The following is a 125304-nucleotide window of genomic DNA, read 5'->3' as shown; positions in this document are numbered from 1 at the left end:
AGTGCAGCTTCAACAACACTCAAGAAGCTCGACACCATCCAGGACAAAGCAGCCCGCTTGATTGGCACCCCATCCACCACCCTAAACATTCACTCCCTTCACCACTGGCACACTGTGGCTGCAGTGTGTACCATCCACAGGATACACTGCAGCAACTCGCCAAGGCTTCTTCGACAGCACCTCCTAAACCCGCGACCTCTACCACCTAGAAGGACAAGAGCAGCAGGCACATGGGAACAACACCACCTGCACGTTCCCCTCCAAGTCACACACCATCCTGACTGGGAAATATATCACCGTTCCTTCATCGTCGCTGGGTCAAAATCCTGGAACTCCCTTCCTAACAGCACTGTGGGAGAACCTTCACCACACGGACTGCAGCGGTTCAGAAAGACGGCTCACCACCACCTTCTCAAGGGCAATTGTAAACAATTTTACAACACCAAGTTATAGTCCAACAATTTTATTTTTAATCCCACAAGCTTTCGGGGGCTTTCCCCTTCCTCAGGCGGTGTGGAAATTCTCAAGGGCAATTAGGGATGGGCAATAAATGCCGGCCTCGCCAGCGACGCCCACGTCCCATGAATGAAAAAAAAACTACTGCGTTCGGTACGCCTCAAGCTACCATTTTAAAGTGATGAAATTTACTTACTTTTGCAAAAGAAGATCTAAAAGAGGCATTGATTGATTCATTAAAAAAAACTATTGTGATGAAGATGAATCTTCCCCTCCTCCACCTTCCCCCCCACCCAAATTCTTCATATTCGACAAATTCCATCAGCACGTGATGTCCATCAAATCAACAACTTGCATTTTTTTTATTCGTTCATGGGATGTGGGCGTCGCTGGCGAGGCCGGCATTTATTGCCCGTCCCTAATTGCCCTTGAGAAGGTGGTGGTGAGCCGCCTTCCTGAACCGCTGCAGTCCGTTTATACAGTGCCTTGAACGTAGAAAAACATTCCAAGGAGCTTCACAGATGTAAGGAAAAAATAAATGCTGAGCCAAAGGAAATATTAGTAACCAAAAGCTTGATCAAAGAAGTGGGTTTTAGGAAGGTTCTTAAAGGAGAGGGAGACAGGGTGGGGGGGGGTAATTTTAAACCCCAAGAACAGGTCGGAGTTGAAAATAGTTGGCTTTTTTGGGTCGCAACTGCAAAATTTTCGGACTTTGCGTTCCCAGTGGGAAGCCTGGACTTTTACACATCGACGTTAAACCCGGAAATAAAGACGGGTTGCGGTCGCGACCCAAAAAAAACAACTCTTTTCAACTCCCGCCCCGCCCCCAACCCACCCGTTCTTAGGGTTTAAAATCACCCCCAGAGAGACAGAGGGAATTCCTGAGGGTGGCGCCTAGCTAGTTGAAGGCACGGCTACATAGAAACATAGAAAATAGGAGCAAGAGTAGGCCATTCGGCCCTTCGGGCCTGCTCCGCCATTCAAAATGATCATGGCTGATCGTCTAACTCAGTACCCTGTTCCCGCTTTTTCCCCATATCCCTTTAGCATTAAGAAATATATCTATCTCTACAAATGGCGAGGTGAAAGAAGGGGGTTTCACAAGAGGTTGGAGTCAGAGGAATGGATAGTTCAAGGAGGGTGTAGCACTGGAGTCAATTGTGCCAGAGGCATCAGGATATTGTCAGCTATGTGGAAATCTTAGGTTCTTTCTGACTTTAGTCCCTAACTAAAAATATTGAAAGTTATATTGAGCCCCTGTGACATTATTCAGCAATCTCAAGCCAAGCTTTTATCTTGTCCTAGAGACTTTGAAACTACAGCCTAAAATGAAGCAGAATTTGTCAGTGTAACAAACAACTACAAGAACCTCTGGCTTCCCCTTTCCACATTTTGATGGCCTACGGCACTGGATTTTAAAAAATCACACCAAAAAATTCAAGAAGTTTATCCTCTTGTGAAATCGCCTGTAAATTCACCACAGTACAATCAGTTAATCGCCTGTAAATTCACCACAGTACAATCAGTTAATCGCCTGTAAATTCACCACAGTACGACCAGTTAATCGCCTGTAAATTCACCACAGTACAATCAGTTAATCGCCTGTAAATTCACCACAGTACAATCAGTTAATCGCCTGTAAATTCACCACAGTACGACCAGTTAATCGCCTGTAAATTCACCACAGTACAGTTAATCGCCTGTAAATTCACCACAGTACGATCAGTTAATCGCCTGTAAATTCACCACAGTACAATCAGTTAATCGCCTGTAAATTCACCACAGTACAATCAGTTAATCGCCTGTAAATTCACCACAGTACAATCAGTTAATCGCCTGTAAATTCACCACAGTACAATCAGTTAATCACCTGTAAATTCACCACAGTACAATCAGTTAATCGCCTGTAAATTCACCACAGTACAATGAGTTAATCGCCTGTAAATTCACCACAGTACAATGAGTTAATCGCCTGTAAATTCACCACAGTACGATCAGTTAATCGCCTGTAAATTCACCACAGTACAATGAGTTAATCGCCTGTAAATTCACCACAGTACAATCAGTTAATCCAGTCTTGCATTTCTACTTTGTCAGACAGACTCGCAACTGTATCCTCCTTCTCATTAGAGGGGATACATTAAAACTGATCTGGTTGGGTTCCAATTGCTTTCTGACACAACATATCCAATAACAAAAACAGAAAAATCTCAGCAGGCCAGGCAACATCTTGGAGAAAACAAGTTAGTTTCAAGTTCAGATCCACCTTTGAAGAAGGGTCCCCAGCCAGAACGTTCATTTGCCTCTCTCTCGCTCCATAGATGCTCCCTGACTTGCCGAGTGTCTCCAGCGTTTTCTGGTCTTGTTTCAGATTTCCAGCATCTGCAACTTTTTGCTTAAACAGTCCAGCAGCCCTGGCCTCAGGGTAGTGTAACCACGCAAAAGGTCAGAAAAAATATTCTCACTCAAATGCTACAAATACACACACACACACAAAAATGCTGGAAATCTGAAATAAAGTACATAAAATGCTGGAATTAGATCAGAATCTGTAAAAGATGGCTTAAAATTTCCCATCCTGATGAAATGAACCTGTCTTTGGGTTTTAGATACTGACTGACTCATTAACCTAGAGTTTCCAATCTGTACACCAACCTTATGTCTGATAATGATAAATCAAGACTACAGTTTATTTCCAGTGTTTTCTATATTTAGTCCCTCCAAAAAAAAAAAATCAAAGTTCCTTTGGAACTTAAAACTCAAAACGCAGGGATTTGGTGTGTATTGCAAAAAAAGGAGAAATAATTAAAATCTTTTAATTCCACCGCTCTACCCACCTTTGGAACAAGTTGCTACTTTATTCTAGGACAGAGGACTCGCAAAATCGGATTAGCTGAAAAATGTACACACTCTAAAAATCAGCATTTAAAGCTATTTTGTAATTGTCATTACAGAAATAAAAACACTAGAAGTCATACCTGTTTATAAGCTACTCATATCCCAATATTTAAAGCATAAAGTCAGGTCTGAAGGTAGGTTTTAAGTGTGAAATTTAGCCGTACATTTTACATTGGTGGTTTATCAATAACAACCTAGAGTAACAGTAACTGACCGTGAGTTACTGAAACACACAGTTAATACAAATTGTCGTTAATTTATTGACTATTTTCATTACTATTTCACGTGCTGCTTATAGATTAGTTTTAAAGAAAACAGAATGCGATAAATTAATCATGAAAGATTCCAAAACAATAACCACTGAACCATATTCATTTTTATTGATTAAAAAAATCCAAGTTATCTTTTTAATTTGATAAATCTTCTGTATCTCAAAAAAAGTTAACAAGTCAATTATGTTCATCTAACATATCTTTAAAATCACCATTAAGATTACCATTTTGCATTTACTGATTAAGAATTTCAACATTTTGCTTTCAAGCTTTGTCTTTCAGCGTTACTTAGTCCGGGTGTTCAGGGAGACGAGTATCTACCAAAGAAGAGAATGCTATTTGTTTTGTTGTGCCGAATGTAAAATAGGAAGGGATGGTCAGCAGTGAACATCTCCTCCTCCTCCATTAGCATACAAAATGCAATGATCCCCGCTGTAGCAGCTGCTGCTTCAGTTCCTTCCTCATTCACCTCCACAAAAGACTTGTGCACAACTTTGGACACATACAAGTCACGAGCTCCAGACATTCCAGATAGGTCTGCCTTAGAACCATCGAAAAGATCCAGCATGCCTAAACTGGAAAGAGGAGAGTTGAGCTCGTAGTTATCTTCCAGTTTAAATTTGGGCAGACGAACATGAACATCCATGTGACGCATGTGCTCTTGAAGTGTCCATTCCTGCAGCTTTTCTAATGTAAGTACTTGCTCCAGCTGATAGATCAAAACAAAATAAATCAATCAGTTAGAGAACAAAGGAAAGTTATAAAGATGAAACAATATTTGGTGCTGGGGCTCGAAGTAACTACAAGATGTCCCTTTTTTTTTCCCCTTGCCTCAGAAATGTCGAAAGGTTATGTCCCCCAAATGGGAAGCCAGCCCGAATGCTTCATTTTTTCCCCCCTCCTCTCCTGAAGGTGTTGACTCTGTGCTGAGGAATGCATCCACAACTGCTGGTTGCCCACTGGCTACGCAGCCATCATTCACATCTAAGCCTGAGCAGCAAGTGTAGGCAAACTGACTGGAAAGCATCTCAGCCAAGTCCATGCCATCTGTGAGTGATACCCACACTTGTGCTTTGAGGAGGGTTCGCTGGATAGCAACCACAAGCAGAACTCCTGGCTGATTTCCCTCTGCTAGCCCAGGGTTGAGTTATCATCACACAGAAAGGCACTTTAAAACAAACAGTGCATTACACAGTGGGGCAGTTTAAACTGAACTGTGTAAGGGGAGGTGGGGGTTGGGAATATAGCATTCTTACTGGACGTTGGCTGCAATTAGCTCACTCAGCAGAGATTAGTCATATTCTGTACGGTTCAAATACTCAATGGGTGAACTTGCTGAGCCAATGAAGCATTCACTGTGAACTTAAAAAATAGAAAGATTTTTTCCAAATTACATGTGTATATTTTCCAGATAAAAAGAATTAAAGAAAAAAAAAATTCGGTGTAAACCTAATACTGGAGTACACCTTCTAGTTATGAATTTCAGCTCCATAAATAAAAACAAGTGTGAATAACAAATGATCTCGGTCATTAGCACCTCAATCCAGCTCTATATTTTTCTGCCAAAGTGCCCAGTTTTAGAAATCAGAGCACAGCTGAGCTACTGTACATTGGTGAGGAACATTCAATAAATTGTGCGATGAAAGGCAGTTTAAAATATAGGAGGACTATGGATAAAAAGGAATCCCAACTGCTCTGGGTTCCAGCCTCACCTAGTTTGCCATTTTGACATACTGAGGCCGTAAAGTGTTGTTTCTTTACTACCCAGTCAAGCACTGGCACGTGCAGTAGTGGCCAAAGCTTTTTGCAATTCGTGAAGCCACTAGTTATCTTCCTTCTTTATAACACAGCCTAACAAATAAATAGCTCACCAAATGGGCCAGCAAACGAGTGGTCATGTCCCAGTAAATGTCTGTGGACACCTGTGATTTGGTGAGCACTTTTACAGCATCATGCTGTGAGACAGATCTTTGTAACCAATGGTTCCTGCACTGAAATCATGCAGCTGCACTCAATACTCTTTCATTACCAAGAATATCTGCTGCAATTTCCAGGTACATTTTGCAACCAAGGACCAAGAGTAGTCAAGTTTCAAGCAGCACTCAGAGTAAGGAGTTTCTGCATCTCGGTGTGAAATCTCTGACTCCACGTAATGTATGTCAACACTTTAAATCATAAAAAGATACGATACCTGTTTAAGGCCAGTGGAATCATCCACAATGTCATCTGGCAACAAGATGATCATACTTATGTCTTTGTCAACGTATGGGAGCTCAAGAACTTTGGTTTTAATTTCAGGAACGTAATGGATAAGGAACTTCTTCTTTTGGTACATCATTTGCACTGGCTTGCTTTCAGTCTACAAACAGCAAAGTTCAATGCGTATCATTTTTTTGTAAATTAAAAATTTTTTGAAAAAAGCATCAAAGGAGACAGTTATGGAAATTATTCAAAGGAAGCAAAACAAGTCACGAGATAAAAATACAAGTAAAACACACAGGTGATGCTGCAACCTGCAAAACAACACATTGTGGTGTATGTGTATTATTTTTTAGTGCACTAGTTCTGAAGAGACGATCATAATTGCCCATTGTACAAGAGTACTCACTGCTATATCAATACAAGCAGTAGTGTTATGAGTGGCGGTTGAAGAGAGATGTTCTATATGCAATCAATCAATTTTACTCTTCTTTACATATGCTTTTGGGGGGAGGGGTGTACTCTTCTGAAAGATACAACTAAGTATAGTCCCTAGAGCTTTTGGTCACTAAAGCAGTGTTACAAATTTACATCTCTGGACTTAGCAAAAGTAAAGAATCTTACAACACCAGGTTATCGTCCAACAATTTTATTTGAAAATCACAAGCTTTCGGAGATTATCTCCTTCGTCGGGCGGGAGAAGGGGATAATCTCCGAAAGCTTGTGATTTTCAAATAAAATTGTTGGACTATAACCTGGTGTTGTAAGATTCTTTACTTTTGTCAACCCCAGTCCATCACCGGTATCTCCACATCATGGCTTATCAAAATACATCATTAGACTTGGTGCAGGAATAAACAAAGCAGTCTGTGGGAGAATGTCCACTTGTTGGTCAGAAAACTTCTTGGTTCTAAAATGCGGTCACCTTTATTCTGGTGCCTGGGCATCAGGTCACTTAAATCAATAATTAGATACAATCAACAACTTATCTGTTCTTTTAAATTCCCTGAACATAGAATTTTGTTATCTAGATACATTGCCATTGTTGATAAGCGAGTCTCAAGGATTGAAATACATAATGTTATCCGACTGTCTCTTTGTTTAAGAGTTACACCAAACTCATGTCTCACACTGATAAAAATGCCACAATACCCCCAAATCCTTCAAAACAAATTTGCTTTGTTAATTTTGTTTCCATTTTAGCTCCTTTGCTGTTGATCCAAGTTTAGTAAAATTTCGAAATGTCATAATTTTAAGAATGCTATTCAAATAAATAGGACTACAACATGAGTGTTTTCTTATGGGGGATGAATTAAAAAGACAGAATAACTTGGTGAGAGATGCTCTATACACAATCAATTAATTTTACACTTTTCCTTGCGTATGTTTTTTGTGGTGGGGGGGTGGGGAGCGGGTTGTACTTTTCTGAAAGACACAACTAAGTTGTCCTGGTCCTCAGTTCCATTTCACCCTTCGCCTCATCTGGCGCTTTAACAAAAAATGCTTTTTCTTCCTCTGGTGTCAAGGACCGTGAGCTTCAACAACTCTTAGATACCCAACACCCCTCCTGATCCTTCTCCCCCTTCACTTTCCTCTGACCTAATCCCTCCTTCCAATCTCACCCTTTGTCTGACCTTCCCCTCCCTGACCCTGAATGATCAGTCCTCAGCAAAGGCCTCAGCTTCATCCACTTACTTCAATGAATTTCGAGCTCGACACGATGCCGGGCTCTTCTTCCGTTGCCTTCGCCTCCGCGCCCACTTCTTTGGCCAGGAGTCTTCTCCCCGCACAGCGGAACCTTTCTCCTGTCTTCAGAATTCTCGTTCCACCTGGACCCCTCCCTCTGGCCTCTCACCCTCTCTCGATCTTTTCATTGGGAACTGCCCACGTGACATCGGCCATCTCAATTCCTCTACTCCCCTCACTCACTCCAACCTCCCTCCCTCTGAACTCACAGCACTCCGTTCTCTCAGGTCCAACCCTGACATTGTCATTAAACCTGCTGACAAGGGCGGTGCTGTTGTTGTTTGGCGAACAGACCTCTACCTTGCGGAGGCTGAAAGCCAACTCTCCGACACCTCCTCCTACCCCCCCACCCCCCCCCCCCCCAGACCATAATCCCACCGCCGATCATCAAGCCATAGTTTCCCAGACCATCACTGACCTCATCTCCTCTGGAGATCTTCCCTCTACGGCCTCCAACCTTAGTCCCCCAACCCCGCACAGCCCGCTTCTACCTCCTTCCCGAGATCCACAAACAGGACCGCCCAGTAGACCCATCGTTTCAGCCTGTTCTTGCCCCACGGAACTGATTTCTTCCTATCTCGGCTCTATTTTTTCTCCCCTTGTCCAGTTTCTTCCGACCTACATCCGCGTCTCTTCCAATGCCTTCCATCACTTTAACTGTTTCCACTTTCCCGGCCCTAACTGTCTCCTTTTCACCATGGATGTCCAGTCCCTCTACACCTCCATCCCCCACCAGGACGGCCTGCGGGCCCTCCGTTTCTTCCTTGAACAGATGCCCAACCAGTCCCCATCCACCACCACCCTCCTCCACCTGGCTGAACTTGTTCATACGTTGAACAACTTCTCCTTTGATTCCACTCACTTCCTCCAAATAAAAGGTGTCGCTATGGGAACCCGTACGGGTCCCAGCTATGCCAGCCTTTTTGTGGGATACATGGAACATTCCTTGTTCCAGTCCTACTCAGGTCCCTCCCTCACCTCTTTTTCCGGTACATTGATGATCGTATTGATGCAATTTCCTGCTCTAACCACGAACTGGAAAATTTCATCATCAACTTTGCTTCCAATTTCCACCCTTCCCTCGCCTTCACATGGTCCATCTCCAACTCTTCCGTTCCCTTCCTCAACTTCTCCATCTCCACTTCTGGGGATAGGCTGTCCACCAATATCTATTATAAGCCCACCGACTCCCACAGCTACCTTGATTACACTTCCTCCTAACCCACTTCCTGTAAGGACTCTATTCCTTTCTCCCAGTTTCTCCGTCTCTGTTGTATCTGTTCTGCTGATGCCACCTTCCACACCAGTGCTTCCGATATGTCTTCCTTTTCGCTCAACCGAGGATTCCCCATCACTGTAGTTGACAGGGCCCTCGACCATGTCCGTTCCATTTCCCGCACTTCTGCCCTCACCCCTTCCCCTCCCTCCCAGAACCATGACTTGCTGAGCATTTCCTGTTTTTATTTCACGACTGGTATTTTTGTTTGGAATACCTTATTCAGTCTAAATGGCATCTCCTCTGTGAAATGTTCATCAAACTTCTCAGCCCAGCTTCCTTTGAAGTAGATGGCATTCACCAACACAAGCCTGGTTAGGCTGTGAACTGAACCTTGAGCCAATAGGTCTTGGATCTTCCCTGAATGGAAATAGATTCAGTATATTGGTATAGCACACAACAGCAGCAAAGAGAATGGGAAAGGTTTCACCTTCACTCATTCATATTCTAAATTTAAAACTTCAGAAGGAGAGAGAGAAAAAAACAAATTCATAGTTACCTAACATTTTTGGTTACTTTTTTTTAAAAACAAGAACAACAATGTTTGCTCAGAATAGTTACTAAAGCAGCAGGCTTTGCCCACTGAACATCAGTTAAACACACTGGGGTGTATGTTCCAATTTTCCAAATAGGTTCATGCCCATGTTAAATTAGTATAGTTAGGGATTAGTTTGTATCAAAACATTGCTAATCAGAAAATAACACACCTCATTATTCTTAAAATTAGTTTTTTTTTAAATTGTTCCAATGAATCATTTCGCAAAACCTCAGCAATCCCCAAGTTATGTTTTAGTACCAGGTACCAACAATAGGACTGGCCAGATGGACTGCAGGGACCTTTTCCTGTGCTCCATATTCCTATAGTTCTTCAAATACCATTTACTGCCAGTCTTTCAATAGTTACAAACAAAATGAAGCAAAGCATGGTTACGAGCAGGGATTACACTTGATCGTCAAGGCCCTGGCCAACAATGAAATACACCCAAAAACATGGTGGTACATCTGGTTCATTTGTAGGATTATTGATTAATTGCCTTATGAAATTTCCACAGACTTTCTCTCACTCATCGGCCATAACTTCAGCGGAAAAGCCATGGAAACCCCCAAGCAATGGCACAAACGCCATATTTCCAAAGCTTCCGCTCCTCTCCCACCTAAGTTACGGTGGGACAAGTGAGAGAACCTTCGCAGAAATTTCCCTCCATGCTGTCAAATTAAGGGCAAGGTTAGCACTGTGGGCCTATGGCCACTCGGTTGAGACAGCCCAAGCTCATTTTGGGTCAAAAAGGAAAGGCTTTCCCCCCGTTAGTCTGGGCCAGATTCAAACCCCAGATCCTAGTGGTGAAAGGACAATGTATTAACCCAGTGCAGCAGTCAGATTGACAAGCTTGGCAGTACAGTGACTGTCTTGGTTCTCGTGTAATGGCTGGAAGTCAGCCAAATGGCCCACAAGGCATTGTGCCTTCTGTTATGCATTGGAGCTGCAAGAATTGCAAGTCTGACTCTTCGGGGGTAATTTTAACTCCCACGAGCAGGTGGGTTGGGGGCGGTTGGGAGGTTAAATTAATAGCTTTTTAGAGTGGGACCGTATCCCGGCTCCAACTCACCCACTTCTGGGTTTAACCCAGCCAGGTTTGTCTGCATGTGGACAGCAGACACCAGGAAGTCCCGGCCCCACTTAAAGCCGGCGGGCCGATACTGGAGGTACTTAATATTTTGTGTATTACAAAAGTAAAATAAATTTAACCTTACCTATTCGGGTTTCCCACTCATGTCAGGTGACAGCAGGCGGGAAGGTAAGTGCCTTTGGTGCACTGCTTGTGGTCTCGGAGGAGCAGGAGTGCTTCGTCCAGGCCCAACAAGCTCACCTGGTGCGACATGACCCCACAATCGGCCACCCACCTCCCCCCTCCCCCAAGTCCTAATGCTGGCTAGACCCCCCTGCTGGTTGAAACGCCCCCCGATCCCGGCTGGAACTCCCCTAATCCCCGATGTTGGACCCCACAACCAATGTTGTCCACGTCCCCCCCACCTCCGATTTCCTCTGGGGTCTACGATCTCTCTCTCCCTCCCATCCCCCTCTCTGATTTGCCACTCCTTTCCCCCCCCGACAGGCAGCCAGCCTGTCAATCTGGCCGCCTGCCGCGTGGGAAACGCAGAAGCTCAAACACTCACCTTCAATTGAGTTACGATCGCAGATTGCGACGCACTCGTTTGGCTTCCGGGTTCCCCACCCGAATATCTAGAGACAGGCTGGGCTCCCGGCTCCAAGTTAAAATCATGCCCTTCTAGTCTGCAGACATAACAGCCTGGAAACCTTGCTCTTTCCATCGGTGAGATACGCCAAAATTCCGAGTATCTCATTAGCATTCGCCAAAACGTAAAAACCAGCATAAAACAGGTTGAAACCCGCGTAAACGCTCAGGGCCTGAAGAAAGCACAAAACTTATGCTATCTTCCTTCTTTATGTTTGAAGCCATCAAATATTCATTTACGCACATTAGGCACAGCATTTTTAAGAAAATGCAATTGTGGAAGTTCTCAATTTTCAATGCAAATCATTCTGATGCCATAAAGATGCATTCAAAGAAAATGAATTGTAGATCTCAGTGAAGAGAAAGAAAAAAAAGCCAAAAGACACCAGAGAAATGAGTTTGGGTCCTGTTGCACGTAAGATTTTAGGCGTACATTCACAGCCCGATCACAGCTGGCATAAATTCAGGAATATTGCGTGAGTCGCACTTTTGCATGGGGGGCGGGGCTATCTTATTTAGCGGCTGAGGTTTTAAGCAATTGACGTAAAGAAACAATGACATTCGGGCGCAGCGTAAAAACGGGCAGACGTCACGCCCGAATTTCCTCAATCTTTTATGGTGAAAATCAGCACTGCGCCATAATTATACCATTGTTTCCACACAGGTCTTCAGGAAATTCCAGGCCAACGTGCACATTACCAGATTATACTAGCTTTCTGTAACAAAGAACATCATTGTGCACAGGAAGATAGACATTCAGGCAGCACAGGGTGTATCAAGCATGTTTTTGCACATAGCAGAAGTGCTCCAAAACTTCAGATAAAGCCAGTGCACTCGACTGTGTACAGCCAGTATAAACCTATAACCTGGCAGATACAATGCAGGTCGCACTCTACTGTGTACAGCCAGTATAACCTATAACCTGGCTGATACAATGGAGGTCACATCATTCAACTCAATTTTCTGTCGCAGGTTAGATACAACAAAGGTACAATAGTACATTGAAACACAGCTGATGTTGCTCAAGTCTGGGGCAATTAATTTATTGCTGGTACTCACTCTGGTTTCTGAATCTTGTTTCATTCTATAGAATACATTAAAGTAATTTTTACAAATTCACACCTTTACAATTGTACTGATCAAATTGCTGGTACAAAGATTTCTAATTTCTTTGCATTTTAAAAAAAATCGATTTTGCTTCACCATCAGGGTGCAAACGAGTGAATGTGAAGGATAACTTACCCTCAGTCTGTGCCTCCACCCACTTATTGATCTCCTGCCTTGTCTCATCTGCAGCAGTCAGGAAATCAACTGCAGACAGGTCTGCTCCATAGAATTTCATGGAGGAATTACAGAATTCCTTTATAATGGATAAAGGGAAAATTAGTCAGACTGTCCAGTTTGATAGTTTTTGAAGAACTGATTTTAAAATGATCAGTTAGTGGGTCACCAGAATTGGTACATTATTTGTATCAGTAATGTCAAAACAATGGCTTTAGGAAGACCTCTATCCTTTGAAGGGATTATTGTGAGGATCCAAGAACAATATAATTGGCATTAATCTTTTAGTTCGGTTCCAGAGCGCTGGAAGAATCTGGGAGTGGGTGGCCCACTCACAACTTACTTCGAGAAAGTTATAGGTCTTCTCTCCATATAGTCGATTGGCCACTTTCAACAGATACGAAACACCAGCTCGGTTAATGTCCAATTGCATTTTCTGGAATCCAGAGTGGAGATCTCCAACTTGATCAAAATGGAGAGCCTGTTATCAGAATAAAATGGACAAAACAAAGCAATGAAGTGGAGAAAGAGCTACAAGTCCTAACCATCCTCTTTCAATTTATTTCCGCCATTTCTTTGCCCTCTTCCTGAAGGCGTTTATTCTGTGCTGGGATACCATTCCACACATGCTGATCACCCTCCAGTATCTCACCAAAGAAGCCATTCTTCAGGCCTAAGCCTCGAGAGTGAACGTCAACAGCTTATTCGACCACAGGGGCATCACAGGTAAGCTCGATTCTGCTTTCAGCCAACATCCGCACCATGCACAGCAAAGGTCACTGAATAGTGATCAGGAGCAGGATTTTGACAGAGTATTTTTAGGAACATAGGAACAGGAGTAGGCCATTCAGCCCCTCATGCCTGCTCCGCCATGTTTTTGCACATAGCAGAAGTGCTCCAAACTTCAGATAAAGCCAGTGCACTCGACTGTGTACAGCCAGTATGACCTATAACCTGGCTGATACAATGGAGGTCACATCATTCAACTCAATTTTCTGTCGCAGGTTAGATACAACAAAGGTACAATAGTACATTGAAACACAACTGATGTTGCTCAAATCTGGGGCAATTAATTTATTGCTGGTACCCATGGTTTCTGAATCTTGTTTCATTCTATATAATGCATTAAAGTAGCTTTTACAAATCCACACCTTTACAATTATACTGATCAAATTGCTGATCTGTGATCTAACTCCATTTTTCCCTCCCCACCATCACTATTTCAGCTGAGATCGGCTTAACTCAGTGCAGGCCAGGCATTGAACCCAGGAACCTCTCGGTTTGTAGGGTTTAACTACTCACTTGCTGCTTTAACCGGCTGAACCATTGAGTGAATCGTTCCCTTCCAGATTGAACTTCCATGTATCTACCCAAACAAACTTCCCTGTTGTTAAGGTGGCCTTGGTTGAAATTAGTAAATATTTAAGGAGAAATAAAAATTCAGGCAAGAGTCACAGTTGCTAAATTTCACTGTCTTAGTCAACTCTGTTGCGCTCATTCTCATCATAAATGTACAGGCGTAGCACAGCAACGCAGCATTATCAAGTTATAAAGTGAAGCGAATGTATGCTCAAAGGCCTCAGAGATAGAGCACATTCTACCTGGGTCACCATTTTACCCATCGTAAACTCCATTCGCCAGATAACCCATGGAGCTATAAACGCACACGGGTCACTGAAAAACATTACTCTATCCAAACAGGCATAAAACTTCAGTAGTTATTCATTTATGACGGTTACATGATCAAGGCAACCACAGATTTTCTGCCACCTGGTTAATTGCGTAATGTTGTTTCAGTGAACAATTCTCTAAGTTATGTAATGAGATGGTGCAGTGTTGACTGTGCATGATCAGGATATGAAAGAGATTAAGAAAGGGAGGTTGTCAATGACAGCAAGCAAAGGGTCAAGAACTGGAGGTTTGGCGCTCAGGAGCTGGATTGTAAATGGGTCCAAAGGAGCAGATCGTAGAATTCATGGAAGATATGAGTCTGAGGCTGGCTGACCTGGAAATAGGGGAGAAGGTACAGGTTGCAGGAAGCAATGGGCGCGCGGTTAGGAGGGGGACTTAGAGGCAGAGTCAGAGGCAGCCAAGGTGATGGCCTCAATTTTGCAAACAAATAAGTCCATGAGCCTCTCATATCTAGAATCAGAGTTGAAGTGAAGGATCTAGGGAGGGAGGTCACAGGAGGTGGTTAACGGTGGTGAGGGGGAAGATGGACTTGCCCTTAATCTTCAGGATGATCTATTGGGTTTTCTAAACTTAGAGTCAATACTTAAAAGAGCTTGTTAATATTGGCACTTACTAAACGCATTCTAAGAGTTTAAGAGAATAATAGGAAGTCTTGGCTGCAGAGAAGGAGCAGACAGATCTGTTTTGCGATAATTTTGCCAGATCTGATAGCCAAGCATATTCCACGTGCTTGAAATCACACAACTGACCCTTGGATCAGGGGAGCAATGAAACAAGTGGATTGCCGACACAAAAATCCTCATCTCGACATAAACAGACCAGAATAATTATATTTCTGATTCCTCCACTACATCCATACTAGTTGATAAAGAGACTAATATGATTGGCTTCATGTAAGTATAGGCACCAAGGCAACAACAACTTGTATTTACAAAGAGCCATCATTGTAGTAAAACGTCCCAAGGTGCTTCACAGGAGCGATTATCAGACAAAATGTGACACCAAGCCACATAAGGAGATATTAGGACAGGTGACCAAAAGCTTGGTCAAAGAGGTAGGTTTTAAGGAGCATCTAAAGGAGGAGAGGTAGAGAGTCAAAGATGTTTAGGGAGGGAATTCCAGAGCTTAGGGCCTAGGCAGCTGAAGACACGGCCGCCAATAGTGGGGCGATTAAAATCGGGGATGCGCGAGAGACAAGAATTGGAGGAGCGCAGAGATCTCGGAGGGTTGTAGGGCTGGAGGAGGTTACAGAGATAGGGAGGGGCGAGGCCATGGAGGGATTTGAAAACAAAAATGAGAATTTAAAAATCAAGCCGTTGCCAGACGAGGAGCCAATGTAGGTCAGTGAGCACAGGTTAGGATACGGGCTCTCACATATAGTTAGTTAGTTAGTTATAGACACAATCAGACATGGCAATCACCAGCATTTCACGCTGAGTCATTATTTAGGCCACCAAATCAGTGTTTGCTGCCAAACATCAACACAGACTGGTGCCCACTCCCCTTGGTCTCGCTCTTTTCCCCCCTCTCCATTTACAGGGCTGATGGCCGGCGCGGACACGATGGGCCGAAGGGCCTCTATCCGTGCTGTATAACTCTATGACTATAGGATTCGATTATTTAGACATTTTTTTAAAAAATCATTCAGAGACTTGCTTTAAAAGTCACTTAAAGGCAAGCTTAGCTCTATTTCCACACAGACTATGGCCTCCCGAGCAATAAGATATCATTCCCCCCCCACTTACAGGACTGACTTTAACCACCACAAACTGCATCAAGTTTCACAATCCTATTGTCACTCAACTGTAAAAGAGGAGGGAGGGACCGAGCACAAGAACATAGACCCAGTTCAACAAACATGTGGAATTGGTATAAAACCTTAGAAATAATGTCACTCCAAACACTAATAAAATTATTGAAATATCCTCCACACAAAGACAAGGCAGGCCTTTCATTTCTTTAATTTTTCTCTTTCAAAAACAAACAACATTAATTTGTCAATCTGTGAGCAGAATACCACACTGTGAACTTTTAAAAGCAAACGGAAAAAGACACAAGTGTAGTAGGTGTGGTCGAGCCCTCGTCACCTCCCATTTAAAACACACATTTACAGCTGACAGTTCACCAATAATTCTAAATGACATGCTGCTGTATTGCGGACAAATTTAACCATCAATGTGAACACATTACTTCCAGTAGCCTGTGTCGCGTAGTTCCCTGGTAAAGCAAAACTACAAGCTTGGTGTAGCAGTGAGGCCACTGTGGATTATTACCCAGAATGGAGTGAGTGAAGGGACAGTAATAGGGTCCCTCTGAGTTATAAGAGTTATAAATCCCACAAGACCCCTCTGCTTGAAGGCAGTACAGCATTTAATTTAATATAAGAAGTACTGAATTCTCCTTTAATATAACTACAATGATGGACTGTGGATATTCATCATGAACACGAGAGCCACATTTAATCTATTTTATCCAGACAAATAATCGACCTCATCGATAGCTCCTGTGGAATTGCATGTATTTGGAGTTTGGCAAAAGCAAAGCCTTATCAAAAAACACTTAAATAAAACGGTTCAGCTCCATCTTTTGCCAAGAGTAATTTCAGACACACCTTTGCCATTTGAGATGCAGTATTATTCTTTGATCCAAGATAAACCATGGCCAACGCATTGGAGATGCTGAATGGAGAAAAAAAGATGTTGCCAGCTTGATTTGTTTCACTCAGCTTTCTGAATAAGTCCAGGGTGAAATGGCAATTTGCTTTGCTCAGGTTCTCCATGGTTTTAAACTGTAAGAAAAATAAATGTAAAACACAGATGTTCAGAATGATTTTAGTACAATAAGGTTCTCAAGAAAGTTAATGAATTACCAGGGTTTGCCACTGAAGACAAGAAATGGCTTATGAAGAATCGCAAACTGGGTGTTGGTCTGCAATTAAACATTTGCAACCGTCTCTGTAGAACTGGACTCAGGCTTTTGTTCTTTCACATATCTAATATTCAAATACTATCGTTTCTCATTAACCAATGTGCTGAAACAATCTCGGTTGATTAATGAACATCAGTGAAACAAAGACTTCTGTCTTAAGGCACATCTTGCAAAACCAGCTTTTAAATCAACATACATCCAGTGAGTCAAGTTAAATTGCTTAACAATCAACAAAGCATATAATGTGTCACTATGATATTTGGAAACAATTATGAAATCAAGGGAATATGTTATGTGATAAACATTGCATTACATTTTGTCAAAAAATTCTTTTACCCATTAAGCATAAGGTCACTATATCATAAGCCAGATAAGACCTCCCTCGATTCTGCCTAATAATGTGCTTTAATACAGCAAATATCTTCTAATATAAATAATATTCTTATAGATTTCTCTACAACAGCTACCGATGCTGACCTACAATTGGCCAGTAGAACGTGCCATTGTCAGCTTTTTCTACTCTTCGCACTTCCTCCCCCAACACGCACACGCACACACAAACCCACACACGCGCGCACAAACCCACACACGCGCGCACAAACCCACACACGCGCGCACAAACCCACACACGCGCGCACAAACCCACACACGCGCGCACAAACCCACACACGCGCGCACAAACCCACACACGCGCGCACAAACCCACACACGCGCGCACAAACCCACACACGCGCGCACAAACCCACACACGCGCGCACAAACCCACACACGCGCGCACAAACCCACACACGCGCGCACAAACCCACACACGCGCGCACAAACCCACACACGCGCGCACAAACCCACACACGCGCGCACAAACCCACACACGCGCGCACAAACCCACACACGCGCGCACAAACCCACACACGCGCGCACAAACCCACACACGCGCGCACAAACCCACACACGCGCGCACAAACCCACACACGCGCGCACAAACCCACACACGCGCGCACAAACCCACACACGCGCGCACAAACCCACACGCGCGCACAAACCCACACACGCGCGCACAAACCCACACACGCGCGCACAAACCCACACACGCGCGCACAAACCCACACACGCGCGCACAAACCCACACACGCGCGCACAAACCCACACACGCGCGCACAAACCCACACACGCGCGCACAAACCCACACACGCGCGCACAAACCCACACACGCGCGCACAAACCCACACACGCACACACAAACCCACACACGCACACACAAACCCACACACACGCGCCCACACACACCCACACACACGCGCCCACACACACCCACACACGCGCCCACACACACCCACACACGCGCACACACACCCACACACGCGCACACAAACCCACACACGCGCACACAAACCCACACACGCGCACACAAACCCACACACGCGCACACAAACCCACACACGCGCACACAAACCCACACACGCGCACACAAACCCACACACGCGCACACAAACCCACACACGCGCACACAAACCCACACACGCGCACACAAACCCACACACGCGCACACAAACCCACACGCGCGCACACAAACCCACACGCGCGCACACAAACCCACACGCGCGCACACAAACCCACACGCGCGCACACAAACCCACACGCGCGCACACAAACCCACACGCGCGCACACAAACCCACACGCGCGCACACAAACCCACACGCGCGCACACAAACCCACACGCGCGCACACAAACCCACACGCGCGCACACAAACCCACACGCGCGCACACAAACCCACACGCGCGCACACAAACCCACACGCGCGCACACAAACCCACACGCGCGCACACAAACCCACACGCGCGCACACAAACCCACACGCGCGCACACAAACCCACACGCGCGCACACAAACCCACACGCGCGCACACAAACCCACACACGCGCACACAAACCCACACACGCGCACACAAACCCACACACGCGCACACAAACCCACACACGCGCACACAAACCCACACACGCGCACACAAACCCACACACGCCCACACAAACCCACACACGCACACACAAACCCACACACGCACACACAAACCCACACACGCACACACAAACCCACACACGCACCCACAAACCCACACACGCGCCCACACACACCCACACACGCGCACACACACACCCACACACGCGCACACAAACCCACACACGCGCACACAAACCCACACACGCGCACACAAACCCACACACGCGCACACAAACCCACACACGCGCACACAAACCCACACACGCACACACAAACCCACACACGCACACACACACACCCACACACGCACCCACACACACGCACACACGCACCCACACACACGCACACACGCACCCACACACACGCACACACGCACCCACACACGCACCCACACACGCACCCACACACGCACCCACACACGCACCCACACACGCACCCACACACGCACACACAAACCCACACACGCACACACAAACCCACACACGCACACACAAACCCACACACGCACACACAAACCCACACACAAACCCACACACGCACACACACACGCACACACACACGGAACGTCCTAACTGGATCCATATAGTCTAGACAGCAATGGACAAAGCTCACGCAAACTAAGTCAGGAACATTAGTGCAGCCTTTGGAATAGCAGTTGGCCATTCAGCCCCTCAAGCCTGTTCCATCATTCAATTAGATCATGGCTGATCTGTACCTCAACTCCATTTACCCGCCTTTGTTCCATATCCCTCGATATCCTTTCTTAACATAAATCTATCCATCTCAGTCTTAAAAATTTCCCAGCATCCACAGCCTTATGGGGGAGCGGGTTCCAGATTTTCACTGTCCTTTGTGTGAAAAAGTGCTTCTTGATTTCACTCTTAAAAAGGCCGAGCTCTAGTTTTAAGATTATGCCGTCTTGTTCTGGATTCCCCCACCAGAGGAAATAGTTTCTCCGTATCTACCCTATCGAATCCCCTAATCATTTTAATGCCTCAATTAGATCACCCGCCAACCTTTTTAACTCGTGGGAATACAAGCCAAGTGTATGCAACCTGTCCTCATAATTTAACCCTTTAAGCCCTGTTAGCATTCTGGTGAATCTGCGCTGTACCCTTTCCAAGGCCAATATATCCTTCCGGAGGTTCGAGCCCAAAACTTAACTCAGTATACCCGATGGGGTCTGACCAAGACCCTGTCAAAGTGAAGCATAATTTCCACATGTTCGTATTCCAGACCCCTTGAGATAAAGGCCAACATTCCATTGGCCTTTTTGGGTACTTTATGTACCTGGTCACTAGCTTTTAGTGATTTGTGTACACACAGCTCCAAGTTTCTCACCATTAAGAAAACGATCTAATTGTCTTCATCAGATCCAAAGTGAACGACCTCAGACTTCCCCACATTGTACTCCATCTGCCACAGTTTCGCTCACTGTCTAAGGCCTTTTGTAACTTCCTGCTCTCATCCACACAGCTTACTGTGCCTCCTAACTTAGTGTCATCTGTAAACTTGGATATGCAACTCTCTATTTCTTCATTTAAGTCATTAATATATATGGTGAGAAGGTAAGGCCTCAGTACAGATCCCTGGGGAACACCACTTGCCACATCCTTCCAATCAGTGAATGGACCCTTTGGGCTCGATTTTCGAATCCAAGTCCGGGTGCGTTGGGGGCAGGGGGCACCAAAAAAAAAAAATCGGGGAAATCCTGAGCGGATTCGGAACCCGGCTCCAACCCGCAGACTTCTGGGTTCCCCACTGACGCGTCCGGGTGCACGCGAGCACCTCCCGAATGCGGAAGTCCCACCAGCAATTAAAGCCAGCGGGATGATAGTTAAGAGACTTATTTAGATACTTGAAGTACTTAATTTTGTCCACAATGAGGCGGGGGGGTCTGATTGTCAAACATCCTCAGCGTGTTTCCCGTGCTGTGGGAAACACTCCATGTTCTACCAGACGTGGTTCAGCCAGCAGCCAGTTGAACATTCAAATGCTCGTTTGACAGATGGAGATAAAAGGTGAGTTATTGCAGCAGGGCACTCAGTTCTTTCATAAGAACATAAGAAATTGGAGCAGGAGTAGGCCAATCGGCCCCTCGAGCCTGCTCTGCCATTCAATAAGATCATGGCTGATCTGATCCCAACCACAAATCTAAAGAACACAAGAAGTCGGAGCAGGACCCGGCCACACAGCCCCTGGGCCCTCTCCGCCACCCACAGGGCATTGACCGATCCGAACTCAGCTTCATGTCCAATTTCCTGCCGGCTCCCCATAACTTTGGCTGCAAGATAAGACCATAAGACCGTAAGAGATAGGAGCAGGAGTAGGCCATTTGGCCCCTCGAGCCTGCTCCGCCATTCAATAAGATAATGGCTGATCTGATTTTTACCTCAACTCCACTTTCCCGCTCTTTCCCCATATCCTTTGACTCCCTTGCTGATCAAAAATTTGTCTAACTCAGCCTTGAATGTATTCAATGACTCAGCCTCCACAGCTTTTTGGGGTAAAGAATTCCAAAGATTCACGACCCTCTGGGAGAAGAAATTCCTCCTCATTTCCATCTTAAACGGGTGACCCCTTAGTCTGAGACTATGCCCCCTAGTTTTAGATTCCCCCATGAGGGGTAACATCCTCTCAGCATCTACCCTATCGAGTCCCTTCAGAATCTTGTATGTTTCAATAAGATCTCCTCTCATTCTTCTAAACTCCAATGAGTATAGACCCAACCTGTTCAATCTTTCCTCATAAGACAACCCTCCCATACTCAGAATCAACCTAGTGAACCTTCTCTGAGCTGCCTCCAATGCAAATATGTCCTTCCTTATATAAGGGCACCAAAACTGTACGCAGTACTCCAGGTATGGTCTCACCAGCACCCTGTACAGTTGTAGCATGACTTCCCTGCTTTTATACTCCATCCCCCTAGGAATAAAGGCCAATATTCCGTATGCCTTCCGGATTACCTGCTGCACCTTTATGTTGACTTTTTGTGTTTCATGTACGAGGACACCCAGATCCCTCTGTACCGCAGCATTTTGCAGTAAGATCTTTGTGTTTACACTGAAAGTTCTTACTTTCCACTCACAATTCTCCTATTCACAATATTTAACAACTTTTCGGACCCCCTCAAACTGACACCATCAAGATGGGGGGCATCATGGCTGCATTCACCACTACATCCGAGGACGAGCAGCACAGTTGTGTATCACCAACATGTAGCAATGCTCTGAGACCAGAGCTGTGTGGTCTCAGCTGTGCAAGTCTTGACTAGGATTTCAAGAATATCAAGCTGGCCGGCACACTAAGTTGCCTTGTTGCCACGGTGAAGATGGTAGTCTATTGTATAGCTGAGGGTAAATTAGACTCAGAATGACCACTGCTGTTAGATTATGCCTGAAGGTCAGGTATGAGAATAGGTGGGCATCTGTCCAGGGCTTTATGTTGCCGTGTGGGAAGCAGCTCCAACTGATGGATGCACCATGCAGTGGTGGGTGTCCATACTGTGGTCAAGAGGGTGGGAGCAATGTGTTCACACATTTTTATGGTGGCTGTGCTGCTCACCATGATCAAATATTAACTATCCTCCTTGGAGGTGAAGGTAAGCAGCATTCTTTTGGGGTCAAGGTGGCTCCAAGAAGCTACGACGGGTGATAAAAGATTGGAACTGAGTCCATACCTTAGCCAGGCAGGTCCAATTACTCCTGAACAGTATTTAAGATTGATCCGCCAACCTGGCTAATTAATGGGGCCTGAAGCAGTAGACCAGACACTGGGGGCAGGGATTCTTCCCACTTGGGTCCAGGTAACCCTGCAGGCTAGTCCCCTTACATGTAGCCTGGCCCTGGCTAGACAACAAGTATGAAGCTTGCTGATCTTCTGTGCTGATTAACTACACAATTATAGCTGGTGAAATAAGAATTTGCATTTTATAGGATCATACAGCACAGAAGGAAGTCATTCAGCCCATCACACCTGTGATGGCTCTTTTTAAGAGCTGTCTAATTAGTTCCACTCCCCTGCTTTTTCCCCATAGCCCTGCATATATATATATATATACTTGGAAAGGAAAAATTAAGAGGCCGTGGCAGCGTGGATATGAAATTGGCTGAGGGACAGAAAGCAGAGAGTCAGATTGAACTGGAGGGAAGTATACAGCGGTGTCTCCCAAGTCAGTATTAGGACTACTGCACTTTTTGACATACATTAATGACCTGCACTTAGGTATGCAGGGCATAATTTCAAAGTTTGCAGCTGATACGAAACTTGGAAATGTAGTAAACAGTGAGTAGGATAGTAGCAGACTTCAGGTGAAATGGGCAGAAACATGACAGATACAATTTAATGCAGGGAAATGTGAAGTGATGTATTTTGAAAGGAAGAATGAAGAGAGGCGATATAAACTAAATGGTACAATTTTAAAGGGGTAGCAGGAACAGAGAGACGTGGGGTTTACAAACACAAATCTTTGAAGGTGCCAGGACAAGTTGATAAGGCTGTTAAAAAAGCATACGGGATCCTGGGCTTTATAAATAGCGGCATAGAGTACAAAAGCAAGGAAGTTATGCTAAACCTTTATAAATCACTGGTTAGGCCTCAGCTGGAGTATTGTGTCCAATTGTGGGCACCACACTTTAGGAAGGATGTGAAGGCCTTGGAGAAAGTGCTGAGGAGATTTACTAGAATGGTACCAGAGATGAAAGACTTCAGTTATGTGGAGAGACTGGATAAGCTGGGATTGTTCTCCTTAGACAGAGAAGGTTAAGGGGAGATTTAATAGAGGTGTTCAAAATTATATGGGGTTTTGATAGAGTAAATAAGGAGAAACTGTTTCCACTGGCAGGAGGGTCGGTAACCAGAGGACACGTGTCCTCTGCCTGTTGGCTATAAGGGTCCTACATGAATAAAGTTTTCACAATATCAAGCCCATTGCTAATGGACATATATTCACAGCGCAAAACTACCCCAAACTGTCAATACGGATCAGAGATCACAGGATGGCTGGTATGGGAAGTGTCTTACTCATGCTGTAGGAGGTTGGATCTGAGGCACCTTGTTGTACCACAGTAAAGGGATCCTCCTCATGCCACAGCTGGATATATATTCCTGAGCTGGAGAGTTCAATACTGACACTAGGTGCCTAAAATTTTACCGTCCCATTTCTCAGAACTGACATCCCTCACCCCAATGAGCAATTGGGAAAAAAAAAATGGATAAATATGTAATTGAGAATGCGACTAAAGACTATAAGTAGCAGTCACACCTTAAACTTTTCACATTTTCTACTTGCCATGCCTCTCCTCTCCCTCCCCCATCCCCCGTAGAATACAGCTGAGACCTTCTACCTGTAAAGCATTATATGAGTGCAGGTTGTTGGTCTACAATACAGAGTTCAGTAGCCTCGTGGTTTTGGTACTCATGTACTTTATTGAATCTGCTCTTGGACCAATACTGAAGCTGAGATTTTACACAAAGAACTGCTTGGTCATTCTTTTCCCAAAAATCTACGCACTTTAAGACTCTCCTTAAAACCTACCACTTTGACCAAGCTTTTGATCACCTGTCCTTGCATCTCCATCTTTGGCTCAGTGTAAATTTTTACCTGATGACGCTCCTGGGGATGTTTTACTAAGTTAAAGGCACTATATAAATGCAACTTGTTGTTGCTGTTGTCTTTTCAATTGCCAACAACAGTCACCTCCCTGGGCAGTCTGTTCAACACATTTACCATCCTGTGTGCAGTAATTAAATCTAAACTGTCTGTTTACCTTTCCTCTTCTGCACTTGAGTTCTCCCCCTCCCCCCACCTTGTTATAGTTTGTGATTTTGTCAAACAGATTATTAAGGTTCAAATCATTTATACCCCTTAAAGTCTTAGAAACTACAATAATGTTTCCCTAATCTATTTTCCTGCATAAACATTCCCATCGTCATTGCCTCACAGTCCAAGTGCCTAATCCCCAGTATTAGTTTAGCTGCCATCTTCTGTACCCTCTCCAATGCCAGAATATCTCCACTATACAGCTCATGGTTATCCCTGTTTATCCCATGGTAGAAATCCTACAATCTTATTTACCTTCTCTGCTGCTATCACAAACTATACTCTAAGTTTTAGTTCTAATTAACGCAGTTCGACATATTACTTTATTTATCAAAGTCCATGCAAACTCAGTTAGACACTACATTAACAGACAGTTAACAAGAGTCTATCAGACCTGTTCGATTACAAGCCATATTTAAGCAGTTGACTGCATACTCACATTTAGGGCGCTTGGTTGGGTTCGGATGCTGTCTCCCATTCTCCCAAAGTGACAAATAGCAAGTCTACTTTTCTCCCTTTATAGTCATTTCATTGCCCATATAAGGTTTTGTTCTTAACTTTTACAATTCTATCATGTTACTTAGGTCATCCAGATTTAGCTTGTGACCCTTAGGTCATTGAGTTTATCTTCTTCAGGTAGCTTATGACTCTTAGGTCATCGAACAGATTGCTGAACACGTACAACCATACGCACCTCATCTCATGGACTTTGATAAATAAAGTAATATGTCGAACTGACATCTCCTGCATTAATTAGAACCAATACTTAAGAGTATAGTTTGTGATAGCAGCAGAGAGGGTAAATGAGATTCTGTTCCACTGTCTAAAATTAGCTTCTTTTTAGACAGTGGTGAACCCCATTCCATTATTCATGTCTCTGTCCTCCCCTGTTTCAAAATACCTTCCTGCACAGCTGGTAAAGGAAGCTATTTAAAATGTTCAACTTGCGTTTTTGCCTGGTTTGCTGTTATCTTGAGGCTAGGGACTTCTAAAACCTCGGTGCAGAAACACACACTGCTTTCTTAGGTTAACTGTCTTTACCCATGTTGCTATAATTTATCCTACCCATAATGCTTGCATTAGCCATTCTGCCTTGGTTTCACAGAAAAAGAACTGCAAAAGTAAATATATATTCTCCAAAATACCATTTGATCCATATTAGTTCACCCATCGAGAATTACCCTAGAGTCCTCTCACTGCAGTATTGAATTGTTACTTAAATGCAACCAATTTAATTCTTGGCTATTTCAGTACCATTCATGAAGTACCTGTGTTGCTTATTTTACCACAGAATTACATAAAATTTTATAGCTCAGAAACAGGCCATTCGGCCCAACAGGTGTATGCCTGTGTTTATGCTCCATACAAGTCTCCTCCCACCTTACTTCATCTCACCCTATCAACATATCCTTCAATTCCTTTCTGCCTCATGTACTTATCTAGCTTCCCCTTAAATGCTTCTATGCTATTCACCTTAATCACTCCACCACTCTATGTGGTCATGAAATCCACATTCTCACCACTCTCTGGGTAAAGAAATCTTGCCTGAATTCCCTATTAGATTTATTAGTGACCATCTTATATTTATGGCCCCTAGTTTTAGACTCCCACATAAGTGGAAACACCTTCTCTACGTCTACCCTATCGAACCCCATCATAATTTCAAAGACCACTATCAGGTCACCCGTCAGTCTTTTCTCTGGAGAAAAAAGCCTCAGCCTGTTCAATCTTTCCTGGTAGTTGTAACCTCTCAGTTCTGGTATCATACTTGTAAATTTCTTTGCACCTTCTCCAGTGCCTCTATATCCTTTTTGTAATATGGAGACCAGAACTGTGTATTCTAAGTGTGGTCTAACCAAGGTTCTTTATAAGTTTAACTTAACTTCTCTGATTTTCGATTCTATTCCTCTAGAAATAAATCTGTGCTTTGTTTGCATTTTTATGGCCTTGTTAACCTGTGTTTCTCCTTTTAATGATTGATGAATCTGTACCCCTAGATCCCTCTGCTCCTCAACCTCATCTAGATTCTTATTTTCCAACAGTATGCAGCCTCCTTATTCCTCCTACCAAAATGATCACCTCACACTTACCTATATTGAAATTCATTCGCCAATTACACACCCATTCTGCAATTTTATTAATATCTTCTTGCATTTTGCTACAGTCTTCCTCGGTATTAACTATAACCCCCAATTTGGTGTCATCCACAAATTTTGAAATTGTACTTCCGATTCCAGTGTCCGAATCATTTATGTAAATGATGAACAGTGGTCCCAGTACCGATCCCTATGGAAAACCACTTCCCACCTTTTGCCAGCCTGAGTAAATATCTTTAACCCCTACTCTCAATTTTCTGTTTTGTAGCCAACTTGCTATCCATTCGGCTACTTGCGCTGACTCCAAATGCTCTGACCTTTGTCATGAATCTACTATGTGGTACCTTATCGAAGGCCTTTTGAAAATCCAAGTATATTACATCTACTACATTATCCTATCTACTCTTTCAGTTACTTCTTCAAAGAATTCAGGAAGGCTGGTCAAGCACGGCCTTCCCTTTTGAAATCTGTGCTGACTATTATATTTTCAGTTTCTAGGGGGGTTATATCAATAACCTCCGAAACCGTGCTGCCTGGACATTTACCTGCGAGCAGCCAGGCCGAGCTGTGCTGTTGAGTCACTGCTCACCAGCAGGGGGCCCCCATTATCGCACGAGTGGCTAGGGCCATGTAAAGGCAGCCTGCACCTCTTATTTGCAAAATATAAGATACAAGTCCGCACGGAGATCAGACATCGCACACGTAAAACACAGTTGCAGGCCCCGTCCCTATGTTTACAAACTGTTGAGTTATGTTAAAACATTGAATAAAGGTTGCGCACTACTAAATCCCACATCCTCCAATCTCCACGCCAGACATTGCCAATCTGACTTTATACCGGGCCTGTGAGAATCATACACCAAGGTTCTCTGATAACGCACTAGAGGCCTTGGTGCAAGAGGTGGACAGAAGGATGGGCATCCTGTATCTGCAGGGGGGCAAGAGGCTCTCCAGACATATGCTCAAGAGGCAGTGGGAGGCAGCGGGGGACGAAGTCAATGCCAGGCGCACAGCACCACGAACATGGATGCAGTGCAGGAAGAAGTTCAATGCTTTAACACGAGTGGTCAAGGTGAGTGAGGTCAACTGTCAAGTGGCGTCTCCTACCAACTACACCACTAGCCGCATCCACTGCTCCACGCACTACACCCCCATACCAAAAAACACTTTCAATCAATAGTCAACTCTTCCAATGAGATGCTTCCTCTCACCCTCACACATTACCACTTTTACAAGACACACACCCACAACTCACAGGTCACACACACCGGCAGCTATTCAACAATGACAGGCACATCACACAAATATTTTGCAGGACACTCACCGACACAGGTCCCACTTCCTTGCAGGAGAAGGTGGCGCATAACAGGAGGCAGCAAGTAACAATTGCTCCGTGGAACATGAACCTGCTGTCCTCTCTCAGGTTGACAGCATGCCTGCCCCGCCCCTGCTACTCTGCCAGTGCCCTTGCTATTGCCTGTCAGCTAGCCAGACAACTCCTTGTAGAGTTTTGAATCAGCGTTGAACACTGATCTAATGCATATTTTCTTTACTTTAAGTGCTGCTGGTGTTAGCTATCTGCACATGTGCAAACGCCTTTACCAAGATGGCGCCTACAAAACAGGCACTACAGGGTCCAATGTACAACCCTGGATGGTTTTCCATTACATCTTTGAGTAAAGATTCCATTATCATTCCTACCACCAATGTTAAACTAATTGGTCTATACTTCCCTGGACTTGCTCTATCTCCCTCTGGCACTATTCATGTGTCTCTGCTATCTCTTCCCTAACATTTTTTTGTATGCGTGGATACTATCCATCCGGACCAGGGATTTTAGCCTCCTTAAGTTTGATTAGTTTATCAATTATCTCCCCCCTTTCTATCTTAAATGTTTTAATATCTTTTTTGATCTCTTCTTCTAATGTTCTGCTCACTTTGTTAGTTTCCTGCGTAAAAACTGGGGCAAAGTAATTATTTAATATTTCTGCTATTTCGCTGTCATTACCTGTGAGTTTATCATGTGTATCCCTTAGTGGCCCTGGCCCTATCCCTATTCTGATTTTTCTTTTGTTATTTATGTGTATGTAGAATACTTTACTATTTTGTTTTATATCCCTTGATAATTTAATCTCGTAATTCCTCTTTACTTTCCTAATTGTTTTTTTGACTTCTTTCCTAAACTCTTCATATTCCCGTTTCTCATCCCCTCCTTTATTGTCTATGTACTCAGTGTATGCCTTTTTCTTTAGTTTCAATTTCACCCTTATCTCTTTATTCATCCATGGTGTTTCATTATTGGCTAGTTTGTTCGTGTTTTTAGCAGAATATATTTCTCCTGAACTCTATTGGTCTTCTTTTTAAATATTACCCACTGCTGTTCTATCTCTGCTTGTCAACATTTTTTTCCAAGTTTATCTTCCCTAGTTCCATTCTCATCCCTTCAAAATTAGCTTTTTTCCAATCTGCTACTTTGATCTTTGTCTTATGTCTTTCTCAATCATCATCATCTTAAACCACATTTGCCCAGAATATGCTGTAGCAGGGCAATGAACGGTGCCCACCGTTAGTTAGACTTGCCCATACCCATTTAATCTCCATGATATTTTGCACTGCAAGTTTCTGGAAGTGGGAGATGGAAATGGTGAGCGCCACAGCGCAGAGACTGAACCAGGAAGTGTAAGTTAGAATAGTGAATTCAATGTCAAATTAGGTACAGAAAGTGAAATAGAGGGGAAGAAAGACAGGATTAAGAGAGAGAGAAAAAATAAGTTAAAAAAAGTTTTATTTTAATTCTTAAAAAAATGTAACAATAATTAAAACTTGAAGGAATGAGACTTTATGCTTGCAATAGTTAATTTTCAATGCCAGAGAGGTTGACTGGCAGTAATTAACACTTAACACATCATTAAAAGGGTACTTAGATTGAAATGGACAAGTTCTAACTTTCTGCGACGAGTTTAGTTTGTATTTACTGCGCAAATACAGCAACTACACGCGGTTCAATGCATTTCAATGGCGAGTCAGACATCGAGATCCCAAAGCTCTCGGCAGAGCGATGCATCTCGGACAGCAACTTTTGGATCTCAGCTTTTAACTGCACATCTGCCCTTGCCTGATGTTGTTGTACGATTTGCGCATAAGTAACGGTGAGTGCCATTAATCTTACCGAAATTTTGACAGCAAATTCTGGTCCATTATGTTGTGATCAGTATTGCCTAGATGTTCCCCTCTGCTTCATTCTCTTATCTGCTCTGGTTTATTTCCCATTACTAGATCCAGCAGTGATTCTTCTCTGTTGAGCTTCTTACATATTGGGTAAGAAAGGAGTCCTGTACACACTGTAAAAACTTCATTACTTTTTCCCCTTTCCCTACCTCTTCTTGGCAGTTTATTTGGGGGTGGTTAGAATCATAGACGGTTACAGCACGGAAGGAGGCCATTCGGCCTATCGAGTCCACGCCGGCTCTATGCATGAGCAATCCAGCTAGTCCCACTGCCCTGCCCTATCCCCGTAGCCCCGCACATTTTTTTTGTTTCAAGTACTTATCTAGTTCCCTTTTGAAGGCCATGATTGAATCTGCCTCCACCACCCCCTCGGACAGAGTTAAAATCTCCCAGGATTATTATTCAATGTTTTTTTACTCATTCCATAGATTTGCCTACATATTTCATCCTCCACTTCCCTTCCACTATTAGGTGATCTTTGGAATACCCCTATTAGTGTGACCAATCCCTCTTATCCTTTACCTCAATCCATATAGTTTCTATCTTAATGTCAGTTATGTCTTTTTTTCTACTGCCATTACGTTGTCTCTAATTGGTGCAGCTACTCCACTCCCTTCTTCATTCCCTGTCCTTTCTAAATTATAATCTGCAGTCCTGTTCTAAACTGCCCATCCTGTTCTTTATGTAGCCATGTTTCAGTTATCCCTACTACATCTGGCACCTTGCTGCAAATTATTGCCTCCAGTCTCTCTCTTTTGTTTCGACTGCTGTGCACATTGCTGTACTGGCAATTTTTTTTTTTATTAATTGTTCCTCTCACTTGATTTTTAACAGTCATTTTATACTGATGTTCTATAACTGTATCTGTTCCCGGACTGCCCTTATTTCTTACCTTAGTCTGACCTTTACTTTCATCTCCTATTTCTTTTATCTACAGATTATATTATTTCCATCAGATCCCTCCCCCCACCCCCCGTCTTCTAGTTTGAAGTCTTATCCACAGCCATATGTATCCTGTCCACTAGGATTTTGGTCCCATTCCGGTTCAGGTGAAGCCTGTCCCCGTCTCCTTCCTGTCCCGTGCTTTAATTGTTCCCTCATTTCATTGAATTTAGCCTCTGTGAAGTTATACACCAGGCTCCTGGTCTAGGGTATATCTTACTCCCAGATCATGATAAACTTAATCATGCTATAACTTTAATTTCTTGGACATTGTCTGGATCCTTTACAAACACCAGGTCAAGACAAGCACATTTACCAACTCAGAATCGAAAGAACTCAGGTTTTCCCAGTTGATTGCAGTTTCCCATTAAAGTCATCTTCTTCCCTCATATCCTCCCTATCTCTTAATAGACAAATGTGTCCTTCTTATGCTGGTCTGGGGTCTGGATTATACCCTAGTGATAGCTAGGGTTTTCCACCTTCAAGGTGTCTACCCAGAGTGAAGCTTTCCCCTTCCCACAGGATTGCCTTTGTTTACTGCCCAAGTGCCCCTGCCATACAGGCCGACACCACCTTCTCTGTCCACTCTCTTTTCTAAACACACTGAACACTATCGTCATTCCCAGCCCTACTATTTATACACATTTCTGATAATCCCACTGTTCTCGACAGCACAACAACCTACAGTTCTGCCATCTTATTCCTAATACTTTGAGCATTCATGTACATCTTAATACAGATCAAATAACCTTTCAAGTTCCCTCAGTGTCTACTTATTCCTGGTCTCCAGTTCACACGTGCCTCTCTGGGTTTCCGCGTCCTTTCCCACCCGCATTCCGTCTCAGGGTGGATCCTGAGTCCGTTCTGCCCACCTGGTGATTACTTTCCCACCCGCAATCTGTCTCCGTCCTGCCCACTTTAAATGATTCCCAATTGCTGCCTCAATCTTCATACAAGTTTCCTTGCTCCTCCTTGTCATTCAATCAATGTTTCCTATTTTCATGAAAAGTTTGCATCTGGAAACTCAAAAAAGGAAGAAAATGAAGTCGTCTTTTTTTTTCCCCCACTCCCCAGGTAAACTGACATGGTCTATTCCATATCGGAAATAACAGCTCGATCTCAATTCCTAAGGGGGAACCTTGTGTATTTCACCCAGATACTGAACACATGCACTGCCCCCCCGCCAGCACTTGTTCACAGTACAGTGTGGGGGAGAGAGAGAGGGAGGACACATCACACATACCTTCCTTTTTAGCTGCACACACAGTCCTGGGTGAAGTCGACGATGTTTGTCTGCTGTACAAAAAGGAAATTGATTAAGAAGTTAGCGAAGGTTTGCAGCGCTGGCACTGAAATGCAGTGACACCAGCACCCTTGGGTGAGATGGGAGATACCTTTATCGTTCAGGATCCAACCCTTCTTTCTTCAATCTTCACTTCTCCCTGACACTCGCCCTATGGGGCGGCTTTTAACCCGGAGTAGCCGCTCCTCCACCCTCGGATAGGACTCCTCTGGTGTCCATCACCGTGGGGGCTGCCCTCTTATTAGCGACCCAGGTTGTTTCGTGTTGCTTTTTTTTTAAAAAAAGAGTTTACGCGAAATTAAAACGCACGGAGCTTGTGAGAAGTGTACGTGCCAATTTAGAAAACTAGCAAAAAAAAACTGACACAGCCTCCAAAACTGAAACTATCGCCAAATATGGACCCATGACATGTCCTTACACTGAATGTGCAGTAGGGCCCTGCTTTGTTAATTGTTTACAATTGTCAACCCCCAGTCCATCACCGGCATCTCCACATCATTGTTAGAAGGAAAGCAGGAGGTGCACTCAATGTTCCATCAGTTGTGTAGCTGAAGATTTTGGCAAATGTTCCAGGGATTTCCCCTCATGCGAATGGGCTCAATATTGTGAATATTTATCGGTGTTCTCTTGCTAAATCTGATTCTTCAAATTTTTTTGAAAGGGAAAATCGAAATCCTCTTTCTCCTCATTCCAACTCTCTCCCTGACTGCTCACTGGGACTGAACCCGACAATATATAAACCGCGCTGTCCAGTTCGATGCTGAACTCAACTTCAAACTCCATATTCTATCAACAAGGCAGTTTACATCCGTCTCTGCTACAATGTGCATTTCCGCCCGACCGTACCTCAACCACCATTGAAACCCTTCTCCGTGCTTATGTTACCTTAAAACGACTTCTCCAATATATTTCCTGTCGGCCGCCCGAGTTACACAAAACCTCAACTCATCCAAAACTCTTCCTGTTCAGCACTTTCCCATCGGCCCATCCTTCCCTCATCTCCATTGGCTCCCTGTCCCCGAACACATCAATTTCAAAATCCTTGTCCTCGTTTACAGATAACTTCATGGTCTCTCCCCTCCTCTCTCCTCTCCACACTTCCTCTACCTCTTCAACCTCCTCCAATCTAATGCTTCAGCCTGTCCCTTTAGTCCTCTGACTCTGGCCTCACGTGAATCCTCCACTCTCTAGTGATCTTCTTGATTGATGACACAACCTCTCGCCCTACTCTCTGGAACTCCATCCCAGACCTCTCCACCCTGCTGCTTTTTGCTCCCCACCTTTTAAAGCCTCCTCAGAACCTGTGTTTTTGGTCATTTCTCCTAACTATTCTGCTACCAGTCAGAGTTCTCTGTCCTATATGAAGTGTCTTGCGACGTAGTTGTCACAGTCACACAAAGATGATCTTTCCACCTCCCTTTAGTTTCATACCAGCACTCCTCTATCTGTGCCCGCTTGATTGGCACCCCATCCACCACCCTAAACATTCACTCCCTTCACCACCGGCGCACTGTGGCTGCAGTGTGCACCATCCACAGGATGCACTGCAGCAACTCGCAAGGCTTCTTCGACAGCACCTCCCAAACCCACGACCTCTACCACCTAGAAGGACAAGGGCAGCAGGCGCATGGGAACAACACCACCTGCACGTTCCCCTCCAAGTCACACACCATCCCGACTTGGAAATATATCGCCGTTCCTTCATTGTCGCTGGGTCAAAATCCTGGAACTCCCTTCCTAACAGCACTGTGGGAGAACCTTCACCACACGGACTGCAGCGGTTCAAGAAGGCGGCTCACCACCACCTTCTCAAGGGCAATTAGGGATGGGCAATAAATGCCGGCCTTGCCAGCGACGCCCACATCCCGTGAACGAATAAAAAAAAAAAATAATACTAATCAACTCTGGTCAATTATAAAGGTGTTAATTACGGAGTGGTGAGCCCAAGGGCTTAGTGTTGGGGCCACTATTGTTTCTAATTTACAGAAACGAACTGGATTCAGAAACTCAAGACGTGATCAAATTTGTAGATATAAAAACTGCCAGCACCAATCCAGTAGCGTTGGAAATGTCAAGGGAATTCATCCCCATTGAGTATCGAGCCTACTAAGACTCCTAGGTCTTTTTCAGCTTCCAGCCTGAGCCGATTCAACACCATTCATGGGTATGCTTGTCACCCATTTTTCCTTCCAATGTGCAGTACTTTACCCTTTGGCTGCATTAAAGGTCTTGTGTCATTGCCGTGGCCGCTTGCATATTTTGTCCAACTCATTCAGTGGGACCAGTGATTGGCTGCTCGTGCTGCACAGAGGGTCCTGGCACTGAGGTGGCTCTCAGCCCATGGCAGCTGGCTCTGGGCATGAAACTGCTGCTGCTTATACCTCTGGAGGGTGCTCCTGGGCAGCCTGGTCTCGCCTCTCATGTTTCACTGGCATGGTGCTCTGAGGGGGACAGCTGGAGGCCTAGCCTGTGCTGCTGTCCTGAGGGACGGCAGTATCATGTAGCTGCGACTCCCGAGTGGCTTGGTCCTCACCATCGTCATCTTTGTCCCCCTGTGCTGCCTGTTGCTGTGGTGAATCCGCAAGAAGGGAAGGTAGAAGTCAAGAATGGATGAGCATCACCCCCTCGGGATTGAGGAGACAGAGAAGATTGTGGCTGGGTGGGTGGTGCTTCAGAGGGATGCCAGGGTGACATTGCAGGTGCTCAGTCAATAATCTGACACTGGCAAGATTCCACAGTCCTCACCATCTCCCACGGCAAGAGCTGAGAGCCTCCCAATATCTCAGTGATCATGAAGGGTCAGCTTGATTTTGTGGTTCCTGGAGGAGCACCCTTGCTATTCCATCGCCTGTGGAACTAGTCGCAGCCTGCACAGTACAAGATCCGACCAGTTCCAATCTAAAATGGCAGTTGTGGTCCTTTTTACCTCACTGGACCGATTTCCATATTAAAAGGGGCCTATCACCTGAAACAGGGAGTGCCTTGGACACCTGGTGGTAAGCCCCTTTCAGAATGGACCCAGCTCCTTTATCGGGGGTAGTAAGTCTACCCTCCCCCGTTATCACCAAGTGAGAGCAGTGAAAATCGATACCAAGGACTTCAATTTCTTCCTATCTTTACTATTTTTTCTCCCCTTGTCTAGTCTCTTCCGACCTACATCCACAACTCTTCCGACACCCACCCACCCCCCCCCCCCCGCCACGCCACTTTAACAGTTTCCAGTTCCCTGGCACTAACCGTTTCTTTTACACCATGGCGTCCAGTCCCTCTACACCTCCATCCCCCACCAGGAAAGCCTGCGGGCCCTCCGCTTCTTCCTTGAACGGAGGCCCAACCAGTCCCCATCCACCACCACCCTCCTCTGTCTGGCTGAACTTATGAACAACTTCTCCTTTGACTCCACTCACTTCCTGCAAATAAAAGGTGTTGCTATGGGAACCCATATGGGTCCCAGCTACGCCTGCCTTTTTGTGGGATACATGGAACATTCTTTATTACAGTCCTACTCAGGTCCCCTCCCTCACCTCTTTTTCCAGTACATTGATGACTGTATTGGTGCCATTTCCTGCTCTCACCCCAAACTTGAAAATTTGCTTCCAATTTCCACCCTTCCCTTTACATGGTCCACCTCCGACTCTTCCCTTCCTTGACTTCTCTATTTCCATCTCTGGGGATTGGCTGTCCACCAATATCTATTATAAGCCCATCGACTCCCACAGCTGACTACACTTCCTCCCACCCAACCCACTTCCTGTAAGGACTCTATTCCCTTCTCCATCTCAGTCACATCTGTTCTGATGCTACCACCTTCCACACCAGTGCTTCCGATACGTCTTCCTTTTTCCTCAACCGAGGATTCCCCATCGCTGTAGTTGACAGGGCCCTTGACCATGTCCGCCTTATTTATCGCACTTCTGCCTTCACACCCTCCCCTCCCTCCCAGAACCATGATAAGGGTCCACCATGTCCTCACCTTCCATCCCACCAGCCTCCATATTCAACGTATCATCCTCCTCCGTTTCCGGCAACCTCCAGCACGATCCCACCACCAAACACATCTTCCCCTCCACTTCCAGCATTCCAAAGGGGCCGTTCCCTCCGCAACATCCTGGTCCACTCTCCCATCACCCGCTCTCCTTACCATGGCACCTTCCTACGCAAGCACAGGAGATGCAACACCTGCCTTCTCACCTCCAAACACTCCATGATATGGGTAGTTAAGATTTGGACAAGTTTGGAGGGTGTTAGGCTGGTGAGAACATATTGGAGCAATCCAGTCTATAGTGTGTCAATGTTGTGAAGGTTGAAAGTGGTGACGGATACAATTTGGGGGGAGTGCAGGGGGTCAAAACTCAGCTCTGGATTGAACAGGACAATATTATTCTGCATGATCTGATTCCACCCAAGTAAATAGTCAGGGAGGAGGAATGGTGTCAAATGGCAAGAGAAAGAGGTTAGGGTGGTAGTTGAACAGCACAGATGTGTCTTGTGTAGGTTGGAGAAAAGACAGGGTGGGGGAGGGGATGATCACAGTTTTGAAAGGGTGAGGGACAATGCACAAGCAAAGACAACCATTAGTGACCGGCTAGCCACTCAAGAGCAGTTAGGAGGTCAAAAGAATAGGAAGTGGTTCTCATGGAGCAAATGAGCATGGAGGGGGCTTTGGGGAAGGAACTGCAGAGCAAATGGGGAATTAAAAAAAACCACGAGCTGAATAATGGGACAAAACAGTTGCATGGATGGTCTCATCTTAGAAACAAAAAACCACGAATTGTAGTGGAGAATTAGGTTTGAGGAATGGTTAGTCTTCAAGAGTACAGGATGTCCTTATCCACCAGTTGTAGAAAGATTTGTCTAGTGAGCAAAGCACATTGATGCATTCAACCATTTATGGCCCATTCAATGACAGGATTCAAAACCTTTCAGACAGATGTGCACCAACTGATCAAGTGGTTTAGGGAAAGAAAAAAAAAAGTCAACAAACTTCATTTTTGAAGAATTAAATAGGAAGATGGGAACAGGAGTCGTCTGACAGCCCCTTGAACCGGTTCTGCCCTTCAACTAGATCATATCTGATCTGTACCTGAACTTCATCTGCCCAGTTTCCTAACTAAATTCTATTGATCCCAGTCTTGAAAATTTCACTTGACCCAACATCCACAGCCTTTGGAGGACAGATGTTCAAATTTTCACTAGTCTGAAAAAGTATTTCACTCCTGGATTAACTACTAGAGGAAAGTTTTCCTGTATCTACCCCATCAAATCCCTTTAGAATTTTAAGCACCTTGACTAGATCACCCCTCAATCTTCTAAACTCAAGGAATACAAGCTGTTTAATGCAACCTGTCCCCATAGTTTAACCTTAAGCCTTGGAATCATTCTGGTGAATCTGCTCTGTACCTCTTCTAAAGGCAAATATATCTCCGGTTCAGTGTCCAAAACTGATGCAGTACTCCAGCTGGGGTCTGACCAAGACGGTACCAACTAAAGCATCGATTCCAAATCGAGACAGGCCTTTGAATCTATACACTAGCTATGTAATGTGTACATGGACACCCAAATCCCTTTGCCCCTCACCATTAAGAAAATATTCCAATTACCAAAAAAGTAATTATATATTATTCCCTGTGCTCTCATTTTTGCTAGTAATCTCATGCAGAACCTTGTCAAATGTCTTCTGGAAGTCCATACAGAGAACATTCATACACATTCCCCTATCTACCATAATTCCATTAGTTTTAAGATAGCTATGGAGAAGGATAGGTCTGGCCCAAAAGTTAAAATTCTAAATTGGGGAAAGGCCAATTTTGATGGTATTAGACAGGAACTTTCAGAAGTTGATTGGGAGAGTCTGTTGGCAGGCAAAGGGACGTCTGGTAAGTGGGAGGCTTTCAAAAGTGTGTTAACCAGGGTTCAGGGTAAGCACATTCCTTATAAAGTGAAGGGCAAGGCTGGTAGAAGTAGGGAACCTTGGATGACTCGGGAGATTGAGGCACTAGTCAAAAAGAAGAAGGAGGCATATGACATGCATAGGCAGCTGGGATCAAGTGGATCCCTTGAAGAGTATAGAGATTGCCGGAGTAGAGTTAAGAGAGAAATCAGGAGGGCAAAAAGGGGATATGAGATTGCTTTGGCAGATCAGGCAAAGGTGAATCCAAAGAGCTTCTACAAATACATAAAGGGCAAAAGGGTAACTAGGGAGAGAGTAGGGCCTCTTAAGGATCAACAAGGTCATCTATGTGCGGAACCACAAGAGATGGGTGAGATCCTGAATGAATATTTCACATCGGTATTTACGGTTGAGAAAGGCATGGATGTTAGGGAACTTGGGGAAATAAATAGTGATGTCTTGAGGAGTGTACATATTACAGAGAGGGAGGTGCTGGAAGTCTTAACGCGCATCAAGGTAGATAAATCTCCGGGACCTGATGAAATGTATCCCAGGACGTTATGGGAGGTTAGGGAGGAAATTGCGGGTCCCCTAGCAGAGATATTTGAATCATCCACCGCTACAGGTGAGGTGCCTGAAGATTGGAGGGTAGCAAATGTTGTGCCTTTGTTTAAGAAGGGCGGCAGGGAAAAGCCTGGGAACTACAGACCAGTGAGCCTGACATCTGTAGTGGGTAAGTTGTTAGAGGGTATTCTGAGAGACAGGATCTACAGGCATTTGGAGAGGCAGGGACTAATTAGGAACAGTCAGCATGGTTTTGTGAGAGGAAAATCATGTCTCACGAATTTGATTGAGTTTTTTGAAGGGGTAACCAAGAAGATAGATGAGGGCTGTGCAGTAGACGTGGTCTACATGGACTTCAGCAAATCATTTGACAAGGTACCGCATGGTAGGTTGTTACATAAGGTTAAATCTCATGGGATCCAAGGTGAGGTAGCCAATTGGATACAAAATTGGCTTGACGACAGAAGACAGAGGGTGGTTGTAGAGGGTTGTTTTTCAAACTGGATGCCTGTGTTCAGCGGTGTGCCTCAGGGATCGGTGCTGGGTCCGCTGTTATTTGTTATTTATATTAATGATTTGGATGAGAATTTAGGAGGCATGGTTAGTAAGTTTGCAGATGACACCAAGATTGGTGGCATTGTGGACAGTGAAGAAGGTTATCTAGGATTGCAACGGGATCTTGATAAATTGGGCCAGTGGGCCGATGAATGGCAGATGGAGTTTAATTTAGAGAAATGTGAGGTGATGCATTTTGGTAGATCGAATCGGGCCAGGACCTACTCCGTTAATGGTAGGGCGTTGGGGAGAGTTATAGAACAAAGAGATCTGGGAGTACAGATTCATAGCTCCTTGAAAGTGGAGTCACAGGTGGATAGGGTGGTGAAGAAGGCATTCAGCATGCTTGGTTTTATTGGTCAGAACATTGAATGCAGGAGTTGGGATGTCTTGTTGAAGTTGTACAGGGCATTGGTGAGGCCACACTTGGAGTACTGTGTACAGTTCTGGTCACCCTATTATAGAAAGGATATTAAACTAGAAAGAGTGCAGAAAAGATTTACTAGGATGCTACCGGGACTTGATGGTTTGACTTATAGGGAGAGGTTAGACAGACTGGGACTTTTTTCCCTGGAGAGTAGGAGGTTAAGGGGTGATCTTATAGAAGTCTATAAAATAATGAGGGGCATAGATAAGGTCGATAGTCAAAATCTTTTCCCAAAGGTAGGGGAGTCTATAACGAGGGGGCATAGATTTAAGGTGAGGGGAGAGATACAAAAGGGTCCAGAGGGGCAATTTTTTCACTCAAAGGGTGGTGAGTGTCTGGAACGATCTGCCAGAGGCAGTAGTAGAGGCGGGTACAATTTTGTTTTTTTAAAAAGCATTTGGACAGTTACATGGGTAAGATGGGTATAGAGGGATATGGGCCAAGTGCAGGCAATTGGGACCAGCTTCGTGGTATAAACTGGGCGACATGGACATGTTGGGCCGAAGGGCCTGTTTCCATGTTGTAACTTCTATGATTCTATTGACCTCAAAAAATTCAACTAGATTAGTCAGACATGACCTAGCCTTCACAAGCCCATGCTTTGATTAAATGATACTTTTCCAAGTGATCACTGTGATAGATTCCAGTAATTTCCCTGTATATTGATCACAGACCGGTCTGTTCTTCTTAAACAATGGAGTAAGATTTGCAATTTTCCAATCCAAAAAAGGCAAAATTCTTGAATCTAGAGAGCTTTGGACCATGACTAACATCTGCAGTTTCCTCATCCATTTCTTTTAATACCCGATGGTGCAAACCCATTATTTTCTCCATTGCCATTTTGTCCACTAATATTAAATCCATTCTCCTCTTGACTTAGTCTTGGGTTTCCTTTTACCTTTAGTATTTTGTCCTCTTCCTCCACTGTGAAAGAGTGGAAAATCTATTAAAACCCAATAGAAACTTTATGTGCAGTATCTTCCAGCTGGTTGGCAAGAAGCTCGCAACTCCTGATGGGGAACCAAGGACATTGCTCAAGGCTGGCTTTTTTTTGTGGGGCGAGTATGACAACATTGACAATAACAAAATGTCTTAAAAAGGACATCCAATAGTTTCCTCCCACTATTTGCCTACATCCAATAGTTGTGAATAAATGAACAAAAACATGAGGCAAGTGTAAACCATTTTATTTCAGCATCAAACAAAAAGTAGGTCATTATAGATATTAATAAAAACTGCAGCCTCTAACATACAGGTTAAGGCTATGTTAAGACTACACAAAAGGCACTGTACACAGCCAAAACAAATTTTAAAAACTTTTGGTATTGATTTCTCAGATTTCTCCTCCAAAGACTGAACGCTCCTTGTAATAAAACAGTTTGCCTAAATGTCACTGCACTTCAAAGATAATTGTGTGAAGCCGTTTGAACTTTAGCTTTTAAGCCTGGAAAGAAAGCATCAGAAGTGATCATAGAAGTGTACAAGATGGTTCAGAGAATGGAAAAGGTTAATCCTGAATACTACTTTAAATTAAAAGTATGATTGGATATGGGGAACACAGGTCCAAACTAGTAAAATGTAAATTTAGGACTGAAATTAGGAAGTTCTTCACAAACGGATCAACATTTGGAGTAGGTTTCAGACAGTCTGAAGATGACTCAAATCATTTAATAAACAGTTAAATACTATAATATGAATGGGGGGGGGGGGGGGGGGAAAGTGTGTCGTCTGACTGGATGAATTAAGGTGTTGTGATCTGTCTTGGCATAAAGTATTAAACCAGATAGGATGGCAGAAAACTAGGATCAATTACCCAATATCATATTACTTTGGTCCTCATTATATCACAAAGGGAGGTAACAAAAAGGACTTTTTAAAAAGTCTACACTAGTGGTTTTCAAACTATTGTATTCAAGACCCCCCACTCCCACCAAAAGATCACCAGCATAAACCCCTCGTCTTACCAAAGGGCTTTAAGCAATGTAATTTGCAACCTGACCCCCCCTCTAGAAAAAGATATTTCTATTCCTTTATAGAAGAGTATTAAATAACAGTAATTTTATAAATTTTCATAAAAATCTATATTTTATTTCATTCTACCCCATCTCAACAGCCACTAAACTCCACTCTAGTAGGTACCTTGTAGACCCTTGCAAATCCCTCAGATTGTCAAAGGTTCTGTTGACCCCACTTTGAAAACCACTCGTGTAGACATTAACCAATTGATCTGATCAGGTATTGATTGCAATTGCTACAGGCCAAGGCATTGTGTTTAAGGAGAGGAGAGCCTTCCAAAAAACAAAATGTTGCGTGACTTGTTGTGCCTGATGAAGAACAGGAATGGATGATCAGCCACAAAGTCAACTGTTCTCATTGCACATCGCAATTTAAAGATAGGTGCTGTGGCAGCAGCTGCTTCTGTGCCTTCTTCATTAACTTCTACAAAGGATTTATGAACAACTTTTGACAAAACCAGATCATTTTTCCCAGTCATTCCAGAGAAGTTAGCTTGTAAATCACTAAAAGCATCCACCATCCCCATATGGGTGAGGGTTGATTTAAGGTCATATTGTTCCTCCAGCTTGAATTTGGGCAGGACGACATTAACCTCCACATTATCCATCATCTCTGGGTTGGTCCAATCCATCAGCTTATCAAAAGCAAGTTGACTTTGAAGCTAAAAATAAAAATGAATCTAATGTTAAATACCTGGCCAGCAACACAGAATGTAAAACAAACAGCCACAGTACTTCCAAATAATACAGAATCTGAGATACTCCACTTAGTGTCTTTGTTGCCAGTCATCTGTGACCTTAGTTATAATTTAGTCAGCCCCTAAAACAGCTGGTAAGGCAGGAAAACTAGGATGACTAACAGGCATTAATAAAGTTAGGCCTCCTAACTGCAATATCCAACATGGCCACTGACTTCAACTCCACTGCTACCTTCTTGATGCATAAAATGATATTTTGCACAAGTGTGTACATTGAGGTGGAGGGATAGCAGTATCACCATTGGCAATAGGGGAGAGATACAAAAGGGTCCAGAGGGGCAATTTTTTCACTCAAAGGGTGGTGAGTGTCTGGAACAAGCTGCCAGAGGCAGTAGTTGAGGCGGGTACAATTTTGTCTTTTAAAAAGCATTTGGACAGTTACATGGGTAAGATGGGTATAGAGGGATATGGGCCAAGTGCAGGCAATTGGGACTAGCTTAGTGGTATAAACTGGGCGACATGGACATGTTGGGCCGAAGGGCCTGTTTCCATGTTGTAACTTCTATGATTCTATGATTCTATTAGGCTGTTCGAGAGCAGTTTACCCTACCCAATGAAGTGGAAGTATCTCCTTTAAAGCAGATTTCACTAATTTTGTAGAAATGAATGGAAGCGAAAGGGAAATTATAGCAATAATGTGTTACTATGACTAACAGGCATTTAAACAGTATTCTGCCTGTTTGGACAAGTGACATGCAAACAAATTTAACTATTGAAAGCCCAATTCATTGCTGTGTACTCACTTAAGTTAGGTAAACAGCACACTAGGGAATGGTTTTAATAAACTTCCAAATGCAAATCAAACTGGATTCACTTTTCCATCCTTGGGTTTACCTTTAAAGGCTTAATTTTTGAAGACAAAAATCAAATACTAACAGCTCACAACTCTACCAAAATCCATATGATCACCATAAACCCCATTATGCTCTAGCCTCAGAGTGTAAAAACTGTGGCCAGTGAACCCCATCAATCCAGCCACTAAAGTTCTACCTGCATTTATATTTCTTACTGACTGGTTTGTCCTGTTTGAATTCTGTGGGCACGACTATGGGAAGTGCTGTTCTTGGCACTGTTGCCACCCCTGGTGTTTTAGTTGGGTTTTATTCACCAAGGGCTTGAAATATAGACATGTTAATGTGAATGTTGATCTTAGTTTTTATATCTAACTCATGGGGCTCTACAGTATGCACTTAAGCAGCCAATGAAGATGAAGTTTGAACACATGGCCTTAAAAAGGTAATCTTTATTGAAGCAAAGCTCAATTTCACAGAGTATACATTCGCTCCCCAATGAGGAAGCAGCTTCATTATGGTGTCTCAACAGCACAAACTGAGCTAATGTGGTTTATAGGCCTGGCACACAGGCTAAATGTCATCAGCAACTGTACATAGGAACAGGAGTAGGCCATTCAACCCCTTGAGCCTGTTCCACCATTCTACTAGATCATGGTTGATCTGTACCCCAACTCCATTCACCTGCCATTTCTCCATATCCCTGACCCAACAAAATGTTTTTAAAAACGATCGCAGTCTTGAAAATTTCAATTGACTCAGCAGCTGCAGCCTTTTGGGGAGTGTTCCAGATTTCCACTACCCTTAGTGTGAAAAAGTGCTTCCTGATTTCACTTCAATACAGCCGAGCTCTAATTTTAAGATTGTGCCCTGTTCTAGATTCCCAGAGGAAATAGTTTCGCTGTATCTACTCTATAAAATCCCTTCATTTTAAATACCTTGATTAGATCACCCCTCAACCATCTAAACTCAAGGGAATACAAATAAAATTTATGCAACCTGTCCTCAATTTAAGCCTTTAAGCCCAGGTACCACTCTGGTGAATCCAAAGCCAACACATCTTCCTGAAGTGCAGTGCTCCAGATGCTGTTGTTACATCAAACCCATTTTAGGCTTCATTGTAAGACAGTCCTTCGATTGTTTGTCTGAATTTTAGTCCCATTTAGTCATAAGATGTGAGTTAATTGTGTGGATTCATTTTTGGGAGAGGGGAGCTGAATTCATCATTTTATTCAACTGATTTGTTTCCCCCCCACCCCCCCCCCCCGAATAATTTGAGTTAATGTTTCATGTCGAAGCTTCCAACTTACTTTTTCCAGCTCATTGGAGTCATCTTTCATATCTGGCAACAGGATGATCATACTCAGCTCACTCTGAACATAGGGGAGCTCAAGTATTCTGGTCTCAACGTCATGAATGTAAACATTATTGAACTTGGCTTTTAGGCGCATCATTTGTACTGGTTTCGTTTCATTCTGCAAGCAGGAAGAGACATTAGCAGCAAAGCTGGAGAGCACCATATACCCCGGTATACAAGAAATAATTTCTAGAGGAGGAAATGGAGTACTACAAAATAAAGCTTCCTTTCACCTAATTCCGCCAAAAAATAAACTGGTCTTCCCAGCGAGCTTTAGCATTTTATCACTTCTCCATGTCAGTGGTTGTACAAGGTACCCATGGCATTAGATGGAATGAGTTTTTTAGCCAAAATTCAAACAAAGTAAAACTCAGCAATTTAACTGACTCAATCTCATGTGCATTATATTAGGCAACTAGATACACATTTATCACATAAATGCACACTTGCTGAGCGTAGTGTGATTGGGGGTGGGACAATTCTGGAAACCTGGGCCATTTTTCAGGTTTCCTCTAATTCTGTGAAGAATGACCACAATTTAAAAAAAAGAGCAAGAACCACCAGGATTAGGAGAAATCAGAACAGTGATTGCCTCAAAACTTTGCAATCACTGCTTTGAAAGGAGTTTGCAAGTATTAAATTATTAGAATTGCAATAGTACACAAGATACATAAATGGAGTGAATCAACATTCAGCACAGGAGGTTATGTCAATAAATCCACCAATATCATTTTAACTTGGAAGAGCCATGAGGTTTAATTTGTGCCTGACAACATTGTTCTAAAGCAAAAGCTTTAAATGCTGACACAGCATTTTCCAGCATTAGAAACCTATTTTCCCTACACTCTGATATAACTTCTTATATTCAGCTGCAAATTATAGAGATTGTTACACAAAATTTATAATAGAACCCAGTTAACAATTCCAATTCCACAAATTCAGTAATGAACTTGAAACTAAAGCACTGCAGTCTGATTTTATTCTCGTTAGTTTACCAAGTACTGTAACTTTTTACAAGTTATTTACAAGTGACAGTAAATCTTTTCCTGTTGATTACCCAGACAATTGTGAATTATTCAACTGAAGAATTAATATCTAAGTTAGATTTATAGCTGAAATTAAATAGCTTACTTAGAATTAATTATAAAAGGCGACATCCAATCTCTCGTGGTGTTCCACATGGGCAGACAAGACCAAAATATATCTGCGGTCGCAGAATATGGGGAGACCAAATGGGAGGAAGGAGATTTACACAAGATTCCAGGATTGTATCCGAGGGGAGTGGGAAGAAAAAGGGAAGGAACATTCAGGAGACGACCAAAATCTCTAGTGCCCAAGGGGTCTGAATTTCTGTTTGGCCAGGTAGATGGAGGCTAAATTGAACCACATTAAATAATAGATCATCAGATATCTTGGTCAGGTTTTAATCTTTTGAAAATAGTAATGACATGTTTGAGAACCCAAATTAACACAAGGGCCACCTAGTGGCCTGAGTATAGATCAGCATGCAAACTCAAACCACGTTTTCTAACAGGGAACCACAGTCACAGGCTTTTATGACCGAAAAAAAAAAACAGGACAAAGGGCTGAATGCTCACAATGAGGAAACTCTACTAGACCACAGGCAGGCATCACAGGCGATTAGAAACAGAACAGGATGCAGCCATAATTTATACTGAAATCTCCCTAAGGAAAGTTGACAGGTTACACGAGATACCAATAGATATTCAACCTGCATTAAATAGCTAGTGAATAAACTTCAGGTGGTCAAATGTCAAAATGTGTCATTTTATTGAATTTCCATTTAAAAAAAAAGGAACCACATTTCCTCCGGACAATGAAAATTACCCATGTTCCCTTTAAACTGCTCCATCCACTACACCAGCTCGGTTTAGCAGTATACCCAGGGCACGCAACAGAGGAGAGTTTGGCAGTATCTCCCCAGCCCAGAAACATCCACCTCCAGCCCCACTGGAGGCAGGCATCTATGGCCATTGAATCCTCACCCTGCTGCAGGTAAGTGAGGGGGTGGGTGGGATTTCACCCATGGTCACATTTCCCTTACTTACCACCAGGGCTGCCAACTCTGGTTGGATGTATTCCTGAAAGTTTAATCATATGATGTCCTACCTCCAATCACCCCAACCAGTCACACAGCCTTTTGTCACCCCTCCTCACCTAATCTCCAATATTTTTATAATTAATAAACTAAAGTGCTGAAAGAAAATGATAATCAACTTTTTTTTTTAATGCCCCCAATGATTCTCCTCCCTGGCTACTCAGTGATGTCCAGGAGATTAATCGTAATTCCTGGAGACTCCAGGACAATCCTAAAGGTTCACCACCCACAGTAAAAGAACTCCACAGGGAAAGATGTTGGAGTCAGCTTGTAGCCGGCTTCATCATTAAAGGCCAGAAGCAAACCAGAGCAATCTGAAGGGAAGTTTACTGAATGTTTTAAAGTTTCCTTTTTTTTTTATTAATAGTTACTTCAAGTTTTTTTATTTAAAAAAGGTTCTATAAGTAAGCTTAAAAAAGATTCCAGCATCAAGTTTTTTTTTAAAAATCTTGTGAACTAGGCCTTGGAAGTCAATGGGATCTCGATTGTCTCCCTTGTTCCACTTTCAGGAAGAGGATCAGGGCACCACTGTAAAAATGCCAGGCTGTATAGGCACAGTAGGCAGCCTCCAGTCCATGCCCACACCTTCCCCTCTCTCTCTCTCTCTCTCTCTCTCTCTCTCTCTCATTCCAGTGACCATCAGCAATGCTCAAAAAGGCTGTGCCTCAATCACAAAAGCAACAACTGAGTTGTGCCAGCTGCCAGACAGCTCCAGGCCCAGCACATAAGGGAGACGGTGAACTGACCAAGATCTAAACTCACTGTCAAATGAGTCTAGTCTTCACAGTCCCCTTGTGGCAACAAACTCAACTCAGTTTCCTACTGACACTGAGCAATTTCCAAGGCTCCCCATTGGAGATCATGTGACCCAGGTTTCAGAAGGCATTCCTTTAATGGTAGCAATCACTATCAAGACAGTCTTTTCCATGGGCCTGGATCATGTCCTTCGTGGGCCTTCTTCCTTCAGAGCCCAAAACCGGAATCCTACTTTGGAGGACAGACAACCTCAACTGATAAATGTTTATATTTGTGGGCTCAGTGCCCTGAAGAAACACCAGCCTCAGGCATGGCATTAATGCTGTGGACACCCGTCAGCAACAATGGATTTTCTTACCCCTCCCCCATAGGCAGACTACCTACAGAGGCCACGATTGAGATCTGGAGCCCATCATAAATATGTAACAAAGGTGCAATGAGGAAAATTAGACTGGTTCTCGGCAGTATAACACCAAAGGATTGAAGGAGAGTTCTAGTTTCTGCCAGTGGCTAATCAGATTAGGAAAATGTAGCCCTAGATCTGAAAAAACCACATTGTGAAAGCCACTTCCTCATTTAATGCCATTTTACAAGTCAGTGTGGTCAACCACTAAGTCAGTATCACAGCATGAAATAAAGTCACTGTGCCACATTTATGAAACCAGCAGAATCAATAAAAGCTGATGAAATGTCTCATCACAAACTCTCGCTATATCTTTATGGGGTATTAAAATGCTGCATGATGATCAAAATATGTTGGGGTTGAAATGCCATTTCAGCACCCACCAGTCTGAGATTTCTCATCCAATCATTTCGATAGGCAGAAAATCATGAGCTGATTAGCAGTGTTGTAATTTTTTTAACCCTCTGCCTGCTTACTTGAGAGGCACTTTATAACTAGTAACAGTGACCAGTGATAATGAACAGGTCTCACTGTTCCATTTAACTACCCAGCTGAAGAGGACAAATACACCCGTCCGTGATACCTGAATTCATTCCATGAAGGGCAGGAAATGATTTTGGGCACTCAGGAGTGTTCTGTTAGACCTTCAATTAGAGTCTTTTTTGATGAAATAATAGGTCACTAATCACTAACACTGTCTCCCACTTTACCTGGTTTATTCTGAACTGTCCATCGTATGTAAATTCTTCTTTAAACTTCTTGTCCCAATTTCCTTTAAAGTAAATGGCATTCACGAGGACAAGCTTTGTGAGGTCATCAAGAGTTCCTTCAGCCAACAAGTTCTTGATCTTGCCTGGAGAAGAAAAAAGACCCACTTACATTATTACACTTACGACATATCGAGGATCAATTAAAAAGAAAATATAACCAATGAGCAGCAGTGGCCACAGCAAGTTGTGAAGCAAAAGTATGTATTGTGTCAGGTGACGGCAGTGTGTGGTGCCTTGGGATCAAGGTGACTTGTGTTTCTAAATCAGGTTATTGACTTTATTTACAGTTTCATTACTTACAAGCTGTGGCTGTAATTACATTTCAAATGGGACCAATGACATTTTAGAAAGCACAACTGCACCAGCTGGTGCAACACTTTAAGGCACCAATAATTCTCCTAGTCACTTTTGGGGAGCATCACTCACTGAAGCTTATGTACATATAGCAGAAGGGTTGCTATTTGTGGTATCGAAATAATTATTCAGCAGCATTTACCTTCAGTTTGTGCTTCTGTCCAGGAGTTGATTTGTTGTCTGGTTTCATCTGCTGCATTAACAAAATCAACAGTAGCTAGCTCTGCTTGATAGTATTTCAGAGTAGATCCAAGGAAATCCTGAAGGATTACAGGCAAAAGATCAAAATAATAAAACTGCATTTCTAATTTGCACCATTTGAATATTCATTTCACATCTGGAACTGAGTGACAATATAGTATTGCTAATTTTTTTTTTGGGGGGGAAAAAAAGAGGGAAGATGGGTAAATACATTTCCACCCTTTCTCCCGAGTTATATCCCTGTGGATTTACAGCACATGAGCATTATGCAGAAGGTTTTAATTGAGTTTAGCGTGGGACTAGACTGGCAGCCCAGTGTCTCCAAGTGCTCACTGACTCAACACAGGAAAAGTCAATCATACCTGCACACCAATCTCGATTTTTCAGATTATAGATTGTGTACAGCTCCTATCTAGAAGTAACTCTGCAATCTTCAAAAACAATTTACAAGAGGCAGAGTGCTAACCTTATACATTGGGAATTTATGCCTTCTCTTGTTTTGGTTGATTAACCAAATCAGCAAATTAAAATGACAACAGGATTTTAAATGAAACAATTCCATCCTAAGCAACATTGGGGGCAGGAAGTGATGCTCAATTTTGTCAGGTGATTGGATGGCCTTCAGAATACCCCCAAAATACATAGATGTACAGGTTATTTATGGGTCTGGCAATGATGGGCATTTAATCAATCATTCTAATGTTAAAACTTAACTAACAGTTATTTGCAAACATGTAATACACCATTTGGAGTTCATTTTCAAAAAATTCAGCCTTGTGACTGGGCATAACGGATTCATCCAAAATGTCAGTATCTGTGATTAAAGATCAAAATTCTACAATAGACCCGAAATACAGGAATTTAAACTCTTGCTCCTTCTCTCCCCCCTCCCCCCCCCACCCACTTTGAACTTGCTACTCATTGTACCTACCATGATACTGCCCTTTGGAGAATCAGTACTGCAAATCCCAATACTCCAAATATCACTTTACATAGTTGGATTAGGATTCAGAAAGCTTTAATGCTTTTCTCCTAAAACATTCAACTTCTTACAGCACTTCACCCAAATGCCCATCCTACATGGATGCAGCCAATTTCAAAAAGTTAATAAGCAGGAGCAGGAACCTTGGCCTAAGGAAATCAAGCCAAGTGTACTGCTCCCACCAACACTTCATCGAGCAGCTTACTCAAGACAAAACCTGGCACCAGACTTGGTATTTTCCTGGCCTGTGCAGTTCAGCACTATTGTACTTGATGCACTGCCTGAGCACTACACCCAATCAATTCAAATCTTACTGAAAGAAAGTTGTAGGTCTTCTCCCCGTAGAGGCGATTGGCTAGCTTCAATAGGTAGCTTGTGTCCGGCTTGTTGATCGCAGCTTGCAGTATCTGAAATTCAGAATGGACGTCTTGTCCTTCGGTAAAAGCAAGCACCTGAGAGATAAAGTTAAAAGTCAGCAATAGAAATTAATCTGATTTAAGATTTAGAATTCCAGTTCTAATCTGGGGGAAAAACCTGTTATTTTTGGGAACTGTACAAAAATGTTCACCAAATTGGAAATGGCTGATTTCCTGTTTGAATTACAACTTCTACATTGTTGCTTTACCCTTTGATTTACTGCAATATGTTCACTTTGGTGCTAGTAGGCTTGAGCAGAGCTCCTGTACATCACCAGGTTTCTTCAAAGCAGTCTGAAAAATAACATTTTTGTAACATAATATACGTACTGCTAGACTGCAAGTGAATGTTCTAGAGCAGAGGTTCCCAAACTGCAACAAGGTTAAATCAGGCAATGAGAGGCAGGTGTTTGCTGGAATCACTAAGGGGCAATGTCTGCAATATGTATATTCTCCATTGGTTGCACAGTAGCACTCCCCCAATCCAACTCAGGCTGATTCCCAACTGTTCTCAGGCAAAACCTGCCAAAAGTTTCAGGTTCCAGGTATTTTCAATACTGCATTTTAAGAAAAATGGTTTGCCTTCTGTTGGTACTGCTGTATAGCACAAATTTCTTGTTGGAGCCCTGGGTACCAGCTTTCATAGACAAATAAATGAAAATAGCAAGTTGGTGCCCCTCCCAATTCTGCTTTAAAACAATTTGCATTTATATAGCACCTTTAACATAGTGAATCGTCCCAAGGCACTTCACAAGGTGTTATGCGAAAAAAAATTCACACCGAGTCACATAAGGAGATATTAGGACAGATGACCAAATGCTTGGTCAAAGAGGCAGATTTTAAGCAGAGTCTTAAAAAGGAGGAAAGAGGGGCAGAGAAGTTTAGGGTGGGATTTCAAGAGCTCAGGACCAAGACGGCAAAAGGCACAGCCACCAATGGTGGGGTGAAGGAAGTGGGATTGCCCAACAGGCCCGAGTTGGAGAATGGGAGGGGCAAGGGTAAGGCCATGGAGGACTTTGAACATAAAAGGATGAGAATTTTTATTTTTTTTTTTAAAAAGAGGCATTGCTGGACCAGGAGCCAATGTAGACCAGGAGCCAATGTAGGTCAATGAGCACAAGGGCAATGAGTGAATGAGACTTGGTGCATGTTAGGATATGGCCAGCAGAGTTTTGGATGATCAAGTTTATGGAGGGTGGAAAGTGGGAGGCCGACCAGGAGAGCATTGGAATAGTAGAGTCTGGAGGTAACAAAGGCACGGATGAGGGTTTCAGCAGCTGATGGGCTGAAGCATGGGCAGAGTCGGGCGATGTTTGATGTGGAAGTAGGCGGTCAAAGCTCAGCTCATAGGACACAGGGGATGAGAATGGTCTGTTGCAACCAGAGACAGTGGCCAGGGTGGGGGGAGTGGATTCGGTGGCTAGGGAAACTTTCCCAGAGTTCTGCAGCTCTGTGGAGTGCATGTTTTTTTGACCCTGCATTTAAGTCCACATGAGCCCCTGGGTCCCCATTAAATAGTTCTCCTTTATTACTAAAAAAACCTCAAAAATTACTTCATTTCCCCATGCTCAGCACCTTTCTGGAAAAAAGTTTACTTTCACCTGCTGAGCAACCCAAATGATTCATTACTTCCTGTTTTACCCCCAAACATAGACCCATTCTAGTTCAGTCTGCAGAGGATTGTTCATGCTGCATCCGGCCCACATCACCAATCCGGAGAGGAGGGGCCTGTAGTTTTCCCTTCAGTGAAGTTGCTCACACTGTCAGTGGTTGGAGCTGGGAGATTCCTTTCATCCTGCTCTCACTTTGCTGGCGTTCCTTCATCAGAAATAAATGAGGTTTCCACCAAACTTATGTCAAAGTAACACTAGCAAAAGGGAGCAGATCAATGGATCTCCCCGGTCAGTGATTTCCAGCAATTGGACTTCACATTAAAACCTAAAAAGTATACGTGGAGCAGAATTAAAACAGCTAAAATCTATGAATTCCCAGCTATATCTACGCTAATATTACTTATGCAAAGACAATTTTGAGCATGGATGGGAAATGAAGCTCAGCAAAAACAAAACTTTGGCAACGTCTGCCCTTGGATCACAGTGGAATTCCTTTATCACCACTCCTAAAAGCAAGCAGCTGGTACCAACATCTCGATTAATTAACAAAGTAGAACATTTCTACCAAAAAAAATTACAACCAAAGACTGTCATTTTTTTTTTAAAAATTGTTTCTGAAGAAAATTATGTTCATTAAATCAGTTTCCTCTTTTGGTACTTACTAGTAATCCTTTTATTACATTCCCCAAATGCCCAACACTCCACCACAAAATAGAATGATCAAACTTTTGCACGCAGAAATATGTTAACAAGCAACTACACTATTTTGAGAGAATTGCAGTTTAACTGAAGCAGATCCAACATTAGTCAGGATTTGGAATCAGGTGTTTGTCAATGTTAAAGGAGTTGCTCTAGCTTTAGTCCAACATTAATGTTTAAAATAAGCCCAGACCAACAATGGGCTTGATATCTTTCACAGTAAGGGTTGAGCATCCAGGTTATTGTCATAACATTTCAGATCATTAACCTACCCCACCTCTTTAGGATGCCTGATGCTATCTCAAAGTGGAAACAGGATTTTACATGCCAGAATGACATTTTGCAATGCTAATATGTACACACGCAACTCATTTCACTCTGCATGCCGAGCTTAGTGTCATATCTTATATGCAAACATATAATGACAAAAGTTCTTTGACCTGAAATGTTAATGTTTTTCTCCACAGATGCTGCCTGATTTGCTGAGCTTCTCCAGCACTTTGTTTTTATTTCATATTTCCAGCATCCACAGTATTTTGCTTTTGATGCAAACATAGTGGATAAACTCCATGCTCACACTAGCAGAGTAACTGGCAACTAAGAGATTTACCTGGCATCTCATTCGTAGGGAAGCCATATAAATATTGATCACATTTTGCAGCAACACCAGTAAAACTGGTTATAAAAACTCCAAGATATAGATCATTAGTGCTCAGTTTTGGTGTAGTCTGGATTAGATAAAAGCACACATCTGTGACTATTTGAATACAAAAGCCCAGGTAGATTTGGTTTAACAAATCCATACAACCAACATGTTTAAAAGTGAAGCAAAGAAAAACAATGATAATTTCTGGGCTCAAATGATATTAAACTATTTTTAATTTTGTTCCATTTAGTTTGCAATTCTGTGCAGTCATCACAAAATGGCTGAAAGGGCCATTGAAGAGGCAGGTTTGAAGATAGTGAGGAATATAGGCAGGATGAAAGGAGGGGTAAAAAGGCTAAACAGATCTGCTACAGACAGCAGAGCAAGGGGGGGGGGGGGGAAAAGAGAGAAAAAAAAAGAGAGAAAGAAGAGCACATGAGTACTCCAGAAGTAGAAAGAGCAAGGCTATCAAGGAGGGGGTGGAATGTGAAGATGGAGATTTTGAAATTGATGCTTTACTATTTCTCCCCCCCTCCCCTACAAGGTGGCCATACTTCTATTCAATACTTTCCTTAGAAATTGCTTAAAAGAACACAAGCATTTCATAAAATCAACTCAAATAATGCAACCTCTAATTATAAGAGATAGTTTCAGCAGTTAAGTTACCATTCAGCAGAATGAAGTAACAGGACACTCCCTTCTTGCAATAAATATTTGTGTTCTGATTCATTTGGCTATTAAGCAGCAATGCCATCTGCCAAAACACATTCTCCACCTGCCCACTGAATTCTTCATTGCACTTTCTAGTTCTTGAAATCTCTCTTGGAATCAATGTCGAAGATGCAGTAATTTCAGCTTCAGATATTACATAGAATGTACAGCATAGAAACAGGCCATTCGGCCCAACAGGTCCATGCCAGTGTTTATGCTCCACACAAGCCTCCTCCCACCCTTCATCTAACCCCATCAACATATCCTTCTATTCCTTTCTCCCTCATGTGTTTGTCTCACTTCCCCTTAAATGCATCTATGCTATTCACCTCAACTACTCCTTGTGGTAGCGAGTTCCACATTCTCACCACTCTCTGGGTAAAGAAGTTTTTCCTGAATTCCCTATTGGATTCATTAGTGCCTATCTTATATTTATGGCCCCTAGTTCTGGTCTCCCCCACAAGTGGAAACATCCTTACATCTAACCTTTCCTAATCTTAAAAGGCATCTATCGGGTCACCCCTCAGTCTTATCTTTTCTAGAGAGAAGAGCCTCAGCCTGGTCAATCTTTCTGATCGGTACCATCTCAGTTCTGGTATCATCCTGGTAAATCTATTTTGCACCTTCTCCAGTGCCTCTATCCTTTTTATAATATGGAGACCAGAACTGGTCACAGTACTCCAAGTGTGGTCTAACAGAGGTTCTATACAAGTTTAACAACTTCCCTGCTTTTCAATTCCATCCTGTTGGTTTGCTTTTTTTAAAAAAAAAGTGGCCTTATTAACCAGTGTTGCTACTTTTAGTGATGTGTGTATCTGTACCCCCAGATCCCTCTGCTCCTCTACCCCATTTAGACTCCTTTTCCAAGGAGTATGTGGCCTCCTTATTCTTCCTACCAAAATGTACCACCTCACACTTATCTATATTGAAATTCATTTGCCAATTACACACCCATTCTGCAAGCTTATGAATGTCTTCCTATGTTTTGTCGCAGTCGTCCGTATTAACTATAGCCCCAAATTTGGTGTCGTCCGCAAATTTTGAAAATGTACTTCCAATTCCCGAGTCCAAATCGTTGATTTAAATGGTGAACAGTAGTCCCAGCACTGATCCTTGTGATACACCACTTCCCACCTTTTGCCGATCTGAGTAACTATCTTTAACCCCTGCTCGGTTGTCTAGCCTGCTTGCAATCCATTCTGCTGCTTTCCCTCTGATTCCATATGTTTGGACCTTAGTCGTGAGTGTACTATGTGGTACGTTACGTACCTTTTTTGATCTACTTCTACCATGACAAGGATAGTCTATTCATAGTACTTCAACCTTTCTGGTCAGCTCCAGGTTTTGTCATTCTGTACAATTATTCATTTCATAGTTTTATATTGGAGCTTCTGGTCATTACAACATGTAAGAGAACTCATTTGTTTCACTTGGAAACTTGCATTCTCTTATAATAAAAAATTAAGCTGCCGGTGACAAAAATGGTCTGTCTCAATTTAATTCACATACAGCTTACCTCACCCAAGAGTGGTTTCTGAATTCATCCAAATTGGAAAAAATCTTCTACCCCATCACTCCAATTGAATTATTATTTCATTACATATATAAAAAGTCTGTTCTACTGCACTCAAAAAAGGTAGTAATCTCCAGATTACTCCCAGTGCCACACACTAGTGAGTATAGAAATAGGAGGATAGAGCAGATAATGTGTGGCTGGAGAGATGGTGCAGGAGGGAGGGCTTTAGATTCCTGGGGGAGGTGGAACTTGTACAGGCCAGATAGGTTGCACCAGAGCTGGGATCAATGTCCTCACGGGGAGGTTCACTAGTGCAGTGAGGAAATTAAACTAATTTGGCAGAGGAATGGGCACCAGGATGTAGCACTGGAAAGGAGAAACAAGGGGCACAAAAGGATTGGGAGAGACATAGCACTAGAGCAAGAATTAGTATGGTATTAGGTGGGATCAGACTAAGAATACAAGGAGGTCCAAGATTGGTTTACAGTGCATGTGTAAAACACACAGTGTGGTAAATAAGGTTGGTGAGCTGCAGGTGCAAATAGCCACATCGGAATATGATGTAGTGGCTCAAAAAAAAGGGCAGGAATGGATACTAAATATTCTGGGATACAAAATGTTCAGGAAGATAGGGAAGGTGGCAGTATTGATTAAGGAGACTATTGCAGTGCTGGAGAGAGGATGTTCTGGAGGGGTCAAGGACAGAATCTAATTGTTTAGAGTTAAGAAACAATAGCAGGTGCCATTACACTACTGGGGGTAGTCTATAGGCCACCAACTAGTGGGAAGGATATAGAGGAGCAAATTTGCAGGAAGGAAGGACGCATTGCTGGATCTGGTTCTGGGGAATGAGGCAGGCCAAGTGGAGCAAGTGTCAGTGGGGGAACATTTAGAGAACAGCGATCAAAGCATCATAAGGTTTAGATTAGCTATGGAAAGGACAAGGCACAATCTAGAGTAAAAATACTCAATTGGAGGGGGGCCAATTTCAGTGGGTTGAGAACAGATCTGGCCCAAGTAAACTGATTGGCAGGCAAAACTGTAATTGAACAGGAGATGGTTCGGGTACAGTCTAGGTACATTCCCACGAGGGGGAAAGGTAGGGCAACTAAAGCCAGAGCTTCCTGCATGAGCAAAGAGATAGAGAGTAAGATGAAGCAGAAAAGGGGGCATATGACTGATATCAGGTTGATAACACAAGTGAGAACCAGGCTGAATATGGAAAGTTCAGAGGGGAAGTGAAAAAGGAAATGAGGAGCAGAGGGTCTTCTATAGGCATATAAATAGGAAACAGGTATTAAGAGGAGGGCTTGGGCCAATTAGGGATCAAAAGGAGACCTACGCATCGAGGCAGAGGGCATGGCTGAGGTACTAAATGAGTACTTTGCATCTGTCTTTACCAAGGAAGATGCTGCCGAAGTCACAGTAAAAGAAGAAGTACTGAGATACTGAATGGGCTAATTGAAAAGAGCAGGTACAAGAAAGTTTGGCTGTACTTAGATAAGTCACCTGGTCCGGATGGGATGCATCCTAGGGTTGCCGAGAAGGGTGGAAATTGCGGAGGTACTGGCCATAATCTTCCAATCGTCCTTGGATACAGGAGTGGTGTCAGAGGACTGGAGAATTGCAAATGTTACACCCTTGTTCAAAAAAGGGTGTAAGGATAAACCCGGCAACTACAGGTCAGTCAGTTTAATCTTGGTGGAGGGGAAACGTTTAGAAACGATAATCCAGGACAAAATTAACAGTCACTGGACAAGTGTGGATTAATAAAGGAAAACCAGCATGGATTTGTTAAAAGCAAATTGTGTCACTAGCCAGAGTGTTTTTGATGAGGTAAGAGTTGATGAGAGCAATGCGGTTGATGTGTATATGGACTTTCAAAAGCCGTTTGATAAAAAGTGCCACATAATAGGCTTGTCAGCAAAGTTGAAGCCCATGGAATAAAAGGGGCAGTGACAGCATGGATATGAAATTGGCTAAGTGACAGGAAACAGTAGCGGTGAATGTTTTTTTTGGACTGGAGTAAGGTATACTGTGGAGTTCCCCAGGGGTCAGTACTAGGGTCACTGCTTTTCTTTATATTAATGACTTGACTTGGGTGTACAGGGCACAATTTCAAAGTGTGCAGATGACACAAAACTTGGATGTGTAGTAAACAGTGAGAAGGATAGTGATGGACTTCAAGAGGACATAGATGGACAGGTGGAATGGGCAGGCACATGGCAGATGAAATTTAATGCAGAGAAGTGCGAAGTGATACATTTAGGCAGGAAGAACAAGGAGAGGCAATATAAACTAAAGGGTACAATTCTAAAGGGGGTGCAGGAACTGAGACGTGGGGGTATATGTGCACAAATTGTTGAAGTGGCAGGACAGGTGAGAAAGCGGTTAAAAAAGCATACAGGATCCTGGGCTCCAGAGGCATGGAGTACAAAAGCAAGGCAGTTATGATAACCTTTCTAAAACACTGGTTTGGCCACAACTGGAGTCTTGTGTCAAATTCTGGGCACTGCACTTTAGGAAGGATGTGAAGGCCTTAGAGAGGATGCAGAAAGATTTACTAGAATGGTTCCAGGGATGAGGGACTTCAGTTGCATGGACAGACTGGAGAAGCTGGGGTTCTCCTTAGAGCAGAGAAGGTTGCGAGGAGATTTGATAGAGGTATTCAAAATCATGAAGGGTCTAGACAGAGTAGATAGTGAGAAACTGTTTCCATTGGTGGAAGGGTCAAGAACCAAACACCACATGAGGAAAAAAATTAAGGCAGCGAATGGTTATGATCTGGACTGCACTGCCTGAGGGGATGGTGGAGGCAGATTCAATCGTGGCTTTCAAAAAGGGAACTGGATAAGTACATGAAGGGAAAAAATTTGCAGGGCTACAGGGATAGGATGGAGGAGTGGGACTAGCAGGATTGCTGTTGCACAGACTTGATGGGCCGAATGGCCTCCTTCCATGCTGTAACTATTCTGTGAGGGACTTCAGTTATGTCAAGAGATTGGAGAAGCTGGGATTGTTCTCCTTAGAACAGAGAAGGACAGACCTGATAGAGATATTTAAAATAAGGAAGGGTTTTGATAGTTTCTCCCTACTTGCTCGGTTTCGTCTGGCAAGTGGTCAGTATCCAGAGATCACAGATTTAAATAATTGACAAAAGATCTAGAGGGGAAATGAGGAGAATTTTTTTCAGGCAGAGGGTTAAGATCTGGAAGGCACTTCCTGAAAGGGTGGTTGAATCAGATTCCAGAGGAACTTTCAAAAGGCAATTGGACATGTACTTGAAGAGGACTAATTTGCAAGGTTATGGGGAAAATGCTGGGGTGTGGGACTAAATTGGGCAGCTCTTTCAAAGAGCCAGCACAGGCATGACAGGCTGAATGGCCTCCTTCTGTGCTGTAAAATTCTATAGTATGGAATGAACAAGCTACTTTCTGATGCCAATTTCCAGGGGGGCAAAATGGATAGTTAGCTTCAGGATTGAGGTGGATGAGAACCTTTGTCTTTTCTTGCATGGCCTGCCTGTTGCTGGCTCAAACTCCATGCAATTGCTACGGCAGTTTTTAAAATACATCATCCAAATCCTAATGCATTACTGTTCTGAATGCACTAAGAATCATAGAAAATTTACAGCACAGAAGGAGGCCATTCTGCCCATCGTGTCCACACTGGCCTAATCCCACTTTCCAGCACTTGGTCCATAGCCTTGTAGGTCATAGCATTTTGGTATTTTTTTTTAAATGAGTTGAGGGTTTCTGCCTCTACCAACCTTTCAGGCAGTGAGTTCCTGACCCCCACCACCCCTTGGGTGAAAATTTTTTTCCTCATTCTACCATACCACTTCCATATTAACCCAACAATAGCCATTCTGGTCATCTTCATAGATTTGACGACAAAAAACTAAAACCACAACAGCAAACAGCAAAGCAGAATGAAATTTAGCCTGCAGCTGTAAATGAATCTGAAGATTGATCAGCAGCAGATTATGTCTGGTCTTCAGGTATTGTTTCTGTATTGTCAATCTCAGTTATCTATTTTACAAGATGTTATCAGTATCTATACTAGAAACAGGACAAAAGAAAACTAACTAAATCCAAAGTTCCAGAAGTATCAATCAGGATGCTAACAGCAAAGGAGACTTCCTTTTTGTTTTCTTTAGACTCATCTTCAACCGTACAAGGTGAATGACATCAGACAAGGTCAAACCTCATAAGGACAACCAGCCAATCAGCTGCCCAACATCTTTCTTTTTGTTTAATAACTGAACAAAATAACAGGAAACTTATTCCTGGTGTCCACAAAACACTCCAGTCCTTGCAGTGCCCACCAGTCAAGGAAGGCCTCAAGTACATTGGTGGGCACCATGTATTCCTTCTCCAAGGTTACCTGGGCATGGACAAGTCCTCGGAAGAGGCAGGCAGCCAGAGTGACTCCCTCTGGGCCGCCTCCACCCTGGACCTATAGATGGCCCTTTTGGGGAGCGGACCGTCCTTGGGTGGCCAAAGATCAGGAGTGCCGGTTACAAAATATCAGACACTAGGAAATTACCACCATATATTCAGTATATCACTTGTGTCCTTGGGATTTTATAGAGGGCGGGTTCTAGGTTTCATAGGGTAGTATTGTTAATGAAGGATCCCTAAGTGCTGCTCTACTACAATAGGGATGAGAAAAAGGAAGCTTCCAAAATCTAAGAAACACTTCATCATTAGACATCTAATATATACTGAAAATAAATACACACGTGCACATGGATGTGACTTGTCCATTATCGTCAGAGCCAGTAAGCAACATCTCTTTACCTGAAGCAAACTTGGCCACCCATAGCTTTTACTATTTTACTTTAAACTAGATAAAAATGGAATAGATTATAGCATTCCTTACACAAAAACAATGAGATTTACACTCCACTATCTTATAGAAAGTAATGATCAAGTGGGCACTGAGCAGGAGGGGCTGAGGAGGAAAATAGGTTAGGAGAGGGTAATAACATACCGAAAGAGGAAAGCCTTTTAGGATACTTCTTGAAGGCAAGGAAATTGGTGATAAATCAGATGCTGGAGAAGAAGGAGGGGTAGAGAGAATGGGGATTTGAGGCTATGTGCAGCAACACATGGCTAGAGGAAGTTAGACCTATGGAGCGGTGAGGCCGTGAAGGGATTTGGCAGAGTGAAGGGGCAAGGCAGTGAAGGGATTTGGAGAGTGGAGGGAGGATAATTTAATTCAATTTTCTGGGGCACCAGGAAAGTTTTACACAAGAACATAAGAAATAGGAGCAGGAGTAGGTCATACAGCCCCTTGAGCCTGCTCCGCCATTCAATAAGATCATGGCTGATCTTCAACCTCAACTCCACTTTCCTGCCCGATACCAATATCCCGATTCCAAAAATCTATATCTCAGCCTTGAAAATACTCAACGACTCAGCATCCACAGGCCTTGGGTACAGAATGCCAAAGGTCCACAATCGTGTGAAGAAATTCCTCCTCATCTTAGTCTTAAATGGCCAACCCCTTATTCTGTGACTGTGCCCTCTGGTCCTAGACTCTCCAGCCAGGGGAATCCACCTCAGCATCTACCCTGTCAAACCCCCACAGAATCTTGTATGTCAATGGGATCACCTCTCATTCTTCTAAACTCCAGAATATAGGCCCATTCCACTCAATCTCTCCTCACAGGACAACCCTCTCATCCCAGGAATCAATCTCGTGAACCTTCATTGCACAGCCTCCAAGGCAAGTATATCCTTCCTTAGATAAGGAGACCAAAACTGTATGCAGTACTACAGGTGAGGTCTCACTAAAGCCCTGTACAATTGCAGCAAGTCTACTTTACCCTTGTATTCAAAACCCCCTTGCAAAAAATGCCAATAGCCTTCCCAATTGCTTGCTGTATCTGCATGCTAACTTTGTGTTTCTTGTACGAGGACACTCAAATCCCTCTGAACACCAACATTTAATAGTTTCTCACCATCTAAAAAAAACTCAGTTTTTCTGTTTTTCCTACCAAAGTGAATAACCTCAACCATACATTATACTCCATCTGCCATCTTCATGCCCACTCACTTAACCTGTATATCCTTTTGCAGACTGTCCTCCTCACAGCTTACTTTCATACCTAGCTTTGTATCACCAGCAAATTTGGATACATTACACACGGTCCCTTCATCTGAATCATTAATTTATAGACTATAAATAGCTGAGGCCCAAGCACCGATCCTTGCGGCACCCCACTAGTTACAGCCTGCCAACCTGAGAATGACCCGATTATTCCTACTCTGTTTTCTGTTCCTTAACCAATCCTCTATCCATGCTAATTTGTTACCCCCCAACCCTATGATCCCTTACCTTGTGTAACAACCTTTTATGTGGCACCTTATCAAATGTCTTTTGAAAATACAAATATACTACATCCACTGGTTCCCTTTATCCACCCTGCCAGTTACATCCTCAAAAAACTAAGATTTGTCAAACCCGATTTCCCTTTCATAAAACCACGTTGACTCTGCCTGATTATATTATGATTCTCTAAGTGCCTGGTTACCACTTCCTTAATAATGAATTCCAGCATTTTCCCAATGACTGATGTCAGGCTAACAGGCCTGCAGTTCCCTGTTTTCTCTCTCCCTCCTTTCTGAATAGCAGGGTTATATTTTTTAACCTTCCAATCCACTGGGACCATTCTAGAATCTAGGGAATTTTGGAAGATCACAACCAATGCATCCACTATCTCTGCAGCCACCTCTTTTAGAACCCTAGGATGTAGGTCATCAGGTCCACGAGATGTGTCAGCTTTTAGTCCCATTAGTTTCTCCAGTACTTTTTTTTCAAAGATTTTAATTACTTTAAGTTCCTCACTAAGAATATTGGAAAAAAAATTGACTTTAAAAGCTACTAACCATCACAGTCTGCCAGCTGTGCTGTGTATTTTGCTGAGTTATAAACAGTTAATCTTTGACTAGTAATTGACCCTTGTCACCTTCCTTGCTAGATAGAGCAGCTTTGTGATAAAAGAGGAACAATGACCCCAAAAGCAGAACAATAATCCACAGATAGCAGAAAGACCAGGACCATGACACAATAGCTAGACAGTGGAACCTTGAAAAGGAGCTTGTGGTTAAATGAGTAAGGGTAAAACAAGATGACCATCTGAAATTCTTTGAAAAACAATTTTGTTAACCTCTAAAGGGTCTTGAGTGTTGTTCCATATATTGTGTGGGTTTCCCTGCCAAGGTGGGGGATAAAAACCCAACTTCTTTTGAGCCCAGGGTAGAGGAATCAGCAAAAACCATTAGCTGTCAGAAGACGACCTCACCGTGGGAAAACTCAAAATGACCACATCAACTTAATTATAACCTCTGCCCAGAGATCAAATGGGGTAATATTATTTTGATCTTTGTCTAAATATTTGATACCTTTACATGTTTGGTTTGACATAAGAAATGAAATTGATTACCAATTGGTGTCACCTCCGAATCTGTTACAACTCTCATTAGACCCTTTGTTCCCCTCTCTGGTATGCTTTTTTTATTATTCGTTCATGAGATGTGGGCATCACTGGCGAGGCCAGCATTTATTGCCCATCCCTAATTGCCCTTGAGAAGGTGGTGGTGAGCCGCCTTCTTGAACCGCTGCAGTCCGTGTGGTGAAGGTTCTCCCACAGTGCTATTAGGAAGGGAGTTCCAGGATTTTGACCCAGCGACAATGAAGGAACGGCGATATATTTCCAAGTCGGGAGGGTGTGTGACTTGGAGGGGAACGTGCAGGTGGTGTTGTTCCCATGTGCCTGCTGCTCTAGTCCTTCTAGGTGGTAGAGGTCACGGGTTTGGGTGGTGCTGTCGAAGAAGCCTTGGCGAGTTGCTGCAGTGCATCCTGTGGATGGTACACACTGCAGCCACTGTGCACCGGTGGTGAAGGGAGTGAATGTTTAGGGTGGTGGATGGGGTGCCAATCAAGCGGGCTGCTTTATCTTGGATGGTGTCAAGCTTCTTGTGTTGTTGGAGCTGCACTCATCCAAGCAAGTGGAGAGTATTACATCACACTCCTGACTTGTGCCTTGTAGATGGTGGAAAGGCTTTGGGGAGTGAGGGGAGTCACTCGCCGCAGAATACCCAGCCTCTGACCTGCTCTTGTAGCCACAGTATTTATGTGGCTGGTCAGTTAAGTTTCTGGTCAATGGTGACCCCCAGGATGATGTTGGTGGGGGATTCGGCGATGGTAATGCTGTTGAATGTCATGGGGAGGTGGTTAGACTCTTGTTGGAGATGGTTATTGCCTGGCACTTGTCTGGCACGAATGTTACTTGCCACTTATGAGTCCAAGCCTGGACGTTGTCCAGGTCTTGCTGCACGTGGGCATGGACGGCTTCATTATTTGAGGGGTTGCGAATGGAACTGAACACTGCAATCATCAGCGAACATCCCCATTTCTGAAGACAGATACAAAATATGTGTTTAATATCATTGCCATTTCCTAATTCCACATTATAATTTTTCCTGTCTCAGCCTCTAAGGAACCAACATTTACTTTTGCAATTCTCTTCCTTTTTACATACTTGAAGCTCTTACAATCCATTTTTATATTTGTTACTTTACTCTCATTCTGTTTTCTCCCTTATCAATTTTTTAAAGTCATCCTTTGATAGTTTCTAAAACTCTCCCAATCCTCAGGCTTATTACTCTTCTTGGCAAGATTATAGGCCTCTTAATCTAATACTATCCTTAACTTATTTAGCTAGCCATGGATGGATCACTTTTCCAGTGAAGTTTTTATTTCTCAATGGAATGTATATTTGTTGAGAATTTTGTAATATTTCATTAAATGTTTGCCATTGCTTATCTGCAGTCATACCCTTTAATCTAATGTCCCAATCTACCTTAGCCAACTTGCCCCTCATACCTATGTAATTGGCTTTATTTAAGTTTAAGGCTCTAGTTTGACTTAAGTACATCACTCTCAAACTCAATGTGAAATTCTATCATATGATCATTCATCCCCAGAGGATCCTTCACTGGTGAAATTACTAGTTAATCCTGTCTTATTACACGATACAAGATCTAAAATAGCCTGTTCCCTGACTTATTATTCTAGGAAACTGTCTTGAATGCATTCCATGAACTTGTCCTCCAGACTACCTTAGCCAATTTGATTTGTCCAGTCTATGAAGGTTACAGTCCCCCATGGTCATTGCATTGCCTTTGTTACAAGTTCATTATTTTTTGATTAAAACTCTGTCCAACGGCATAGCTACTATTAGGGGTCCTATAAACTACTCCCACTAGTGCTTTCGGCACATTGTTGTTTCTTATCTCCATTCATAATGATTCTACTTCCTGATCTTCTGAGCAAAGATCCTTTCTCACCATTGTCCTTCTGTCATCCTTTATTATCAGGGCTACACCCCTTCCTTTTCCATTCTGCCTGTCTTTTCAAAATGTCAAGTACCCTGGAATATTTAGCTCCCAACCTTGGTCAACTTGCAACCACATCTCTATAAGCAAGGACTGAGATGATGGCAAGTGGCTTTAGTGCCAGTGAGAACGTGGACATGGCATTCTAGACTTGTAGCTTAGAGGGTGGAAGCAGGGAGACAATTAACCACAACGTAATAAAGGTATTGATCAGGTTTTTGGTGGCAGAGGGGGAGGTGGAGGAAAAGGAGAGGGACAATGTTTTCAAAGCGAAAGAAAGTGGTCTTGTTAACAGATCAGATGAGAAGGAAATTGAGCTCAGGTTTGCCAGGAGTCCACAGGCTCGATATTACCAGGGTGGTGGGGGGGGCTATTGGGCACGTGGGTAACGCGCCCGGTGAAATCAGTCTGCCCCGTTCGCGATCGCAGCCTAATTGGATCCACTTACCTGGTCTTCCGGGTTCCCCACTGCTGATCTGTGCGTCGGGCGGGCTGTGCATGCGCAGTAAGGTCTGTCAGCTGGAGGAGCTCTATTTAAAGGGGCAGTCCTCCACTGACTGATGCTGCAAGAAATAGGAAAAATTACAGCATGGAGCAGCCCAGGGGGAAGGCTGCTCCCAGCTTTAATGATGCCTCACTCCAGGTATCATTGGATGGGGTGAGGAGGAGGGGGAAGACCGAGATCGTCCCCCCCAGTGAGTGGGAGGAAGCGGCCTGCCTCTGCCACCAAGAAGGCCTGGCTCAAGGTGGCGGAGGTCACCTGCACCACCAACATATCACGCACCTGCATACAGTGCAGGAGGCGCTGCAATGACCTCAGTTGGTCAGCCAAAGTGAGTACACTTACTCATTCCCCTACACTCCATCTGCCACATCACCACCCCCACCCCACATCTCCTTCTGCACTGCTAACACTACTCTGTCACATCACCCCTCATACCCACTCAAACCTCATCCTCATCTTACCTGCACTTACTCACCTCGCCAGTACTTATCCCACCACTACCACTCAACCCAATCCTCATACAATCTCATGGCTCTCTCTCATACTCACCCTCTCATGCATCTCTTTCACAGTCAGCCTCACTCAACCTGCCACTACCTGTGCTGCAGACACAGGGCATGCATCATATATGTGCAGTAGGCAACATAAGGCAAACGTGTCGTGAGCATGAAGGGGATGCACAAGGGTTTGTCATGGTTTTTAAACTTATATTTAATTTCTGACCAACTCATCACATATTATATTGGCACCACTACTGCCACGTCTTTGCAAATCTTGTCTGGTTTGTGCAATAATGCCCTTTCCTGAGGATCACAATGAAGACCCACACCTGATGCCACCCATTGTGTCACTGCAGAGTGGGTGTCGGTGTATTTGCAGGGCTCTTTTGTGCAGATGACAGACGTCGGCGATGTCCCCGGTTGCACCCTGGAAGGATGCGGAGGAGAAGTTGTTGAGGGCAGTGGTGACTGACAGCAACAGGTAAGAAGATGGTGCTCGGGACAACCGGGAGCAGCTCAGCATGAAGGAGGCTGCAGATGTCCACGACTACATGTCGAGTGACTCTGAGCCTCTGAGTGCACTGCTGCTCAGAGAGGTCCAGGAAGCTGAGCCTCTGTCTGTGGACCCTGTGGCGAGGATAGTGCCCTCTGCGACGCATCTCTCTCTGCGGTTGCCCTCCCTCCTGCTGTGCAGGTGGATGTGTCACAGCACTGTGCTGTGGAGCTCCATGTGTCAGAGGTGGACGGCTTGGCTGGTGATGCTGTTGACCCTCCAAGGAGGTCATAACTGCGGCCCCCATCCGGAAGATGTACATCTGAGGGGGTCCGCAAGGTAGGTACATGTCTCTGGACACTGGGGTAAGTGTGCAAGTTGGTGAATTTGATAGTCAGGAGGAGGGTGGTGGAGGCCAAACTTTGTCCAAAGTGACAGAGTGGCCTCCTGCAATGAGTGAGGGTCTCCACCCCCCTCCCCCACCTGTCAAATGGACCTTTGCAGCTGCCACAGGCTGATAGCTGCAACCTGTCCATTTCAACCAGGACTGTTTCCCCCAGTACGGGAAACAGTCCCAGTTGTTTGTAAAATCCCACCCCATGTAAAATATCTCCTTAATCAGGTCTCTAAGCGACCTGAAATACCTAAATAAATAGCTTAAGTGGTACCCCGCTGGCTTTAATTGCCTGCGGGAGTCCCACATGCAGGGGCTGCGGCACATGTCAGCGCGTCTGTGGGAAGCCCAGAAGTGGACGGGTTGGAGCCGGGCTCCCGCCCCAGGAATCCCCGATTTTCGGAGCCCCCCCCGCCAGGAACACACCCGATAGCGGGTGCTAATATCGAGCCCCACATCTCTGGAATTAGCCTCAGGTGGCAGCCAAGGAGGTTGATCAAATCAAGGTCAGAGACATGTAGGTGTTTACAAGAGCCAAAGTTGGTGGTTTTAGTTTTACCATCCTGGCCTTCACATCACATTTTGGAGAAAAATGGCAAATGCACTGAGTGGCCAGATGAAGCAGAGCAGTAGACTGCAGGGTCACTGAAGTACACTTGGAAGCTGGCCTCATTGCTTCCAGATGTCATCAATGGGTAGCATGTAAACAATGAATACAGGTAGGAATGTAATTGAGGCAAGAACACATTCCATGATTTTAGAACAGGGAAGGTTAGAGATGGAAAAATGGAAGGGTTGAGTGCAAGTGTGAGGGAGACACGAGTTCATGGGACACCAGAAAGGACGTGGAGGCATCGTCACACTCTTGCGCAGAAGGCTCGAGACCAGTCTGCATCGTCTTTCACACAGGTGTGGTTATAGCATACGAGCAATAGAGAAACTGGTTCAATCATGTGGCACCAGAAATTTAAAATTAGGAGCCAGAAAAGTAGAACTACTACTACATGTCAGCAGGTTTCTTCAGCATTAAGGTTTTAGCTTTAATAATGAAACCCCAGAAAGAGCAGCAATAGAGGTACTTAATCAACTTTCCACAGAAAGAAACACCATTCTACAGTACAGAACCAGGCTGAATACAAAGTACAAAAAAGATCTAAAAAAAGGAAGGGGGGCAAAGAGTAAGAACAGATTAGCAGCTACCATAAAAAGGAACCCAAAAGACTTATTTAAATAGTAAAATGGTGGTCAAAGCAAGGGTGGGACCGATTAGGGACAAAAAAGGAGATCGTCTTGGAGGCAGAGGGCATGGCTGAGGTATTTAGTGAAGATGGATGCACAGTATTCATTTAAGAGGATACTGCCATTGTAGCAGTAAAGGAAGAGGTAGTAGTGATAGGTTAAAAATAAAGGAGGTACTTAAAAGATTGGTGGCATGCAAAGTAGAAAAGTTACTCAGTCCAGATGGGATGTATCCTAGGTTACAGAGGGAAGTAAGAGTGGAAATTGCAGAGGCTCTGGCCACAATCTTCAAATCCTCCTTCGATATGGGGATGGTGCAGGAGGACTGGAGAATTGCAAATGTTACACCCTTGTTCAAAAAAGGGGAGGAGGCAGCTAAACTGGCAATTATAGGCCAGTCAGCCTAACGTTGGTGGTGGGAAAACTTTGAGACAATAATCCGGGACAAAGTTAATTGGCACTTGGAAAAGTATGGAGTAAATGAAAGTCAGCACGGATTTGTTAAAGGAAAATCATGTTTGACAAACTTGACAGTTCTTTGAAGAACAATGGAATTCAATCCAGAGAAGTGTGAGGTAATGCATTTGGGGAGGGCAAACAAGGCAAGGGAGTACACAATAAATGGGAGGATACTGAGAGATGTAGAGGTAGAGGGTCCTTGGAGTGATCCCTGAAGGTAGCAGGACAGGTAGATAAGGTGGTTAAAAAGACATATGGGATACTTTCCCTTATTAGCTGAGGCATAGAATATAAGAGCAGGGAGGTTATGCTAGATCTGTATAACACATTGGTTAGGCCACAGCTCGAATACTGTGTACAGTTCTGGTCACATTACAGGAAAGATGTGATTGCACTAGACAGGGTACAAAGGAGATTTACAAGGATGTCAGGACTCGAGAATTTTAGTTATGAGAAAAGATTGGATAGGCTGGGGTTATTTTTTTTGGATCAAAGGAGGCTGAGGGGAGATTTAATTGAGGTATATAAAATTATGATGGGACAAGATAGAGTGGATAGGAAGGACCTATTTCCCATAGCAGAGAGGTCAGTGACCAGGGGGCATAGATTTAAAGTATTTGGTAGAAGGATTAGAGGGGAGGAGAGGAGAATTTTTCTCACCCACAGGGTGGTGGGGGCCTGGAACTCACTGCCTGAAAGAATGGTAGAGACAGAAACCCTCAACTTATTTAAGAAGTACTTGGCTGTGCACTTCAAGTGCACATACCTAAAGGACAACAGACCAGGTGCTGGGAAGTGGGATTAAGCTGCATAGCTCTTTTATGGCCAGCACATACAAGATGGGCTGAATGGCCTCCTTCTGTGCCATAACTTTCTATGAACTAAGTGTTGATTAATGTAGTGTGGTTAATGTGTATATGGACTTTCAAATGGCATTTGATAAAGTGCCACATAATAGACTGGTTAACAAAATTAAAGCCCATGGGGTTAAAGGGACAGTAGCAGAGTGGATACAAAACTGGCTGAGGGACATAAAACAGGACTAGTGGTGAATGGCTGTATTTCAGACTGGAGGGAAGTATACAGTGATGTTCCCCAGGGGTCAATATTAGGACCACTGCTCTTTGATATATATTAAAAAGGACCTGGACTTGGGTATAGAGGGTATAATTTCAAAGTTTGCAGATGACAAAACTCAAATGTAGGAAATAATTTGGAGGATAGTAACAGACTGGTGAAATGGGCTTACACTTGGCAGATGCAATTTAATGCAGATAAGTGTGAAGTGATGCACTTCAGGAGGAACAACATGGAGAGGCAGTATAATCTAAATGGGACTATTTCGAGGGGGGTGCAAGAGCAGAGGGACCTGGGGGTGCATAGTCACAAATCTTTGAAGGTGGCAGGGCAAGTTGAGATGGCTGTTAAAGGATATGGGATCCTGGGCTTTATAATAGAGGCATAGAGTACAAAGCAAGGACGTTATGCTAAACCTTTATATAACACTGGTTAGGCCTCAGTTGGAGTATTGTGTTCAATTCTGGGCACCACACTTTAGGAAGGATGTCAAGGCCTTAGAGAGGTTGCAGAAGAGATTTACTAGAATGGTACCAGGGATGAGGGACTTCAGTTTTGTGGAGAGACTGGAGAAGCTGGGATTGTTCTCTTAGAATAAAGAGAAAGAGGAGATTTGATAGAGGTGTTCAAAATCATGAACTGTTTTGATAGAGTAAATAAGGAGAAATTGTTTCCAGTGGCAGAAGGGTCAGTAATCAGAGGGCACAGATTTAAGGTGATTGTCACCTCTGGCTCTTTTGCCAATGAGGAAACATTTTTTTTTAAACACAGCACGTTGTGATGATCTGGAATGCACTGCCTGAAAGGGTGATGGAGGCAGATTCAATAGTAACTTTCAAAAAGAGAATTAGATAAACACTTCAAGGAAAAAATGGACAGGGCTGTGGGGGAAGACCAGAGGAGTGGGACTAATTGGATAGCTCTTTCAAAGAGCTGGCAAAGGCATGATGGGCTGAATGGCCTCCTCCTGTGCTATACCCATTATATTATTCCAGAAATAAAAAGTTAGTCCAGTTATTCAGTAGTGCCCTGCTTCTGTTCTCTTTTTGCAACTTAAAAGTTACAAATGCAATACAAGATCAGCACACATTTCTATATTTACAGGTTATAATGGAAGCGTATATTTAATCTGGCAGACATGCTTCGTCTCCTTATTTCTACATTTTAGTAGAGCACAATGCATTGAGTTACACTGATTTATGCAAAGGATTTATTATGCTGAATACACATTTTTGTTCAGCTTTCGTAATGCCATTCTAAAGACTAGAAGCCAGAGTTGGCATTCAGTACAACAAAACAATTAATTCATTTTATGTGCCAACCCCACATTAGATCATGTGCTTTTCAAGCTGTTATTCCAAATGACTACAGTTGCTGATGCTACAGAAACTCATCTTTATGAATTCACACCCAGTTAGGCGGCTCTACAGGTTAATGAAGGAGATCATTAACAAGGTCATCAAAAACACCTCATTACAGTTTCTATCCAAAACAGCAAATGCCAATTTCAAATAATCCCTGGCAACAAAGGTTCCGTTTAAGAACTGCACATCAGTCAAGATTACATCATGCAGAACCAAAATGATGTGATTTTTCATGACTATAATGAACTAAGTTGGACGACACCAAAAAAAACCCCAAAAATTTAAAAAGGCCATCTGTACTACATTGGCTAATATTCTATTTTTAAAAAATCAATGGCCTTTTCCATTACATAGTTACAGATAGTTATTTGTTATTGCAATTTACAGGTGGTGACTGCACAAATGCACTGCCTAATCAGTAAGCCCTTTTGCCATTTCTCCCCCTTTCCCTCATTATAAATTGCAGTATATTTGTTTACCTGTTCACTGATAAGATATTGTACATCAGCTTATTTTTGGGGGCAGATTATAATTATCTGTAAGGAGTTAACCTGGCAAAGAATAGAAAAAAAAAATTGTCCTAGGCTTTTGAATGTCTTTTTCGACCAATAAACGAGCACATCATGTGGCGTTATATTGACTTTTGATGATCAGCTGTATACAGAAGACAAGGTTTTCACAGTTTCATTGACTACAGAATTCATTTACATCATAAGTAAAAACAGTACTATACTCAGTGAATGACTCCACTAGTTTCCATTTTCTTCTTTCCACCCCAACCTTAAATACTGGCCATAACTAATTTCTTGTTTCTAAATTATTGTTTCAAATTGAATTTTCAATCTGAAATACATCAAACTACAGAACTGATCACTTCTGCTGTACAAATAACAGCTCAACAAAACTGCATAGGTTTACCGTTACATGGATCGAGTGATTTGGTGCGTTACAATATCCTGCAATAAACCCAGTGAATTTCTACTACACTAGCAAAAAGAAGCAGAGGGGAGATGAGGAGAATTTCTTTTACGCAGCGAGTTACGATGATCTGGAAAGCACTGTCCGAAAGGGTCATAGAAGCAGATTTAATCGCAACTTTCAAAAGGGAATTGGATATATACTTGAAACAAAATAATCTGCAGAGCCATGGGGAAAGAGACTGATTGAAAAGCTCTTTCAAAAGAGCTGGCACAGGCACGATGGACCGAATCACCTCCTTCTGTGCTGTACAATTCGATGACTGCTGCTACAGGCAATGAAAAAGCTGGTTGGAAGAGAGCAGTGTGATTTTATTTTATATCACCTACCTCAACAAGTTTGCCCTACCCATAAGCTTTGCATAATTAAAAGCGTTTCTTGTTCAGTTTAGAAATCCGTAAGAAAACAAGGCATTCCTTTAATATTGTAAAATTCATGCCACACTCACCTTAGCCATCTGAGCTGCTGTGCTCCCTTTAGCACCAAGATACACCATGGCCAGAGCAGCTGATATACTTAATGGAGACACAAAGATATTGCCAGTTTCATCATCTTTATTCAACTGCTTGAAGAGATCAATGGCAAACTTGACATTTGAAACACCCAGAAGATCCATTCCTGATGTATCTAGAGCAGGAGGGAAAACAACATTATAATTGTCTGTGGCTTTCTTTGTTTTGCTTCCTCTCCCATCCAAACCCTTTACAGCAAGGACACTTCAGCCCCTATTGTTGAAACTCCAGAGTCAGTGAATTGGGCTTTAGTTCCAGCTGTATGGGGTGGGTGAAGTTTGATTGTCTGCACAGAAAACATGATTTTTTGAGGGGCAGAGGAAAAGGAACAGCTGGATTGTGAATTCTGGTCAGCACTGCAGCAGTATAGGCCAACTTTTTGTTAGAATGGAGTGATGTCAGATTACAGAGCTAAAGATTGGCCAGGAATTTCCTGGGCTGTACCACCATAGTAATGTTGAAATTATGATGAATACCATTATTACAGCCACAATAGTCCCAGGAACCTACGGCGTTAGTAACACCAATGTTCTCATGGCACCATCGTTTCCTGGGACTTTTGCACCGCACCGCCAAAACTATCGGTGAAACTCTTCATTATGCAAGGTTTGTCACCCCCCCATTGAAAACGGCAGCAATTGCAAATCACCTGGACTCAAACCAGTTTTCTCACCATTCCCAGGAACTATGTTAAATAATAAAAGGTGCTGGTTGGCTCAAATGATTGCAATTGTTAGTTCTGAGCACAGGAAAGAGCGTTAACTCTTCTGTCCGACTTCATACAGCTGCCTGTTGAATAAAGAGCAGCAAAAGCAATGGGTTCATGCAATTCCCTGTGGGCAGATGTGTCAGTAAACTCATTGTTATTTTGACAGCAAAATCTGCGCCAATGATAATAGCACTCGCTGTGATTTATGCGCAGCAGCTCCAGGCCAGGGGCAGATGCGCGGTTAAACTCAAATATCCAGAAGTTGCTGTCCAAGTTGTGCAGTTCCACTGTTAGCTTCACGAAACTGCATCTCGCTGTCTGTCTCACCATTCAAATATATTGAATGGTGTGAAGTTGCTGTATACGCACAGCTTGTCTATTCCAGTGTAAGTACCTTTTTACCTTGGTAAGTCTTAATTACTGCCAAGCAACCTCTCTGGCACTGAAAATTAACTTTTACAAGTCTCATTCCTTCAGCTTTTAATTATTGTTGGGCATTTAAAAGAAAGTTTCTTACTTTTTTTCTGTCTCTTAATTAAACCTTTCTTTCCCTCTCAATTTTGCTTTCTGTACTGATTTGACATTGAATTCACTATTCTAATTTACATTTCCTGGTTCAGACACTGCGCTGCTCATCAACAATGCTTCAATCGGATTGATTAAGGAGATACACAGTTACTTGCCCTGTTCAAACAGGTCACAGATACCTGTAGAGGGCAGCACACCATTTGGATCTCTAATTTAGAGCAACTTGCCTTGCAAAATCTCAGTCAATGGGCAAGTGCAAGTCTATCAAACAGCTTGTGTCGTTTGTTTCCACTCACAGCAAAATCCAGCCCATTATGTCTTTAAAATGGTGCTTTGACTGGAATTGACAAGACTTCACTTTCTGTGACAAGTTTAGTTTGTATCTACCGTGCAAATACAGCAACTTCACGCCATTCAATGTATTTGAACAGGGAGCCAGACAGAGAGATGCTGCTTTTGGACGAGCACCGCATCTCGAACAGCAACTTCCTGACTTCCGCATTTAACTGCACATGTGCAGTCGCCGAAAGTTACTGACCAATTGGCACATGACGAACAGTGAGTGCAGTTAGTCTCACTGTGGAGTCCCATTCCTTCAGGTTTTAATTGTTGAGATTTTAAAATTGTAAAACTTTAAATTTTCTTGTTTTTCTCCTTTCCATCTCTCTTACTCTCAAGGCAATCTTTCCTTCCCTCTCTATACCTGATTTGACTTTGAATTCACTCACTAATTCACCCTCCTTCTCAGTCCTTACACTGTTAATTTCACAATCCTTCAATCTGATTTGTTAAGGAGATACCCAGTTATGCCCCACTCAGGTCCCAGATACCCTGTTTCCCTCAGACATTTTCAGCTCCCACTTTCAGCAATTTGCCACCCAAAAAAAAATTTAAAAACCTAAACATGCAAGGGTATGTCTGACAGCAGACTCTGTGCCACAGCAAATTATGGCCCATTTTAATGTGCTGTGGACTAAGGATGCACAACTCACTAATATTTCAGCTATTTTTAAATACATGGGTAAACACATTTTTGAATACTAGTTTAAACAGATCATCAGTTTATATAGGGAGACATTACAATCACACATTGGATAGCAATATACCACTTGACTGAAGATCCTGAAATTGAGCAGTGGCAGCATTAAGTTGAGTAATGTTTGAGCTCCCTGATTTGCTCCTTTCCTCAATGTGACACATGCAAATCAGTTTTCCAGTACATTTTGGAGTAAGATCACCACTGGAGGATCAGGGCATACAACAGTCTAACTTATGGCATTTGTCTCCCAATATAATTGTTGCAGGAATATCCCAGTCAATACTATATTACAACAAAACAACATCAACAGTGGTGTCAAATTCATCCTTTTGTGATGAACTTAATACTGTATACTAAGACTACTCTGTTGTATTATTTATGCAAATGCTGACCCGCCCCAGGAGAGCTCAATCATTCTGATGGCTCACCCACATTTCCTATTGCTGTTAAATTAAAAAGGCTTGTAAAAGTAGTTGGGCCTGGAATTTTCAGTCATTAAATTAGAATTTTTTTGGCTAGGGTAAAAACAAATTTCAATATTTTTGATATGCACATCATTGTGGGGAAAGATTACAGGAATTCTATATTCTAAAATGTACAAAATGTAAAAGTGGTTTTGTAAGCAATTAAGGACACAAGGCCAACTAATCCCAGTGTAATAGATTACTGTAAGAAACAAAACCTAATACTATCCATAATCATTAGGTACCATCATGGCAGAGAAAGTTACAGATAATAAAAAAGGTGACAAATCACAGTGCTCACATTAAATTTAAAACAGGCACAATTTTCATTTAAAAATGAACAACATACTGGAAATAACCAAGGCATTAACTAAGATCAAGACAGCTTAACAATGGAGGGGTTTCCTTCATCAGGAATGTTTTTATTTCAGATCAACATTTTTCTTTCAATAGCTTCATTTCACCAAACACACAAGTGATGAAGATGTAGACAGATTATTGCACAGAATTCAAAATAACATTTGTCAATAAGATCACAAGAAAAGACCGACAGGGTTCCTTTTCATTCTAATGGTGAGTCACCCCTTCAAGCATTCAGGAAGTTAGCAGAAAAACAACCATTAAGCCATTAACCTCAAACAGTAAAGTGATCATTTTTAAAAGGTAGGAGGTATGGTAATATAGTGGTTATTAATAGTCCTGAGAAATCCCACTAGGACAATTTGAATTCAGTTTTTTAAATGCTGGAAAGTTTTAAAAGCTGTAATGAGTCAAACTGCATGATCCTTGTTGACAATATAGTGCTTTTAAAGGTTGAATAATTTAACTCATTAACGAGACCCATCAATGCAAGAAATCCCACAAATTAAACAAAACAAAAAAAAAGAGCGAAAATAACTGCAGCAGCTTAATTTTTGGACTCACGCCGGTCTCAGTCAACAATACCCGAAATACTCCAAACCGTGAACTAAAAACAGCCAGAACCACATCAGGCAATGGCCAAGCCCCTCTGCAAATACACCCAACGCTCCCCCCTCAAAGCGCTGCCGACCCACCCGAATACCCGCACGCCCTGAGCTGCCCGCACCGCGCCGAGTCGCTGCGCTCACACAGCGGCAGAGAGCAGAGAGGCAGCGCCCCACAAGCGGACCGCAGCCATACTCACTGCAACAACTGACTGACTGACAGCACAGGGAGCAGCGCGTCACCCCCACACCCACCCCCCCTTTATTGAGCCCGGTCACCTGACAAGGGCGTGGTCACAGGCAGGGGGGCGTGGCCATTGCCCCCCCCCCCGCCGCGTCACCTCAAGGGGAGGGCGGGAGCCGTGCAGAAGGTGAACTCTGCAAGTTGCTCCCTTTTGAGTTGACAATTGTAAACAATTTTACAACACCAAGTTATAGTCCAGCAATTTTATTTTAAATTCACAAGCTTTCGGAGATTTTCTCCTTCCTCAGGCAAATGTTTCCTGAGGAAGGAGAAAATCTCCGAAAAACATTTGCCTGAGGAAGGAGAAAATCTCCGAAAGCTTGTGAATTTAAAATAAAATTGCTGGACTATAACTTGGTGTTGTAAAATTGTTTACAATTGTCAACCCCAGTCCATCACCGGCATCTCCACCTTTTGAGTTGGGTTGTGGACCCAATTGTAATGGAGGATGCTTAGAAAAAGCGACTGACTGACTGACTGACTTTCTTCTTCCCAACTCCCTGATGTTAACTAGACTGGTGTCCTGTTGCATTGGCATTGGTTTCAGCTTGTCTGCAGGTGAAAGTGGACACCCTCTGAGGACTGCAAAGTGTGAGTTGGCATAGTTAGTGCTTATGTTACTGTGCTCGTGATCCAGATGCTTGGACTAATAATCCAGAGAACGAGTTCAAATCCCACTACTGCAGCTGGGGAATTTAAATTCAGTTCATTAAAATTTGAAAAAGAAAGCTAGTGTCAATAATGGTGACCAGGAAACTACTGGATTGTCGTTTAAAAACCCATCTGGTTCACTAATATCCTATGTGTGACTCCAGACCCACAGCAATTTCTTAAGCGCCCTCTGAAACGGCCTAGCAAGCCACTCAGTTGTACAATCCTGCTACAAAAAGACATAACTAAGAATAAAACCAGACGGGCCACCAGGCAATCGGACACGACAAAGGCAAACCAAGCCCAGTTAACCCTGCAAAGTCCTCCTCACTAACATTTGGCGACTTGTGCCAAAAGTGGGTAGAGCTGTCCCACAGGCTAGTCAAGCAACAGCCTGACGTAGCCATACTCACAGAATCATACCTTTCAACCAACATCCCAGACACTTCCATCACCATCCCTGGGTATGTACTGCCCCACCGGCAGGACAGACTGACCAGAGGTGGCGGTACAGTGATCTACAGTCAGGAGGGAGTGGCCCTGGGAGTCCTCAACATTGACTCCGGATCTCATGGCATCAGATCAAACATGGGCAAGGAAACCTCCTGCTGGTTTCCACCTACCGCCCTCCCTCAGCTGATGAATCAGTACTCCTCCATGTTGGGAAGCACTGAGGGTAGCAAGGGCACAAAATGTACTCTGGGTGGGGGCTTTCATGTCCATCACCAAGAGTTGCTCGGTAGGCCAACTACTGACCGAATCCTGAAGGACATAGCTCCCAGACTGGGCCTGCGGCAGGCGGTGAGAGAACCAGAACAAGGGCAAAACCTACTTGACCTCGTCCACACCAATCTACCTGTTGCAGATGGGTCTGCCCATGACAGTATTGGTAGGAGTGACCACCGCACAGTCCTTGTGGAGACGAACTCCTGCCTTCACACTGAGCACACTGTCCATCATGGTGTGTGGCACTACCACTGTGCTAAATGGAGTAGATTCAGAACACATATGGCAGCTCAAAACTGGGCATCCATGAAGCCCTGTGGGCCATCAGCAGCAGCAGAACTGTATTCCACGACAATCTGTAACCTCATAGCCCAGCATATCCCTTACTCTACCATTACCAACAAGCCGGGGATCAACCCTGGCTCAATGAAGAGTGTAGAAGAGCATGCCAGGAGCAGCACCAGGTGTACCTAAAAATGAGGTGACAACCTGGTGAAGCTACAATAAAGGACTACATGCATGCTAAACAGCAGAAGCAACATGCTATAGACAGAGCTAAGCGATTCCACAACCAACGGATCAGTTCAAAGCTCTGCAGTCCTGCCATGTCCAGTCGTGAATGGTGGTGGACAATTAAACAACTAACGGGAGGAGGAGGCTCTGTGAACATCCCCATCCTCAATGATGGCAGAGCCCAGCACGTGAGTGCAAAAGACAAGGCTAAAGCGTTTGAAACCACCTTCAGCCAGAAGTGCGGAGTGGATGATCCATCTCGGCCTCCTCCCGATATCCCCACCATCACAGAAGCCAGGCTTTAGCCAATTCGATTCACTCCACGTGATATCAAGAAACGGCTGAGTGCATTGCATACAGCAAAGGCTATGGGCCCTGACAACATCCCGCCATAGTGCTGAAGACTTGTGCTCCAGAACTAGCTGCACCTCTAGCCAAACTGATCCAGTACAGCTACAACACTGATATTAACTCGACAAAGTGGAAAATTGCCCAGATATGTCCTGTCCACAAAAAGCAGGACAAATCCAATCCGGCCAATTACCGCCCCATCAGTCTACTCTCAATCATCAGCAAAGTGATGGAAGGTGTCGTCGACAGAGCTATCAAGCGGCACTTACTCACCAATAACCTGCTCACCGATGCTCAGTTTGGGTTCCGCCAGGATCACTCGGCTCCAGACCTCATTTCAGCCTTGGTCCAAACATGGACAAAAGAGCTGAATTCCAGAGGTGAGGTGAGAGTGACTGCCCTTGACATCAAGGCAGCATTTGACCGAGTGTGGCACCAAGGAGCACTAGTAAAATTGAAGTCAATGGGAATCAGGGGGAAAACTCTCCAGTGGCTGGAGTCATACCTAGCACAAAGGAAGATGGCAGTAGTTGTTGGAGGCCAATCATCTCAGCCCCAGGGCATTGTTGCAGGAGTTTCTCAGGGCAGTGTCCTAGGCCCAACCATCTTCAGCTGCTTCATCAATGACCTTCCCTCCATCATAAGGTCAGAAATGGGGATGTTTGCTGATGGCTGCACAGTGTTCAGTTCCATTTGCAACCCCTCAGATAATGAAGCAGTCCGAGCCCGCATGCAGCAAGACCTGGACAACATCCAGGCTTGGGCTCATAAGTGGCAGGTAACATTTGCACCAGACAAGTGCCAGGCAATGACCATCTCCAACAAGAGAGTCTAACCACCTCCACTTGACATTCAACAGCATTACCATCGCCGAATCCCCCACCATCAACATCCTGGGGGTCACCATTGACCAGAAACCTAACTGGACCAGCCACATAAATACTGTGGGCTACAAGAGCAGGTCAGAGGCTGGGTATTCTGTGGCGAGTGACTCACCACCTGACTCCCCAAAGCCTTTCCACCATCTACGAGACACAAGTCAGGAGTGTGATGGAATACTCTCCGCTTGCCTGGATGAGTGCAGTTCCAACAACACTCAAGAAGCTCAACACCATCCAGGACAAACCAGGCCGTTTGATTGGCACCCCATCCACCACCCTAAACATTCACTCCCTTCACCACCGGCGCACTGTGGCTGCAGTGTGTACCATCTACAAGATGCACTACAACAACTCGCCAAAGATTCTTCGACAGCACCTCCCAAACCTGCACCGTCTATCACCTAGAAGGACAAGGGCAGCAGGCACATGGGAACAACACCACCTGCACGTTCCCCTCCAAGTCACACACCATCCTGACTTGGAAATATATCGCTGTTCTTTCATCGTCGCTGGGTCAAAATCCTGGAGCTCCCTTCCTAACAGCACTGTGGGAGAACCTTCACCACACGGACTGCAGCGGTTCAAGAAGGCGGCTCACCACCACCTTCTCAAGGGCAATTAGGGATGGGCAATAAATGCTGGCCTTACCAGCGATGCCCACATCCCATGAATGAATAAAATAAAACTGTGTGTTGCTCTGTCCCTCACCTCCTGGCTGGAACTCCTGATTTTGTGATAAATGTGTAACCGCATCAAGCAGGGGTGATGGGAGAAGCAGGGAAGGATAGAGCCAGTGGCTTTTAAAACCTTCTGAACTGGCTTAGCAAGCCATTCAGTTCTAAAAACAATTGCTTCAAGAAGGCCCACCACAACCTTCTCAGGGCAACTAGGGAGGGCAACAAAACTTGGATTTATACAGCGATTTTAACCTGGAAATACGTCCCAAGGCGCTTCACAGAACCATGAGGGGAAAGAAGCAGAGGTGTGACCAGAAGCTTGGTCAAAGGGATGGGCTCTAAGGAGGGTCTTAAAGAGAGAAAAGAAAGACAGTGTGGTTTAGGGAGGGAATTCCAGAGTATGGGACACAAGGATGGACATTTTAAACCTGAAGCATTGGGGGACCAAGAGCTCATTTAGGTCAATGAGGATGGGTGATGAGCAAGAAGGACTTGGTGTGGGGTAGAATTGGACGGCAGAGTTTCTGATCAGCTGAAGTTTGTAGACTGTGAAAGGTGGGTGAGCACTGCAGTAATCAAGGCTGGAAGTGAGGGTTTCAACTGCAGATGGGCTGGCGTTATGGAGGTGGAATTAGGTGCCTTTGTTTTGGAGAGAATATGGAGTTGGAAACTCAGCTCAGGATTGAACAGGACACTGAGGTTCTAAACATTCTGGTTCAGTTTGAGACGGTGGCCATGGACGGGTATTGAGTTGGTGACCAGGACACTTAGTTTGTGACCAGGGCCAAAGACAATGGTTTTGATCTTTCCAATGTTTAATTGGAGGAAATGATGACTTGTTCAGGATTGGATGTCAGGCAGGTTGACCTACAGCACAGAGTTAGTGAAGGGGTCAAGAGAGGTGGTGGGTGACATCAGCGAATGAATGAAAGCTGACCCCAGGTCTGTAGATGATGTCACCCACCACCTCTCTTGACCCCTTCACTAACTCTGTGCTGTAGGTAAATAGCGGGTAAAGAATGGTCCCTTGGGGAACATGAGCAGACGGTGTGGGCTGGGAAGGGATGCCATTTTCATAGATACTCCTGCTTCAATTGGATAGGTAAGACTGGAACCAATCAAGAGCAATTCCACCAAGCAGGACAATAGAGGAGGCGTTGGGAAGATGATGGTGTAGGTCAGCCATGTTGAAGACTTCAGAGAGTATCAGGAGGACACAGAGGGATAATGCACTACGGTCACAGTCAGAGAATATTGTTCATGACTTAGATTAGTGCCATTAGACAGGGAGTTACAGGAGAGATGGGGTGACAACAACATCCTTAAGGACCTTAGAGAGGTTGGAGATGGGGTGGTAGTTAGCAAGGACAGAGGGGGGTCAAGGACGGTTTTATTGAGGATGGGGCAATACAGCAGTTTTGAAAGAGAGGGAGATACTATAAACTAGTTGGAGTTAGGATTGTCACTGATCAACACAACAGGAATAGAAAGGCTATGAGAAATGGTGAGGTCAGAGGGGATGGCTGTAAACATGGGTAGGACACTTTATATGAAGGGTGAGGTTTCAGGAGGAAAGGAGAGTGGTGAATTCGGAGGAGAGAGGACAAAGGGAGCTGAGAAGAAGATTGAAATTATCGAGAATGAGAAAAAGATTGAAATCAATGAGGATATGGAGTGAGTCAATGCGGAGGCTGAGGGAAGAAAGAAGGAAGGATAGGGGCAATTTTAACTCGCTACACCCAGCATAAACAGGGTGGTTGGGTTATTTACTTACCATCCCATTTACACTGGCACTCCAGGCGCTGCCATGTTGGGTAGGGCCCTGAGATGGGTGGCCAGAGCGTCCAGATGTTTCAGGTGGAAGGCCACTTGTAATATGCAAATCAGGGTCGTTTAACGTACATAAGACCCTGACTGCAATTATGTGGTAGAAATGGACAGAGCATGCACCACATACACTCCACCCATTTGTACCAGTATTGAGAGGTCTAACCAGCGGTCTTTAAAGGGACGGCTGGAGGCCGCTCAGAAGACGGCTAAGAAACGTTTAATTTTTTTGGTGGAGCTGCATCGCTTCTCATCCCAAAACAAAAGCCTCGGTCGCACTGCTGCTGACCTGTGAGAGGGGTTTCCCGGGATTGCCTCCTCCCGTCCTCAGGATCCAACTATCATCCAGCTCAGCTTGGAAGCCCAGCCAACATCCAGTGCCCCCGCAATCGGCAAGCTGCAGTGGGGCACCCGCTTTGTGGCTGCACTCACCAGCTTGCACGTAATTGAGTCCTGGGCTTCAAATGGTTCGGGCCTCACGGTGATAACGACAAACAGTGCGGTGGGGGTGCTCCTCCCACCCGTGGTGCTCCTCAAGTTGAAATCTTGGGAGGAAACTGAGGGTGGGGGTGGGGGGGGGGGGGGGGGGAGACAATGGACAAGGAGAATGGGCAAATAAAAAGGACTGGGGAGGAGGGGGGGGAGAATCAGAGTGGAGTGGTGGGGAGGAGTAGAACAACGCCGGCATGAGTTGAGAAAGCAGGAGGAATGCGAGTGTGAATTGGGGAGGTGGGAGAGAAGAAGAGTGGCCCAATGAAAACGGGGCATTCAGTGGCGTTAAGGCGGAGACCGTTCCTCCGGGTCCGCGTCACTGTCTCGCCCACCGCCAATTTATCAGGGTGCGTTTCGGGCAGCGTGTGAGGCCCTCACCGCAGGCAGGCGAGAGCCTCAAAATATTCAAGAGTCGGGGTCCCACGAGGCAAATAGGACCCCGGTGCGATTTTAACGGTCAGTCCCACGAATGGCGCCCAGTGCAAGAGCCATCAGAGAAATCTGGCGACAAGCAGGAGCAGAAGAGGGGCGGGAAGGTGCCTTCTCTTTCATTGTTTGGGGTTTCCTTGTAGGCCAGGAGTAGCAGGAGTGCTCCTTCAGGCCCCATAAGGAAACTTCGGGCCTTCCCTGTCTTGGGCTTCACCCCCCCCAACCCCCGCAATTGCCTTACTCTGGTGCCACCGTTACAGCAGTTCACTGGTAGCGGCCTCCTGCTGCCCAAAATCCAGCTCCCCCACCCCCCTCCCCCGCCGACCAGATACTGATTCCCACCTGGATCAGGCGGGAGACTCACCTGGGAGTTGGGAATGACGACCGGAGTTTAAAATGGCCCAGGCCTCACTCCAGGGTGGTCATCTTAGCTTGACGCTCACCTTATTGCGCCCACGCCGAATTCACGCCCCGAGTTAAAATCAGGGCTCTAGTTTCTGCCTCATACACTAACCCTGGAAGTGAAATCCACAGCCTCTAGAACCCTCCTGTTCAAGTGCTGAGTATTCATCCTTGCATCTCTCCGACAAATCCCCTGGATAATAAGCACCGATTGTGGAATTGTGATTTTTGTCCAGTCTTAAAACGGGTACCTCTGGGGATTATTCCAAGCCTCTCCCCCCACAGAACAGTGAGAGCTCGGTGTCTCGGAAAAGGTCCTGGAAGGTGTCGAGTGTTTCCTCAACGGATTAAGTATGCTGGATGGAGTACACTATCGGGCACATTGTACATGGTCTGTGGAGGGTATCGGCTCGATGGGCTAAAGGGCATTATCGTGTTCTAGGCTCACTTACATTTGTATGATTCAAAAGCCATGTCAGTAAGCTCATCATTTAAAGAATTCTCTGAGTCGCTTGTGGCTGGAGCTTAAAGTGGAAGCAAAGTCTAAGGGATGTACTTTCTGCCCACAGTAGTTCCCTAATGTCGATATAATGTTATTGCTTCCAAAACAAATCCTGCCCCAACAGAAAAGGGATGCATTGGAGTTGTTCCAAACCAATAGTCTATCCAGTATCTTGCCAAAACAGAAAATTGTGTTGTTTAGACAGATATTATTTTAATACCCATTAGATCACGGACATGGGTACATGTTGGTGCAGGGTGGAGATATTTAAGGTTGCAGATAATGGTGCTGAGCAGTAGCAATCTGGTAAACTGTAGTGCAACTATGCCCTCTGGTGGAATGCAATACATTCAAGTCATTATTACCTTCAATAAGCAGAGTTCCACAACAGCAGAAGAATATGGAGAAGAGGGATTCGCAATAAAGCCTCAGATAACAGTTTGGTTTCATTTGTCAACAGGAACTTCCTGTCTGTTCACATAAAACCTTTTGAATCCAGGTTGGCTTGTAGGCAAATGTCAGGAATGAAGACTTTAAGGCAGAGTATCTTCCAATTTTGCTCTCAAATAAAGCATTTGCTGCCTTTATTGAACTTAAATCGGGCATAAGGGGAACTGTGCCAGTATCCCGTCAGAATTACAAACTGTCTTGCTGTCTGTCGAAGGGGCAGTAACTCCAACTGTGTTTAATCAAACAAGGATTTTAGCTACCGGGTAAATCAATTATAATGGGTACTGACTGAAGCATTTTCCAACCTGGATGTGATGTCCAAAAATAGCTTCTCTACTTTTGTTTTGTTTACCAGAAGTTACAGTCAAGCACACATCCATGCTGAGGCTGATGTAAAAGCATTAGAGCTCAGTAAGTTTATCCAGTGAGTAGCTGAGACTCACTAAGCAGGAAGATCCCAGGTTTCATTCCTGGTCTATACTGACTTACTTGATCTAAGCTGGGGTTTCGATAGGGACACTACAATTGTCAGCAATACACCCTGGCCCCGATATTACCAGGGAGGCGGGAAGGCAGGGGGTGGGAGGGGAGACTGACCACGTGGGTAACCCGCCCAGTGAAATCGGTCTGTTCCCCACGCGATCACGGCTAAATTACTGACAAACAGCTGGTGATAGAACTTTAACATTCACAATAGCAAATTATGTTAACATGCCTTGCCATCTTCAGCACCTCAACATCTGTCATCATGCTTGATATTGCCTTCTGTTCTCTTACAGGGCCTTCAGCGACCGCCATGACGGCAGAGGGCGATTCCTCAGAGGACCAGCCGGCCTCTGAGGGTGCACCGTCACATCTGAGCGAGCCATCCACCAGCGCAAATACACACACCTCGGTGGGTCCCCATCCTCAGTTAGTTGGGATCGCACATGGTGAGTCACCGCACATGTGAGCACGAGCAGACACTGGTGGCAGGAGCAGCTGTGGAGAGTCCGTGTCGGTGGGAGCACTCTTCTCCAGGCTCTGCTCAGCTGGACACAGATGCTGAACCCTGGGTGCCATCCACGAAAAGGAGAATGATCGAGGGGCAGCAGCACATTTGCGAGGTTCTGGAACAGGTGCCACACACACTCTGCACAATAGCGCAGAGGATGGAGGAGTCCAACTCCTGCATGAGTGGAATGGTGGCACAGGTACAGGTGGGAATCTCTGAGATAGTGTCACAGGGACGTGAGGGCATCTCTGAGATACTGTCACAGGTAAGTGCGGGAATGTCTGCGATAGAGGGAAGGCTAGCCTCCATGGAGCTTCAAGCACGGCTCACAAATGAGTCCACTGATGCCCTGACAATGGCACTTCGGACTCAGGGTGAGCAACATTCTGCCGCCTTAAACAGGCGGGCAGATACTCTGGCACTGGTCTTACAAGGCTTCACACATATCCTCCAAACAGAGTGGTAGGAGTGGTGTGGGCCTGGCCCAGGGGAGGGATGATGGCGAAAGGGGACATGGAAGTGGGGACGCCACTCAAAGTGTTCCCAAGTCTCACCCGTTGCCCCCCTCTCAACCAGTACCCGCAATGCTGCCTCCTCTCCAGGTGGCCGAGTCTGCCCCTGCACAGGTGCAGGTGGAGCAGTCTTTGGAGGGGCCCTCACAGGCACCGAAACCCAGAGGGTGTAGGTCCAAAGCATCTAATCGGTCAGGGCATGAACAAGAGCAACCTGCCACTACCTCTGCTGCAGCCACAGGAGATGCACCAGGTAGGAGTACTCGTAAGCATAAGGCAAAGGTTTTGTGAGCACAAAGGGGATGCGCAAGGGTGTTTTTTATTTATATTTGATTTTTGTTAATGGCACATTAAATATTATTTTTGTCATCACTACTGCCACGTCTTGGCCATTCTTGACTGGTTCGTGTTATAAGTCCCTTTCATGAGGTTCACCATGAACACCTACACTTGATGCCACCCATTGGGTCACCCTACAGTGGGTGTATGTGTAGTTGCAGGACTGTTTTGTGCAGAGGACAGGGGAGGGGGCTGGTGTGGCCGCTTCTCTGTCCAGGTGGTCTGAGGACTGGACTCTTCATGTTGTCTGATGTTAGGAGAACTGTTCACATATCAGTGACTCCCTGGCCTCACGAGCAGCCAGGTGAACCGCTGTTCTGCCCATGGGTTGCTCCTCCCCCTCTGCCTCCTCCTCCTCCTCCTCCTCCTCAATATAGGTGGCAGATGTGGATGGGGCCTCCTCCAGCAGCATCCCTCTTTGTTGTGCCATGCTGTGCAGGGCACAACAGATGACTATAATTCGTCCCACTCGGTCCGGTGCGTATTGAAGCGCTCCCCCAGAATGATCAAGGCACCTGAAGCGCATCTTGAGCAGCCCTATAGCATGCTCAATTGTAGACCTGGTAGTGATGTGGCTGTCGTTATATCGACGCTGTTGCTCGGTGGTGCGGTTCCTCAGAGGTGTCATGAGCCCTGTGTGTCCCCGAGGAGCCAGCCCTTACGGGTGTTCGGTGCGTGGAAGAGGGGCGGGATGTTGGACTCCCGGAGGATGAAGGAATCGTGGCAGCTGCCAGGGTATCTGGCGCACACGTGAAGGAATCTCTTGTGGTGGTCATAGATGAGCTGAGTGTTGATGGAGTGATAGCCCTTCCTGTTGATGAACAGTCCTGGCTCGTGTGAAGGTGCTCGTATTGCTATATGGGTGCAATCGATTACACCCTGCACCCGTGGGAAGCCAGCCACAGAGTGGAATTGGACTGCCCTCTCTGTCTGGCTGAGGTCATCCATGGGGAAGTTGATATAGTGCGAGGCCCTGTGAAACAAGCCGTCGGTGACCTGCCTTATGCACCTGTGTGCAGACGACTGAGAGACCCCGGCGATGTCCCTAGTGGCACCCTGGAATGATCCAGGGGTGAAGAAGTTGAGGGCAGTGGTGACTTTGACAGCGACAGGTAAGAGTTGGGAGCAGCTCAGCATGAAGGAGGCTGCAGCTGTCTGCGACTCCCTGGCCACTGACCCTGAGTCTCCGGTGGGAGACCCGCATGCGGGAGCTGCGCGCACCCGAACGTGTCACTGGGGAACGCGGAAGTGGGCGGGTTGGAGCCGGGTTCCGAACCCACTCCGGGATTCCGCCATTTTCGGAGCCCTCCCGCCCCCAACGCACCCGCTCGGCCATCCGAAATTCGGCCCCCCCGAGTCAGGAGGGGGAAATTTTTTAAAAAGCCAGGGTTCCAGCTCCTGTTCAGCCAACAATCCCGACTGGGAGTGCCTGTGCATGGACAATGATGAGGACAAGATTAGGTTCAGCTGTGGGGTTAGAAAGAGAGACTTGCATTTATATAGCGTCTGTCATGATCTCAGGACGTCCCACTTTACAGCCAATGAAGTACTTTTTGAAATGGAGTCACTGTTGTAATATAGCATTAAATAGTCTGTAAACCACATAGTGTGAAGGTTTATACTTGAATAATGGTAATTGTCATGGTCATTTGCATGAGGTACTGCAGGGTAACCGTTCCCCGGTGAACCTTGCCTTTAGTCGCGGAAGGGAGAAAATTGGTGAGAAAAAGAGAAAAAAACAAAATGAAAAAACGAGAAATCCCCAAAATCCCTGCACTATAACCTGCTTTTTGCTAATTGGCAGTAAAGCCAGTTAGGGCAGCGATGTCCAAGCTTGTGTCTTTGTGGGGCACATGGGTGTGTACTGTGGAGCACATGGGTGTGTACTGTGGGGCACATGGGTGTGTACTGTGGGGCACATGGGTGTGTACTGTGGAGCACATGGGTGTGTACTGTGGGGCACATGGGTGTGTACTGTGGGGCACATTGGTGTGTACTGTGGAGCACATGGGTGTGTACTGTGGGGCACATGGGTGTGTACCGTGGGGCACATGGGTGTGTACCGTGGAGCACATGGGTGTGTACCGTGGGGCACATGGGTGTGTACTGTGGAGCACATGGGTGTGTACTGTGGAGCACATGGGTGTGTACTGTGGAGCACATGGGTGTGTACTATGGAGCACATGGGTGTGTACTGTGGGGCTTCGGGAGGCCACAGTATAAAGTTTAAATTCGTGTTCCCATTAATTTGCATATATCTAAAATTATTGATGCCAACAAATTTGTGTCCTGATTTAGGATTTATTCACCAATGATGTTACTGTGCTAAAAGCAGCTTCTTCCATACCTCCCAGCCCATGAAATTCAAACAGGATAAACCAGCGAATAAAAAAATAAAAATGCTGTATAAACGGTTCATAAAGTAACGGAGAGGGTAGTGTGGTTGATGTTGTGTATATGGACTTTCAAAAGGCATTTGATAAAGTACCACATAATAGACTTATAAGGAAAATTGAAGCCCATGGGATTAAAGGGACAGTGACAGCGTGGATACAATATTGGCTAGAGGACAGAAAGCAGAGAGTAGTGGTGAATGGTTGTTTTTCAGACTGGAGGGAAGTATACAGTGGTGTCCCCCAGGAATCAGAATTAGGACCATTGCTCTTTTTGATATATATTAATGATCTGGACTTGGGTTTAGAGGGTATAATTTCAAAGTTTGCAGATGACACGAAACTCGGAAATGTAGTAAACAATGTGGAGGATAGAAATATACTTCAGGAGGAGATAGACAGACTGGTGAAATGGACAGACACATGGCAGATGAAATTTAACTCAGATAAGTGTGAAGTGATGCAGGAACAGAGAGACCTGGGGTTTACAAACATAAATCTTTGAAGGTGTCAGGACAAGTTGAGAAGGCTCTTAAAAAAACACATGGGATCCTGGGCTTTATTAATAGAGGTATAGAGTACAAAAGCAAGGAAGTTATGCAAAACCTTTATAAAACACTGGTTAAGCCTCAGCTGGAGTATTGTGGTCAATTCTGGGCACCACACTTTAGGAAGGATGTCAAGGCCTTGGAGAGGGTGCAGAGGAGATTTACTAGAATGGTGCCAGGGATGAGGGACTTCAGTTATGTGGAGAGACTGGAGAAGCTGGGGTTATTCTCCTTAGAACAGAGATGTTTATGGGTAGATTCAATAGAGGTGTTCAAAATCATGAACAGTTTTGATAGAGTAAATAAGGAGAAACGGTATCCAGTGGCAGAAGGGTTGGTAACCAGAGGACACAGATTTAAGGTGATCGGCAAAAGAGCCAGAGGCAAGATGAGGAAACATTTTTTATTACACAAGCAGCAAGTTGTAATGATCTGGAATGCACTGCCTGAAAGGGTGGTGGAAGCAGATTCAATAATAACTTTCAAAAGAGAATTGGATAAATACTTAAAGGGAAAAAAATTTACAGGGCACTGGGGAAAGAGCAAGGGAATGGGACCAATTGGATAGCTCTGTCAAAGAGCCAGCATCGGCACGATGGGCTGAATGGCCTCCTCCTGTGCTGTACCTACTATGATACTATTAGGGCTGAATTGCCAGGAGCTTGAGGGCTGGATTGACAGTAGTCAGAGGCTGCATGTGTAAGATTTTCAAAATACACAGATCCCCCAAAACTCGGAGAAAAACCCTAAAGAAAAAGACTTTGGACTCTTTTCTAACCATTTCAGGGTGACTCACACAAGCGCCACACCAGGAAGCATCAACCAGGGAAAAGTACTTTTCGAGGAATCCACATCCTTTAAGGGACTCGCTTCCTCGTAGGGGCGACTGTAAGAATTCTGGGAATTCACCTTTTCCCTGAGTATGGAAAAACTTTGGCCATTGACTGAAATCCTAAGATGGAAGGATAGGTGAGAGGTCACCAGACGAATCCACAACACACACATGGAATGTGGGAGAATTACTGCTTCAGACATGTCTCTGTTTTAATGCAAAACCTACAGCAGGTGGTCGACACTCTGCACTAATTCGAAAGGCAGTCGGCCATTGAGAGAGGCAACTGCTCCAGACATGGTGGGGCCGTGCCTTTGTTTTAAAGCAAAACCCATCAATACCTAGGACGTTGGATACAAAAGGAAGCCTTGTGTGACAAGCTCTAAAAAATCGGAATTAGCAATGACCCATCGGGAGAAGCAATTGCAACATGATGAGGGACCATCAAAAAGCCATCAAAGATTCTTAAGGACTTTTTAAACTGTTTAAACGGACATGAAGTGTTTTTTTTAAAGTGTCGAAGACCAATTGTAAGGGAGGGATACACAAGTGGAAACTCGAAACCTCTCGCTCTCTCTCTCTCTCTCTCTCTCTCTCCCTCTCTCTCTCTCTCTCGCTCTCTCTCTCTCTCTCTCTCTGCTTGCTGGCTCTGGTGGGCTGCTTGTCTTGGTTCTGCCTGTGTCTGGAAAGAAGAGCAGTTTCCAGCAAACAACAAGACCAGGGGAAGGCAGTTCGACAGGGAAGGTCAGCAGCTCTAGAAGCAGGCCGACACACAAGAAGAAACCAGAGCAACAGCCCCAGTGACCGTCAGACACCTCGCGGCAACAAGGGCCTTACGGAACAACCAACCGAATATTACCACCAACCAACCGGGTAATATTGGGCCACCGCGACCACAGACAACCAACTCGGGAGAAAACCGAAGATCCGCAAAGTTTCCACTCTACAATCTATTTCTGACTTACCTCTGGGTGAATTACTGTCAAGGGTTCGTTTGGTGAGCATTATCTCTGGTCCTATAGAGTCCAACCTAGCCAGTACAGTGGGATTGGGAGGGGTGAGGTATCTTTCTACTGTAATTTCCCTCGTGTGTACTGAAGTGTTCTCCATTTTATTAGAGTGTTAAGATTGTTGTGTTGTAGTTTCTCTCTTGAATAAAGGTCAAAGTTTCTTGCACCAAAACCAGTTGTCTGCTGCACTTTGTCACAACCCCCAAATAAGTCCAAGGTCTAGAACCCAGGGAGTGGGAGCGATTCGGACCGCTCAGAAGTCAGAGGCGAAGCTGACACACACCACCACCCCCTACAATGCTTCCCCGAAGGTGTACCCAGTCTCATTCAGGTAGCACGTCGAATTCAACCCGACCCACCCAGGCCACCTCCCCACATGGTAATACTGACCCTGTCCGCCCACTGTCCCCACGCCCTCTTTCGTCACCATCGGTCCGAGTCCTCCAGTACATCCGTACACGAAGGATGCTTCGGTATCTCCCCTCTTCGCGCTCCCGGTCTGGAGCATTCCCAGGATGAATGCCACTGTCAATATGGCGCCGTGTGCTGCCCTTTTCCGCTGGGCCTTCTTGCTCTCTGAAACCCCAAAAAACAAATAAACTCCACCATAATCCTCGGTGCGAGGCGATTACCTCCACAGGTCCGTGATTATAAAACGAACATTATTGTGAAACTGTACAACACAAACTGAAACTACTATAAACATGGTTGTTGACAAAGCCACCCACGACTACAGGGAAACTAGCCGGGGTTTTTGCGACACCGCGGGGGTGAGTTTGGTGGCATCCACCGCTCCGGTGGCCCACGCACTCGGTCGCTCCTTCTCACCCCTACCCTGGCCTCGTCCTCGTCATCCCACATGATCGGTGGGAGACCACGGCTCGCCAACGAGGACACCTGACCTGTGCCGTCCTTCACCTTGGCTGCCATTCTCTGCTCCCTCGGAGTATATAGCTTGCACTGATTGATGTGCAGCCATCTTGTCCTCCTGGGGAGCTTCACTGCATAACCCATGGGGCCAGTCTTATCTAGGATGTTAAATGGCCCCATGTACAGTGGCTCGAACGCCCCTACACGGGCGTAGTTATGGACCATCACCTGGTCCCCAACCTTCCATTCCTGGCAGCGCTGTGGCTCCGGCAGTAACTGATTCTGCCCGTGCTGCCTCCCTGTATTACCTGCAGCTTGCAGGTAAATCGCCCGCAGCGTCTCGTGAAGGTTACTGACAAACCAGCTTCACCCCCTGAGCTGCGTCTCATTCAAGCCTGGCGTTAATAAATGTGTGGGGGTCCTCATCTCTCTCCCAGTCATTAACTGGTGTGGGGAATACCCGGTGCTCTGGGACGGGCTGGCCCCGTACCCCCATGAGGATCGTAGGAAAGGCCTCATCCCACCGCTTGGGAAAAGCACCAATCTCCTTCCTTAATCTCTCCTTCGGGTTCCGCTCTGCTACCTCCCCATCGTCTCCCATCCCTGGCCACCGAGGCTGCCCCCGGTGCTACCAGACACACCATTCCTCTGGCGTTGGACAGAGCTTGGGTTAACTCCTGAATCCTTTCCTGGCACAGACTGTGATCTGTCCCTCCCTGGGTCGTTTCTTTCATCACCATATACGCGCCCCTCGTATTCCTGAGGCGCTCTTCTAGCTCTGCATTCTCATACTCTAATGCCCGTATTTCATCCCGACTGTTCCTAACCAGGGTTCTTGCCTCGGTCAGCTCGCCCCTTAGGAATTCTACCTCAGTCCGGGAGGCTTTTACTTGGTTACTCATCTCACGCTCTGTGTAGTGGAGCCTTTCGAACAACTGGCTCGACACTACACCCCTTGCTTCTGCTTCCCTATCTGCTGCCTCTAGTTCCTGCTCTAGCCGGTCCAGCTGCTCTCTTAACAGCTGGACTTGTTTCACTAGACACAGCAACCAAACGGCCTTCTCCTGAGACTTCTTATGGTCTTTGGACCCCGTCCACACCGCCGCACTCTGTTGCGGGCAGCTGGAGTGTACCAAGTCCAGAACCCACTGCTTAGCCACATTAATCTTCGTGTAGGCATAGCTGTTAATCCGCCTTTCCATCCCTTTCAATTCTACTGTGCTATGACTCAGTGATCTGATGGGCACACTGCCTGTTTCTCCTGCCTGGCTCGCCATTTCCTTGTAGGGTGTTTTGGGGTTGTTCTCACCCTATTCATCAGTGCACATATCTGGTCCCCGGTCTAGCCAAGGACCACTTATACCTCACAGATCGAGGGTTCAGGAAAACGGGACTTATGCTAACGCACCCAGTGATGGATCATGCAGTCGAACAGCACAGAGACCACACAAACTCGGTGTTTGAATTGAATTGGAATGTTGGTTTTATTATATCGTCAACACAAAGCAACTAACGATACAAACGGTCCTACAGAGTACATTGAGTTACACACACCCACTACAGTACTTTATCCCGCTACACGCAGAGGCAGGTGGACGCACGCACGCACGCACGGTGGAATTTAGACGTGATGCTTTAGTTATCTTGGTCAGATGGGTACGGTAGCATAGTGGTTGGTACTCGACTAGTAATCCAGAAGCCAGGACTAATAGTCCGCAATCATAAGTTCAAATCCCGCGAAGCCAGCTGGGGATTTTAAATTTAATTAAATAAAAATCTGGAATAAAAAAAACTAGCATTAGTAATGGTGACCATGAAACTACTGGTTTTCCATTAAAAACCCATCTGGTTCACTAATCCCCTTTAGGGAAGGAAGCCTGCCGTCCTTACCCGGTCTGGCCTATATGTGACTCCAGTCCCACAGCAATGTGACTGATGCTTAATTGCCCTCTGAAATGGCCTAGCAAGCCACTCAGTTGTAAAATATCTCCACAGAAAGTCACAAGAATAAAAAAACCGGACGGACCACTAGGCATCGGACACGACAAAGGCAAACCAAGCCCAGTCGTCCCTGAAAAGTCCTCCTCACGAATATCTGGGGACTTGTGCCAAATTTGGGAGAGCTGTCCCACAGACTAGTCAAACAACAGCCTGACATAGCCATACTCACAGAATTATACCTTTCAGCCAACGTCCCAGACTCTTCCATCACCATCCCTGGGTATGTCCTGTCCCCCCGGCAGGACAGACCCACCAGAGGTGGCGGTACAGTGATATACAGTCAGGAGGGAGTGGCCCTGGGAGTCCTCAACATTGACTCCGGACCCTATGAAATCTCATGGCATCAGGTCAAACATGGATAAGGAAACCTCCTGCTGATTACCACCTACCGTCCTCCCTCAACTGATGAATCAGTCCTCCTCCATGTTGAACACCACTTGGAGGAAGCACTGAGGGTAGAAAAGGCACAGAATGTACTCTGGGTGGGGGACCTCAATGTCCATCACCAAGAGTGGCTCGGTAGCACCACGACTGACCGAGCTGGCCGAGTCCTGAAGCACATAGCTGCCAGACTGGGCCTGTGGCAGGTAGTGAGTGAACCTACACAAGGGAAAAACTTACTTGACCTCGTCCTCACCAATCTACCTGTCGCAGATGCATCTGTCCATGACAGTATTGGTAGGAGTGACCACCGCACAGTCCTCATGGAGACGAAGTCCCATCTTTACAATGAGGACACCATCCAACCTGTTGTGTGGCACTACCACCGTGCTGAATGGGATAAATTCAGAACAGATCTAGCAGCTCAAAACTGGGCATCCATGAGGCGCTGTGGGCCATCAGCAGCAGCAGAATTGTAATCCAACACAATCTGTAACCTCATGGCCTGCCATATTCCTCACTCTACCATTACCAAAAAGCAAGGGGATCAACCCTGGTTCAATGAGGAGTGTAGAAGAGCATGCCAGGAGCAGCACCAGGCATACCTAAAAATGAGGTGCCAACCTGGTGAAGCTACAACACAGGACTACATGCATGTTAAACAGCGGAAGCGATTCCACAACCAACGGATCAGATCAAAGCTCTGCAGTCCTGCCACATCCAGTCATGAATGGTGGTGGACAATTAAACAACTAACGGGAGGAGGAGGCTCTGTGAACATCCCCATCCTCAATGATGGCGGAGTTCAGCACGTGAGTGCAAAAGACAAGGCTGAAGTGTTTGCAAACATCTTCAGCCAGAAGTGCCGAGTCAATGATCCATCTCAGCCTCCTCCCGATAGCCCCACCATCACAGAAGCCAGTCTTCAGCCAATGCACTTCACTCCACGTGATATCAAGAAACGGCTGAGTGCACTGGATACAGCAAAGGCTATGGGCCCCGACAACATCCCGGCTGTAGTGCTGAAGACTTGTGCTCCAGAACTAGCCGTGCCTCCACACAAACTGTTCCAGTACAGCTACAACACTGGCATCTACCAGACAATGTGGAAAATTGCCCAGGTATGTCCTGTCCACAAAAAGCAGGACAAATCCAATCCGGCCAATTACCACCCCATCAGTCTACTCTCAATCATCAGCAAAGTGATGGAAGGTGTCGTCGACAGTGCTATCAAGCGGCACTTACTCACCAATGACCTGCTCACCGATGCTCAGTTTGGGTTCCAAACTAGAACTAGGTGGCATAATCTTAGAATAAGGGGCTGCTCTTTCAAAACTGAGATGAGGAGAAACTTCTTCACTCAGAGGGTAGTAGGTCTGTGGAATTTGCTGCCCCAGGAAGCTGTGGGAGCTACATCATTAAATAAATTTAAATCAGAAATAGACAGTTTCCTAGAAGTAAAGGGAATTAGGGTTATGGGGAGCGGGCAGGAAATTGGACATGAATTTAGATTTGAGGTTAGGATCAGATCAGTCATGATCTTATTGAATGGTGGAGCAGGCTCGAGGGGCCGATTGGCCTACTCCTGCTCCTATTTCTTATGTTCTTATGTTCCGCCAGGACCACTCGGCTCCAGACCTCATTACAGCCTTGGTCCAAACATGGACAAAAGAGCTGAATTCCAGAGGTGAGGTGAGAGTGACTGCCTTTGACATCAAGGCAGCATTTGACCGAGTGTGGCACCAAGGAGCCCTAGTAAAATTGAAGTCAATTGGAATCAGGGGGAAAACATTCGAGTCGCTGGAGTCATACCTAGCACAAAAGAAGATGGTAGTGGTTGTTGGAGGCCAATCATCTCAGCTCCAGGGCATTGCAGCAGGAGTTCCTCAGGGCAGTGTCCTAGGCCCAACCATCTCCAGCTGCTTCATCAATGACCTTCCCTCTATCATAAAGTCAGAAATGGGGATGTTCGCTGATGATTGCACAGTGTTCAGTTCCATTTGCAACCCCTCAGATAATGGAACAGTCCATGCCCGTATGCAGCAAGACCTGGACAACATCCAGGCTTGGGCTGATAAGTGGCAAGTAACATTCGCACCAGATAAGTGCCAGGCAATGACCATCTCCAACAAGAGAGAGTCTAACCACCTCCCCGTGTCATTCAACGGCATTATCATCGCCGAATCCCCCACCATCAACATCCTGGGGGTCACCATTGACCAGAAACTTAACTGGACCAGCCATATAAATACAGTGGCTACAAGAGCAGGTCAGAGGCTGGGTATTCTGCGGCAAGTGACTCACGTCCTGACTCCCCAAAACCTTTCCACCATCTACAAGGCACAAGTTAGGAGTGTGATGGAATACTCTCCACTTGCTTCTTGAGTGCAGTTCCAACAGCACTCAAGAAGCTCGACACCATCCAGGATAAAGCAGCCCACTTGATTGGCACCCCATCCACTACCCTAAACATTCACTCCCTTCACCACCGGCACACAGTGGCTGCATTGTGTACCATCCACAGGATGCACTGCAGCAACTCGCCAAGGCTTCTTCGACAGCACCTCCCACACCCACGACCTCTACCACCTAGAAGGACAAGAGCAGCAGGCACATGGGAACAACACCACCTGCACGTTCCCCTCCAAGTCACACACCATCCCGACTTGGAAATATATCGCCGTTCCTTCATCGTCGCTGGGTCAAAATCCTGGAACTCCCTTCCTAACAGCACTGTGGGAGAACCTTCACCACACGGACTGCAGCGGTTCAAGAAAGCGGCTCACCACCACCTTCTCAAGGGCAATTAGGGATGGGCAATAAATTCTGGTCTTGCCAGCGACGCCCACATCCCATGAACGAATTTAAAAAAACTACATCTGGAGTACTGCGTTCAGTTTTGGACACCTAAGCACAGCTGTGTTGGCCTTGGAAGGCAAATTCACCAGCATGATACCAAAGCGTAAAGGGTTAAACTATGAGGACAGGTTGCATAAACGGTTTGCATTCCTTGAGTTTCGAGAGGTGATCTAATCAACGCGCTGAAAATTCTAAAGGGCTTTGATGGGGTAAATACAGAAAAACTTTCCTCTAGTGGGGAATCCAGGAGTGAAATACTTTTTCACACAAAGGGTAGTGGAAACCTGGCCTAGGCCCTAAGCGCATGAATTCCCTCCCTAAACCTCTCGTAAGCCTCCCTGCCTCTCCTTTAAGATGCTCCTTAAATCCTACCTCCGACCAAGCTTTTGGTCACCTGTCCAAATATCTCCTTATGCGGCTCGATGTTCAATTTTGTTTGAAAGTCGCCCCTGTGAAGCGCCTTGGGGGCATTTTACTATGTTAAACATGCTATATAAATGCAAGTTGTCCCTGTTATGGAACTGTGATAATGACTTGAATGTATTGTATTCCACCAGAGGGCACAGTTGCACTACAATTTTTACCAAATTCTTATAGCTTCGCACCATTATCTGCAACCTTAAATACCTCCACACTGCACCAACATGTCCTTGATCTTACCGGCATTCATATATCTGTCTAAACACCACAACTTTCTGTTTTGGCAAGATACTGGATTGAATACTGATTTGGAACAACACCAAGACATCCCTTTCCAGCTGGGGAAGGAATGCTTTTTTGAAGAAATAAATATTTTTCTAACTATATTACATAGTGTAACAAGCTGAAGCAGGCCCAGGACCCAGTGGTCAGTTAGAAACACAGACCAGAGCTTAATGGTTAAAGCAAGTGAGGTTTAAAAACCCACAGCAGTTGTGTCCTTATGTGCAGCAATGAACAATACCATAACAAGGATAGCTTTGCAGCATGTACCTGCTCACTCTCAGTTCCTTCCTCTCCAACTCAACCATTTCCCTGTCTTTTATCCTTACAGGCTGGGAGCCGTTCCTGATTAAAGGCAATTAAGGTCAGCGATTTCTTAAAGCTATACCGCCTTGCCTTGATATTTTATACAGCTTCTTAAAGCTGTGCACCTATCATATATACAGTGCACTCAAACCTATGGCTCTCATGTCGTCCCTCTCTCACTGTGTTACGTATTCTCTCCTCCCCGCTCTCCCCCACCCCTGCCAGCAAGGAGCTAGGGGCTCGAGCGATTTCTGTCGTAAGGCACAACATTTGGGGGAGGGCATCTGCATTCCCTTGTGCTGACCCGGCTCCATGCTGAATTGTAAAGGCATACAGTAAGGAGAAACAGAAACCAAACGTGTAACCCAGGAGTTCTTTTCCGTATTTGCCCGCATCGACTTAAAGGGGGGCTTGACCCATTACCATCTGGGAGGTTCTTTCTAATAAATAATATTTTAGAGTCTCCACCGCCCATTTGATCGTTAAACACTCCTTCAGGACTATAGCATAGTTGCGTTCTCGAGGTAGGGACTTTCTGCTCAGGTATTACGGGATACTCGACCCCCTTGATAACCTGGGATAGTGCTGCCCCGAGCTCAACGTCCAATGCATCTCTCTGGAGGATGAACGCCCGGGAGAAATCCGCAACGATCAGTACTGGGTCGGAGCAAAAGACAGCCCGGAGGTCCCCAAATGCTGTTTCCCCTCGAAGGGTCTATCAGATCACATTCGGCTCCTGAGACTTGATGAGATCTGTCACGGGGGCTGCCCCGGTGGCGAAGTCTGGGATAAATCGTTGATAATAACCGACGAGGCCCAGAGAAATTCTTTCTTATTCTTTTGTCACGGGCCTGGGCCATTTCCTAACAGCCTCTACGTTGTGAATTTGGGGCTTAACTAGTCCACCCCTGACTAGATACCCCAGGTAACGTGCCTCCGACAAACCCAAATGGCATTTCCCTGGGTTGGCTGTCAAACCTGCCTTTCTCAAGCTATCCAGTACCGCTTCTAATTTTCGTTGCTGGCACTCCCAGTCGCCGCTGTAGATTATGATATCCTCTTGGTGTGCAGTGATGTACTGAGCATGAGGCCTCAAAATCCGAACTATTAGTCGCTGAAAGGTGGCAGGAGCCACAAACAGCCCAAATGGCATCACTGGACACTGGTAAAGCTCATCATTCGGTGCTGGTATGGACCGCCACTGGGCGCTGGCACGGGCCGCCACTGGGTGCTGGCACGGGCCGCCAATGGGCGCTGGCACGGGCCGCCAATGGGCGCTGGCACGGGCCGCCAATGGGCGCTGGCACGGGCCGCCACTGGGCGCTGGCACGGGCCGTCAATGGGCGCTGGCACGGGGCGCCAATGGGCGCTGGCACGGGGCGCCAATGGGCGCTGGTACAGACTGCCACTGGGCGCTGGCACGGGCCGCCACTGGGCGCTGGCACGGGCCGCCAATGGGCGCTGGCATCGGCCGCCACTGGGCGCTGGCACCGGCCGCCACTTGGCCCTGGTACAGCCCGCCACTCGGCCCTGGTACAGCCCGCCACTCGGCCCTGGTACAGCCCGTCACTCGGCCCTGGTACAGCCCGTCACTCCTTGTTCAACTCACTGCACAGTCCTTGTGGAGATGAAATCCCGTCTTCACACTGAGGACACCATCCAACATGTTGTGTGGCACTATCACTGTGCTAAATGGGGTAGATTCAGAACAGATCTAGCAGCTCAAAACTGGGCATCCATGAGGTGCTGTGGGCCATCAGCAGCAGCAGAATTGTATTCCACACAATCTGTAACCTCATGGCCCGGCATATTCCTCACTCTACCATTACCAACAAGCCAAGGGATCAAGCCTGGTTCAATGAGGAGTGTAGAAGAGCATGCCAGGAGCAGCACCAGGCATACCTAAAAATGAGGTGCCAACCTGGTGAAGCTACAACTCAGGACTACATGCATGTTAAACAGCGGAAGCAACATGTTAGAGACAGAGCTAAGCGATTCCACAGCCAACAGATCAGATCAAAGCTCTGCAGTCCTGCCACATCCAGTCGTGAATGGTGGTGGACAATGAAACAACTAACGGGAGGAGGAGGCTCTGTAAACATCCCCATCCTCAATGATGGCACAGTCCAGTACGTGAGCGCAAAAGACAAGGCTGAAGCGTTTGCAACCATCTTCAGCCAGAAGTGCCGAGTGGATGATCCATCTTGGCCTCCTCCCAATATCCCCACCGTCACAGAAGCCAGTCTTCAGCCAATTCGATTCACTCCATGTGATATCAAGAAACGGCTGAGTGCACTGGATACTGCAAAGGCTATGGGCCCCGACAACATCCCGGTTGTAGTGCTGAAGGCTTGTGCTCCAGAACTAGCCACGCCTATAGCCAAGCTGTTCCAGTACAGCTACAATACTGGCATCTACCCGACAATGTGGAAAATTGCCCAGGTATGTCCTGTCCACAAAAAGCAGGACAAATCCAATCCGGCCAATTACCGCCCCATCAGTCTACTCTCAAACATCAAGGTGATGGAAGGTGTCGTCAGCAGTGCTATCAAGCGGCACTTACTCACCAATAACCTGCTCACCAATGCTCAGTTTGGGTTCTGCCAGGACCACTCTGCTCCAGACCTCATTACAGCCTTGGTCCAAACATGGACAAAAGAGCTGAATTCCAGAGGTGAGGTGAGAGTTACGGCCCTTGACATCAAGGCAGCATTTGACTGAGTGTGGCACCAAGGAGCCCTTGTAAAATTGACGTCAATGGGAATCAGGGGGAAAACTCTCCAGTGGCTGGAGTCATACCTAGCACAAAGGAAGATGGTAGTGGTTGTTGGAGGCCAATCATCTCAGCCCCAGGACATTGCTGCAGGAGTTCCTCAGGGCAGTGTCCTTGGTCCAACCATCTTCAGCTGCTTCATCAATGACCTTCCCTCCATCATAAGGTCAGTGTTCAGTTCCATTCGCAACCCCTCAGATAATGAAGCAGTCCGTGCCCGCATGCAGCAAGACCTGGACAACATCCAGGCTTGGGCTGATAAGTGGCAAGTAACATTCGCGCCAGACAAGTGCCAGGCAATGACCATCTCCAACAAGAGAGAGTCTAACCACCTCCCCTTGACATCCAACAGCATTACCATCGCTGAATCACCCACCATCATCATCCTGGGGGTCACCATTGACCAGAAACTTAACTGGACCAGCCACATAAATACTGTGGCTACAAGAGCAGGTCAGAGGCTGGGTATTCTGTGGCGAGTGACTCACCACCTGACTCCCCAAAGACTTTCCACCATCTACAAGGCACAAGTCAGGAGTGTGATGGAATACTCTCCACTTGCCTGGATGAGTGAAGCCAAGGCTTCTTCGACAGCACCTTCCAAACCCGCGACCTCTACCACCTGGAAGGACAGGAGCAGCAGGCACATGGGAACAACACCACCTGCACGTTCTCCTTCAAGTCACACGCCATCCTGACTTGGAAATATATCGCCGTTCCTTCATCGTCGCTGGGTCAAAATCCTGGAACTCCCTTCCTAACAGCACTGTGGGAGAACCTTCACTACACGGACTGGAGGGGTTAAAGAAGGTGGCTCACCACCACCTTCTCAAGGGCAATTAGGGATAGGCAATAAATGCTGGCCTTGCCAGCAACACCCATATCCTATGAACGATAAAAGAAACTCGGCATTGGTACAGCCTGTCACTCGCCACTGGTACAGCCCGTCACTCGCCACTGGTACAGCCCGTCACTCGCCACTGGTACAGCCCGTCACTCGCCACTGGTACAGCCCGTCACTCGCCACTGGTACAGCCCGTCACTCGCCACTGGTACAGCCCGTCACTCGCCACTGGTACAGCCCGTCACTCGCCACTGGTACAGCCCGTCAGTCACCACTGGTACAGCCCGTCACTCGCCACTGGTACAGCCCGTCACTCGCCACTGGTACAGATCTTCAGGTTTGCAAAGGCTGTTTTTCTTAGGCAGAATCCATTAACGGGATCTGCCAATACCCTTTCATAAGGTCCAGGGTGGACAAGAAGTTGGCATTTCCCAGAAGTTCAATTAGCTCGTCCACCCGAGGCATGGGGTAAGCCTAAAAGTGCGATGTGTCGTTTAATTCTCTAAAATCATTACACAATCTCCACGAGCCATCGGGTTTTGGTATGATAACTCTGAGATGTTTCACTGAGAGACTCTTCTATTACCCTGAACTCTAGCATTGTCCTGACCTCTAGGGGGACCTCTTGCCTCTTTGCCTTGACGTTCGTGGATCCTTATTCTTTAACAGTGCACATAAGTCTCCCATTAGTTTGGATATAAACGGAGTCTCCTGATCTGTCAGAATCTCTTTTGGAATTCCTACCCTGGAAAACACATTTACCAATTCATTGGCAATATTTTTTGATGCCATATTCCATAAGGGAATACCCTCTGGATACCTGGTCACATAATCAACTATCACTAGAATATACTGGTATCCCTTGTTGTTGTTGTTCTAATATGGAGACCTGAACTGTTCACAGTATTCTAAGTGTGGTCTAACCAAGGTTCTTTATAAGTTTAACATAACTTCTCTGCTTTTCAATTCTATTCCTCCAGAAATGAACCCAGTGTTTGGTCTCCTTTTATTAATGGCCTTATTAACCTGCGTTTTAGTGATTTGTGTATCTGTACCCTGCAATCCCTTTGCTCCACTATTCCATTTAGACTCTTATTGTCCAAGCAGTATGTGACCTCCTTATTCCTCCTACCAAAATGCACCACCTTACACTTATCTATATTGAAATTCATTTGCCGATTACTCGCCCATTCTGCAAGTTTATTAATGTCTTCCTGTATTTTGCCACATTCTTCCTTTGTACTAACTACACTCTCCAATTTGGGGTCTGCAAATTTTGAAATTGTACTTCCGATTCCCGAGTGCAAACCATTAATGTAAATTGTGAACAATAGTGGTCCCAGCACTGATCCCTGTGGAACACCACTTCCCAACTTTTGCCAGTCTGAGCTGCTACCCTTAATCCCTACTCTCCGTGAAGTTGTGTTTGGATCCTTTTTGTATTGGGAACCTCATCCTTACTGTGTGTCTAAGGCAGTTTCTCCAGAAATTTGCAAAACCAAGCAACTTCTGGAGAATGTCAACAAGACACCCTGAAACGTCCGTTACAGGGCTGGCACAGATTGTCATTACTTAGGAAGCATTCTGAATCCGTGTGCTGCTCTAACCTTCTGTTTGACCACGACAGGCCACTACAGGCCGACTTTTTATCTACATGTAATGATACAAGAAACTTCCTTCCAGGCCCTGGTAAAAAGAGGCATGAAGTCTTTGATAGGCTGAACAACTGGCGTCTAATGTGACTATAACCTGCTCCCTCACAATATACCCTGTTCCCTCACACTGCGCCCCGGGGTCTCACACTGCGCCCCGGGGTCTCACACTGCGCCCCGGGGTCTCACACTGCGCCCCGGGGTCTCACACTGCGCCCCGGGGTCTCACACTGCGCCCCGGGGTCTCACACTGCGCCCCGGGGTCTCACACTGCGCCCCGGGGTCTCACACTGCGCCCCGGGGTTCTCACCCTTTTTTGAACAAGGGTGTAACATTTGCAATTCTCCAGTCCTCTGGCACCACCCTCCTTTCCAGTACCTCCTCTTTATCAATTTTTAGCCCATCCAGTATCTCAACTAGCTCCTCTTTTACTGTGACTTTGGCAGCATCTTCTTCCTTGGTAAAGACAGATGCAAAGTACTCATTTACTACCTCGGCCATCCCCTCTGCCTCCGTGAGTACGTCTCCTTTTCGACCTAATCGGCCCAAGCCCTCCTCTTACTACTCATTTACTATTTATGTGCCGAGAGAAGACTCTTTGCCCCTCTTATTTCCTTTCTCACTTCTCCTCTGTACTTTCTATATTCAGCCTGGTTCTCACTTGTAATATCAACCTGACATCTGTCATACACCTTTTTCTGCTTCATCTTACTCTCTATCTCTTTCGTCACTCAGGGAGCTCTGGCGTTAGTTGCCCAACCTGTGGGAATGTACCTAAACTGTACCCGAACCATATCCTCTTTAAAGGCTGCCCATTGTTCAATTACAGTTTTACCTGCCAATCTTTGATTCCAATTTACCCGGGCCAGATTAATTCTCAACCCACTGAAATTGGCCCTCCTCCAATTAAGTAAGTTTACTCTAGATTGCTCCCTGTCCTTTTCCATAACTAATCTAAACCTTATAATATTATGATCACTGTTCCCTAAATGTTCCCCCACTGACACTTGATCCACTTGACCCACCTCATTCCCCAGAATCAGATCCAGCAATGCCGCCTTCCTCGTTGGGCAGGAAGCATACTGATCAAGAAAGTTCTCCTGAACACACTTCAGAATATCGTCCCCCTCTTTGCCACTTTGGGATAGTCTATGTTAGTCTATCCTAATATAATAAGACCATAAGACCATAAGAGATAGGAGCAGGAGTAGGCCATTCAGCCCCTCGAGCCTGCTCCGCCATTTAATGAGATCATGGCTGATCTGATTTTTACTTCAACTCCACTTTCCCGCTCTTTCCCCATATCCTTTGACTCCTTTGCTGATCAAAAATTTGTCTAACTCAGCCTTGAATGTATTCAATGACTCAGCCTCCACAGCTTTTTGGGATAAAGAATTCCAAAGATTCACGACCCTCTGGGAGAAGAAATTCCTCCTCATTTCCGTCTTAAACGGGCGACCCCTTATTCTGAGACTATGCCCCCTCGTTTTAGATTCCCCCATGAGGGGTAACATCCTCTCAGCATCTAGTCTATCAAGTCCCCTCGGAATCTTGTATGTTTCAATAAGATCTCCTCTCATTCTTCTAAACTCCAATGAGTATAGACCCAAACTGTTCAATCTTTCCTCATAAGACAACCCTTCCATACCCGGAATCAACCTCGTGAACCTTCTCTGAACTGCCTCCAATGCAAGTATGTCCTTCCTTAAATAAGGGCACCAGAACTGTACACAGTACTCCAGGTGTGGTCTCACCAGCACCCTGTACAGTTGTGGCACGACTTCCCTGCTTTTATACTCCATCCCCCCAGAAATAAAGGCCAATATTCCGTTTGCCTTCCACCTGTATGTTGACTTTTTGTGTTTCATGTACGAGGACACCTAGATCACTCTGTACCGCAACATTTTGTAGTATTTCTCCATTCAAATAATATTTTGCTTTTTTATTTTTCCTCCCAAAGTGGATGACTTCACATTTTCCCACATTATATTCCATCTGCCAAATTTTTGCCCATTCGCTTAACCTGTCAATATCCCTTTGCAGACACTTTGTGTCCTCATCACAACTTGTTTTTCCACCTATCTTTGTATCATCAGCAAATTTGGCCACAAGACACTCCGTTCCTTCATCCAAGTCATTGATGTATATTGTAAATAGTTGAGGCCCCAGCACTGAGCCCTGCGGCACCCCACTAGTTACAGATTGCCATTTTGAAAATGACCCTTTTATCCCAACTCTTTGTTTTCTGTTAATTAGCCAATCCTCTATCCATGCCAGTATATTACCCCCAACACCATGAGCTCTTATCTTGTGCAGTAATCTTTTATTTGGCACCTTATCGAATGCCTTTTAGAAATCCAAATATACTGCATCCATTGGTTCCCCTTTATCCATCCTGCCCGTTACTTCCTCAAAGAACTCTAATAAATTTGTCAGACACAATTTCTCCTTCATAAAATCATGTTGACTCTCCTTGATTGTATTATGAGTCTCCAAATGTCCTGCTACTACCTCCTTAATAACGGATTCTAGCATTTTCCCAATGACAGATGTTAGGCTAACTGGCCTATAGTTACCTGCTTTCTGTCTCACTCCCTTCTTGAATAGGGGTGTTACGTCTGCAGTTTTCCAATCCGCTGGGACCTTTCCAGAATCTAGAGAATTCTGGAAGATTACAACCAATGCATCCACTATCTCTGTAGCCACTTCCTTTAAGACCCTCAGATACAAGCCATCAGGTCCAGAGGATTTGTCAGCCTTTAGACCCATTCGTTTACCTAGTACTTTTTCTCTAGTGATAGTGATTGTTTTTAGTTCCTCCCTCCCCTTTGCCCCTTGATTTTCTACTATTATTAGTATGTTGTTAGTGTCTTCTACTGTGAAGACAGATACAAAATATCTGTTTAATTCCTCTGCCATTTCCTTGTTTTCCATTATTATTTCCCCAGTCTCATCCTCTAAGGGACCAATGTTTACTTTAGCTACCCTCTTCCTTTTTATATACTTGTCGAAGCTTTTACTGTCAGTTTTTATATTTGTTGCTAGTTTATTCTCATAATTTATTTTCTCCCTCTTTATTATTCTTTTAGTCATCCTTTGCTGGTTTTTAAAGTTTTCCCAATCTTCAGGCTTACCAGTAATCTTTGCCATGTTGTATGCTTTTTCTTTTAACGTGATACCATCCTTTACTTCCTTAGTTAGCCATGGTTGGTTCACCCTTTTTGTGGAGTCTTTCCTCCTCATGGGGATATAATTTTGTTGTGAGTCATAAAATATCTTTTTAAATGTTTGCCACTGCTTATCCACCATCATAACATCTAATCTGTTTACCCAGACCACTTTAGCCAATTCCGCCCTCATTCCTTTATAATTGCCCTTATTTAAGTTTAATACAGTAGTTTCAGACCCAAGATCCTCGCTCTCAAACTGGATGTGAAATTCTATCATGTTATGATCACTGCTTCCCAAGGGATCCTTTACTTTGAGATCATTAATTAATCCTGTTTTGTTACCCATTACCAGATCCAAAATGGCCTGTTCCCTGGTTGGTTCCCCGACGTGTTGGTCTAAGAAACAGTCCCTAATACACTCTATAAACTCCTCCTCAGGGCTATTTTTGCCAGTTTGATTTGTCCAATCTGTGTGAAAGTTAAAATCGCCCATGATTATTGCATTACCTTTTTTACAAGCACCCCTTATTTCCTGATTAATATTTTGCCCTACAGTGTAGCTACTGTTAGGGGGCCTATATACTACTCCCACCTGTGATTTCTTTCCCTTGCTATTTCTTACCTCCACCCAAATTGATTCGACATCTTGACCTTCTGAGCCAAGATCATTCCTCACTATTATACCAATTTCATCCTTTATTAACAGAGCTACCCCACCACCTTTACCTTTTTTCCTATCCTTCCAAAATGTTAAATAGCCCTGAATATTTAGCTCCCAACCTTGGTCACCTTGCAACCACGTCTCTGTAATGGCCACGAGATCATACCCATTTGTTTCTATTTGTGCCGTCAATTCATCTATCTTATTACAAATGCTGCACGCATTCAGATAAAGAACCTTTAATTTTGTCTTTTTACCATTCTTTCCTACCCCTGCCCCATTTGCTAGTGCACTCTTATGTTCGTACGCTCTGTCCCTTCCTGACACACTCTGTTTATCATTACCCCCATCACTATCCTGTACTACTTCCTTGTCTTTTCTCTTTATCAATCTAAACTTCGCCCCACCTGAGCCCTCCCCCCCTCTATTTAGTTTAAAGCCTTCTCTCCCGCCCTAGTTATTCGGTTTGCCAGGACACTGCTCCCAGCATGGTTCAGGTGAAGCCCGTCCCAACGGAACAGCTCCCTCTTTCCCCAGTACTAGTGCCAGTGTCCCATGAATCAAAACCCACTTCTCCCACACCAATCTTTGAGCCACACATTCATCTCTATGGGATATAAATTATTCCAGTCTATATTGGGATAGTTGAAGTCACCCATTATTACTACTCTATAGTTTTTGCACCTCTCTGTAATTTCCCTGCAAATTTGCTCCTCTATATCCTTCCCACTAATTGGTGGCCTATAGAATACCCCCAGTAGTTTCATGGCACCTCTATCATTTCTTGACTCCAACCAAATAGATTCTGTCTTTGACCCCTCCAGGACATCCTTTCTCTCCAGTACTGCAATATTCTCCTTAAATCAATACTGCCACCCCCTCTCCTTTCTTTCCTTCCCAATCTTTCCTGCACACCTTGTATCCAGGAATATTTAGTAACCAATTCTGCCCTCTTTTGAGTCAGGTCTCCATTATCAGCACTACATCATATCCCCATGTGGTTATTTGCGCCTGCAGCTTCGTGCGTTTACATACATGCACTGTAAACCTATCTTAGAATTAGCGCAGTGTTTTCATGACTACTGTTAGCAACACACATTAATATTGCAATATTAGCACTGTGCGTTGTCTGAACTGTGGGGAATGTTAGCGCTGTGCGTTGTCTGAACTGTGGGGAGTGTTAGTGCTGTGCGTTGTCTGAACTCTGGGGAATGTAAGCGCTGCGCGTTGTCTGAACTGTGGGGAGTGTTAGCGCTGTGCGTTGTCTGAACTGTGGGGAGTGTTAGCGCTGTGCGTTGTCTGAACGGTGGGGAGTGTTAGTGCTGTGCGTTGTCTGAACTGTGGGGAGTGTTAGCGCTGTGCGATGTCTGAACTGTGGTGAATGTTAGCGCTGTGCGTTGTCTGAACTGTGGGGAGTGTTAGTGCTGTGCGTTGTCTGAACTGTGGGGAATGTTAGCGCTGTGCGTTGTCTGAACTGTGGGGAATGTTAGCGCTGTGCGTTGTCTGAACTGTGGGGAATGTTAGCGCTGTGCGTTGTCTGAACTGTGGGGAATGTTAGCTCTGTGCATTGTTTGAACTGTGGGGAATGTTAGCGCTGTACATTGTCTGAACTGTGGGGAATGTTAGCTCTGTGCATTGTCTGAACTGTGGGGAATGTTAGCGCTGTGCGTTGTCTGAACTGTGGGGAGTGTTAGTGCTGTGCGTTGTCTGAACTGTGGGGAATGTTAGCGCTGTGAGTTGTCTGAACTGTGGGGAGTGTTAGCGCTGTGCGTTGTCTGAACTGTGGGGAATGTTAGTGCTGTGCGTTGTCTGAACTGTGGGGAGTGTTAGCGCTGTGCGTTGTCTGAACTGTGGGGAGTGTTAGCGCTGTGCGTTGTCTGAACTGTGGGGAGTGTTAGCTCTGTGCATTGTTTGAACTGTGGGGAATGTTAGCTCTGTGCATTGTTTGAACTGTGGGGAATGTTAGCGCTGTGCGTTGTCTGAACTGTGGGGAATGTTAGCTCTGTGCGTTGTTTGAACTGTGGGGAATGTTAGCGCTGTGTGTTGTCTGAACTGTGGGGAGCGTTAGCGCTGTGCGATGTCTGAACTGTCGGGAATGTTAGCTCTGTGCGTTGTCTGAACTGTGGGGAGTGTTAGCGCTGTGCGTTGTCTGAACTGTGGGGAATGTTAGTGCTGTGCGTTGTTTGAACTGTGGGGAGTGTTCGTGCTGTGCGTTGTCTGAACTGTGGGGAGTGTTAGTGCTGTGCGTTGTTTGAACTGTGGGGAGTGTTCGTGCTGTGCGTTGTCTGAACTGTGGGGAGTGTTAGCGCTGTGCGTTGTCTGAACTGTGGGGAATGTTAGCTCTGTGCGTTGTTTGAACTGTGGGGAATGTTAGCTCTGTGCGTTGTTTGAACTGTGGGGAATGTTAGCGCTGTGCGTTGTCTGAACTGTGGGGAATGTTAGCTCTGTGCGTTGTTTGAACTGTGGGGAATGTTAGCTCTGTGCGTTGTCTGAACTGTGGGGAGCGTTAGCGCTGTGCGTTGTCTGAACTGTGGGGAATGTTAGCGCTGTGCGATGTCTGAACTGTGGGGAGTGTTAGTGCTGTGCGATGTCTGAACTGTGGGGAATGTTAGCGCTGTGCGTTGTCTGAACTGTGGGGAGTGTTAGTGCTGTGCGATGTCTGAACTGTGGGGAGTGTTAGCGCTGTGCGTTGTCTGAACTGTGGGGAGTGTTAGCGCTATGCGATGTCTGAACTGTGGGGAGTGTTAGCGCTGTGTGTTGTCTGAACTGTGGGGAGTGTTAGCGCTGTGTGTTGTCTGAACTGTGGGGAGTGTTAGCGCTGTGCGTTGTCTGAACTGTGGGGAATGTTAGCGCTGTGTGTTGTCTGAACTGTGGGGAGTGTTAGCGCTGTGTGTTGTCTGAACTGTGGGGAGTGTTAGTGCTGTGTGTTGTCTGAACTGTGGGGAGTGTTAGTGCTGTGCGTTGTCTGAACTGTGGGGAGTGTTAGTGCTGTGTGTTGTCTGAACTGTGGGGAGTGTTAGCGCTGTGCGTTGTCTGAACTGTGGGGAATGTTAGTGCTGTGCGTTGTCTGAACTGTGGGGAATGTTAGCGCTGTGCGATGTCTGAACTGTGGGGAGTGTTAGCGCTGTGCATTGTCTGAACTGTGGGGAGTGTTAGCGCTGTGCGATGTCTGAACTGTGGGGAGTGTTAGCGCTGTGCATTGTCTGAACTGTGGGGAGTGTTAGCGCTGTGCGTTGTCTGAACTGTGGGGAGTGTTAGTGCTGTGCGATGTCTGAACTGTGGGGAGTGTTAGCGCTGTGCATTGTCTGAACTGTGGGGAGTGTTAGCGCTGTGCGATGTCTGAACTGTGGGGAATGTTAGCGCTGTGCGATGTCTGAACTGTGGGGAGTGTTAGCGCTGTGTGTTGTCTGAACTGTGGGGAGTGTTAGCGCTGTGCGTTGTCTGTACTGTGGGGAGTGTTAGCGCTGTGTGTTGTCTGAACTGTGGGGAGTGTTAGCGCTGTGTGTTGTCTGAACTGTGGGGAATGTTAGCGCTGTGCGATGTCTGAACTGTGGGGAGTGTTAGCGCTGTGCGATGTCTGAACTGTGGGGAGTGTTAGCGCTGTGTGTTGTCTGAACAGTGGGGAGTGTTAGCGCTGTGCGATGTCTGAACTGTGGGGAGTGTTAGCGCTGTGTGTTGTCTGAACTGTGGGGAGTGTTAGCGCTGTGCGATGTCTGAACTGTGGGGAGTGTTCGCGCTGTGCGATGTCTGAACTGTGGGGAATGTTAGCGCTGTGCGTTGTCTGGACTGTGGGGAATGTTAGCGCTGTGCGATGTCTGAACTGTGGGGAGCGTTAGCGCTGTGCGATGTCTGAACTGTGGGGAATGTTAGCGCTGTGCGTTGTCTGAACTGTGGGGAGTGTTAGCGCTGTGCGTTGTCTGAACTGTGGGGAGTGTTAGCGCTGTGCGTTGTCTGAACTGTGGGGAATGTTAGCGCTGTGCGTTGTCTGAACTGTGGGGAGTGTTAGCGCTGTGCGTTGTCTGAACTGTGGTGAATGTTAGCGCTGTTCGATGTCTGAACTGTGGGGAGTGTTAGCGCTGTGCGATGTCTGAACTGTGGGGAGTGTTAGCGCTGTGCGTTGTCTGAACTGTGGGGAATGTTAGCGCTGTGCGATGTCTGAACTGTGGGGAGTGTTAGCGCTGTGCGTTGTCTGAACTGTGGGGAATGTTAGCGCTGTGCGTTGTCTGAACTGTGGGGAGTGTTAGCGCTGTGCGTTGTCTGAACTGTGGGGAATGTTAGTGCTGTGCGTTGTCTGAACTGTCGGGAATGTTAGTGCTTTGCGTTGTCTGAACTGTGGGGAATGTTAGTGCTGTGCGTTGTCTGAACTGTGGGGAGTGTTAGCGCTGTGCGTTGTCTGAACTGTGGGGAATGTTAGCGCTGTGCGTTGTCTGAACTGTGGGGAATGTTAGCTCTGTGCGTTGTCTGAACTGTGGGGAGTGTTAGCGCTGTGCGTTGTCTGAACTGTGGGGAATGTTAGCGCTGTGCGATGTCTGAACTGTGGGGAGTGTTAGTGCTGTGCGTTGTCTGAACTGTGGGGAATGTTAGCTCTGTGCGTTGTCTGAACTGTGGGGAGCGTTAGCGCTGTGCGTTGTCTGAACTGTGGGGAATGTTAGCTCTGTGCGTTGTCTGAACTGTGGGGAGTGTTAGCGCTGTGCGATGTCTGAACTGTGGGGAATGTTAGCGCTGTGCGATGTCTGAACTGTGGGGAATGTTAGTGCTGTGAGTTGTTTGAACTGTGGGGAATGTTGGCGCTGTGCGTTGTCTGAACTGTGGGGAATGTTAGTGCTGTGCGTTGTCTGAACTGTGGGGAATGTTAGCGCTGTGCGATGTCTGAACTGTGGGGAATGTTAGCGCTGTGCGATGTCTGAACTGTGGGGAATGTTGGCGCTGTGCGTTGTCTGAACTGTGGGGAATGTTAGCGCTGCGCGTTGTCTGAACTGTGGGGAGTGTTAGCGCTGTGCGATGTCTGAACTGTGGGGAATGTTAGCGCTGTGCAATGTCTGAACTGTGGGGAATGTTAGTGCTGTGCGTTGTCTGAACTGTGGGGAATGTTAGCGCTGTGCGATGTCTGAACTGTGGGGAGTGTTAGCGCTGTGCGTTGTCTGAACTGTGGGGAATGTTAGCGCTGTGCGTTGTCTGAACTGTGGGGAGTGTTAGCGCTGTGCGATGTCTGAACTGTGGGGAATGTTAGCGCTGTGCATTGTCTGAACTGTGGGGAATGTTAGCGCTGTGCAATGTCTGGACTGTGGGGAATGTTAGCGCTGTGCATTGTCTGAACTGTGGGGAATGTTAGCGCTGTGCATTGTCTGAACTGTGGGGAATGTTAGCGCTGTGCATTGTCTGAACTGTGGGGAGTGTTAGTGCTGTGCGATGTCTGAACTGTGGGGAATGTTAGCGCTGTGCAATGTCTGGACTGTGGGGGATGTTAGCGCTGTGCGTTGTCTGAACTGTGGGGAATGTTAGCGCTGTGCGATGTCTGAACTGTGGGGAATGTTAGCGCTGTGCGTTGTCTGAACTGTGGGGAGTGTTAGCGCTGTGCGTTGTCTGAACTGTGGTGAATGTTAGCGCTGTTCGATGTCTGAACTGTGGGGAGTGTTAGCGCTGTGCGATGTCTGAACTGTGGGGAGTGTTAGCGCTGTGCGTTGTCTGAACTGTGGGGAATGTTAGTGCTGTGCGTTGTCTGAACTGTGGGGAATGTTAGCGCTGTGCGATGTCTGAACTGTGGGGAGTGTTAGCGCTGTGCGTTGTCTGAACTGTGGGGAATGTTAGCGCTGTGCGTTGTCTGAACTGTGGGGAATGTTAGTGCTGTGCGTTGTCTGAACTGTGGGGAATGTTAGTGCTTTGCGTTGTCTGAACTGTGGGGAATGTTAGCGCTGTGCGTTGTCTGAACTGTGGGGAATGTTAGCGCTGTGCAATGTCTGGACTGTGGGGAATGTTAGCGCTGTGCATTGTCTGAACTGTGGGGAATGTTAGCGCTGTGCAATGTCTGGACTGTGGGGAGCGTTAGCGCTGTGCAATGTCTGGACTGTGGGGAGTGTTAGTGCTGTGCATTGTCTGAACTGTGGGGAATGTTCGCGCTGTGCAATGTCTGGACTGTGGGGAATGTTAGCGCTGTGCATTGTCTGAACTGTGGGGAATGTTAGCGCTGTGCAATGTCTGGACTGTGGGGAGCGTTAGCGCTGTGCATTGTCTGAACTGTGGGGAATGTTAGCGCTGTGCAATGTCTGGACTGTGGGGAATGTTAGCGCTGTGCATTGTCTGAACTGTGGGGAATGTTAGCGCTGTGCAATGTCTGGACTGTGGGGAGCGTTAGCGCTGTGCAATGTCTGGACTGTGGGGAGTGTTAGCGCTGTGCAATGTCTGGACTGTGGGGAATGTTAGCGCTGTGCATTGTCTGAACTGTGGGGAATGTTAGCGCTGTGCATTGTCTGAACTGTGGGGAATGTTAGCGCTGTGCAATGTCTGGACTGTGGGGAATGTTAGCGCTGTGCATTGTCTGAACTGTGGGGAATGTTAGCGCTGTGCAATGTCTGGACTGTGGGGAGCGTTAACGCTGTGCAATGTCTGGACTGTGGGGAGTGTTAGTGCTGTGCGTTGTCTGAACTGTGGGGAATATTAGCGCTGTGCAATGTCTGGACTGTGGGGAGTGTTAGTGCTGTGCGTTGTCTGAACTGTGGGGAGCGTTAGCGCTGTGCGTTGTCTGAACTGTGGGGAGTGTTAGCGCTGTGCGTTGTCTGAACTGTGGGGAGTGTTAGTGCTGTGCGTTGTCTGAACTGTGGGGAATGTTAGTGCTGTGCGTTGTCTGAACTGTGGGGAGTGTTAGTGCTGTGCGTTGTCTGAACTTTGGGGAATGTTGGCGCTGTGCGTTGTCTGTACTGTGGGGAGTGTTAGCGCTGTGCGTTGTCTGAACTGTGGGGAGTGTTAGCGCTGTGCGATGTCTGAACTGTGGGGAATGTTAGCGCTGTGCGTTGTCTGAACTGTGGGGAGTGTTAGCGCTGTGCGATGTCTGAACTGTGGGGAATGTTAGCGCTGTGCAATGTCTGGACTGTGGGGAATGTTAGCGCTGTGCAATGTCTGGACTGTGGGGAATGTTAGCGCTGTGCATTGTCTGAACTGTGGGGAATGTTAGCGCTGTGCGATGTCTGAACTGTGGGGAATGTTAGCGCTGTGCAATGTCTGGACTGTGGGGAATGTTAGCGCTGTGCGTTGTCTGAACTGTGGGGAATGTTAGCGCTGTGCAATGTCTGAACTGTGGGGAATGTTAGCGCTGTGCGTTGTCTGAACTGTGGGGAGTGTTAGCGCTGTGCGTTGTCTGAACTGTGGGGAATGTTAGCGCTGTGCGTTGTCTGAACTGTGGGGAGTGTTAGCGCTGTGCGTTGTCTGAACTGTGGTGAATGTTAGCGCTGTTCGATGTCTGAACTGTGGGGAGTGTCAGCGCTGTGCGATGTCTGAACTGTGGGGAGTGTTAGCGCTGTGCGTTGTCTGAACTGTGGGGAATGTTAGTGCTGTGCGTTGTCTGAACTGTGGGGAATGTTAGCGCTGTGCGATGTCTGAACTGTGGGGAGTGTTAGCGCTGTGCGTTGTCTGAACTGTGGGGAATGTTAGCGCTGTGCGTTGTCTGAACTGTGGGGAGTGTTAGCGCTGTGCGTTGTCTGAACTGTGGGGAATGTTAGTGCTGTGCGTTGTCTGAACTGTGGGGAATGTTAGTGCTTTGCGTTGTCTGAACTGTGGGGAATGTTAGCGCTGTGCGTTGTCTGAACTGTGGGGAATGTTAGCGCTGTGCGTTGTCTGAACTGTGGGGAATGTTAGCTCTGTGCGTTGTCTGAACTGTGGGGAGTGTTAGCGCTGTGCGTTGTCTGAACTGTGGGGAATGTTAGCGCTGTGCGATGTCTTGACTTTGGGGAATGTTAGCGCTGTGCATTGTCTGAACTGTGGGGAATGTTAGCGCTGTGCATTGTCTGAACTGTGGGGAATGTTAGCGCTGTGCAATGTCTGGACTGTGGGGAATGTTAGCGCTGTGCATTGTCTGAACTGTGGGGAATGTTAGCGCTGTGCAATGTCTGGACTGTGGGGAGCGTTAGCGCTGTGCAATGTCTGGACTGTGGGGAGTGTTAGTGCTGTGCATTGTCTGAACTGTGGGGAATGTTCGCGCTGTGCAATGTCTGGACTGTGGGGAATGTTAGCGCTGTGCAATGTCTGGACTGTGGGGAATGTTAGCGCTGTGCATTGTCTGAACTGTGGGGAATGTTAGCGCTGTGCAATGTCTGGACTGTGGGGAATGTTAGCACTGTGCATTGTCTGAACTGTGGGGAATGTTAGCGCTGTGCAATGTCTGGACTGTGGGGAGTGTTAGCGCTGTGCAATGTCTGGACTGTGGGGAATGTTAGCGCTGTGCAATGTCTGGACTGTGGGGAGCGTTAGCGCTGTGCAATGTCTGGACTGTGGGGAGTGTTAGCGCTGTGCATTGTCTGAACTGTGGGGAGTGTTAGCGCTGTGCAATGTCTGGACTGTGGGGAATGTTATCGCTGTGCATTGTCTGAACTGTGGGGAATGTTAGCGCTGTGCATTGTCTGAACTGTGGGGAATGTTAGCGCTGTGCAATGTCTGGACTGTGGGGAGTGTTAGCGCTGTGCATTGTCTGAACTGTGGGGAATGTTATCGCTGTGCATTGTCTGAACTGTGGGGAATGTTAGCGCTGTGCATTGTCTGAACTGTGGGGAATGTTATCGCTGTGCATTGTCTGAACTGTGGGGAATGTTAGCGCTGTGCATTGTCTGAACTGTGGGGAATGTTAGCGCTGTGCAATGTCTGGACTGTGGGGAATGTTAGCGCTGTGCATTGTCTGAACTGTGGGGAATGTTAGCGCTGTGCAATGTCTGGACTGTGGGGAGTGTTAGCGCTGTGCAATGTCTGGACTGTGGGGAGTGTTAGTGCTGTGCGTTGTCTGAACTGTGGGGAATGTTAGCGCTGTGCGTTGTCTGAACTGTGGGGAATGTTAGCGCTGTGCAATGTCTGAACTGTGGGGAATGTTAGCGCTGTGCGTTGTCTGAACTGTGGGGAGCGTTAGCGCTGTGCAATGTCTGAACTGTGGGGAATGTTAGCGCTGTGCGTTGTCTGAACTGTGGGGAGTGTTAGCGCTGTGCAATGTCTGAACTGTGGGGAATGTTAGCGCTGTGCGTTGTCTGAACTGTGGGGAGCGTTAGCGCTGTGCGTTGTCTGAACTGTGGGGAGTGTTAGCGCTGTGCGTTGTCTGAACTGTGGGGAGTGTTAGTGCTGTGCGTTGTCTGAACTGTGGGGAATGTTAGTGCTGTGCGTTGTCTGAACTGTGGGGAGTGTTAGTGCTGTGCGTTGTCTGAACTGTGGGGAGTGTTAGTGCTGTGCGTTGTCTGAACTGTGGGGAATGTTAGTGCTGTGCGTTGTCTGAACTGTGGGGAATGTTAGTGCTGTGCGTTGTCTGAACTGTGGGGAGTGTTAGTGCTGTGCGTTGTCTGAACTGTGGGGAATGTTAGTGCTGTGCGTTGTCTGAACTGTGGGGAATGTTAATGCTGTGCGTTGTCTGAACTTTGGGGAATGTTGGCGCTGTGCGTTGTCTGAACTGTGGGGAATGTTAGCGCTGTGTGTTGTCTGAACTTTGGGGAATGTTGGCGCTGTGCGTTGTCTGTACTGTGGGGAGTGTTAGCGCTGTGCGTTGTCTGAACTGTGGGGAATGTTAGCGCTGTGCGTTGTCTGAACTGTGGGGAGTGTTAGCGCTGTGCGATGTCTGAACTGTGGGGAATGTTAGCGCTGTGCAATGTCTGGACTGTGGGGAATGTTAGCGCTGTGCAATGTCTGGACTGTGGGGAATGTTAGCGCTGTGCATTGTCTGAACTGTGGGGAATGTTAGCGCTGTGCGATGTCTGAACTGTGGGGAATGTTAGCGCTGTGCAATGTCTGGACTGTGGGGAATGTTAGCGCTGTGCGTTGTCTGAACTGTGGGGAATGTTAGCGCTGTGCGATGTCTGAACTGTGGGGAATGTTAGCGCTGTGCGTTGTCTGAACTGTGGGGAGTGTTAGCGCTGTGCGTTGTCTGAACTGTGGGGAGTGTTAGCGCTGTGCGTTGTCTGAACTGTGGGGAATGTTAGCGCTGTGCGTTGTCTGAACTGTGGGGAGTGTTAGCGCTGTGCGTTGTCTGAACTGTGGTGAATGTTAGCGCTGTTCGATGTCTGAACTGTGGGGAGTGTTAGCGCTGTGCGATGTCTGAACAGTGGGGAGTGTTAGCGCTGTGCGTTGTCTGAACTGTGGGGAATGTTAGTGCTGTGCGTTGTCTGAACTGTGGGGAATGTTAGCGCTGTGCGATGTCTGAACTGTGGGGAGTGTTAGCGCTGTGCGTTGTCTGAACTGTGGGGAATGTTAGCGCTGTGCGTTGTCTGAACTGTGGGGAGTGTTTGTGCTGTGTGTTGTCTGAACTGTGGGGAGTGTTAGCCCTGTGCGTTGTCTGAACTGTGGGGAGTGTTAGCGCTGTGCGTTGTCTGAACTGTGGGGAATGTTAGTGCTGTGCGTTGTCTGAACTGTGGGGAATGTTAGTGCTTTGCGTTGTCTGAACTGTGGGGAATGTTAGCGCTGTGCGTTGTCTGAACTGTGGGGAATGTTAGCGCTGTGCGTTGTCTGAACTGTGGGGAATGTTAGCTCTGTGCGTTGTCTGAACTGTGGGGAGTGTTAGCGCTGTGCGTTGTCTGAACTGTGGGGAATGTTAGCGCTGTGCGATGTCTTGACTGTGGGGAATGTTAGCGCTGTGCATTGTCTGAACTGTGGGGAATGTTAGCGCTGTGCATTGTCTGAACTGTGGGGAATGTTAGCGCTGTGCAATGTCTGGACTGTGGGGAATGTTAGCGCTGTGCAATGTCTGGACTGTGGGGAATGTTAGCGCTGTGCATTGTCTGAACTGTGGGGAATGTTAGCGCTGTGCAATGTCTGGACTGTGGGGAGCGTTAGCGCTGTGCAATGTCTGGACTGTGGGGAGTGTTAGTGCTGTGCATTGTCTGAACTGTGGGGAATGTTCGCGCTGTGCAATGTCTGGACTGTGGGGAATGTTAGCGCTGTGCATTGTCTGAACTGTGGGGAATGTTAGCGCTGTGCAATGTCTGGACTGTGGGGAATGTTAGCGCTGTGCATTGTCTGAACTGTGGGGAATGTTAGCGCTGTGCAATGTCTGGACTGTGGGGAATGTTAGCGCTGTGCATTGTCTGAACTGTGGGGAATGTTAGCGCTGTGCAATGTCTGGACTGTGGGGAATGTTAGCGCTGTGCATTGTCTGAACTGTGGGGAATGTTAGCGCTGTGCAATGTCTGGACTGTGGGGAGCGTTAGCGCTGTGCAATGTCTGGACTGTGGGGAGTGTTAGCGCTGTGCAATGTCTGGACTGTGGGGAATGTTAGCGCTGTGCAATGTCTGGACTGTGGGGAATGTTATCGCTGTGCATTGTCTGAACTGTGGGGAATGTTAGCGCTGTGCGTTGTCTGAACTGTGGGGAGTGTTAGCGCTGTGCAATGTCTGAACTGTGGGGAATGTTAGCGCTGTGCGTTGTCTGAACTGTGGGGAGCGTCAGCGCTGTGCGTTGTCTGAACTGTGGGGAGTGTTAGCGCTGTGCGTTGTCTGAACTGTGGGGAGTGTTAGTGCTGTGCGTTGTCTGAACTGTGGGGAATGTTAGTGCTGTGCGTTGTCTGAACTGTGGGGAGTGTTAGTGCTGTGCGTTGTCTGAACTGTGGGGAGTGTTAGTGCTGTGCGTTGTCTGAACTGTGGGGAATGTTAGTGCTGTGCGTTGTCTGAACTGTGGGGAATGTTAGTGCTGTGCGTTGTCTGAACTGTGGGGAATGTTAGTGCTGTGCGTTGTCTGAACTGTGGGGAATGTTAATGCTGTGCGTTGTCTGAACTTTGGGGAATGTTGGCGCTGTGCGTTGTCTGAACTGTGGGGAATGTTAGCGCTGTGTGTTGTCTGAACTTTGGGGAATGTTGGCGCTGTGCGTTGTCTGTACTGTGGGGAGTGTTAGCGCTGTGCGTTGTCTGAACTGTGGGGAATGTTAGCGCTGTGCGTTGTCTGAACTGTGGGGAGTGTTAGCGCTGTGCGATGTCTGAACTGTGGGGAATGTTAGCGCTGTGCAATGTCTGGACTGTGGGGAATGTTAGCGCTGTGCAATGTCTGGACTGTGGGGAATGTTAGCGCTGTGCAATGTCTGGACTGTGGGGAATGTTAGCGCTGTGCGTTGTCTGAACTGTGGGGAATGTTAGCGCTGTGCAATGTCTGGACTGTGGGGAATGTTAGCGCTGTGCGTTGTCTGAACTGTGGGGAATGTTAGCGCTGTGCAATGTCTGGACTGTGGGGAATGTTAGCGCTGTGCGTTGTCTGAACTGTGGGGAATGTTAGCGCTGTGCGATGTCTGAACTGTGGGGAATGTTAGCGCTGTGCATTGTCTGAACTGTGGGGAATGTTAGCGCTGTGCGATGTCTGAACTGTGGGGAATGTTAGCGCTGTGCAATGTCTGGACTGTGGGGAATGTTAGCGCTGTGCGTTGTCTGAACTGTGGGGAATGTTAGCGCTGTGCGATGTCTGAACTGTGGGGAATGTTAGCGCTGTGCGTTGTCTGAACTGTGGGGAGTGTTAGCGCTGTGCGTTGTCTGAACTGTGGGGAGTGTTAGCGCTGTGCGTTGTCTGAACTGTGGGGAATGTTAGCGCTGTGCGTTGTCTGAACTGTGGGGAGTGTTAGCGCTGTGCGTTGTCTGAACTGTGGTGAATGTTAGCGCTGTTCGATGTCTGAACTGTGGGGAGTGTTAGCGCTGTGCGTTGTCTGAACTGTGGGGAATGTTAGCGCTGTTCGATGTCTGAACTGTGGGGAATGTTAGCGCTGTGCGATGTCAGAACTGTGGGGAGTGTTAGCGCTGTGCGTTGTCTGAACTGTGGGGAATGTTAGCGCTGTGCGATGTCTGAACTGTGGGGAGTGTTAGCGCTGTGCGTTGTCTGAACTGTGGGGAATGTTAGCGCTGTGCGTTGTCTGAACTGTGGGGAGTGTTAGCGCTGTGCGTTGTCTGAACTGTGGGGAATGTTAGTGCTGTGCGTTGTCTGAACTGTGGGGAATGTTAGTGCTTTGCGTTGTCTGAACTGTGGGGAATGTTAGCGCTGTGCGTTGTCTGAACTGTGGGGAATGTTAGCGCTGTGCGTTGTCTGAACTGTGGGGAATGTTAGCTCTGTGCGTTGTCTGAACTGTGGGGAGTGTTAGCGCTGTGCGTTGTCTGAACTGTGGGGAATGTTAGCGCTGTGCGATGTCTGGACTGTGGGGAATGTTAGCGCTGTGCATTGTCTGAACTGTGGGGAATGTTAGCGCTGTGCATTGTCTGAACTGTGGGGAATGTTAGCGCTGTGCATTGTCTGAACTGTGGGGAATGTTAGCGCTGTGCAATGTCTGGACTGTGGGGAATGTTAGCGCTGTGCGTTGTCTGAACTGTGGGGAATGTTAGCGCTGTGCAATGTCTGGACTGTGGGGAATGTTAGCGCTGTGCATTGTCTGAACTGTGGGGAATGTTAGCGCTGTGCAACGTCTGGACTGTGGGGAGCGTTAGCGCTGTGCAATGTCTGGACTGTGGGGAATGTTAGCGCTGTGCATTGTCTGAACTGTGGGGAATGTTAGCGCTGTGCAATGTCTGGACTGTGGGGAATGTTAGCGCTGTGCATTGTCTGAACTGTGGGGAATGTTAGCGCTGTGCAACGTCTGGACTGTGGGGAGCGTTAGCGCTGTGCAATGTCTGGACTGTGGGGAATGTTAGCGCTGTGCAATGTCTGGACTGTGGGGAATGTTAGCGCTGTGCATTGTCTGAACTGTGGGGAATGTTAGCGCTGTGCATTGTCTGAACTGTGGGGAATGTTAGCGCTGTGCAATGTCTGGACTGTGGGGAATGTTCGCGCTGTGCATTGTCTGAACTGTGGGGAATGTTAGCGCTGTGCAATGTCTGGACTGTGGGGAGCGTTAGCGCTGTGCAATGTCTGGACTGTGGGGAGTGTTAGTGCTGTGCGTTGTCTGAACTGTGGGGAATATTAGCGCTGTGCAATGTCTGGACTGTGGGGAGTGTTAGCGCTGTGCGTTGTCTGAACTGTGGGGAATGTTAGCGCTGTGCAATGTCTGAACTGTGGGGAATGTTAGCGCTGTGCGTTGTCTGAACTGTGGGGAATGTTAGCGCTGTGCAATGTCTGAACTGTAGGGAATGTTAGCGCTGTGCGTTGTCTGAACTGTGGGGAGCGTTAGCGCTGTGCAATGTCTGAACTGTGGGGAATGTTAGCGCTGTGCGTTGTCTGAACTGTGGGGAGCGTTAGCGCTGTGCGTTGTCTGAACTGTGGGGAGTGTTAGCGCTGTGCGTTGTCTGAACTGTGGGGAGTGTTAGTGCTGTGCGTTGTCTGAACTGTGGGGAATGTTAGTGCTGTGCGTTGTCTGAACTGTGGGGAGTGTTAGTGCTGTGCGTTGTCTGAACTGTGGGGAATGTTAGTGCTGTGCGTTGTCTGAACTGTGGGGAGTGTTAGTGCTGTGCGTTGTCTGAACTGTGGGGAATGTTAGTGCTGTGCGTTGTCTGAACTGTGGGGAATGTTAATGCTGTGCGTTGTCTGAACTTTGGGGAATGTTGGCGCTGTGCGTTGTCTGAACTGTGGGGAATGTTAGCGCTGTGTGTTGTCTGAACTTTGGGGAATGTTGGCGCTGTGCGTTGTCTGTACTGTGGGGAGTGTTAGCGCTGTGCGTTGTCTGAACTGTGGGGAGTGTTAGTGCTGTGCGTTGTCTGAACTGTGAGGAGTGTTAGCGCTGTGCGTTGTCTGAACTGTGGGGAGTGTTAGCGCTGTGCGTTGTCTGAACTGTGGGGAGTGTTAGCGCTGTGCGATGTCTGAACTGTGGGGAATGTTAGCGCTGTGCGATGTCTGAACTGTGGGGAATGTTAGCGCTGTGCGTTGTCTGAACTGTGGGGAGTGTTAGTGCTGTGCGTTGTCTGAACTGTGGGGAATGTTAGCGCTGTGCGTTGTCTGAACTGTGGGGAGTGTTAGTGCTGTGTGTTGTCTGAACTGTGGGGAGTGTTAGTGCTGTGCATTGCCTGAACTGTGGGGAGTGTTAGCGCTGTGCGTTGTCTGAACTGTGGGGAATGTTAGCGCTGTTCGTTGTCTGAACTGTGGGGAGTGTTAGTGCTGTGCGTTGTCTGAACTGTGGGGAGTGTTAGCGCTGTGCGTTGTCTGAACTTTGGGGAGTGTTAGTGCTGTGCGTTGTCTGAACTGTGGGGAATGTTAGTGCTGTGCGTTGTCTGAACTGTGGGGAGTGTTAGCACTGTGTCTTGTCTGAACTGTGGGGAATGTTAGCGCTGTGCGTTGTCTGAACTGTGGGGAGTGTTCGCGCTGTGCGTTGTCTGAACTTTGGGGAGTGTTAGTGCTGTGTGTTGTCTGAACTGTGGGGAATGTTAGTGCTGTGCGTTGTCTGAACTGTGGGGAGTGTTAGCGCTGTGCGTTGTCTGTACTGTGGGGAATGTTAGCGCTGTTCGTTGTCTGAACTGTGGGGAGTGTTAGCGCTGTGTGTTGTCTGAACTGTGGGGAGTGTTAGTGCTGTGTGTTGTCTGAACTGTGGGGAATGTTAGCGCTGTTCGTTGTCTGAACTGTGGGGAATGTTAGCGCTGTGCGTTGTCTGAACTGTGGGGAGTGTTAGCGCTGTGCGTTGTCTGAACTGTGGGGAGTGTTCGTGCTGTGCGTTGTCTGAACTGTGGGGAGTGTTAGTGCTGTGCGTTGTCTGAACTGTGGGGAGTGTTAGTGCTGTGCGTTGTCTGAACTGTGGGGAATGTTAGCGCTGTGCGTTGTCTGAACTGTGGGGAATGTTAGTGCTGTGCGTTGTCTGAACTGTGGGGAATGTTAGTGCTGTGCGTTGTCTGAACTGTGGGGAGTGTTAGCGCTGTGCGTTGTCTGAACTTTGGGGAGTGTTAGTGCTGTGCGTTGTCTGAATTGTGGGGAATGTTAGTGCTGTGAGTTGTCTGAACTGTGGGGAATGTTAGCGCTGTGCGTTGTCTGAACTGTGGGGAGTGTTAGTGCTGTGAGTTGTCTGAACTGTGGGGAATGTTAATGCTGTGCGTTGTCTGAACTGTGGGGAATGTTAGTGCTGTGTGTTGTCTGAACTGTGGGGAATGTTAGCGCTGTGCGTTGTCTGAACTGTGGGGAATGTTAGCGCTGTGCGTTGTCTGAACTGTGGGGAATGTTAGCGCTGTGCGTTGTCTGAACTGTGGGGAATGTTAGCGCTGTGCGTTGTCTGAACTGTGGGGAATGTTAGTGCTGTGCGTTGTCTGAACTGTGGGGAATGTTAGTGCTGTGCGTTGTCTGAACTGTGGGGAGTGTTAGCGCTGTGTGTTGTCTGAACTGTGGGGAATGTTAGCGCTGTTCGTTGTCTGAACTGTGGGGAATGTTAGCGCTGTGCGTTGTCTGAACTGTGGGGAGTGTTAGCGCTGTGCGTTGTCTGAACTGTGGGGAGTGTTCGTGCTGTGCGTTGTCTGAACTGTGGGGAATGTTAGCGCTGTGCGTTGTCTGAACTGTGGGGAGTGTTAGCGCTGTGCGTTGTCTGAACTGTGGGGAGTGTTAGTGCTGTGCGTTGTCTGAACTTTGGGGAGAGTTAGTGCTGTGCGTTGTCTGAATTGTGGGGAATGTTAGTGCTGTGAGTTGTCTGAACTGTGGGGAATGTTAGCGCTGTGTGTTGTCTGAACTGTGGGGAGTGTTAGTGCTGTGAGTTGTCTGAACTGTGGGGAATGTTAATGCTGTGCGTTGTCTGAACTGTGGGGAATGTTAGCGCTGTGCGTTGTCTGAACTGTGGGGAATGTTAGCGCTGTGCGATGTCTGGACTGTGGGGAATGTTAGCGCTGTGCATTGTCTGAACTGTGGGGAATGTTAGCGCTGTGCATTGTCTGAACTGTGGGGAATGATAGCGCTGTGCATTGTCTGAACTGTGGGGAATGTTAGCGCTGTGCAATGTCTGGACTGTGGGGAATGTTAGCGCTGTGCATTGTCTGAACTGTGGGGAATGTTAGCGCTGTGCAATGTCTGGACTGTGGGGAGCGTTAGCCCTGTGCAATGTCTGGACTGTGGGGAGTGTTAGCGCTGTGCAATGTCTGGACTGTGGGGAATGTTAGCGCTGTGCAATGTCTGGACTGTGGGGAATGTTGGCGCTGTGCATTGTCTGAACTTTGGGGAATGTTAGCGCTGTGCATTGTCTGAACTGTGGGGAATGTTAGCGCTGTGCAATGTCTGGACTGTGGGGAATGTTCGCGCTGTGCATTGTCTGAACTGTGGGGAATGTTAGCGCTGTGCAATGTCTGGACTGTGGGGAGTGTTAGTGCTGTGCGTTGTCTGAACTGTGGGGAATATTAGCGCTGTGCAATGTCTGGACTGTGGGGAGTGTTAGTGCTGTGCGTTGTCTGAACTGTGGGGAATGTTAGCGCTGTGCAATGTCTGAACTGTGGGGAATGTTAGCGCTGTGCGTTGTCTGAACTGTGGGGAATGTTAGCGCTGTGCAATGTCTGAACTGTAGGGAATGTTAGCGCTGTGCGTTGTCTGAACTGTGGGGAATGTTAGTGCTGTGCGTTGTCTGAACTGTGGGGAATGTTAGTGCTGTGCGTTGTCTGAACTGTGGGGAGTGTTAGCGCTGTGCGTTGTCTGAACTGTGGGGAGTGTTAGTGC

The 125304-nt window shown here is 45.9% G+C and overlaps 1 protein-coding gene across 1 annotated transcript; it reads right to left on the bottom strand.

Annotated features, from left to right (window-relative positions):
- Positions 1-3728: 3728 nt before the first annotated feature.
- Positions 3729-76808, bottom strand: LOC137331743 (uncharacterized). Its single transcript, XM_067995730.1, has 16 exons — positions 76768-76808; positions 72799-72977; positions 50648-50785; positions 49293-49410; positions 48737-48879; positions 44702-44866; positions 42102-42504; positions 40632-40751; positions 32483-32515; positions 32332-32384; positions 16687-16863; positions 12727-12864; positions 12345-12462; positions 9065-9207; positions 5818-5985; positions 3729-4335 (listed from the first exon to the last, which is right to left on the bottom strand). The coding sequence occupies exons 2-16, from the start codon at positions 72964-72966 to the stop codon at positions 3928-3930; spliced, it is 2493 nt and encodes an 830-aa protein (XP_067851831.1). The 5' UTR covers positions 72967-72977; positions 76768-76808; the 3' UTR covers positions 3729-3927.
- Between the last annotated feature and the right edge of the window lie 48496 nt (positions 76809-125304).

This window comes from Heptranchias perlo, chromosome 2 (assembly GCF_035084215.1).
Source record: "Heptranchias perlo isolate sHepPer1 chromosome 2, sHepPer1.hap1, whole genome shotgun sequence".
Lineage (NCBI taxonomy): Eukaryota > Metazoa > Chordata > Chondrichthyes > Hexanchiformes > Hexanchidae > Heptranchias > Heptranchias perlo.
This window is presented reverse-complemented; position numbering and strand designations above follow the sequence as displayed.

Coding starts and splice junctions, on each gene's coding strand:
- LOC137331743 (XM_067995730.1), bottom strand. CDS start 72,966: ATGGATCTTCTGGGTGTTTCAAATGTCAAGTTTGCCATTGATCTCTTC. Junction 42,505..44,701: donor ACTCCAATGAGCTGGAAAAA/GTAAGTTGGAAG, acceptor TTTTATTTTTAG/CTTCAAAGTCAACTTGCTTT. Junction 12,463..12,726: donor AGACCTATAACTTTCTCGAA/GTAAGTTGTGAG, acceptor TCCATTATAAAG/GAATTCTGTAATTCCTCCAT.